Source organism: Rhamphochromis longiceps, linkage group LG17 (assembly GCF_057381845.1).
Source record: "Rhamphochromis longiceps isolate RC_006_pf linkage group LG17, R_longiceps_female_GT1.1, whole genome shotgun sequence".
Taxonomy (NCBI): domain Eukaryota; kingdom Metazoa; phylum Chordata; class Actinopteri; order Cichliformes; family Cichlidae; genus Rhamphochromis; species Rhamphochromis longiceps.
This window is the reverse complement of record NC_140573.1, coordinates 3,662,785-3,779,138: the sequence shown is the minus strand read 5'-3', so window position 1 is coordinate 3,779,138 and position 116,354 is coordinate 3,662,785. Positions and strand designations below refer to the sequence as shown.

Genomic DNA, 116,354 nt, shown 5'->3' with positions numbered 1-116,354 from the left:
GTTAGTACCCCGTTCTGGGGGTGGGAAGTGTAAGGATGATGGTTTGTTTTCCATCCATCCATCCTCTCATCTTTTTCAGGGTTGCTGGAAAAACCAGCAGCAGTACCTGCAGCAGAGTAGCACGTGATTGACTGCCACATTGATTTTGTATGTTTTAGTTACTATTTTTTCTGAGATAGGTTTACAATGTAAAATATATATTTGTATAGTAGGATAAAAATTTATTAAATTGGATTTTTTTTTTGTGGGCTACTACAATTATACAAGCAGCCAGTAAAATGTCTAATGTACTGGTCTGGTGGCCCAACAGGGGGAAGGATGTTAAACAGTGGTGACACTGCAGTCCTTTTACTTTTATGTGGTTTCTTTTTACATAACAGTAACATTTGAACTTACTGTTAACTGTTGTCATCTGTACCCATCAACTGGCACAGGTCTTTGTGATCCCCAGGTTTCTGTAATGCTTGCAAATGACGGAGACATTTCCGTAGCATGTGGGACATCTGGTTGCCCTTCATTCTGATCAGCAGTGGAGCAGTGCATGGAGGAACATGATGAGCACTCCCAGAGTGACCTCTACAAAATGACCTCCAGCAAGTCACTGGTGTGAATGTCTCTGAACAAACCATCAGGAACAGACTTCGTGAGGGTGGCCTGAGGCCCAGTGACCTTTAGTGGGCTGTGTGCTCACCAGGCAGTCAGACTGGTGTTTGCTATAGGATACTGGCAGTCCAACGCTGGCGCCCAGTGCGCTCTGTTTTCAAAGTGTCACTTTCATTTTTTTGAGCAGTGTATATTGAAGTGAAAGTTAGCTTTTCAAATTTGAAAACAGGTTTTAGGATATACAGTCTTTATTTTTGGCATTTGTAATTACACACTAGTGTAAATAAGCCATCCTCCGGAAAGGTGAGTTCAAATACAAGGAACTCCCTGGGGGTTTCCTTCTAGGGCAAAATCTGATTTTGCAGACTCAGCTAATTAAATAGAAAACTCTTTCTAGTTCCACTTATTTGATTTGCAGTTTGATTAATTCAGTTTTTGCCATTACAATATTACCAACAATGTAACATCTTATTAGTTTTGAATCAGATCTAAAATCTGAGCAACTGTATGAGTTAAGTATATATATCCACCCAGCTGGTATACTCACAGTATCTCATGAGCATTGTAGTTTTCAGCATTTTTATAACATAACAGTCGTATAAAGAGAGAGAGATAGTTATTTATTAATTTCATTTTTTAATGAATCCTTTGCTTATCCTGGTAAAAATGTCACCGAGATTAAAAATCTAATTTCCAAGAGAGATCTGGCATCATGCCAGCAAAGGTGATTTATTAAGAATACATAATTCTTAATAAATCGAGATAAAAAAATTTCCGGGTTGTAAATGGTCCAGTACTATTTGGTTTAGGGGAAAATCCATGATGACAAAACTGATTGATGGTCGAATTTTTATGTGAAACCATCGATGACACTACCGTTATACCGCTTTGCGCCTGTAGATGTTACCTGTCACGTGCACCTTTACCGAACCCAAAACTCCAACCACCACTAGATGTCACCGCACACCCAGGCATGGATACTTGCGGCTCCTCAATTGCAGCAGCTGCAATAATCATTGTAGTTATTACTGGGGGCAGAAAAATGATCAGCTACATTAAAAATAAGGTCGACCAAAAACACACAGGGGTGCTCATGGTAGTTGTGACTCACGAAAACCCGGCAGAGGTAAAGTTTGAATTGATCACAATTAATTAATGTGCACGTCTCCTTAACAAATTTAATCTCAGCAAAAAAGCATGACTATATAATAATAACCTGATGAGTTATATATACGAATTCCAATAAGTAGTGTTACCAGAGGCACCTGTAACTGTCAGCTGTTTGAAAGTGCACCAAAGCGATTACACGTTTGACACGTTTGCAAGGGGAAATCAGACGTTACCCGAGCAGAGGGGAATTTTCGAGCTGACGGGTCAAGTTATCCAGTAACAACCCGTACACGGGATATTAGCTGTTGGCTCTTCAAAATAAAGTCCCAAAGAGAGCCAGGGCAAACGTAAAACGATCAACTCTTGATGAAAATAAACTATAACTGTTTTATAAAAAAAATTATATTTTATTCACATATAAAACATTATAGGAGAAGGTGATTTAGAAAGAAAAACTGGACAAATACGATAAAGACAAGACATAAACTTTTATTTGCCATGTGAAAGTTAAAAAATTGAAGCAAAGCCCACACTGAAGTAGATTTCATGAATTAAATCAAACAGATAGGAGACCCCAAACTGTCTTATTTGGATAATTTTGACTGAAATACGTAATACATAAATACATAACGCGGACGTCTTAAAAATTTTAAATACCTTTTAGTTTGAAATCAGCGTCCGGAAGTCGTGCATTTTCCGGTTACATTACTTCGTTTACCACAAAAACAGTCCTGATAGAATCGTGCAGGCACGCTGGTGGCTAACAAATAGACCGCGGACTGCTGGTAAATAAATATTAGAAAGTGTGTTAGCATTGTCAAAGTTGATTTTAAACATTTCAGACATTAAAACTGGACCTACGTGAAGCCAGCGGGCTGAGGAAACCGCGAGTCATCACTCGCTGACGCTGCCCAAAGACGAGTACCACCCGTAAACATTAACACATCTAAAGCTAACTGTTAGCAGACCGACACACGCCCCGGAGGACTGCTTTTAAATATTTACAGACAGCCTTTTCCTTTCGTGGCACAGCATAACAGGAGACCTCCGGTGGAGCCAAGGTAAGCTCAAACAAGCAAAGAAAAACACCGAAATGAAAGCTAACCCCACTGCCTGCTGTTGATTACAGGCGGCTAGCATAATTGCTAATTGTGTTTGTGGTTGACTGACAGCCGTGACTACAGACGGTTTGTGCGTATTATTGTGTAATAAATCAGGATTAGAGGTAGGGACCGTAGCAGCTCCCGCATCTTCATGCGCTGCACTTGTGCCCCCGGCATCTGTCCCAAATAAAACTCCACATTTAGCCTGTTGGTGTTAGTTAATTCAACGCGAATGCACCCCAGGGCAACGCGCTGAGTGATGAGGCTGGCTAAATTTGGATTTCCTGCCGCCCGCTGTATCCGGGTGATGTATGGGAGAAGCTGTGGATTATAAACCACACCAGCCTTTGCCACTTCAGCGGGTCTAGTGCTGATAATGTTGTTGCTTTTCTAACCCCCACCCCACCCCACCCATGCTGCCTTTCAGTCATATCTCGCTGCAGTGTTGGATGTCTGCAGCTCTGTTTCCACTTTCACTTGACAGGAGACAAGCACTGAAACAGGAGAATCACAGGGTAGCAGCAGCTCTTGCTAACTGTGTCAGACAAGCAATGCATCCGGTGGATCCTGGCGTGGTGTCTGATATCTGATATTACCATGTCATGGTGTCCACCTGCGATTTAACAGTGTTTTCTATGCCATACTCCTTTTTTTCTTGCTACTCAAAATATGCAGTGAGATGGTGAAATTATGTTGGGAACTAAATCTTGGGACCAGACTTGGCATCTGGCACTCATAAATTTATATTTGCAATATTTCCATATTTCCGTCCTGTGCCAGTGTGCATGTAAATAAGGGCAATCCCACACTTTCCATGGCAAACCTTTATTGAGGTGTGCAGTCCAAGGTCACGGGAATAACCAGCTCATTTGCCAGTCAAAAGGAGTTTCCACTCAGACCTTTTTTGAAGCACTGCTTGTTCCCTGCACACATATGGCTTTCAGTTTGAATGCTAGTTCTACTTTGAGAGCGCAGGCATGATATTAATGCTGACATGCAGAGGAAAAAATAGAGAACTCATTTCACTTTTGTTTGTTTGTACGGTGATATAAGCGTCAGCAGTGCCTGGAAAAAAGGAAGCCGAGATGATTTCCCACAGGTGTATTTCCGTGCGTGAAAAAATAAGTGGTTGTTTCTTCCTCAATAAGTCAGACATGTCAAAAATGAAGCCTAGAAGCCAGAATCGGCCAGGCAAGGATTCCAGCCCAGTGGACAGCCTTAGAAATTGTGAACAAGTACATAGATTTGTAACCATATATTTTTTAGAAGTTTTACAGCTTTTCCTATTGATAAAGACCATCTCGCCCCAACACACACACACACACACACACACACACACACACACACACACACACACACACACACACACACACACACACACACCACTCCATTACCATTCACACTACACCAAAGTAATTAAGTAATAGATAAACATGACAAAAAGTTCCTGTTTTTCCATTATGATATAGATTATTTTTTTACAGGACATTATTGATATTATTGGACAGTTTGGGCATTGAACTACCAAAAGTGACTGTAATTTTACACATTTATCACATAGGTTCAGTGGTCTGGTGAACTTAAGAGCCAAGTGTAGGGCTGTATGTACCACGGTGTAAAATGACTTTGACATCCCTGCAATAAGTCGACCTCACAGTTTGTTTTTTAACTTAAAAAGTGTATCTGTCAGTTATCGCAGCCTTCATTTATTTTTGATTTGACTAATTTATTACATTTCAGTGTATATTTGTGGTCTCAAGTCAGAGCATGTAGTTTTTTGTCTGGTGTGATTCTGACCCATGTTGTTCTGGGGTGGAGACCAGGAAGCAGGTTCAGCAAACTCTGTGAGTCTAATAATAAATGCCGGGTTGATTTTTCTTGTTCTGGGAAGACTGATCAGAGTTATTTCAATCAGCTCTTGAGTTTGCTCACCTTGAGTTAAGTGTGTACGTAAAGTAGCGAAAGCAAGCGATCTTCAGTGGAATCTGCTACCACGACTCACCATGGCAACGGGCAGATAAAGAACAGAATCTCCTTTTTTTTTTTTTTTTTAATCCAGCGGAGCGAGTAAATGAACACATGCCCGACCATGATACTTATCTCAAAAATTTGGGGGGGGGAGTTATTTTATTAGCTTTGTCCACACTGTTATCATCTGTGAGAGTATAAAAATTTGTTATAAAGCATCTAATTTGGGGTCATTATTTACTCAACCTGAATTTTCATTAGATTAAGCTTGAATCTTGATTTGACAGTTAATTTTCAAAGCTCCAGATCTGCCCCCAAGCAAGTTTTTTTTATTAAATAAAAAGTGTTTTTTTTCCCAGTAATTTAACTTTGTAAAAAAAAAAAAAAATTTCGCTGGATAAAAATGAGTAATGACATTTACAGAAAAAACTTTGCTTTAATGTTCCTGACTTTAACCATGTGTAATTGCTAATATTAGACTTCACTGACTAATATTAGTCAATATGGCTGTTTTAAAGCCACAGTAGAGATGTTTTACTGAGTTACTGTTAATACTAAGAGTTGAGCAATTGTAACTGTTTAACATCTAACTTAAAAAAAAATAGAGGGCAGCTTTCCAAATCTAATGAAGGTAAAGTTTCATCCATAAAGGGAAAAAGTGTTATAGCTAAGCTTACATAAATTGAAATATTTCAGTGTAGTTTGGAAGGGTTAGGCATTAAATGGTGTTTTAAAAATGGGGAACATAACCTGTTCCTGACAGTTTTAGTTTTGATTCTCTCACTGCAGACTCGGTGCTGTTTAAGGGTTTGGAAGTAAAGATAAAATCTAAACTCACAATTTTAACATAAGCTTAGTTTAGGGTAGATGTTCTGTAGAGAATATACTGGTCAGTAGTGATTTCACGTCTGTTAATCTCTAATCTGGAACCTAAACATCTACGGCATAAGTTACCATGGCGATGTAATTTTAAATTTAATAGCTTTTTTTTTTTTTTTTTGGATACATGCGGGCTGTAGTTAAACATTCACCTTGTGTTACTGAAGCTGGTTAATTATTTTGAGCTCTGCAATGAGAGAGGCTTTTTTGCATATTATTTACCAAGGTGGTTATCTGGTTGTATGTTTATGCTCCACACTAGGGCTGCCACAAACGATTATTTTGATAGTCATTAGTCACCCATTATTTTTGCGATTAGTCGACTAATCAGATCATCATCCATTGGACGTACAGCTTATTGCACCAGCAGCATCTGCTCTTATATAACTATCATTAGCTTACAGCTTTAAGTGTTTAAGGTCTGTGCTAACTAAAAATAAAGACAAGATGATAGTTTATTAATTTTTAATGAAATTTGCAGATTGTTTCGGTGAAGTTTAATAAACTCCTTGCTTTCAAAAATATAACAGGACACCAGAGTATATTCTCCAGCGTCTCACACTTCTGATAATCAGCTGTCTGCTTGAAGTTTATTTAGCTGTGCAAAAACTATAACTTTAATCTCAGCCAAACCGATTTACTCAGGAACAAATAAAATACTAAAGAAAGCCAAACAATAACATTTTTAAGTTATCTAAGTGACTTATATATATGTTTAACCTGACTAGCAAAAGACGGCGGTGGGTTTGAAAACGATTTGCCGGGAGTCCGGTGTTCTCACGGCTCTAGTTAGCCTAGCCCCCGCCTAGCTAACGAGCTAGTGGGTAACAGACGTCTCCGAAAACGTCGGAGCGCTTTTGAAAATATGTGGTGTCTTGATAAACTGAGCAGATATTTGAGGTTTACACAGCTACATTCCTGCCTGAAAATATGTTAAACGTTTATTTTGTGACCCAGAAAGAATAATAAGAGTAAAGTTAAAACTAACTAGCTGCCGCCATTGTTGACAACTGCGCTGGGCTGCGCTATGAATTCTGGGACACAGCTTCTTCTTCTTCGGGGTTTAACGGCAGCTGGCATCCTTGTACATGTAGTGCTGCCATCTTCTGTTTCAGTCCGTTATTACACTCTTAAATCCTACTACGCATTCCTGCATCCTTTGTGGTCTTACAAAGCTTCAAACGATGCGTCGACTATTAAATTAGTCGTCGACGATTTTAATAGTCGACATAATCGTGACTAGTCGACTAATCGTGGCAGCCCTACTCCACACAATTCAAATACATAGGTAAATTAGCTATGCTTAAAAATTCTAAGCAAATCAGCCTTTATTTGTGGGACAGGGCGCCTGTACAGCTGTTCTCTGTGGAGCTGTGAAGTGTAGGCTCATAATTTTGTCACCTATTGTTATTTCATTTCTACAGTCTCCATAGGAAACGGAGGAAACTGTCAGTGGTTCTGCTGTATATTTGACTTGATGCTGACATTGTCATTGTCACCCACAGAATAGTAGTACCAATAGCCAGCTGCCAACTCTATGGATGCACTAAAATTATTATTTTTTTCAGACGTTTCATCTGCTACAAACATTCTGTAGTTGTTATTAGTGTTTGCTGTTGAAGCACTTCTCTGAAAAGCATATTGCTTTCCAGTTAAATAATGACACTCATAGCATGTTTGCTTCCCACCCGTCATATCTCCTAAATTATACTGCTGTGCAGTGCTAACATTTTCTAGACAAATGCCCTGTGACAGACTGGTGACCTGTCCAGGGTGTACCCTGCCTCTCATGCTATGATAGCAGGGATAGACATCAAGCCCCTGACCCTGAAGCGGATAAGGAAGGAAATCAGTGAACACATGAATGAGTGAAATGTACAGCTTGAAACTTTGAAATTGAAATAGTTAAAAATTGCTGCTATGTGTGTTTGTAACGTAGACCGAGAACAGGTGGTGCTTATCTCAGCTGATACCGGATATAAGCCTAGAGCCTGGGGAAATAAAGTATGCTTTTATAGGCTCTAATCATATTTACTGTCTTTAAAGGGAATCACAGCAACAACATCACCGACAGCCTCCCCTGCTCACAGGCACAGACTCACCTGAAAACAAGTAGGGATGCACTCATCTGACTTTCAGTCCTGATACAGATACCTTGGCTTTGGGTGTTGGCCGGTACCAAAGACTCATTGGATACTAGTATTGAATTAATAAACGTGGTTCCACACTGTGCGGAAGAGACTGTGCAGTTTTTCTAGCTCAGAAAGCTCCTTTGGGAATGAATACACAAGTAACCACAATATGTATATGAAATCTAGATTTCCTTATTTCTGACCATTTGATAGACAAAAGTGTCTGTTATGTGTGAGCAAAGAAACCCAAATAAACAAAAGTCAAAATAATTCAGCTAATAGTGATATTACTTTGTCCCAGGCTTACTTTTCTTTAGATTTCATTTCAGTGCTTTGTTTCTCCTCTCTTCCTGTGCTCGTTGTTTCACCGTGTGAGCATGCAGAGTGCGGCAGACAGAAGATGCAAATCAAAATAACAAAAACATTTAAATGCAATAAGAGTTTTCCAACAGTTTTGCAAACTAGCCAGCAAAATTAAAAAAGTGAGAATGTGGTCATGAAAAGCACCACCCATGGCAATTTTTTCATCATCGGCCTATTTGACTGGTGTTTGTAATTAAATAGCTGTAATGTTACAAACTACTGACCTGATCAGTTTCATAAAAGAATTGAATAAGGTCACTGTGGCTATCAAAGGATGAATGTCTAATATAAATATGTGATTGTTGCATCACTATTTGAACAGTGTTAGGAGCTCTAACTAATGATGCTTTGATTCTCAAGTTATTGAAATGCCAGGATAAGTGCATCAGAGCGGAGTAATCTCCCCAGCTGGGATGTCCGGGCAACTGGATGCGGTTTGGCTGATTCGATGCATTGGCTCTGACAAATACCAGATGTGCTCAGAGTGAGATAGTGGGCCCTCATTTTTTTGTCGTGGATTTATCCATCAGCGGTACAAAAATAAGATTACATTCTGGCATACTTCTCCCTAGGGTGTAGCTCAGCAGCCTTTATTGCCATCTGTAAGAAGGTTATCTGAGGCTCACCAATAAAAAAAAAAAAAAAAAACATGAACAAACAGCTGTTTTAATTCCAGTGAAACCACATAACTGTGTGGACCTTTCATTGTTGCCTGACTGCCATTGGGCTCAGACATCAAACAGAAGTGAACAAACGCACCTTCAATTTGTTTAATTTGTGCTGTCTCTGGTAGGGCTGTTCGATATAACGATATATATCGGATGACGATATAAAAACATCTATCGTTTCATTTTACGCTATCGTTTGTTTCGTGGTGTCACAAAATAAACTGTTTACAGCAATATTTTTTCATCGTTTTGATGGTCACTGTAGTGGCTATATTAATTTCTTAAAGTTCTCTCTTTCTCTTATATTTAATATAACCACACTACGGACGGACAAGGGCCTGTTTTTGTGCGTTGTCGTTAGCAACAACGACGGTAACACCATCGCGTGTCCGCTTGTTTTCCACATAAACCTTTCACAATAAAGCTCAAGATCCTGTTGAGACTTTTCAAAATAAACTGAATCACGTGAAAGAGTATGCAGAGTATTTACGGATGAGAAGCAAAAAAGAGCCGTCAGGTGCTAAAAAATAAACCTTAGACTCAAACGTTAGAACAGGCTTTTCACCGCAGCACGCCGTGTAATAAATACTCACAAAGAAAACGGCGGCCGTTACAACTTATGTCTAAAAATGTATCGTTTCATGCATCGGCTAAAACACTCGACTCAGCTACACGACGTCCAGCTGGAAACACTTGTTACATTTTTGTGATTTATATCGTTATCAGGACGATAGAATTCTTATATCGGGATATGGGATTTTGGTCATATCGCACAGCCCTAGTCTCTGGTGATGAAAGGATTCAGATCTGTGTGGTTTCTTGTATCAGCCTTGCTTCAAGTCCAATGCCAAGCCAGATTTGTCATTTGACCAAAAGAGAGCGGGACTGTGGAGATCTTTTTAAGTGTCCCAGCCAATTAAATTCAGTGTCCACCCTCACTGGGGCTTTGAGCAGAGCTTTGGAAGTAGGGAGACCTCATAAATGTCCACCTGATTGTGTTGCTGGGGAGATCGTGGCTCAAGAGTTGGGAGTTCGCCTTGTAATCGGAAGGTTGCCGGTTCGAGTCCCGGGTTGGACAGTCTCAGTTGTTGTGTCCTTGGGCAAGACACTTCACCCGTTGCCTACTGGTGGGGGTCAGAGTGCCCGGTGGCGCCAGTGTCCGGCAGCCTCGCCTCTGTCAGTGGCTGTGGCTATAATGTCGCTTGTGTGAATGTGTGTGAATGGGTGGATGACTGGTTGTGTAAAGCGCTTTGGGGTCCTTAGGGACTAGTTAAGCGCTATACAAATACAGGCCATTTACCATAAAGATTTGCTTCTTGTTTTGTTAGACACGTGATGGGTGAAGCCTTGTGCATAGTTTAAATTGAGTTAGTTTTTTCTTGCAAAACATGAGAAACATCATTAAAAAGGGTACAGTTGGAACTTCCACGTAGGGGTGGGTGATATAAACGATATACGATAGAAATGATATAAATTTGGCCAACGATAGAGATTTTGACTGTATCGCTCTTTCGCGATAGCGCATGTTGATGATGTCATCAAGCTGCGCCTGTTTTGGTTGAAAGCATCGCAGCGGCTAAAACAATTATCATCTGCAAATTATGGCGGGCGACAGTCATAGCAAGGAGATGAAGCACTGTTGAAATATGGGGAAAGCCGAAAACTGCATTTCCTCCACTTCCGTAACGTTGATTCATTAATGTTGAATTCTCTCGCAGCTACTCTGTTCCCATGTTGTTGCAGTATATTAATAACTAACCTCGTATTGTGGATGAATGATCTCAGTTGTTCTCCTGACTGACGTTTGGCCCGTGTACAGCATCCTGCTATGCGACTGCATTTGTCCCTGACCACCAGAATCCCTCACGTTAACTTTTATCGAGTGGAAAAAAAGTTGGCGTTCATCCTCCAGCTTCACTGTGCTAATGTTATGCTAACATAGCTGTGTCGCTAGCAATCACGTAGCACATCATTATATACCAGGTAGTCCAACTTCAGTAACCCTGCGAACGCCACTGCTGTTTAGTTTTCTGTCTTCATTTATGTTGGAAGTGGTAGCAGAGCTGTACGTTTGAATTAGTTTCAAAAATCTCTGTCAGAACATGGTATGAAATGTTTAGGTGGAAACTAGCGAGCTAACTTCCTGCTAACTTCTAACTCCGTTAAATTTAATAAATTCTGTTTTCATGGATGCCTGGATGTAAAACTTAATTGTTACACCCGATAAAGCAGCAACGCTGATGATTTTATTAAAGATGAAAGAATTTGGACCGTTTTTAACTCTCAGTATTCGTTTGACTTTGGGACCTGAAGTTGACGGAGTTTTGGACCCAGATTACTCCGCGAAGCTCCTCACTACGGCAGCCGTAATGCTCTGACAATCCATCAAGCTGTGCGGCTTACCAAAGTTGTACTAAAACATTTTTTTAACAGATTTCCGCAGAAATCTGTTCGAGGTCAGTAAGCACAATCAGAATTCATACATAAGTCACACTGTCGATTTTGAGAAAATTAAAGGATTTTTAGTGTGGAAAATATGTTATACAGAAGAAAAGAATATATCATGATATATATCGTTACCGCACATGCTTCAAATTATATCGCGATATGAATTTTTTAAGCCATATCGCCCAGCCCTACTTCCACGTGTTCGACAATAAAGCGTCATTTCAAAATTGTTAGTTAAATTATTATTAAAGTGAGTGAGACTGTGATCACCGTGGAACCTTGATGTCCTTCAGAACTGTCACTACCAGCTTCTTGGCATCTACAAGTTAGTGCTTCAAATCTTCCTCCAAAAAACATGCCCTGTCTGAGCTCATAGGTTGACTCATGAATGGCATAAAGCTTGTCTTAGCACAGGGAGTGGAGCTGTAGGTGTGTGTAACCAGTGACCACACCTGACATTATACAGACAATGTTTTAGCTGTGTTTAAAAAAAAAAAAGTTCAGGATAAAACAGTTGACAGGAGGCACATGTGATTACCTGTGAATCCTGTTTTTAACATTCAGCTTGAATGACAGCGATCCTCTGGTAAAGCTGTAAGAAGGGATCTGTGTTATATGTCAGTAACGTGTTATATAATTGACCTCTGCTACTGCTATGGGTGTATTGTTCTTATACTCTTTGGGCAAAATGTTTGGAACATTTTTCACGTGTAGTGGCTAACAAAGAGAAAAATGATTTTATCAGATCATGCATCCATTGGGCGTACAGCTTATTGCACCAGCAGCATCTGCTCTTATATAACTATCATTAGCTTACAGCTTTAAGTGTTTAAGGTATGTGCTAACTAAAAATAAAGACAAGATGATAGTTTATTAAATTTAAATGACATTTGCAAATTGTTTCGGTGAAGTTTAATAAACTCCTTGCTATTGTTGGGAAATCAGTTTTACCCCGGTTCTTTTTATTCCTCGAACATCCAGAGATGGCACCGGACTCAGTAGTCATTTTCACAAAATCTTTATTCATCTTCATTTAAGCATGCACTTCTAGAAGGGAAGACGAGGCCGGTGTCCCTCTCTAAATCTTCACCCCTTTGTTAGTTACAGCCAGCTTTATAGAGGTGACCCCATCATAAAACCCCCCACGGTGTGCTGCAAACTATGTCTATGTGCACGAGCACATGAATGCCTACATGTGCTCGTTCCCTCGTGTCTATGTGAGTGCTCGTGTGTGACTGTGTACGCATACCTGTGTGTATGTGTGAGTGCACATGAGTGAGTGTGCGTGTGGATGTGTGTGTTTTGATCGGTGTAGGTAACTCCCTAGAGGTCATAAAACCCCTCTCCCTTCCAGACCAGTTATCCAGTTACAAATGTTGAGACCCCCACCCTAAAATATCCTCTGGGGAATTTCCACTCAGTGGGGGAGAGGCCTCCTACACTCTACTCCTAAGTTCACGACACAGTGAGGCCTTTATTACTTTAAGGGCAGTATCAATGTCTCTACAATAGTTCTACATTCTATGATAACACATTTCTAAACTCTAAAATAAGCTAAACATTCTACACTATCTAAAATATAACAGGACACTGGAGTACATTCTCGAGCATCTCACACTTCTGATAATCTGCTTGATGTTTATTCAGCTGTGTAAAAACTATAACTTTAATCTCAGCCAAACCGATTTACTCAGGAACAAATAAAATACTAAAAAAAAAGCCAAACAATAACATTTTTAAGTTATCTAAGTGACTTATATATGTTTAACCTGAGTAGCGAAAGACGGCGATGGTTTGCCGGGAGTCCGGTGTTCTCACGGCTCTAGTTAGCCTAGCCCCCGGCTCGCTATCGAGCTAGTGGGTAACAGACGTCTCCGAAAACGTCGGAGCGCTTTTGAAAATATGCGGTGTCTTGATAAACGGAGCAGATATTTGAGGTTTACACAGCTACATTCTCGCATGAAAAAATGTTAAATGTTTATTTTGTGACCCAGAAAGAATAATAAGAGTAATATTCAAACTAACTAGCTGCCGCCATTGTTGAAAACTGAGCAGGGCTGCGCTATGAATTCTGGGACACAGCTTCTTCTTCGGGGTTTAATGGCAGCTGGTATCCTTGTGCACTGCAGTGCTGCCATCTTCTGTTTCAGTCCGTTATTACACTCTTAAATCCTACTACTTATTCCTGCATCTTTTGGGGTCTTACAAAGCTTCAAACGACGCGTCGACTATTAAATTTTTGATAGTTGAAGTAATCGTGACTAGTCGACTAATTGTGGCAGCCCTAGTTCCCAGTGTTCTTCATGTTTTACTTACAACCCCACCGGGAAGCTAAATTCCATGTTGTTACTTCATATTTTCTGGTGTTTCTTCTTTTCCATTCTTCTATTTTAAAATGTGATGCAGCTATGATGTGTTTTTAAAATACCAAGGCAAAAAAGAAGGCCAAAATTGCCTTGTTCTTATTAGCAAAAACAAAAGTCATGATTTTTCATCAAGGATCTGTTAGATGGATGCATATGAGCAGTCCTTGATGACGTTGAATTTTTCTGTCCTCAACTGAAAGCATGACATTTCATCTGTAGCATACACAGACATCCACACCTCTGAAGTCTCCAGCGTCTCACAGCTCAGTTGCAAGGCTCTTCATCCAACTTAGCAGACACTAGTGTTAGACTGCTGGGATTTACCAGAATAGGAAAATTATAGCAAGAATTATGAAAAAAGATGCATATAGCTATATGTTCTTATTGCCTTTACCACAATTTTTCATGATATAAAAAAAGAAAGAGAAACTGGTGCCGACCGAAGAGGTTCTGGTCTTTCAACAATTGAAAATCACCAGGACTGTGATTTCTTTATTTACTTATTGTAAGTAGGGTTTAATGTATTCAAGTTGGAAATGTTTTTCCCCTGTCGAATGTGTGAAAATATTATTGGCTTTTGTTATGTTATTGTTAACAGAGTCTTTGTCTTAATTATATGCAGATCAATCATGCATATGTAATCAGCCCAAAAGCTTATTTTGAACCAGGAAAACCCTGCAATTGGTACACACTGATATTACAAATAGTACTTAAAAATATAGTGATTCATAATCAGTGTTCATTTTTACAGCAGTCACAGTCTTTTGACCAAAACGTCAGTTACTTTTAGTCATCATTTAGGCAGCTAAGCTTTCAGTTTTAGCTGAGAAAATATCATAAGATTATAACAGACTAATGATTCAGTTGAGTAAAATATAACGTGTACATTTTTTTCCGCATTTCTACCGATGAGAGTTACTCCACATGGTTTACAAAGTGTTTTATTTTCCTTGACATTAAACATGAAATATGTCCATACATCTTCTCTTCTCTTTCTTCCAAGTGTTGACACTGTGTCTCGTTTTCATGAGAAACAGAGAGCATGGAAGTTGGCGGTTCTGTTTCCAGGGTCAGATCAAACCTGTGTGACTGAGCTCACCCCACAAGGAGATTCCTTCTCATTGAATCTCCAAAGGTTGATTCTGTTCATCTGGACGTAGCGTTTTGTGGGAGAAACGTTTCGTCACTCATCCAAGTGACTTCTTCAGTCTCAGCTGACTGCAGATTTCCCCAATCTTATAAACAGTACATTTGCATAATGACTGAAACCAGCCCACTGAAGGGACAATGGGCTGGGAGGTCAGTTCTGAATCATAATTATTCCTCCCAGCCCATTGTCCCTTCAGTGGGCTGGTTTCACAATTTACAACCCAGTCATGATCTATTGGTGCACACAGTTATAGTCTGCTCAGTTGAATCTCTCTTACTGAGCTGAAGGAGTTACAGGTGTTGTGCATGCTCTGCTTTCCGGTGTCCTGCTTCACACATTCCGAACTCTTGAGTCCTGCAGACAGCTGCAGCTCTTTGAGGGATGCACAATGCATCGCTTTTGATGTTGCTGTTTGATACAGCAGGACGGGAAGGCATTGTTTTGCTGAGCTCATGTTCACAGAGAGTGTACAATGTTCACCAAATATCAAATTTTATATTACACCAGAATCCTGGAACCCATTATTGTAGTTAACAAAATCTTACCTATTTTAAGCTTTTGCCAAACATTTATATCAATCACTGAGTCCTCTGCATCTCCTTCGTGCTGTTGGCAGAAGCACTTCGGAAATCTCCACAAGTCCGGCTGCAGTAATCCGTCCGGGCTAAGCCGTGACCTGAGAGAAAAAGGTTGTGGCTGTGACGTAAACTCACATACAAATACATCACATGGATTTTCCACTTGGAGTGTCACATCTATAAGCTTTTTCTTACTAATGTTTCGCGGCACCAGTGATCACAGCTATTCATGATAGGCCAGTGAGGAAGAAAGGAGCTAAACTTAGCTGATACTGTCATCCAGAGCAACTTATTAAGAGGTCATTCATCTGCACTGGATCCCCAGTGTGTCATAATCATCATAATGTAGCTGTAATAAAGATGCACTGACTTCCCTGAAATGCAGTGATGACAAAAGAAAAAAACAGGCCTTAACAAAGAAACTTAATAAAGTCAGTATTTTTACATGTCAAGTTTGTTATTTATTGTCAATATTTTGTTGTGCAGCTTGTCTGTCTTCTCAACAGTCCTTTAACTGCTGCTTTGTGGGGGCATCGTCCACCTTTGTTCCAGATTAGGCAGCCTTTACTGAGTCTCTTTTCAAGGCTTTGGGGGGACGATTGTAGTTATTTCTTCAACAATGAATAGAATAGAATAGAATAGAATTCAACTTTATTGTCATTGCACATGCACAGGTACAGGGCAACGAAATGCAGTTTGCATCCATCCAGAAGTGCTTTAGTGATATAGGTATATTACAATATATATTAGCAATAGTATAGATATGTAAGTATATTACAGAAATGGGTCTATTATGGTATGTTATAATGTACACGGTATGAAGTATGTTGTGAATATTCTATAACTAAGTATGTACAGGCTGTAGTGAGTACAAGCTATGAACAGGATATAAATATGAAAAACTATACAGAATATGAAATAAATAACTTTACAGAAATCTGAGATATACAGCTATACAGAAATGGGAACTATGCAAGTTGTAAACAGTTGTAGGATTAAAGATTATTGAATGTACAGAATGATTATTTACACAGAGCTATACAGTAGTGCAGTTATGATAAGTGAGGGTGTAGATAGTTTCTACAGAGGCTATATAAAGTGCTAGTGGTTGTGAGTGGTGGTTCAGTCCATGTTATTATTGTGTGTTTGAGGGTACAGTTGTCCATTGTGTGTGTGTATGTTCAGTCCATGAGTTTAACGTGGGTCAGATGTCAGGAGGCAGAGTTCAGGAGTCTGACAGCTGTGGGGAAGAAGCTGTTCCGGTACCTGGTGGTCTCCTGTAGCGCCTCCCAGAGGGCAGGAGGGTGAAGAGTCCATGTGATGGGTGACTGGGGTCTTTGATGATTTTCCCAGCCCTTTTCAGACACCGCTTCCTGTAGATGTCTTTTATGGCAGGAAGTGGTGCTCCGGCGATGCGCTGGGCAGTTTTCACGACCCTCTGCAACACCTTCCGGTCCGAGGCAGAGCAGTTCCTGTACCAGACTGTTATACAGTTGGTCAGGATGCTCTCGATGGTGCAACGATAGAAGTTCACCAGGATGTCTGAGGACAGGTGGTTCTTCCTCAGAGTCCTCAAGAAGAAGAGGCGCTGGTGAGCCTTCTTGACCAGCTTGGAGCAGTTGGTCGTCCAGGTGAGATCCTCGGAGATGTGGACTCCCAGGAACTTGAAGCTGCTCACACGCTCCACAGCCGTCCCCTTAATGTGGATGGGTGGATGTGGGTCAGCATTCCTCCTGTAGTCCACGATGAGCTCCTTGGTCTTCTCAGTGTTAAGCAGCAGGTTGTTTGTGTCGCACCACTCAGCCAGACGATCCACCTCCTCCCTGTAGGCGGCCTCATCGTTGTCACTGATGAGGCCAATCACCGTGGTGTCATCTGCAAACTTAATGATGGTGTTGGAACCATCAGCAGGTCTGCAGTCGTGGGTGAAGAGGGAGTAGAGGAAAGGGCTCATCACACAGCCTTGTGGTACACCGGTGTTCATTGTGATGGTAGATGAGCAGTGGTTATCCAGCCGGACATGTTGGGGGCGGTTGGTCAGGAAGTCCAGTAACCATTTGCAGATGAGGGAACTGATGCCCAGGTCTGTCAGTTTCCTGATGAGTTGTGAGGGGTGGATTGTATTGAACGCTGAACTGAAGTCTATAAACAGCATTCTGGCGTAGGTGTTGTTGTTGTCCAGGTGTGAGAGGACAGAGTGCAGTGCGATGGAGACTGCATCCTCTGTGCTCCTGTTCTGGCGGTATGCGAATTGGTGAGGGTCCAGGGTGGGGGGGAGACAGGATTTGAAGTGTGCTAGGACCAGCTGCTCTAAGCACTTAGTGATGATGGGGGTGAGTGCTACTGGGCGGTAGTCATTGAGGCAAGATGGGTTGGAGTTTTTGGGTATCGGGACGATGGAGGTGGATTTGAAGCAGGCCGGTACCACAGCGTGGGCCAAGGACAGATTGAATATGTCTGTGAGCACTCCTGCAAGCTCCCCAGAACACGCTCTGAGAACACGCCCGGGGATGCCATCAGGACCTGCAGCCTTGTGGACATTGATCCTGCTCAGCACCGCTCCTACATCGGTGGGGGAGAGAGTCAGAGGTTGGTGGTCTGGCGTCATGTCTGCTTTGGTTGTGGTTGTGGGGTTCCCTCGCTCAAAACGAGCATAAAAGTTGTTGAGCTCGTTGAGGAAGGAGACATCAGAGGATGCGGGGGAGGGTTTGGTGGTCCTGTAGTCTGTAATGGTCTGGAGTCCTTGCCACATTCGTCGGGGGTTGGAGTTGGAGAAGTGTTCTTCTACCTTCTTTTTGTTCAGTTCAGTTCAGTTCAGTTCATTTTTATTTCAAACATTTCAAACATGTGCCTTCACAATCATTACAAAATATCATTCCATTATTTGTTTGAAAAGGAGTAGGCTGAAGTATTTACTTATTTGTCCCTACCCCCTCAAGTTTTACCTCTCATTCATTTAATTTTTTTTTTGTCTTAAATTAAACAAACAACATATGAAACATATAAACATATGAAGTAAAACAAAACATAACATACATAAATCAAAAACAAGAAATTAGCAAGCCCCACCACAGTATAGTTTCTTTCATATGAAAAATACAGAATGTGTATATTTGCAGATACACAAGTTATGGAAAAACAACAAACCAAAACAAAACAAAAAAACAAAAAAACAACCAAAAAAGAACCGCAACACCATTACCAGCAACATTACCATCCTGGGTTAACCCCGTTTTCTTCATTCTTATACTTATTTAAAATTAGGTTTTTATATTTTACTTTAAACTGTTTTATGTTTTGACTGTCTTTTATTTCTTCTGTTAGACTGTTCCATAATTTAACTCCTGAAATTGAGTTTTTGTAATGGTGTTTGGCTTTTTTGATGCCCTTCTTTAGATTAGCCCTGGCTGTGCTGTAGGCGTGTGCATCTCCTGACCTAAAGGCAGTGTTGCGGGCCTTCAGGAGGAGACGAACATCCCGGTTCATCCAAGGCTTCTGGTTGGGGTACATGGTGATCCGTTTCTGGGTGGTGACACTGTCTGTGGTTTCGGAGATGTAATCCAGTACAGATGAGGCGTACTGGTCCAGGTCTGTGTGGGTGAACATATTCCAGTCTGTGTTTTTAAATCTGTCCTGGAGCACTGCCTCTGTCCCCTCTGGCCACACTTTAATTGTCCTCACAGCAGGTTTCACACGTTGGATGAGTGGTGAATACCTAGGTGTAAGGAACAGGGAGAGATGGTCCGATTGTCCAATGTGGGGGAGGGGTGTGGCTTTGTAGGCTCCAGCCAGGTTGGAATACACATGGTCTAAAGTCTTGTCTCCTCTGGTGTGGCAGGAGACATGTTGGTGGAATCTGGGGAGGACTGACTTTAAGTTGGTGTGGTTGAAGTCGCCAGCAACAATAACAATGAGAAGTTGAACTGAGGTATTGTTGGATGGTTAAGCCTTTGACTGTGCTCTGTTCTTGATTAGACTTTGGTTACAGTGTTCTAGCTGAGCTTAAAGGGAGGAAAACCGACTCTGCTTTATACATTTTTTGTTCTTTCTTAAAATGCCTGCATTCTTATTAACACCCTTCAAAGGCTTTCTATTACAGTGGTGTAATCTTCTTACATGGCTATGACTTTTGCACCATCCACCAAGGTCAGATGTATTCAGATAGCCTCTCATTGCAAAGCTTATTTAGCAAAGATTTAGGGAAGTGTTGAGGGAGAACTTGACTGTAGTGGTCTTCTAATTAATGCAGTCAGGTCACCCTTGACAATGAGACGTACTTTTAATGGATGCCACGAGTAATAGATTATCAGGTTATAGACTGCAAGTATAAAATCTGAAGTGTTTCCTACAGGTTTAGATTCAATCTGTGGAAAAGGTGTGGGGGGGGGTGTGCGACTGCATGCATGCATCCTGGGCCGGGTCGCGGGGGCAGGAGCCCAAGCAGAGAAGCCCAATCCTCCATCTCCCCAGCCGCCTCCTCTAGCTTGTCCGGGGGAACACCAAGCCGTTTCCAGGCCAGCCGAGAGATATAATCTCTCCAGCGCGTCCTGGGTCTGCCCCGGGGTCTCCTCCTGGTGGGACACGCCTGGAAAACCTCACCCAGGAGGCGCCCAGGGGGCATCCTTGTCAGATGCCCAAACCACCTCAACTGGCTCCTTTCAATGTGGAGGAGCAGCGGCTCTACTCTGAGCCCCTCCTGAATGGCTGAACTTCTCACCCTATCTCTAAGGGAGAGGCCAGCCACCCTTCGGAGGAAGCCCATTTCCGCCGCTTGTATTCGTGCTATATAAATAAAATTGAATTGAATTCGCAATCTCATTCTTTCAGTCACTACCCACTGTGCGTGGCCATAGGTTAGGGTAGGGGTGTAGATCGACTGGTAAATTTAGAGCTTCGCTTTTACACTCAGCTCTCTCTTCACCACAACAGACCGGTGCAGCGTCTGCATCACTGCGGCCGCTGCACCAATCTGTCTGTCGATCCCCCGCTCTCTTCTCCCATCACTCGTGAACAAGACCCTAAGATTCTTAAACTCCTCCACTTGGGGCATGAACTTGTCCCTGACCTGGAGTGGGCACTCCACCCTTTTCCGGCTGAAGACCATGGCCTCAGATTTGGAGGTGCTGATTCTCATTCCCACCGCTTCACACTCAGCTGCGAACCGTTCCAAGCAAACTCCCATGCACCCTCAAGTATCCTCGAGAGGATAAAGAGCTGATCCAGTGCTCCACGACCAGGACAAAAACCGCATTGTTTCTCCTGCATCTGAGGTTTCTTAAAGATGGGGAGCACCACCCTGGTCTGCCAGTCCAGGGGTACTGCCCCTGATCTCCACGCAACATTGTAGAGACGTGTTAACCAAGACAGCCTTACAACATCCAGACCCTTCAGGATCTCGGGGCGGACCTCATCAACCCCAGGGGCTCTGCCACCAAGGAGTTGTTTAACTGCCTCAGTGACTTCGCCCACAGAGATTGGCGGGTCATCCCCTTCGTCCCCAGACTCTGCTTCTGCCACAGAAGACGTGCCAGTGGGATTAAGGTCCTCGAAGTATTCCTTCGACCGCCCGCCAATTTTCTCAGTCAAAGTCGGCAGCACTCCAGGTAGAGCACCGCTTTCCCCTCCTGAGTCGCCTCAAACTGTGGTTTGCACAGAAGTCCAATAACAAAACACCACTCGGGTTCAGATCTGGGAGGCTGTTCCTCCCAATCACGCCTTTCCAGGTCTCGCTGTCATTGCCCACGTGAGCACTGAAGTCTCCCAATAGGACAACAGAGTCCTCAGGAGGAGCACCCTCCAGTGCCCCCACCCAGAGACTCAAAGAAGGCTGGGTACGCTGAACTGCCGCTTGGCGCATAAGCGCAGACAACGGTCAAGACCCGTTCCTTGACCCAAAGGCGAAGGGAACAAACCGTCTCGTCCACTGGGAGAAACCCCAACATACCGTAGCCCGCCGCCTTTCACCAGGGGCAACTCCAGACTGTTGCTCCTCTGCCGATACTTTTAAGAATCAAGTTTCTGAACTCTGACCCTCTAAAGAGGGGTTCATAGTAGGGCTGCAACGATTAGTCGACTAGTCACGATTACGTCGACTATCAAAATCGTCAACGACTGGTTTAATAGTTGACGCGTCGTTTGAAGCTTTCTAAGATCCCAAAAAACGCAGGAATAAGTAGCAGGATTTAAGAGTGTAATAACGGACTGAAACAGAAGATGGCAGCACTGCATGTACAAGGATGCCAGCTGCCGATAAACCCCGAAGAAGAAGAAGTAGCTCTGTCCCAGAATTCATAGGCAGCCCAGCTCAGTTTCCAACAATGGGGGCAGCTAGTTAGTTTTAATATTACTCCTGTTATCTTTCTGGGTCACAAAATAAACATTTAACATATTTTCAGGCAGGAATGTAGCTGTGTAAACCTCAAATATCTGCTCAGTTTATCAAGTCGTTTTCAAACCCACCGCCGTCTTTCACTACTCAGATTAAACATGATATATAAGTCACTTAGATAACTTAAAAATGTTATTGTTTGGCTTTTTTTAGTATTTTATTTGTTCGGTTTGGCTGAGATTAAAGTTATAGTTTTTACACAGCTGAATAAACGTCAAGCAGACAGCTGATTATCAGAAGTGTGAGATGCTCCAGAATTTACTCCGGTGTCCTGTTATATTTTAGATAGCAAGGAGTTTATTAAACTTCACCAAAACAATCTGAAAATTTCATTAAAATTTAATAAACTATCATCTTGTCTTTATTTTTAGTTAGCACCTTAAACACTAATAGGCTGTAAGCTAATGATAGTTATATAAGAGCAGATGCTGCTGGTGCAATAAGCTGTACGCTGTACGTCCAATGGATGATGATCTGATTAGTCGACTAATCGCAAAAATAATCTGACTAGTCGACTATCAAAATAATCGTTTGTGGCAGCCCTAGTTCATAGTTGTGTTTGTGTTTGTTTACACATGGTAGATTTTTGGTGTGAATTAAACACAAAGGGTGCAGATTGCTGAATGATTGAAAGTGGACAGGAAAGAAAGCAATGGAAGCGGTTCAAGAATGGGAAGAAGTAAACATCAAAGATTAAAAAAAAAAAAAAAAGCAGCATGAGAAACATACACAGTGGCTGTATTGGACAGAGTATGAGTTTTTACTGACACTCAGGTCCGTATGTTATAGCTTTGGTTGGAATAGCTCACTAAATGTAGTCCCACATATTTTGACACTTCACCCTGGTGAGCGTAACAGTTACAACATGTGAAAGACATTCTGCAAAACAGTGTGCAGCACGAGTGCACAACCATGCTATTCCCTTTAGACTGGTTAACTCAGCAGATCTCACAGCCGACCTCTGGAGTAGACCAAGAACTGTAGCTGGAGTTTGATTTGGTTTGGCTGTGAAATAAAAAAAGACTCACTGATATCGAGGGCCCTTGCAACAGCGACCCGCCCACTGTGTCAATAGGGAAACACAAGACTGGAAAGGCTGGGTAAATGTGATTGGTAATAGCTAAGCTGTCAAGGTAGTGTTCATTTTCCTTTGTTCAGTCTCCCTCCCCTCACCCCCAGTCAGTCGCAGAAGATGGCTGCCACCCCCTGAACCTCTGATGGAGGTCTTTTTCCTGTTAAAGGGTGTTTTTCTTTCCCACTATCGCCAAGTGGTTGGTCATATAGGGTTGTTTCAATATTGGGCTTTTCTCTTTTGTTATTGTAGGGTCCTTATAATATAAAGCGCATTGAAGGGACTGTTGTAATTTGGCACCATATTAAAAAAATGAATTAAAACGAGTCACTGAATGGAGTTGAGTGACCATTATCTGGACCCAGTGAAAGTGTCTGTGTAGGAAAAAACGTGATTGTCATGTGCTTTTATGTTTTTAATTTTTACATCCTTTCAGAATGAGAGTTAATTGTGTGTTAAGGTTTTAATACATCAGGAAATTGTTCAGGTTAATTTCATTTTGAATTTTTGTGGAATATTTAGTTGTGAATCTGATAAAAGTATTTGTGCGTCAAATCAGGTCCTGAAGATTCCCTCGAATTTCTGTTACTGTTGCTCCACACAGTTGTGTAATTCAGCTCATTAATTCCTCCTATTTAAGGAGGTTTTAATTTTTTTTCTTAATTTATTTTTTGTAATAACTGAGGAAAATTCTGGCCCTTTAATGGTATTTGATAAAGTTTCCAGAGAATTTGTGTAATGTTATAGAAGCCAGACTGTTTACCCCTTCAGGGAAACAACACTCAGACAAGCATAAGAACAATACAGGTCATGAAGTTGCTCCGACTTAATTATGTAAATTCACTGAAAAATGTGTCACAGGGCTACAGAGGTCAACAATGCTGAATGGCTCTGTTTGCTAAAAATAGCTGGTGCCCTCAGGATGCTCTCAGGTGCTATGGATAAAATAATCAAATTTCCTCTTACAGTTTACCATTTGATCTGTTGTCTGTTGACATTTCATCTACAGGGCTGAGGTATGGTTTTTGCACATGTAGAATCGTCATGACCTCAGCTCTGACCTGACTGTTCTTCCCTCAGGAAGCACACAGCTGGGTGCTTTTGTGAGCAGCTTGTTCCCCCCACAGCTGGACCAGTACACTCAAACACACACACATCCTGCATGCTGTGCATACACTTTTAGTACCCAGAGCACTGAGACGTTAATCTTAAAATATCCAAACCAACTGTGTTATTTCTCTGTGTCCACGAGATTCCCACAGAATTCTTCCAAAATTAGCAAACACCAGGGCAGAGCTTTTGGGGTTCAGACATATGAAAGGCTGGTGTATAAACACAACATAAGGGCAAGACTGGGAAGATTTATTTTAATGCGATGAGACACAAGATTGTATTACCTGTGAGGGGCTTCTGGGTGAAAGCTGAATCCACTTAGCCAGGAAATTAGAAGAACAATTGTGAAGTCATTATAGCCAGCTCTGGTGATCCGTGTGGGTCTTTTGTAGTGTAGTTTTGCTCTGGAAATACCCAGTCAAATATGAATGAGTGTTTATTGTTAACCATAATGCTCTTTTTTTTTTTATTTCCAAAGGGTGTTATCAATTGCTAAAGACAAAAATGCACCTAGCACATGAGTACAACTAAAGAACATGAACACCAATGTTGTTTCTCCATTCGACAAATGGCATGTTCAAAAATGACCTGACACCCAAAGTATCAACGTGAAGATGAGACTGGTGTCAAAATGCAGGTAAAAAGTAGCCACATATAACACAGGGGGACAGGAGAAACCTGAACGTTTACCCAAAGTGTAGTTTTCTTTTAAAGTTTAAAATATTGAAATATCTGGTAACAAAAGAAAGATGTTAGATGTTGAATTAATGCATTTTTCCTATTATTGTTGTCACACATACACTCTACCAAAGCTGAACAATATCAGCTCAAAATAAATGCAACTGTGAATCTTTTCGTCTAAAGATCAAGCTCAACTTGAACAACTAATGGTGAATATTACTGACATCTTTCATCACTATGACACTCACCTATTTCAGTGTTGTGGTAAAATGAAAGGATATTAGAATGAAATTCTGGCTTGTGTACACCAGTCACTTGATATTACTAAGTTAATCACCCCTGTCAACATGTCCTTCACGGTGGCTGTTGGTAACATTAGATTACACAGTGGAGTTGTTGACTTACCTCAACACTGCTTACCCAAAGTGAAAGGCTTGGTAATAGGAGTATCACTTTACCGGAGGTTTGAGCTTCTCTTGTCACTCACACATGGGGCAGCAGATGTTGATGTGGATAACGAAAAATATTTTCAACCACTATGATTTGTTAACTGCTGGGTTTCTTTTTATTCGTAAGTATAGAACTATGAAACCTATAAAATGATTTCTTGGCATCTTCCCCAAGAGGAACATTTTTTAAAATGCTGCTGTCCGGGTCCTTTTCCTTTGCTGTTTGTAGGTGACTTTCTTTTTTCAGAATTTGCTATTTTCAATAACACAGCTGTAATAACACCAATACAAGTTATTATAAATAATGTCACTCGTGGCTTCAGGAACAGGGAGAAATTACTGAACAATTTGAAGCTGCATCTTCTTCTAATTCTAGCATTTGTTGCTTTAGATAATTTCCTTAGTGATGAATACAATATTCTGATTCTGTTGACTTTTTCACTTGGCAGCTTTACTGTAGGGGTACATGGTGCTATCTAATGTGTGTAGCAAGGTTTTTCATATGAAGAGCATATATAATAATAATGATAATGATGATTAGGGCTGTGCGATATGACCAAAATCTCATCTCCCGATATATCGTCCCAATAAATCACAAAAATGTAACATTTTCTGTAAATTCTGTGAATCTCGGGCAGCTCGACTTGATGAAGTGTTTCCAGCTGGACGTCGTGTAGCTGGAGTCGAGTGTTTCAACCGATCCATAAAACGATGCATTTTTAGACATAAGTTGTAACGGACGCCGTTTTCTTTGTGAGTATTTATTACACAGCGTGCTGCGGGGAGAAGCCTGTTCTAACGTTTGAGTCTAAGGTTTATTTTTAAGCACCTGACGGCTCTTTTTTGCTTCTCATCCATAAACACTGCATACTCTTTCACGTGATTCAGTTTATTTTGAAAAGTCTCAACAGGATCTTGAGCTTTATTGTGAAAGGTTTATGTGGAAATTAAACAAGCGGACAGGCGATGGTGTTACCGTCGTTGTTGCTAACGACAACGCATAAAAACAGGTGCTTGTCTGTCCGCTTAATATAGTGTGGTTATATTAAATATAAGAGAAAGAGAGAACTTTAAGAAATTAATATAGCCACTACAGTGACCATCAAAACCATGATTGCCGTAAACAGTTTATTTTATGACACCACGAAACAAATGATAGCGTAAAATGATACGATAGATGTTTTTATATCGTCATCCGATATATATCGTTATATCGAACGGCCCTAATAATAATAATAATAATAATAATAATAATAAACGTAGAAGCCACCTGCTGGATAGTGAATGTTCATGAGTCAGACTGGGTGTACCTGTGATTTTGTGTATTTGCTTTTCAGTTGATTCAGATGCACTTCTTACACAGGTATTTTTAATACTTTGGTATTAAGTATTGTGACCCTTGAGTATATTTAAGTCACATGCAGCAGTCGTAGCTTCCGTAGAGCGGACTCTTCTTCTCTGTCATTGCACTCGCACGCACAGAGGAAGCTCTCACTGCTGCTCTGCTGCTGACACCGGCAGCCCTGCAGCACTAGCCTACATTTCAGAGCAAGACGGAGAGAAATATGGTGATGTCACCTCCATGTCTCTCTCTCTCTGCCTCTCTCTCTCCGTCTCTGAGAAGCTGTGTTGTGAATGCGATGGTGCTTTCTGCTGCGCGAGCCGCATGAGGTAGGTCCTCCATTCAGCTCCGCTGTTGTCGTGTAGCACACGTGCATGCTGCATCGGTGTGGTTCCCTGTGTGCTTGTTCAGAATTCAGATTCAGAACAAGCACACCGATTGTCCGTTTCAGTTTACCTGCATGTCACGAGGATAAATGTATTCTGTTATGTTCCTGCGTGTATTAACCTCATCTCGTTATCTCTGTATATGTAGAATGGCTCTGTTAAAATCAGATTCTGATGTACTGAGGTCACATCTCACTACAGCTTGATGACGTGGTCTGATACCAGCTAGTTTCTCAGAATTTGTCCAGTTTCAGAATAGAGGTAGCTGATGATTTTCCACGTTTAGATGAAGCTGCTGATAGCAGCGATCGTGCAGAAACAATGATTAGGATCTTCAGGTTGCACTTTTTTTTTTCTTCTTTAAAGGTTATTCTAGGGTCACAAGGTTATCACTCATCTCTGTAGCCTCTGCACTTCCCCAGTGATGTCTGTTCCCTAGTGATCCTTCCATATATACTGTAGAATGATTGCAACCTTAAGCTGAATGTGCCGGCATCTCTGCCTCATATCATCTCTCCTGTTTCTGTTATGCAAGAGGTATCGCACACAAACAGACACACATTATTTGACTGAAGCTGCATGCGTCATACACATTTTTTGTGCAGCTCAGTAGTGGATTCGTGGCTCTGTTCTCTCTGTGATTTTTCTCCCTGTCTCTGTAGCAGGGATGGTTTATTCTGCCTATTATGAGCCAGACTGAGGCAGCCGCAGTGTTTCTCCCATAATCACACTTAACGCTGTGAGGTCACCACAGTCTCCTTGACACTCTAGGAGCATTCTTTAGCATTCCCATCCACATGCTGCTGTTACAGAGCAGATAAATCTATACTACTGATGCTGAGTCTCCTTGTTGTATCCAGAAGCCTTTTATTCATGCAAGGACACACACTTGATGATGGTGCTTCACGTTTTTCTCCCACGAGTAATTGCGATGATTATAGAAAGAAAAAAAGTCTGGAGTGAAGTTACAGCTCTGGATGCTCTGAATACTAGCTGTGATGGAGTGGCTGGTATTTTCACCTCATGAGTCTGTGTGTGTGAGGCACTTTGGCATAAATCGGATTATGTCTGTTCATCTATTGAAAGATTCAGGTTGGCTTTAAAGATATTTATTTTAACAATCTAGAGAGCATCCTCTCTTTGCACATTTGTCTGTCCTAACATGCAACCCACTGCACCCATGGTATCACAGACTACTATCTTAACATAAAGGTAAAGCAAATGCAAATTAACTTAATGGACCTTATAACTCAGTAGTGCTGCTACTGCAAACTCAGAACTTGTCCTTTTGAGGGACAAACGCAGACTGTGTCAGACAAATGGGTATTAAAGTTGACATCGGTGACACAAACTGTTTAACAGAAACTGAAAGTGCATACCGAGACTCTTTAAAGACAAGTAGTTACTCGACACGCATCATATTATTTTGAGCTGTCTGAGGGGAGGGTGATCTAAAATCTGAAATAAACTGAAGAATATTTTTAGCCAGGTCTTCCTAGTGAGTCAACCTGAGGTGTAAACACCATTTTCCTGTCTTTTTCTTCGTTGTTAGATCAGCTTGCGCATCCTTTAGAGTCGAACCTTTAAAAGAGTTTAAACTACTCAAATGTGGACACAGAGGTGCTATTTAAAGGCTTCTTATATTTATAAGATTGGTTTTGTTTATGGATAAGATTTAATCTGTGCTACAGGAAAGGCTGACAGATATTTATTGGTGCAAAGTTACTATTAGTTTCATAGCCCAATACAGATGCTGCTTTTTATCTTTCATTCTCTGTATTTTCACAGGTACACTGTCAGAATTTTAAGTACTTCTGTTCTCACTAAGGGGAAGAACAATGACAGAGTGAAGTGCTGGATTCTCATTTGCCTGTGCCTACATGTTTAATGTTAGTCACTCTTTGGCCTACATGATTTTATTCTCTTTCAGTCTGACACAGACTTGGGCTATTTTAGCTTTAAAAAGCTGATGTGTGCAGAGTTCAACATGTCTGTACTGAATGATTTCTCAGTAGTGTGGAGTCCTTCTACTACTGTGAAGCAGCAATTAGTGTGTAATATTGTAATAAAGGGTGCATTCAAATTTATATAGTATAATATAATAATATAGGTTCACTGAGATTAAGACACTGGATCCAATAACAGTTGAGCAGCTGGATGACTTTTATTAGCAATTGCTGGTTGTTTGGATGCCTTAGCCAAATGATGTACATGGCACCTGTGGAGTCGGTGCAGGTGCCAGTAGTTTATTTAGATGAATCGGTGATTTCGGTGCATACACAGGATTCGTACAGGAAACATCTAAACAATAAGAAATTGTACTTTACTCAAAGCTGGTAGCCTGCTAGAGGTTTCATTTCTTATCAACCTATGATACTAAGACTCGCGCTATTGCAGTCTAACCGATATAGGGTTTTTAATCCCGATACCGATATTTGGTGGTTTAACAGTATATTTGCAGATATCTTTTTTCCCTTCCATATTCAAGAAATGTAAACTCCCCTGACATTTATTGTGCGCCATTCTTTACTTACTTATTTAGTCTTTGCCCAACTCTGTTGTTGTGTTTGTAGAGTTTCGAGCATAGGTCTCGTCTACAGGAGACCTACAGACCAAACTGTGTATCAACACTGTTTTTGCTGTCAGTAATGTAGTTTTCCGATTTTCATTTACTGGTTGATAAATTCCAATACCGACAGACTGGTTTAATATTGGTGGATTGTGCGGGTAAATTGGACTCTCCTAAATCGTTGCCCCCCCCCCCACCCTCTCCATTTCACAATTATACCATTTTGTTGGCAATAACAGTATTGTAGTAAAAGATTTTAATTATTTACCCCTATTCGTAATGTTAGACTAATTTGTATTTTATTGTTGTATTTCTGCTAAATTAGGCTTTATTGTAAAGCTGAAATATGTTTTGCAGCTCGATATCGATTTGTTTGCTCAGTTATTGCTCAAAAATGTCTTTCTTAAAAATAAAGGTTGACAGCCTCCCCAGTCTGGTCCAGAAATACTATAACTGGTTTAATTATTCAGATTTATTATTGTGCAATATGAGTTAACAGCTGAGTCTACGATGTTACACAGGCCTCATCACTTTCTGGGATGGCAGATGACAATATTTGCCATCCCAGAAATGACATCTGCCATTTTTCTTATTTTCCTCCTCCTTTTTTCATGGATTAGTATTTTTCCTTTTTATATGTATTTTATATTCTGAATAATTTAATCTTTGAGCATTTAAATAATAAGGTTTTGATAAAGCATTACTATCATGAACAAACGGTGAATCCAATTTTTTTTTTTAAATAATGGAGCGATTAAACCCATCATCAAAAAACTGAATATACCATACCATACCACCTTTATTTATAAAGCACTTTAACATAAAACCAGAGTTCACAAAGTGCTGTACATGCTAAAAGCATAAGTAAAGAAAATTAAAATATGAAAACTTTTTGTTCTGTGGTTTGCTGTTTGAATTCTGAAATATCAGCACCCAACTTATGACATAGTCACATGGTTTCTCTCAGCTAGCATGGTAGACTTGTATGAGTCACTTAACCATTGGCATTCATTTTCCAAGTATTCAGCAGTGACAGCAGTGTAAATGTGCCTCCCCAGATGTCAGAGAGCTGTCTCACCTTTGGACAGTGGACAGCAACATCAATACAACCAGCTTAGCTTTGGGACATTGGGATTGGAAATTTACACCAAAGGTCACACGGTGCAATGTTTAGAAATTAAAGAAGCAAAAGAAGCGGTAGTGAAAAATATGACTTGTTTGGAAGAACTGCTAGACGAAAGCCTCTGCTCTCTAAAACGAAGATGGCAGCACTGCTTAGGTTTGCAAGGTTGAATCTGGACAACCAGACGAGATGAGTAGAGATGTTTTGCCACCACAGCAAAAACTGAACACAGCACATCAGCACAAATGTCTGATGCCAACTGCCTAGCATGTTGACCACGGGTAATGATTGGGATTTGTTTTGCAGCCACAGGACCAGGGCACCTTGCAGTTATTGAGTTTACCATGAACTCTAGTATTCTAGAGTCAAATGAGACTATCATGCAAACACAGCAGCAAATCTACAAGATAAGAACTAGGAAAGAAACGATTCAAGAACAGGACTGCATAGTCTTTTGAAAATGTTCTTTTTCCCATGACTGTACCGTCATATCAACTGTATGAGGGACACATCCAACTATGAAGGACATCAGTGGTATTTCATCCTAGTGATTTTCTTTAAGAACCTCATCATATTGGAAGTACCTTGTAAAACCAACAGTTAGCCTCTGTAGTGTTTGAAAATATGCAACACTATCATTTTTGGGGGGTCTGTGGGGAAAAAAAGCCCAACCCTGCTTGTATTTCTGGCTTTGTTTTGGGGCCCGCTGCCAAGCCACAATTTTAGGATTCCCTCTGTGTTTGCCCTCTATCTTTGGCAATGATGCATAGCTCCTTGCTCACAGACTGCTGTGGTCCAACTGAAACAAGTGCCAGCAAACGATATGACGGTCAGTGTTGACATTGTGGAGGACTATAAATACCTTGGAGTACACATTGACAATAAACTGGACTGGGCTAAAAACACCACAGCACTTTACAGGAAGGGCCAGAGTCGTCTCTATTTTTTGAGGCGACTGAGGTCCTTCAACATCTGCCAGAAAATGCTGAGGATTTTCTATGAGTCTGTGGTGGCCAGTGCGATCCTCTATGCTGTTGCATGCTGGGGGAGCAGGCTGAGGGTCGCAGATGCCAACAGACTTAATAAACTGATCCGTAAGGCCAGCAATGTTGTGGGGATGGAGCTGGACTCCCTCAAGGTGGTGTCGGAGAGGCGGATGCTGTCCAAGATAAAGACAATGTTGGATAACACCTCCCACCCACTCCATGACATGTTGGTCAGTCACAGGAGCTCGTTCAGTGAGAGACTGAGATTACCGAAAAGCACCACTGAACGACACAGGAAATCATTCCTGCCTGTGGCCATCTCCCTGTACAACGCATCCACTTAACACACTGTTTGCTGCTACAACTACACATGTTTCTTTTCCAAATATTTATTTATAAGTGACTTATGTATGTATGTATGTATATATATGTATATATTGTACTATTCTTAGTTAGCGTATTGTCTGTCTTGTCTTAATGTTGGTTTAAAATGGAGCACTGTAACAAAAAATAATTTCCCCCAGGGATCAATAAAGTATTCTGATTCTGATTCTGAAGTCCAGAAAATAGAAGCAGAAGATTAAGTTCCTGTCATTGGCGTGCCTTCTGTTTTATTAATTGACTCTAATAAATCTGCAATTTGACATGCTGTTAACTGAAGATAATAATAATTATCAGGCAGTAAGTAATACTGTTAACAAGTATTGTTAGCAGAAAGAATACTAATGCAAAGTTGAAATTGGATGGGGATTCTTTATAGTGCCAGCTTTTACATAGCCATGAGTAGCCATGCACTGAGTGCCACAGTGCAAAGTCTCCCGTTGTCCACTTTCACCAGGTTACTCTAGGTACAGGGACTTGCTCATATTTAACAATATGGCTTCCTTATTCCAGCAAACTCACCATATAAAAAAACAAAACAAAAAGTAGTTAGTATAATGATGTATTACGTGGCCCAACATGAACAAATCTAGGGCAAATAAAAAGCTATTGTTTATTTAATAATCCCAAGATGGGCTAGGCGTATGTTGAATTGAGAATGTATCAACTGAAAATGTAAGTCAGTGTCAAAATGCCAACTGTATTTGACATTTTATGTACCCCAGAGGGAAATTTTGTCACCATTCCTGTTACTGCTTCAGACTATGTAATAGCAGTAAGTGTTAGCAATCATCACAATAGAGAAAAAACCCTCCTACACACTGCTATAGAACATTCTGATATTTCTAATAATTCTTCCTACCTCAGCTGCTGCTCCCAGCTGAGTCATGTGCTGATTTCTAAAGCTGACTTTGACAACGAGTGGAAAGCATCTGTCTCAGCTTGATGGGTCCTTGAGAATTGAGGCCACATGAAGTGTGTGTGCTGGCTGGAACTGAGGCTGTCGAAGCATTGGAGCGTCTCATTGGTTGAACGACTGGTGGTGGGATTTAATGACCGTGTTGTACTCTGGCTGTTTTCTTGTCCTCGGTCTGATATTGGGTACTATTTGCGTTTCCTTGACTCCTTCCTTCCTGGTACTTTTTTCATCTCTCCTCTTGGCACCTTCATAAGGAAACGTGGTTTAAAATTGGCAGCCGCTCACTTGACTTTGCCAAAATGTTAGTAGGAAAAAGCACTTTTTTTAGTCTGTGATTATTTATCTAAAACTGCTGGCTTATGTGGGGAAGTGGTTAATTGGGTCAAATAAAATTGTATTCTATGCTTATGATATTACCTGTAATGAAGCAGTGCACCACCTTTTGAAAGCCTTTGGGATTTCCTGAACATTTCCTACACACAATTCTGTTTCTCACTAATCTGGCTCACTAACATTGGGCTTGAAACTGTCCTTTTATGTCCTCAGAAGGCATTTGTTCCACACTTTTGAGCTTTGATTGTTCTTGATGAATGGTCTGATTACTGTTCTCAGGCAGGGACACATCAAATTGTAATCTTTAACCTTTATATATCCAGTTAAGAATGTGATCAGACAGTTTTCTCAATAAATAAATAAATCACTCACAGACTGTATAACTGGTTGTAACTATGGATGATGTCACCCACTGGCTATTGGAACAATATAAAACCCAGAATTGTAAGAGATGGTTGGTGCTGTCTGTCCTGGGACATTCTGAATAGCGGGTGTGTGCGATGACGTTTCATGTGCTGCTGCTAAAAATCTGCAGTACATCCTGTACAAAATGGATTTGACTGCAGATGTCCACATATGGAGATTTAATTAAAAATTCTGTCATATGTCATTTTGGGGGGAAATTTTATGAATAAAATATATTTGAGTCTTTTCCCCCTATATTTTGATGACCTCTTCCCTATATACTGATACCTCAGTATATATCAATAAAATGTGGTTTGATAATCATTAAAATAGTTTTGGCATCTTTCCATAGGTTGCTGCATAGGCAGAGACCACCCTCACTAACCTCTGATACAAACTCAGTCATTTTGTTCTGTATTCTGGTCTGAAATATGCCAAAAAGTAAACAGATAATGAAGCAAACTTTGTGAAAACTCTATCAGTTCTTATTAACGAAGGAATCATTTCTAAAATGACCATCAGCCTATAAAGAGGGCTATGCTTCAGAAAAACGTGTGTCCCACTGGCCATAGTGTGTTCAGGTGTTCTTTCAGGTGGGGCCAACAGATTCATAACATTAACATATCAACATAAAACGGCAATCGGTGTAAGTGACTGATATTTTAAAAAAAAAGAAAAAAAAATCATCTCCCCAAAAGCGTGGTGTAATTAACCAGATGGTCTCGCTTGTTCAGGAACTGATGTTCAGGATTTAACGAACAGTAGCATCACAGCTGAATACAATGGAGCAAGACTTTATTATTATTGTTTTTAAATATTTTGCATGGATACAGTGACAAAGTGGAAAGCAAACCGATATCAAGGTTTTCCATTTAGGGATGAATTGCAGATGAGAGTTAGTTAGACAAGTCCATATTAATTACATTTTTTTTATTAATGTCATTAAAAATGTCAGTGTTGCATCTAGTCATGTGATCTACTACAACAATTTCTGAAAAATATTTCACTGCTACAGCAGTTGTTGACCTCATCAATCGCATATTTATTTTGGGTGGATAAGTATAGATACTTATTGTTGATACTTTTTACCTCTAAATGAGTTAAATGCTAAAAAAATATAAAAAAAAATAAAACCACCCACACAAACACTTTAACCCACTCCCACCACTTTAAATATCAGGATTGGGTGTCATAGAAATCAATGATAACAATGTTGTCATGATACTACTATTCTGCAATGTGCAATACAAAGCAAGTCAATCATGCACGATGCAGTACACTAATTGTGGAATGAACAAGAATAAATAACCCTACAAATAAACAACAGAATCATACATTATTCACACAGTTTGATATCAGTTTTTTTTACGTAAATAATGTCTGTGCAAGTTAGCTAACTTCTATTCACATCCTCATTAATTTCATAAGAAGGGTTGATGTAGAGACGTGGTCTAGAAATTTAGAAACACTCATACGTTCCAGCAAATCTATTCAAATCATGTGCCACTGTTATTTGTAACATTTCACAATATTTTGCCAAATCAATATTTTGCCCCACTCCTTGACAAATATATAAGCAGTAGCAAGTTTCTGTAAATCCAAAGAGTACATTACAACACTTACTCTACTGATGTACCCTTGAGTAAATCCCCATCTGGTCCAGTGGAGCAGCTAAGTGGTAACCAGCACAACCTTCCCCTGGATAGATTAAGATTAAAAACAATGCCACGCTCCAACACTTCTATAGGGAAAACAAGCTCAAGGCAGACAGAAAAAGACGTATTGAAAGGATGAATTTTTCAGGGCTCTCTGGGGAAGGGAACTGAAAGAAAAGCTAATCCTCCATCCTCCCCCACGTGCGTTGGAAACGGGCTGTTTATTGAAGGCCTGGAGATATAGCACCCTTGTTTGGGTGGAAAGGGCAATGGTGGATGGTGAGGAGGTTTCTGATTCATTAGAATACAATGGCAAAAATAAGAGAGAGCCTTTGTTCTGCTTCTATATGGCCATCACAACCAGGTTTTTCTCACTTGTAAAAAAATGAGTAGGCATAATGCGGAAAATAAGTCCAATCTTGAAACTAGACTTCCCACATAAGGTGAAAGGACACTTTGAGAAACATGCAAATGAAGGAAAGAAATAACTTTTTAAACTCCCAAATGAATTTTAGTCACATGTCCACATTAGTCCTCCTGTCTCTGATCTCATCTTCTTCTTCACAGATATGCAGTCTTCAGAGCAGCACTGACAGGCCTAACTCTGGTTTGACACAACCATGGAGTCCTCTGAGTCCCAGCAGGAACCTGAGAAAACTTTGGTAAGTCATAATGCATAAGTGGGTACTTTTCTGGGTAGGCATGTGTTTTTAACATTTTAAGCGAAATTTCTAATGTGATTTATTATCCAAAAATATAAATAAGGACAATAAAGTATGTAAAAGTGCTATATTTTCAGACATTGTGGCAAGCAACTGACACACCCAAGATTACAAATCTGGCAAGTGACCTTAACTTTAAGCTTCACTGTTTTTTTGGCCTATGTGACAGAAAGTACAATTTACACTTAGCATAAGGTGCTAATATTACCAGCCTGCCACAGACTTTTCAGGCTCAACAAAACTGACACTTGATTAAAGGTCATACAGATATGAGTCATTAAAATGTCCTCAACAAACAGAAATCATGATTTCAGCTACTGAAAAGGAAAAGGGTACGGTCATCTGCAGTTCTTGTTCTTTGTTGTGTGCTGCAATGTAAAGCTGTTGCAACTTCCTGTTGGGCGTTCCTTGTTGAAAGTAGCAAAGTAAAAATCCAGCTTTAAAGTTGAGAAGAAAAGATGTTTATGTCTATAGTTTCATTTGTTCTACTCCTAACAGAGCACACAGCGGGTCTACATTCAGAAATGTAGTTAATAAAATAAAAAGCTGGAAAGCAGTGGCAGCGTGTAACATATAAACTTCAAGTTAGATGTTCTTTGGAGGAGAGATTTTAGGACATTAGAAAAGTACTACGAGCCACACATCATCAGGTTCATCTAAACATTAGATGTTAAAGTATAAATGCATCCAGGGAGACGTTAAGTTTAAGTTCTTTGTAAAATGTGTGTGGTTCAAAGCACATGAAAGCCAGCACTGTGTTTGCTTGTCAAGTGCCAAAGGATTTAAGCTGTTTGGTTGGCAAACAGCTGTTTTTTAGATATTTTTCCCCCAAAGATGTTGCGCACTAAGCAGTAATTCTATTATATTTTATATGTTACACAGTAATTGTGTTATTTATGGTGAGCTGCATGAAATTGAATCCAGTTCCAATAGTTTCTGAAATGTTTAAGATGAGGCAAGTTCTTTTGTACTGTGGGAAGCTGTGACAGCCACACTCTGTTATTGCAGTGTGAAACTCAATTCATATACAATCGTGTCAAAGGGGAACCCCAGTCCATTTGTTCTTGATGATTGGACTCAAATATGGCAAGGGTGACAAGGCATGGAGTGCTGACACGCTTTCATTACAAAAAAAACAGAGCCTACAGGTGGTGTGCTGGGTGCAGATGTTGAAGATCAAACGTGCTCTCATCTGAGGATACAGTCATGAAGCGCTCAGAACACATCATCGTCCACGATATGTTGTGTGTATATTAATGCATGTGTGCCTTGAAACATTATCATGCTATTTGCTGGGCCTTTTAAAACTGCAGCTTTAGTTAACGGACAGATGTTAGATCATCACAGTCCGGTAATCTATTAACTTCCTAGTAACTATTTTGAAAGCAGGGTGAAATCCAGTCACAGCCTGAAGAAATATATGCATATACATTTGTGTCATATGCATAAACATATTTTTGTTTGGTGTATTAGGATAAGATCATTGTTGATAGAGACAGTAAAAATCAATGAAAATTGTATCTCCATAATAGTGTCAGGTAGCTAGCGCGCCCCCCCCCCCCCCCCCCCCCCCCCCCGCTCTCATAAAACACCCCTTCTATCCTCTGTTCTCATTCTGCCCTTTCATTTCACCTTAGTCATAATCCTGAGCAGCCATTTTTGCAGCCAGTAGGAGGGCAATTATGATTGCAGATAACTGGGGTGACAAGAGTGGAGGCTATCTCTCCCACAGGCCTCCACATACAGTGAAACACAATGCCACTGAATGGGAGCGGAGCTAAAAGCCCTGCCTTACTTCTCTGATTCTTGCAAAGAGTGGGAGTGAGCTCTGATAACCTTCAGTCGCTGTTAGTAGCCCAAGCTAATTTCTCACAGCCTGTTTTAGGGACTGCATAATAAAACTGCTGATGCATAAATTAGTTTGAAAGCCATGTTTTAATATTGGCTTTGAACTGCTGTTCTTTAAAAAGTGAATTTTATTTAATGAATCTGTACTACTCTGGGATTTAGGCATAAACTTGCTTTGTTGAGCTTCTGGGGCTGCGTGTTATCACTTCATCACACATTATAAGTGACTACAGTGCCAGAATGGTGTGAGACTTAAACTGTGGGATGTACTTTGCTGCAGGCTCGTCCCGCTGTTTCCTGAAAAGGGTGCCTCCCAACCCCAGATGAAAGGCTCTGGGAAGCATGCCGGGTGTCTGCCGCTTCTCCCTTAACTCTGACATCCTCACAGTCAGGAGACACTTCAGGAATGTTTATGGCAGCCCACCCCCTCCTGTTTCAAACATCCACCGTCATCCAGTCTGCTGTCATTTACATTGTACATACTGAAATGAAAGCACTGGTGACCTGCTGGTCATAATAGGCAGCAGTGAAAAGGCACAACAACCATTATGCAGTTGAACAATGGGTTTGAGGTAGCTCAGAGGTAGAAGAAGAGAGTCTGTGGCTCAGAGATCACCAGCTAAGGTATTTGAAATGAATGAGAAAAAGCTCATTTATTTCATGGCCTTTTGCATGGCACCACTCCCCAATCCTCCCCCACAACTGAGCCTCTTAGTTGCCAATGAGAATGCACAATTTAGAAATTTAGGCCAACTCCAACATGAATGTTTAAAGAAAAAACCATCTCACCATTTTGTAAGGTAATAAGCAAAGATGTTTGAATTATGAACAATTAAATTTTGGAGACTCTCTTTAACTGACACTGGGTAAGGGGCAGTGTACCCCCTGGACTCATCTTTTCAGTCACCATCAGTGGTTTACACGGGGAGAGAGTAACATTAACCCTTTACAGCGCAGTTACAAAAGTGTCTGCTCCTCTTCTCTACATAAATAGTAAATTGCCTGTATCAACGTGAATATGTATGGATATAACTGCGGTCAAAATTGCTTCCACCCTGTTTCTTACTTTGATAATAAAAGTCTGCAGATGCTGTAAGCCCTTAGTGAACTCTTCTCATGCATGTCAGGAAGCCCTGCACAGTCGCTGAACCACTTTGATCTACTTTTGAGGGAGCAGGGTGTTCAGGGGAGAACTTGGTTAACATAGCACTAGCGCTGTCACATATACTGTGTGGCACATTATGTTGCACCAGCAAGTATGCGTCTCTTATCATGAACAGATAGTAACTGACTGCAATTAGTGAACATTAGTGTACCGATACTAGCTGCACAATGGAAACACTTTCCAGCTGTTTCTATATGTATGTATACGTTCAGATTTCCAGTTCTAGGTTATCCTGAAGCTTTTGACTGATTAAATTTCCTACCAGTCGGAAAAAAAAAAGCCTTTTGGTAAGTTAAGGGAATGAGCACCTATGTAAACAGCACCTTCAGTTGTTTAAACTTTCAGCTGTGAAAGTTGCCCACCACAGCCCTGACTTCAAATGCAAGTTCAAAGTCAGATTATGCTTCGTTCAGAACACTGTTCAGACTAATAGTCAGGAATATTTATTTTGCCCCAGGTATCGGCAAAATAAACAGAGCGGCTCTGATGAAAAGATTTCAACTAGCAGAGCTTATAGAGACTCTTTGTACCGAAATCCAAAATGCCACATAATGTCACAGGAGGAAGAAGCAACAGGAGGCTTCAAGGAACCAGAGGTGAAAATTGGCTTCAGGCTCCTCTTGGGGAGTGAGGAACTGAGGCTGCCTTACTTTGTAAGCATCACTGTGTAGATGAGGGTGGTGTTGACAGAGCAGAGGTGACAGCGTGGGCTGATTAAACACATTGTCACCACTAAAACAAACTGGTTAAAGTAAACAGGAAAAGCGAGCTCATCTTTCACAGCGTTGACCTCAGAAACTGAAACTGAAAGCTAGAAAAAAACAGTAACTTTGAAAAGATGATGTGGCAGCTGTAGCTGATTTCTAAACTGATAAAGCTTCCCTTCCTCTTTGCTGGTGTGCACACTGACAAACAGGTGAACACCACTGTTGGAGTATTGACTTCCTCAACTTGATTGTCTGCTCATGAGCTGTAGTTATGATGCTAGAAGAGTGGCAGCTGTCCTCGGAGTCCTGTGTAGTGTCACATATGATACATGGCACTTTTACAGATTGTTGTTGTTATGACCACTGAAGTGCAAATTATAGCCTTTGTTTTCAACAGACAAAGAACAAGTGAAGTGGAAAAACAATCAGAGGAACTGAAGGTTACTTATAAATAAGTGGTCTGCTACTGGTATAGCAGCCTTCTACTCAATTCTGAGCACTCAAAGTGCATATATATTTATATATATACATAAGCACTTTTATCTAACATTCACACACACTCACACTCCAATGGATGCATCAGGGCAAATCGTATAAGGGCCGTTGATCGATCTGCCGACCTTCCCATTGGTAGACGACCCATGCAAAGAAAAAATATCTCCCTATTGAGTATTCTAGATGCTGAATCAATGCTTGGGCTTAAAATTTGTTAGCAGTAGATTCACAGAGTTCATTAGAGTTAAATGAATACATTATTTTTGGGTCTGTGTTTCCACAAGCCCCGCTAATGCTAGTGACTTATTCATCATGAAGAAAACAAGACAGTCGATCGATCGATTACTTGCGCAAGGGAGGCCTCGTCTGTGTCCACCACGAAAATGACCCCGACGGCGGCCTTCTCTCACTGCCTTTTATTGAGAGACAGTTCACACAAAACACATCACAGCAAAGCAACGGCCGCATGGTTCTAAGACGAGGCATTGTATGTATATGTGTGAACTTCTGTACGAATGTGTGTGTGTGTGTGTGTTATGTGAGAATGTGTGTGTGCTTGTGTGTGTGTGTAAGAATGTGTGTGTGTTACCTCCTGCTGACCAAAGGGTCATAAAAGCAGGAGCAACATCACAAGAAGCAGATCTTCCAGATAGGATGCATCTGCAATAAAACATTACAGCCCCCCCCACCCAGAACCTTGAGAATCTGGGGGGAAGGACAGTGGAATTCCTTTCATCAGAGTTGGCAAGCATAAAATGACAACATTTAACAATTCACTCTAACAATTATACCCTTTTTTTTTTCAGTTTCTTGTGTGTCATATCGGTGTTTGAAGACATTTTTTTCGCATAGTTTTATGTGAAGCATTAACCAGTCTGTTTTTATACTGAGTTGAGTATTTTTCACTATGTCAGGCCTTCTTACGCAGTTTGCTGACAAACAGAGCTTTTCAGCAGAGTTTAGCAGTAAGTAGTAAGTTGTACTGAGGGCTGTTATTTCCTATATAGTCATTTCCTGAGTTCTTTAGCGAGTGGTTTGTGTCTGTGTTTGTCTAAGATCTGAATTTTGATAACACCGCTGAACATATACCACAGACTGCATGTAGTTTTGGAGCTACTATTACTCCTTAATCCTGTTCAAACGTTTTCTATTTTTGATGCAAACTGTCAGGTAAGAAGTAGCTTTGTTAGCATGAAGTAATGTAGTGTTCTGACAGGTTACAGAACCCCCCCCCCCCCCCCCCCCCCCAAAAAAAAGAAAAACAAAACAAAAAAACAAACAAAAAAACAAAAACAAGTAATAATTACAGGCTTGCTTGCATTTCATGTTAAGGAGTAGACTGAAACAGTAAAGCTAACTTCACAGTTTCACTGTGGGAAAAACCCAAACATTTAATATTTGAATTGTCACTACTATTTACATTAAAGGCTCCATAAAGAAGTTTCGCTAAGAGAAACATTGAAATGTTTGATTTCTACAAGTGCCACATATAGAGTCATCACCAATGGGAAACCTGATTTACATTCAAACCGATAACAATCGTGTCTTTACCCATAAAACTAATGTGTGTGAGTTTTTAAAAAAAGTTTTTAAAATTGTCATTAGAAAGCTCTGCTTCTTTTAAAAACGATCTCTGAACATTTCTTAAGAAAAAAAATGAGTAAAAAAACCCTGTAAAACCAGATTTCTTAAATGATATTAATGGGTTAACAGTGCAGCTCGTGTCTCTAGTATAAAGAGTGCTTTGTTTCTTCTTTGAGAAAACGCTGTCTGCAGATGAACTTTTTGGTCTAATTTTAATGGCCAGTGCAGCAAATGAGTTTTACGTGTCTGAGTGTGTTCGATAGAGCTGGTTGACTTTGTTCATGCTCTTTGCGTAAGACTCTGGTTGCTTCCACTATTTGAACTGCAAAGTGAGAGAAACAAGCGTTTTTTGTGAAGCTGAAAATAACTTTGAACCCTGACTTATGAATCACAGTCATCTCTCCCAGCAGGCTACATGCTGACTGCCTCCTTAAGACTACCAACATATACAATCAGCTACCTCTGTTATGACAGAGCTTTTTTTTAATTTTTTTTTATTCATGTGCACCACTTTTCTTTGAAAGGTTATTTCCAGATTTCGGAGCAGATGTATTCTTACTCTAATTTAGTCTTTTTCAGTTCCTCACATCTTTGGGTTAATAAGTTGCACGTCTCTCTCTCCTGGAAGACATTCACAGTGTGGCATCTGGTCTTTCACATAGAATGTGCCCTAAATAGTGCTGTATCAAATGTGAAGAAAAAGTTCAGTCCTTGGTTGCTTTTCAGTTCCACGTAGGTGACCGATCACTGTATTGGGCTGGTGTTAATTCAGAAATGCTTAGACACAGACTCACTTATCTTCCCTCAGAGAGGTATGTGGAGGAATGGGGAGAATTTCAACCACCGATCCAACCAGTCTTTGAGAGTTGGGTCCTGACAGGCTGGTAGTTATTGATACTATCTTAACACTAGTAAGCAACGCTGTCTTTTATTCTAAAAGCACAAGAATGATGCTCTGCACACTGTGTTAACATGTGTATGTAGCATCCATGCATTAAGTTTGTAGAGGTACAGAGAGTACAGAAAAAGGAAGAAGCCATCTTTTTTCTTTTTTCTTTAATTGTACAGCGACCTCCATCGATTTGCGGTTCAGTATTCGTGAATTCACCTATTCCTGGATTTTTCTGTGGAACATAACTCGGATAATTCGCCTATTTGCTGATTTTTTTTTTTTTTTTTTTAAATTTTCATAGAGCTAAAATGTTTGATAATTATTTTCATTAGGATGATCGTTTAAGATATATTTGGTGTTTGAACTGTTAAAATAGAAAGTTATAAACGTTTTTAGAGGGGGGAGTGGACTGTACTGATGACTGTAAAGTAGTAGTACCTGGGGTTGTAACACAAGTACTCTGAAGTCCTGTTAACTTAATTTGTAAATAATTAATAATAAATTCAAGATAATCAAAAGTAATTCAATTTTATGTTATTTTTAATATATTTAAGTAAACAGAAATTAGGTTTATTCAGCATATTATACAGTGGGGCAAAAAAGTATTTAGTCAGCCACCGATTGTGCAAGTTCCCCCACTTAAAATGATGACAGAGGTCAGTAATTTGCACCAGAGGTACACTTCAACTGTGAGAGACAGAATGTGAAAAAAAAATCCATGAATCCACATGGTAGGATTTGTAAAGAATTTATTTGTAAATTAGGGTGGAAAATAAGTATTTGGTCAATAACAAAAATACAACTCAATACTTTGTAACATAACCTTTGTTGGCAATAACAGAGGTCAAACGTTTACTTTACCAGGTTTGCACACACAGTAGTTGGTATTTTGGCCCATTCCTCCATGCAGATCTTCTCGAGAGCAGTGATGTTTTGGGGCTGTCGCCGAGCAACACGGACTTTCAACTCCCGCCACAGATTTTCTATGGGGTTGAGGTCTGGAGACTGGCTAGGCCACTCCAGGACTTTCAAATGCTTCTTACGGAGCCACTCCTTTGTTGCCCGGGCGGTGTGTTTTGGATCATTGTCATGTTGGAAGACCCAGCCTCGTTTCATCTTCAAAGTTCTCACTGATGGAAGGAGGTTTTGGCTCAAAATCTCACGATACATGGCCCCATTCATTCTGTCCTTAACACGGATCAGTCGTCCTGTCCCCTTGGCAGAAAAACAGCCCCATAGCATGATGTTTCCACCCCCATGCTTCACAGTAGGTATGGTGTTCTTGGGATGCAACTCAGTATTCTTCTTCCTCCAAACACGACGAGTTGAGTTTATACCAAAAAGTTCTACTTTGGTTTCATCTGACCACATGACATTCTCCCAATCCTCTGCTGTATCATCCATGTGCTCTCTGGCAAACTTCAGACGGGCCTGGACATGCACTGGCTTCAGCAGCGGAACACGTCTGGCACTGCGGGATTTGATTCCCTGCCGTTGTAGTGTGTTACTGATGGTGACCTTTGTTACTTTGGTCCCAGCTCTCTGCAGGTCATTCACCAGGTCCCCCCGTGTGGTTCTGGGATCTTTGCTCACCGTTCTCATGATCATTTTGACCCCACGGGATGAGATCTTGCGTGGAGCCCCAGATCGAGGGAGATTATCAGTGGTCTTGTATGTCTTCCATTTTCTGATGATTGCTCCCACAGTTGATTTTTTCACACCAAGCTGCTTGCCTATTGTAGATTCACTCTTCCCAGTCTGGTGCAGGTCTACAATACTTTTCCTGGTGTCCTTCGAAAGCTCTTTGGTCTTGGCCATGGCGGAGTTTGGAGTCTGACTGTTTGAGGCTGTGGACAGGTGTCTTTTATACAGATGATGAGTTCAAACAGGTGCCATTCATACAGGTAACGAGTGGGGGACAGAAAAGCTTCTTACAGAAGACGTTACAGGTCTGTGAGAGCCAGAGATTTTCCTTGTTTGAGGTGACCAAATACTTATTTTCCACCCTGATTTACGAATAAATTCTTTACAAATCCTACCATGTGGATTCATGGATTTTTTTTCACATTCTGTCTCTCACAGTTGAAGTGTACCTCTGGTGCAAATTACTGACCTCTGTCATCATTTTAAGTGGGGGAACTTGCACAATCGGTGGCTGACTAAATACTTTTTTGCCCCACTGTATGTATTATATTATATGTAACAGATACATTGGTATATCTGTAAATAACTGTAAATAAAAATGTGCCTGTGAGCACTGTGACTTGCCAAAGAGAAGAGGGTGGGGAAAAACTGTTGGCACATCTAAGTTTCCACCCACATTAAGTTTGTTTTTTCCCATGTTATATTGTCCTGTCACCAGTAAGGTTTACATGCTAGCTAGCAACAGATTAGATGAGAACCACAACAGGCTCTGTTCAGCAGCTACTGCTGACTGTACTTGCCCCCCCCCCCCATCGCTCAACCTTTGAAACCTTCTTCTAGGCTACTTGCAAAGATGTCGAAGTATTTATGAAGTAAACGCTGCAGACCTCATGAGACACTGGACAAGTCTAAATGCGTTTGCTGATGAGACTGGCGTGGAAGCTGTTTGGCTGAGTCTTGTTTTGCAGATTATTTGCGCTTACTGAAGATGCCACAGCAATCAGACTGAAACTGGAGTGTGCGCGTGCGTGCATGCGTGCGCGTGTGCGTCCTCCTTTGGGGTTATTTTCCACGATGGCTTCGGAAATCGGCACTTTGGTTTATTGGTGCAGAAGAGCCGTGTGGTTACAGTAGCCACGCTCGAGGGGATGCATGCCTTTCTGCAATAACTGCTTCAGCGCACTACGTTTTAATTGTGGCTGCCAGTTCAGTCCTTTATAAACAGAAGACAGCCTACTTCCTTGTTTTTGCAGTTGTGCGGGTGCTTTGCTGCTTTGCGTGTCAGTCAGATGATGTTGGGCTGAAAAACATGTTTGCGTTGTTGTAAAACGGAGAGTAAAAACATTGTTTCATGTTTTTTTGTGAAGATGGAAGGTGAGATATCAAGAGAGACAGTCATGAGTGCTTTTGAGGATAGATAAAAGCACTCATGACACAGTAAATAAATGCCTGCGATGTAATGCTTGAGTGGGACAATAAGAATTTTACTGAAGGCTGTGAGTGATGAGAAGAGGAAGAAAAGGACTGGCCAAGAGAGGAAACGGCGTTCATCATAGAGAGGCTTAAATTCTCTTGCATGCTTGTTCTCGGTGCTGCCTTGTCTCCTCCCTTTAGTGTTTGGTTTGTGTGTGTGTGTGTGTGTGGGAGACAGAGACGGGCTGTGCTCAGTGGCTTGTTGTACCAGGTTTAGTCCGATCAAGACGTGGTAGCAGCGACAAGCTCACATCCCTCTGCTGACTGACACATGGTACGCATTTCCTTTGTTTCTGTAAGTGAACCTTAACACTGCATGTGTGTCTGCTGGGTTGGTTGCAGTTACAGTTGATCACAGTGTCGCTTTAGAAGAGCTTTGATCTAGAAGATGCTTTGTTTCTTTGAACTACTGCTGCAGTAAGAGTAAGTAATTTGAAGCTCTACATGTAACTGTTTGTGATAAGGTTTCACACAAAAACAAAGAGCCTGCCTTGTTGTTTCCACTCTGTTTGTTTACTTAGTGTGTTGTCACTGAATGAAGGCCAACTCTCACTGCGTGCTTTGCTCAAGGGCTGTGGGTACAGCCAACTCAGATTGTATTGCTTCTGTTGGAGCTGTAATGAAGAGTTAGATGGCTCAGTATGTGTCTTCACAGATTTCTTCTCAAGTGTAAGAATAAGGAAGGCTGCTGCAGCTGAAGCATGGATCCACTCAAGCCTAATGATGGGAGGGGGGCTGACTCTAGTTGCTTGCAAGCAAGCCACAGGCAGGAATACAACTACATTATAACAGCATAATAGCTCCTTAATGCAACCCTCTCAAGTCCAATTAAAACCCTAATGAGGCCTACAATGAGATCACAATGAAGCATTTTTTTCTTTAAGTCAGATCAATTAACAGCAGAAACGGCAGACCAGATTCTTAATTGTCTGACCATGTGTGTGTCTCATTTAAAGGCAAATTACCCAATTATGTATTGGTGCACTAGAGTTATGTAACAGCAGTGTTTTCCAGGAATGATTGTGTTTCTGTTTAATTATATTCCCCTCCTGCAAAAGAAACCCTGTGGGAGTTTTGGAGCTATCCAAGGGCTGCAGGCAGCTAGGACTGGAGTGAGTGTAATCAGATTGACAGTACTGGCCAAGCCCTGAGCTTGTTCATTCTGAACAGCTGCTGGCGTCTGGAGCCAGATCTTAGAATAAAGAAACAGGATAAAGAATGAATTGTGAACGCGCATTTAGCGAGTATTACACAGAGGTCTTAAGTGACTTTCCAATTCCAAAATCACTCAAATTCTAGCGTTATCAGATAAATACACTGATCAAAAAAATTAAAGAAACTCTTGGAAAACGCTGATTTTTTTCCCCCCCATTCTCAATGGGACAGTGTAATGTTTGAGGAACTAAAGGATGCCACATCGTTTGATGGGAATGAAAATTCAGTGGGCCACAACAACAAATAGTACTCACTAGTTTGTATGGCTCCCACGTGCTTGTATGCATGCCTGACAAAATTTGGGGATGCTCCTAATGAGTCGATGGATGGTGTCTGGTGGGATCTCCTTCCAGATCTGGACCAGGGCTGAACTCCTGAACAGTCTGAGGTAGGGCTGTGCGATTTGACCAAAATCTCATATCCCGATATAAGACATCTATCGTCCGATAACGATATAAATCACAACAATGTTACATTTTCTGTAAAATCTGTGAATCTCAGGCAGCTCGACTTGCGTGAAGTGTTTCCAGCTGGACGTCGTGGACCTGGAGTCGAGTGTTTTAGCCGATGCATGAAACGATACATTTTTAGACATAAGTTGTAACGGCGCCGTTTTCTTTGTGAGTATTTATTACACGGCGTGCTGCGGGGAGAAGCCTGTTCTAACGTTTGAGTCTAAGGTTTATTTTTTTAGCACCTGGCGGCTCTTTTTTACTTCTCATCCGTAAATAATCTGCTCTTTCACATGATTCAGTTTATTTTGAAAAGTCTCAACAGGATCTTGAGCTTTATTGTGAAAGGTTTATGTGGAACATAAACAAGCGGACACGCGATGGTTTTACCGTCGTTGTTGCTAACGACAACGCATAAAAACAGGCGCTTGTCCATCTGTAGTGTGGTTATATTAAATATAAGAGAAAGAGAGAACTTTAACTAATTAATATAGCCACTACAGTGTCCATCAGAACCATGAAAAAATATCGCCGTAAACAGTTTATTTTGCGACACCACGAAACAAACGATAGCGTAAAATGAAACGATAGATGTTTTTATATCGTCATCCGATATATATCGTTATATCGAACAGCCCTAGTCTGAGGTGCAGCCTTGCAGCATCAGATGGACTGAAACATAACGTCCCGGTGTTCTGTTGGATTTAGGTCAGGCATTAATGGGGGCCAGTCAGTAGTATCAATTCCATCATTCTCCAGGAACTGCCAGGAACTCTAGCCACATGAGGTCAGGCATTGTCCAGGAGTAACTCAGAACACACTGCCCAGTGTATTGTGTGACAGTGCGTTCAAGATTTCATCCCGATAGCTGCAGTCAGGGTGCTGTCCCTCCATGGATATGCTTCCCCAGACAATCACTGACGTACCACCAAACTGGTCATGCCGAATGATGTTGCTCTCGTCTGTGAAAAACACAGGACGCTACTGGTGGAGCTGCTAATTCTAGTATTATATGGCTAATGCCAGTTGGGCTCCATGGTGCCTGATACAGTAACATAAATATTGATATTTACATTGTTCACATTGTAAGGCGCTTTACCAAACTGTATTTACATTTTTGTCCTGGGGCGTTTTCATTTTACAAAGAAGCAGGTAGTGTTAGTGGTTGCTAGTAGAAATGTGCTGGACGTTTGTTGTGACGAAGGGGAACTGGGTCAATTTCAGAAATGCAGTTTTACCTAAGTCAACTTTCAACAGGCCTATGAAGTTATGTCCGCCTCACCCTCCTTCAGGTTTGTGATGTGCTGTTTTTTTAATAACTTCAATAATTTACCCTGTGTTTGGAACAACTGATTTTTAAGATGCTGAGGTAGTGAAGAACTAGGTGTTCAATGACAGGACTTAACTAATCAATTGGTGCTGGTTATGTCGGTCTATCATAAGAACTCCCTTTCACCTCCCTGCTGCTCTGGGCTTGATAAAACTGAGATTCCATTCTGTGTGAAATCCACCCAGTCACCCCCACTTTCCCAGTTTTAAAGACTTGCGTGATGAAATGCTACAATTTCATGAAATGCTGTTGATCACCTGTATCAGGTTTCACATTTCTCCCCCATCTCCCAACATGATTGTATAAACTCCTTTATATTGTAAAACCGATATTTTTTTTAATCTACTTACTTCTGCGACACCTACAAGGGGTTGTTATCAGACTTAGAGTTAGGAATGGAGAGACAGGATGATGAACAGAAACGCACTGGGATTCTTCCTGTTTGCTCCAGTGTTTCTGCTTAGAATTATCTCTGTATGGATTTCCTGTCTGACCCTGCATTGCTTCCAATTTCCATTGTGTCACACACTACTTCAGTTTATCTCGAGTAGAAGTTAAAGCTTACATTTAATTGCAATTGAGCATCTTCCAAGGCATGCTATTTTGTGTGGAAATCGAATTTTGACCCTAAAAAAATGTTGAAAATCCAGTGGTGTGCTGAATATATTCAGCAGTCTACACTGTAAACTCTGCTTTATCATAAACAACATTTAGAGTGAAGCAGCACTTAAAGCTATGTTGATCAGCCAGTTGTTGTTTTCTGCCCATCTGGAAATTACTGTCTATCAAGTAATATTTAAAGCCATTGCCTGCTAAGTATCAATTTAAGTGTTTTAAATGGAATATTGAGAAAATACTAAAAATGGCAAACATTTAAGAGACTCGTTCTGCAACACTGTCACTACTTAAACTACGTAAAGCTGTCAGGTTTGCACTGATCCAAGCATTTGTTTGGCGTACAATTGTTATTTTACATCACTGAGTTCATATAATATGAGGCAGTAACTGTAGCTTGTAAGTGGACGGAAAGATTTTGAGGCGAGGGGAAGACTGAGTCAAAAGTCAGACTCATTCTGAATCATAACACAGTCACATCTTAAGACACGGACTTAATGATGTTTTTAGAATCAGAATAACTCAAGTCTCAAAATTGAACTTCCTGCAGTGGTTCTCTCTATATTCGTGGAGCCATTGCAAAGAGGAACTGCTAGTAGCTAATTTGAATACTTTCAGTAGCATCAATAGAAAATCAAAACGTGAGTTCCAGTGTTCCTCACTGTATCTACAGTGGGGCAAAAAAGTATTTAGTCAGCCACCGATTGTGCAAGTTCCCCCACCTAAAATGATGACAGAGGTCAGTAATTTGCACCAGAGGTACACTTCAACTGTGAGAGACAGAATGTGAAAAAAAAATCCATGAATCCACATGGTAGGATTTGTAAAGAATTTATTCGTAAATCAGGGTGGAAAATAAGTATTTGGTCAATAACAAAAATACAACTCAATACTTTGTAACATAACCTTTGTTGGCAATAACAGAGGTCAAACGTTTACTATAGGTCTTTACCAGGTTTGCACACACAGTAGCTGGTATTTTGGCCCATTCCTCCATGCAGATCTTCTCGAGAGCAGTGATGTTTTGGGGCTGTCGCCGAGCAACACGGACTTTCAACTCCCGCCACAGATTTTCTATGGGGTTGAGGTCTGGAGACTGGCTAGGCCACTCCAGGACTTTCAAATGCTTCTTACGGAGCCACTCCTTTGTTGCCCGGGCGGTGTGTTTTGGATCATTGTCATGTTGGAAGACCCAGCCTCGTTTCATCTTCAAAGTTCTCACTGATGGAAGGAGGTTTTGGCTCAAAATCTCACGATACATGGCCCCATTCATTCTGTCCTTAACACGGATCAGTCGTCCTGTCCCCTTGGCAGAAAAACAGCCCCATAGCATGATGTTTCCACCCCCATGCTTCACAGTAGGTATGGTGTTCTTGGGATGCAACTCAGTATTCTTCTTCCTCCAAACACGACGAGTTGAGTTTATACCAAAAAGTTCTACTTTGGTTTCATCTGACCACATGACATTCTCCCAATCCTCTGCTGTATCATCCATGTGCTCTCTGGCAAACTTCAGACGGGCCTGGACATGCACTGGCTTCAGCAGCGGAACACGTCTGGCACTGCGGGATTTGATTCCCTGCCGTTGTAGTGTGTTACTGATGGTGACCTTTGTTACTTTGGTCCCAGCTCTCTGCAGGTCATTCACCAGGTCCCCCCGTGTGGTTCTGGGATCTTTGCTCACCGTTCTCATGATCATTTTGACCCCACGGGATGAGATCTTGCGTGGAGCCCCAGATCGAGGGAGATCATCAGTGGTCTTGTATGTCTTCCATTTTCTGATGATTGCTCCCACAGTTGATTTTTTCACACCAAGGTGCTTGCCTATTGTAGATTCACTCTTCCCAGCCTGGTGCAGGTCTACAATACTTTTCCTGGTGTCCTTCGAAAGCTCTTTGGTCTTGGCCATGGCGGAGTTTGGAGTCTGACTGTTTGAGGCTGTGGACAGGTGTCTTTTATACAGATGATGAGTTCAAACAGGTGCCATTCATACAGGTAACGAGTGGGGGACAGAAAAGCTTCTTACAGAAGACGTTACAGGTCTGTGAGAGCCAGAGATTTTCCTTGTTTGAGGTGACCAAATAGTTATTTTCCACCCTAATTTACGAATAAATTCTTTACAAATCCTACCATGTGGATTCATGGATTTTTTTTTCACATTCTGTCTCTCACAGTTGAAGTGTACCTCTGGTGCAAATTACTGACCTCTGTCATCATTTTAAGTGGGGGAACTTGCACAATCGGTGGCTGACTAAATACTTTTTTGCCCCACTGTATAGCAGTATTGTGCTTAATATTTACATTCCTCAAAGTGCCAAATGCAAAGAACTTTTATCCCCAGTTTTGTTTTTTGGGTCTCTTTTACACACCGTCTGCTGTAGTCCACAGTTTCAGACTTTAACAACAGCCATTCTAAGCAGCTTCTGTTACATCTGTCTGAAAGCTTGGCTCCACTACATGATTAGCATCAGGCAAGGCATTAGAGGAGCATGTATTTCATTCTGAGCTATATCAGAATTTCCAGGGCACAGAGATGTACTTAAAGACGGCATAATGACACGGCTTGGTTTCAACAGGGTAATTAACAGGAGCAGCCTCACTGTCAGGCAGCCCTGTGGGTCTCCACACCTGCTCCCTATCACAGGGTTGAAAAGCTACCGACTTAAACAGGTTTCAAACTGCATTGGTACTGTATCCCAGCACGCAGTGTTCATCATTTTGTCCACACCTTTCTTTCTAGTATGTAAGCCTAACACCTACAGCTCTCCCAAAACATTAAACAGAAGGATTATACACCTGTGTTTGAGCATGTGGAAATCAAGTGCAGTAAACAAAAACGGACTAGTTTTAGCAGCGATGTTCCAATTACATCATTGACCAGGAAGGAAATTCTGCACGGTCATCATTCATTCTGCCCAATTGCTTTTGGTTATTCTGTGGAATTGACACAGATGAAACAATAAAACATTTGCCATTCACTTTTTAACAGACTTGCATGATGGTTGCTCCCTCTTTACTGAAATAAATACCTTGGCTCACCCTGTAAATTCAGGTTATGGGCTTGGCTCTTGCCTTACTTTGGCAGTATCTTGGCCAGTGCATACAGATCTCTGTGAGCCCATACCATTAGACGTTTCATTTGTGATGCCTGCTGTAGTTCCACTCCAGTTGTAAATAAGCCACCCTTTGGTCAGCACCCATGAGCACCATCCCATACTGCAGCTCTCTACCTCTGAAGTCGGCCTTTAGCCAGGGACTTTCTGACAGATGTGCCAGACTTTGAAGATACTCTGACAGGACTGCGTGCTGGCCTGCAGTGGTTTCACACTAAGACTGCTGCAGAAGGGATATTTGAGTTTCATTAGATTGCAGCTTAGAATATTTTACATGATTAAACAGTGTATTGCACAAATGAGATGTGAAGTACTCTGTTATGATGTAACATTTTATTGTACTGCTCCTCTTTATGCAGATATTTCTTCCATCAATCACTTGAGGCAGCCCAGAAACCTCTTTATTGTAAACGAGGAGCAAACTAAGTGTAAGCAGATCTAATGAACGCACTTTCTAACTTTGTAACTATCCAGTGAAATTGGCTTTGCATTCTGAAAAAAAAGTCACTTTTGAAATCATTTTATGAGACAAAACAAACCTGTTATTAGAATAAGTGCTTCTGTGTTGCTTTGATGTTTAATGTAACAGGACTCTTTCTACCGTCCATCAGGACGTCTACTAGAAAACCCCTGAACCTGTTAGGTTGTTCCCTTCAGGGAGTTTTACTTTAGAGCAGTTAATTAATTCATTAAAAAAATATAATTTGCTAATCAACAAATTGGTCATTTGTTAAGCAAAATACAGTTGGAGTGTTTTTCTACTTTCCCAGAACCTGAAGTCTAAATGGCTCCAGTGCTGTTCCTGCTGTCCTCTGTGTTTGAACGTCAGGAGGTTTCAGTTAGTGCTTATCACGTCAGGAATTAGGTTTTAATTGAATTTACATTCTTTCATACAGCAGTCTATGATGGATAGGACTTGGCACGAACCAGCTTGTATGAGGTTAATCTTTTAAAAATGCATATCTTAATGTCATTATGTAAAAACTGGTTTGCATGCTGTCTGTGTGGAGAGCAGAAATTTTGAAACCACTGCCTATTGTCTGGTGATGACTTAGCATTTTATTGGTAAAGTTTATCTATGATGACTGGCACATTGCAACAAAATTTGAACTGTTCGCTCTGCTGATATACTGCATCCATCCATCTTTACTTATAAAGCACATTAAAACAACCACAGGTGACACAAAGTGCTGTTACATTGGAATAAAAATCGAATCATTTTAAGACTTGGTTCTTACTGGCTAAAGAAACTAACCAGTGAACTAAGAACCACTGGGTTCCCAGACTGTTTAGTTTTGTTCAGTTGCAGAGTCTACAAATAAGAAATGTGATAACCATACAGTGGTTTTCCTGATAATAAATGATGAGTTTTATTTGCAGTTTATTGGCTGAGGGAGGGTTTTTATAGACAGCACAGTTCTGGGAAAAGAGGGTGAGGTGTTTTTTTATGAGGAACTCTTCAGTTAGTAAACTATTTGAATTGCTGAAAGCACATTAGCACATGCATTTCGAAACTCCTTTGCTGATATACACTATGGGTAGTATAAGTGTGAACGCGACCATTAGTTTGATACACAGCTGGCAAAGCTTCTAATCTAACAGTAGTGATTAAGCCAGAGTCACAACAGCTGCTGTTCCATATTAGCTGTGATGGCTAATATGAAAGGTTTTTCTTCACTTCATGTCTTAAGCATGCAGTGGTTTTCCTGAAAATTAAATAATGAGTTTTGTTTGCAGCTCTTCAGGTTTGGCGTGCTTAGTAATTATTTAGTAATCAGTTGTTTTGATGTCTTTCAGCTTGTTGTTTTGCTTTTACAGCCCACAGCTTTACTGTTTGGGTTTGAGGATATGAGGCAGCTGGTGAGTGGAGAGCAGTGGACAGCAAAAAGGAGCTAGAAGGACAGTCTCTGCTCGGTCCTGCTATCGGGGTTAGAGAAATCCTATCTGTGTGGGAGTGTGTGCGTGTGTGCACTGCAATAGCATGCACAATGCTGTTGGAAAAAACAAAAGCATAACATTCAAATGGAGAAACTCACAGTTTCGATTGCTAAGCTCGTTCTTAATTGAATAAAATGTGTATGTATGTTAATGGTGCAATTGAATTTATGAAACGCTCAGAGATGTTTTAGTTTTAGTAATCTCCAGTACTTTTAAAATCGTAACAATATTATTCCTGCTGACACAATTATAAATCAGTGCTGTGCTGTTTAATTCTAAGCCTCTGTCTGATAACATATTAGCTGAATCAAGAGGAATAGAATTCTGGATTGTGTTATTGAGCTAAACCAGCATATTTGTATAAAGAGGAATTGTTAAGTATAGTATGAACGGGACAAGTTTATGTAAATACCCTGCCATGGCCTCATATCACAACTATATCACAACACAGTGGAACATAAGAGATTTTAGAGCCACACGTTACACTTGCAATATAAATATATATTACATAAATGCAATATAAAGGCTACACATCGACAGACATGAGTTGTGCATGTGACATTTCAAAATATCAGCTTTTATACAAAATAAACAAAGTTTCATACAGTAACAGTGGCTATGTGGAGCTTTAAAAATAGCTGCCAGTGATGACTCAGCCATCCAGCAGCAGTCTAGCACCTGGAAACCTGCAGCTCTGTCTCTGTCGCTCCCTATTGAGATTTTTAGCCTCTGTAATTGTGTCTTTCTTCAGTGACAAACACCTTTGTGGCGTCTAACATACAGGCTGTGGATTTTTTTCATTATATAGATTATATAGAAGAGTTTTAGGCTGTATTTTGATTCTAGTAACTAAAGGTGCCTTTCAGATATAGGGGAAAAAACTGTTGGTATTTTTTTCTCCTTGCTGCTAAAAAGAAACTGGGTCAGAACTTGCTGCGAGTCATGTTTTAACATTATGTAATATGCCATGGCATTTTATCCTGAATTAGCACTCCATCCTTTCACAGGCAGAGACGGGGTTTGGGGCCATGTTTCCTGTCTAGGTTTGGTGCGTTCTGATTGGGTGGAATCTGTTTAGGTAGTTACATCATCACCTTTTATAGCTGTATGAATATGGATGAGCATTTGTTTCCCAGCGTTGTGTAGATAAGCCTGAGTGTTCTTAATGCACTGCCTCCGTTTATGTAGGAGTTGGGTTTGTTCTGAATAAATGTGGAAATGGACAAAATTAGGGTTGTCTCTAAGTTTGTGCCTCTTCCCCAGACGCAAGGCCTTAAATGTTGGATATTTGGCTATACAGACTTTAACCACATACTGTTACTGTTATCTGAAAGTTGATTTAATTTATTAAAGACTAATAATCTCAAAATCGTTTCTTGCTAAGCCCAGATGCTTTGCTCTGTGTCTGTGGTTAAAATGTATTTCAGTTTTCTCTCACAGCATCTGCTGCAGTGTCCTTGTTTGTCATGTCATCGGCACAGCAAGCTGCTGGCTTTGAAATGAAAACGAGATGAAAAGAGTCAGACAGTAAAATGTCACCTTGCTTTTCACCCCCTCTAAAAGGGAGCTGGACACCTTGAACGTTGCCCCCGTCTTTGTTTCCTTCATTAATTCAAACAAGGTTGTCTGGTGTCATCCAGTTATGTCGGCGGCTGAGGTTGAAGTACAGGCTTGACTTGCACATCTATTGTGTTTGGGCCTGCAGGTCTGAACAGACCACAGTGGGATCAAACTAGGTGAGCTGTCACAGGGAGTTTACCTTTTTATTTGCATCTGCCTTAATCAAACACAGTAAGCTGTTGCAGCAATAGCTGCCAATGTTTTCTTTATTTTCAGACTGTGAGAACTCTTCAGATTCTTACAGTATTACATGTGCGTCTGCGGTCGTGCACACAAAATTGTGATTGCTCAACTCATCTGAGATCTGTTTTGATTAACCTGTCAGTGGAAACTGAAACACTACCCGCATGAAAATATTATGATGATGATTTTTCTCTTGCAATATAAGGCTGATGGGTTCGAAACTTATTCTCTCTAATGATGGGAAATATCACTGACAGTAAAATGTACACATATCTATGTCCATGCTTTTAAGATCCATCTACTTTAGTGAAGGATTTTAGACATCTTATGATGCACATGTTAATGCATACATTAATACACCAGCACAGGCTCATTGCAGATCTTGTTGTCAGTGGATATGCAGTACGTTCCTCCTCAGGCCTGTGAGTAGAGTCACTGCAGTGGAGGTGCAGCAGACATTGCTTGGTTTGCTCATCAGAGAGCTCTTACTGGAGCTCCTGTAAATAGCTGGATAGTATGCATTGTTTTATTATATATTTTTTTACATTAATGTAAGTTTATGTTGAGGAAATATTGCTGGCTATATATGATATGGTATGATATATATCCAGCATACAAATGTAGATATCTGTATGAGCTTCAAAAATCCAATGTGCATTAGAGCAGCGGTCCCCAACCCCCGGGCCACGGATCGGTACAGGTCCGTGAGTCGTTTGGTACCGGACCGCGAGAGTTGAGGCTTGGGTGTGAAATTTAGGGTTTTTATCGGTTTTTTAGCGTTATTTTTTTAATCGTTAACTCCATTTCCCTGGGTCTTTTCCCGTGTGTTATGAATAAATCTTCTTTTTTTGATACCGGTATTGGTTTTATTTTCTTGTATTAATCTGCAACTCCTTAAAGGCCGGTCTGTGAAAATATTGTCGGACACACGGTCCGTGGTGCAAAAAAAAGGTTGGGGGTCGCTGCATTAGAGCACAGTACGTGTACGAGACTGGGAATGGAATTTAGTATCAAAAGTTTCCAAACCAAACATGGTTGTCAGCTGCTAGCTTTCCCAAAGTCTAATACAAGTTGTGCGTGTGCGTGTGTGTGCGTGTGTGTGTGTTTCAGCAACTACAGTCACTCATAGCTTCACTGAAGGTGATTTTTAGGTTGCTAATATACACTGTAGAAAAAAAAAGCTGCTTTGTGGTGTTAAAGAAATGAACAGCAGGGGCACTAGAGGAGCAACAACGAGATTACTCCCAAAGCACTAACGGTTTCACAGGTGGAGGACATTTTTCCCTCCTCATCAGTTTTGCATTTGGATCATATCAGTGTTACTACTGGCAGCATGAGGTGATACCTGGACTCCAGCACAGGTAGTCCAACTCCTCCAGGCACATCAGAATGTGCCATGGCTGGAGGATTTGTTGCTTCTCACCGTAGTCTCAAGATTACTCACATTACTCAGTCCAAATCAGTATTCAGCACGTCGCCATTGAGATCTGATGTGGTTTTAACGTGTCCCTTTAGTTTTGGGATGTTTTTTGAGCAGTGTAATAGTGTAATATTAATTATGATGATTGTGAGAATATTATTTTACAGAGGATTATCTGTAAAATAATTGCAGTGCACTGCAAAATACAGACAAATGCTAAAAATCCTGCTGGCTTTAAAACTGCGAGTTTTCAGAATGGGCTCATGTGTGGTGAAATCCCCTCCATCCTTTATCTCTCTGAACTTGAGTCAGTGCTCCTCCATCTCTACCTCACTTTGTTTTCCATGTAGAAACCCCAAAAAGATGAACGTGTTAGATTATTCATGACACTAAAAGTTCAGCTGTGAGGATGTGGGTTGTACACTGTTGATTCTCATTCTCCACACAAATGTTTGTGCTGGGAAAACAGCAGACTGTACAAATCTCACAGACAACTTGACAACAGACATTATTTTTGAGGATTTATAGAATATTAAAACCTGGTCACAAAAAGTTTGAGTTTGAATGATTCATGCTTTAGGTCAGCTTAGTGCATGCAAACCTCCCACCACCCTTTTTTTGATGATCAATTTATAGTGACAAAAGCTTTTCAAATGCTAATGTGCTCTTGCCACTTGCTGTGGTCCAGCAAGTGCGCTTTTATTCAACTGTATTGTTAAAACTCTTTCTCGGGCTGCCTGTCGCAGTTTCTGTTTTCTATTAGTATCACTTGGAGATTGTTGCTGGCCCTTCACTTTGTGTCTCTGTCAGCCTCTTCACCACCACCCACACTCTCATCTGCATAATTAATCAGCACTAATCACCAGGTGAGGTTGTTATAAACAGCATTCACCCCGGGTTCACAAAGACTGTCAGTCACGGAAGCTGCTGACAGTTGCTGTGAGTTTATTGAACAGACAGTTTGAGGAAAAGTGGTTTATTTTGGGATCAGACTGTGTGCTGTATTTAGAGAAAACTACCAGCCTTCCAGGAACAAATTCCTCTGACCTCTTTGCCCCAATGACTGAGGGTCATCTGTTTGCAACTTGGTGGGAGTGGCCTCAGTGTAATGGTAAGACAGCACACTGAGCCAAGATTAAATTAGGAAAGCACTCTGTTGGTGCCTCTTCACAAAGCCTCGTTAATAGATCTCTGGCGTTCAGTGACAGTTTGCTAATCCCTTATTGTTGTGAGCAGCTCTCAGTATCGTCTGCCCTCTCAGCCAGTAGGTCTCTGGGTTCTAACCAATCAGAACTTTGTGATTTGATTTCATCTGTAGGATTATCTGAGCAATAACCAATCAGTGGCCCTGTTTTCCCCGTCTTCCTTCTCACTGAGCTGCCTATGGTTGTTTTGTCTGACTAGAGATTATATAGGATCCTGCTTCACTCCGGCGGTGACCATGACACCAGATCTATTCACTGCAGCTGCCTGGACTAATATGATGGGTTTCTGTAAACCTGAGCCAGACGGTATCTTGGAGGTAGTGAAATTAAGAATCTTCTGCAGTCGTGTTGATATTTGCTGTGTCAGAGTTATGACTGAACAGAAACAGCGCCCTTACTGTTGCAGAGCTGTTACTTTTAAGATAAAGAGAGGCCATGGTGAGCAAACCTAATCAGAGCCTGTTTGTTGCTTTTGGTCAGCTGTTAAATGCTTCCACTCTCCGCTGTGCACAGGTGGAGGGAGTCATGTGGGTGAGTGTCTGTTGTTTGTGGTCAGAGCTGCTTACCAATTACACTGTAATGTTTATTGCTCTGCGGATAGGACTTAATAAGAAATATAAACCAATGGTTGAAATATTTAAGTTGATTGTAATGATTAACTTCCTGTTTATGAGACATTACATTAATAACTACCTGCAAAGTAAATGGTGTACTGTACTGAAAATATAAAACACTTGAGTAACAAAGTGGTTGTGCTGTTACATGGATATTTATTGTACCCAGAGGATGCATCCACAAATCATTAATATTTTTCTCCTGTGCTATTCTGAGGCTGATGCTGCAGGGATGACATGTCATGCAACCAGTGAATAATCCCGAAAGTTTCATTTGGCCAAAGTTCTTTTAAAAGTGATTCTTGTCACTTGGCAGGAACCTTTGAAACTACTCCAGCACTTATTTAGACGTTCCTGCTTAATTAAATAATTTGTGGCTTTTAATGATTTCTTTGAAGAATTGGGTGCACAAGTTTGAATTAATTTTGGAGTTTGGAGTTTGTCCCTTAAAAGACATCGAAGAACCTTCAGCACCACTTATTAAAGTTGTATGGTGCTAAATCAATCATTCAACCCTGGAAAAAGAGCAGCTCAAAGCTCAAATTACCATAACATGCTCATGATAAGTGTATGTAAACATCTGATCACAGCTCTATACTTCTACTATGCATGCGCAATGTTTGCTAACATAGCTTCTTTGGCTGTTGTTTGGCTCTTTGGGGAGCTTAGACATGACAGTTGTCTTCTTTGCCCCATCTCCTATAGATTTCTGCTCAGGAGTCAGGTCTCCTCCTTATATGATGTGTGGTTTAGTCATATAGCTAGCCAGCTAGCATATCCTAGCAATGACAGAAGCTGCTAACTATAATCTGTAAGAATAAGCTGGTGCATAATATTTCTAAGAGCAGGTTAGCATGAGGACATTATCACATTGCACAAAGCAGCGTTGGGTTTATTAAAATCATGTTTTTTTTTTAATTTTACATTTGATTTTTAAGTTTTCAAAATGAATGTGCACTCACTCGGTTTGCTGAAGATTTCTAAACTCATCTTGTAAAACCAGTTTCATTCATCATTAATCAAAATCAGTTCCCACTGTCACGTTGCCTTGAGGTATATAGTCAATATCAGATGTGACACTAACTGAAACCCAGATGATCAATAAAACTGTGTCTTTTGAGTTTGACTAATTGGTAGACACGACCTCTGGGAAATGTTAAAGAGCTACAACCGTTCAGTGACATTTTAAATGCAAAGCAGTTGTTAGTTGCAGTGTGGGATCAACCACTGAGATGGCCCTTAATTATTATTTTGGGATTCTCCGGCAGCAGCTGTTGTAATTAATGGGCCGCTGATTGGTAGTCATTGGGAATGTGACCATTTATTCTCCATCATGTTTGTGTGTGCGCTGTAACTTTATCCATTGCTGTGTATCACCAAGTCTCCCTCCCACTGCCTCCATCACCCAACAGATTTATGTTAAGTTGTCTTCCATCCACATTTTGGTTAAACTAATGTGTTTTTTTTCTGTCTCTTGTCTCCTCTGTTTTTTGGTGTGTGTGTGTGTGTGTGTGTGTGTGTGTGTGTGTGTGTGTGTGTGTGTGTGTGTGTGTGTGTGTGTGTTGTCGTCCTGTGCGGCTGCGGCTTCACCTGCTGCTGATGCTGCTGCTGATGCTGATGCTGCCCACTATACACCAACCCCACTGCCCGCAAACCCACCACTGCCAACATCTGGTGAACAACACATGGCGGACACCCCTTCGTCCCCTTTAATCTCTATCCAAAATCCTCTGACACATTTTCCAATCCCTTTCATTTTCTGTCTTTCCCTCTGTTTTTATCTGCTATCACTGTCTTGCCCTTCCCCCTCATCTCCACCCTTTCGCCCTGCTAGCAACACGCAGAGTTGAGAGAGCAGCATGCCACCTCCGGTAAGCCAGTGACCTTTCAGACGAAGGGCTAAGGCCAGTGTACCCAGTCAGCAAACTGGCCAGGACTGATATTTAGGCTGAAATTGATTAGAAAAGAATGCATGTGCTCTTGCTTTTCCCAAGTATTGAGCATTTAAAGTCAGTTTTAGTGGTTAGTTAATTATGTATTTTGGGAAAGTGTGTCACTGTCCACTTCATATATGGCTTCACAACAAAATGTATCTGCATTTGGAAAAGCAAACAAAGTCCATTCTTTTGAACAGAGTGCAAAGATGAACTTTTTCTATGTAGTATATAAACTGATATTAAGAACGCTCACCCTTAACTTCAGATGTTAAAGCAAAACGATGTGATTGTGTTGCTCTTTCCTTTGTCTAATATGTAAATTCCACTTTCAAATATAGCACAGAGCCATATGGACTGGTTCACATATTGTGCTTTTCTACTCTTCTTGAGAACTCGAAGAGCTTTATACAAAATGTCCCATAAAGCACTTTTGTCTACACCCAGGTGCTTTCTGTGTAACATTCCCACACCTTCCTACTCTGATGAATGAATTGTGGAGCCATTAGGTGTTTAATATCTTGCCCAAGACTGGCAACTGAAACCATTTTAACTAAAACAATAACTTCTGCTGTTGCAAGATGGTGTGTGTAAAGATAAATGAGTAAACACATTATTTAAATAGAGATGGGATAACAAGAGACATTTAGCTGCTGACCCCAGTAAGACCAGAGCAGTTGTTGTTTTTTCTTGTTACAAATATTTTTAGAACCATAAATGGTAGAAGTGTTTTCATACTTATGCATGAGTCCTGTTTTGTTTTTTTAATGCAATGGGATTGGTCACACTTCATCCGAGATGGGCTCCCATTGCTAAGCAATAACTTGCCTGCCTGCTTCATTAGGGCTCAGTAAACAAGGTGGAGTAATAGGGGAGAGGCTCACATCTTCAGGTTATCAGCTCTCATGAAAACCGTCATGATGATAATGTTGAAAACAAATATTATGTAAGTTATCAAAATAGGTTATGAAACAGAAGGCTGCAGCTATCAGATGCTCCACAAGAGGGTTGTGTGTGGATGTGCTCTGATTTCAAGAAAGGTGGCAACATGTCAGATTTTTCTTCTGATGTCTTCCCTTTTCATCTCTCACCTCTTCTTCCTTCTCCTTTTATGTAGCTGTCATAGTGTGCGGTGATGACACCGTCCTTCTGACACAGACCCCGAGCAGGATGAGCCAGCGCCAGGTGAAGGAGCGGGACAAGGAGAGGGAGAAGGAAGTAGGCCTCCAAACACCCAACAGGGAGCAGCTTGCCAGCCCCTCTACCCTCAGCCCAGGAGTCAGCTACAGCCACGGTAAGATCTGCTTTCCAAAACACTGGTTTGTTATTATTGTCATTAGTTTGCACTTTGTTCTTGTTTGAGAGCTGAGTGCACAGTGAGCGAGAGAGAGAGGGTTATGGCACGCAGCTGAAATGAAATCATGTCCATCATGGTTATTATAGATCAGCGCGTTCGGTCATGATTTAGCGTGTCTCCATTACTGTACGTTATGTCATAGTAGTAACGCATTCTCCCAAAAAGTGCTTTATGACGTGCTCTCAGATCACATTCACACTAAAAAATTAGTCAGGATATTTTAGTTGGTTCAAATGTTGTAAAAGTGCAGAAACGTGTACTTTTCAAACCCTAACCCCTTCATGCTGCTCACTGTTTATGCAAACGTTTGACCTCCTCCTTATTTTTTGGCTGCTATGGTAATGACAGGATAAAGTAAATTACTAACACCACCCCCACTCCACACCCCCTCACATCACTACATGTCCTCAATCATAATAAAAGCAACCTGTGCTGCCTATTTGAACAAGTCATGATTTTTTTTCCCATTCAGCCTCTCAGAGTCATCATGCAGCACTTTCCTGATTATTGCTGTTGTACTTAATGCTAGTGCAGTAAATATCTGTATAATACTGAATTTAAACTCTGAGCAGATTGTTGATGCATTGCTACATGTACTTTCTAAGCAGATGTGTTATGCCAAGAAATTTGATAACGACTGGCAGACAGTTAATCCTGCACAAACATGTTCTGCTTTGTGCTTCTAAATGTTTTTTTTTATATAAATTTGTTTTTCAGCCATCACAGGAATCCACAGTAACTTTACATCAGTTTCTAAAATCAGTGCTTCCTCCAGTCTTTGTGGGATTTCTGTAGTGAAATTCTGTCTTAGACCTCCTGTAGCCTGTAGCATAAAATACATGGCTCTTGAAGTACCACCCTTATGACCGACATTAAAGTACAGTAGTATAGGCCTATTTAACACTACACACAGTTTACATGAGGCACTCTTATTAATTTTAACTGTCATAAACAGGATGTGACGAGTGATAATAATAACAACTGTTCTGCATTAAAACATTCACAGCAGGTGGGATATCCGATCTTTAACTGATTACATATGAAAAAAACTACTCTGCATTTAATAAGGCTTTTGTGTTTTTAACATGTTTTAATGTTTTGTATCTTCTCTGAGTTCATTTTAAAGCTCAGTTTTTAAACCCTTACGATGTAACTACAGCCCAGCCCAGTCATGTAGCACATCATTATATACCAGCTAGCCCAACTTCAGTAACCCTGCAAAAGTCACTGCTGTTTAGTTTTCTGTCTTCATTTATGTTGGAAGTGATAACAGAGCTGTACGTTTTAATTTTTCAGAAATCCCTCAGTCAGAACATGGTATATTATTTAATCTTAAAAACATTTTTGGAGACTCCCGCGGTCTCCAAGGGGGAGAACAGCCATCATAACAAATGCTGAACTGCACGCTCACCTGGAAAAAAGAAGCAAGCGAACTTACAAACTCGAAACTAACTAAAGACTGACTCAAACAGAAGATTCTTTACCCTCAATAATCACATTAAGCAACGGTTCTGAGAGAAATACAACTGAAATATATGAATTCAAAGGTGTGCATTATATAAACTGAAACTATACCAATCAAGTCATTTTCATTTAAATAGATTACGTCAAATGTTACATCCACTGCCAAGTTAAAAACAGCAGTTATCTTAGTGTGCCTGTAAGCACTGCGTCACTGTACCACCCTAATAAGTACATTTTAAAGTCTGGTGTATGTGTTCAAGTATATTATCATTTTCCTACATGTGTTTTTACTGCAGGAAAGAACCAATAAGAGAAGTTTAATTCCAAAAATAAGAGATCCATCACAGGAAAGATGGTAACTCCTACTGACTAACCAGTATATTGAGCAGGTTTTTAGTCATATCTGTTTATAGCAGACCTTTTCATTTGTGTGTCTTTGGTTTAAGTTATTCAGATTTGTTTGGAAGTACATGTTTATAATTGGAAAAATCAGCTCTCTGTTTCCTTTAAATGAAAAGTTATACTAATCAGACGCATTCCTCTCTCTCCAGTATTTTTAGAAATCGTGTCTATAAGGGATAAAATATGCTCTTCAGTACAACCAGGACTTTTGTGCTCCTGACATGACATATTGCCTGTGATAATATTAGCAAAGTAGCAAACATTGTGTCGTGGTTTTGACTGTGCGGTGGCGCTCGTGATTGCCGTCTGATGCGCCTGTTTAACAGATGGAGCAAAGAATTTCTTTGAAAATCAACCAGCAAGTCAAAGAGAGGAGGTTTGTTTCTGGGCAGCATCACATGGCATGAAATGATAAGATGTCTTTCATGTGATTCCTCAAATTTGACCATTTTCTTCACTAACCAGCTCTGTGTAATGAGGCTGAATGCAGAACTGAGCTCCTCTGCAGCAGTTGCTCTGATAAAGCACATGACTATTAATTGTTTGTTAGATATCCAGAATGGCTGTCCCAGACGGGAGCGTTAAAATATCACCGGCTCAATCGCTACACAACATGCTTGAAAAACACCATATACTTCATATACTGTACACTATAGGTCCAAACACACACACACACACACACACACACACACACACACACACACGCACACACACTCTGACCATTACAATCATTGTAGTTGCTGTTGAGTTCTAAATAGAGCTGCATACTGTACACGCTGAGCCTCTTAACTCTTATAATCCTGTTTCCTTTGTCTTCTTTTATTCTGTTGCGTGTTATGTTGACACTTTAAGACATAGAAGCAATGGCCATTTGTAGCCTCAGGATAGCTATCAGGGTTTTGCTTAGTCTCTCTCTTTTTTCTCTCCAGCCAACTGCAGACCTTTTTAGGAGATCCCAACTTCAAACCTGCTCATCCTGTTCCACTCGAGATTTGAGCTTCCTTTCTGGAAACCATCTCATTCAGGACTGTTGATGGGCTCAGGGATGGAAGTTCCCATGCAGCAGAATAGGAACAAATCAAAGAGGGGGTTCTATAGCTTTGAGGAAATTGGTCTTACATCATTGCTCATGCCTTATTCTTGTATTACAGCGCCCTCTTGTGGACACCTTACTGTGATTAGAAAATTACTAGAGTGTTGTTAGATTTCCTTGTTCTCAGTGTGTGTTCTTAGTATCAGAAAATTTAGTTTGATTCCTCTTAAGATCACAGAGAGCATGAAGGGCAAAGAAGCGGAGGCTGATAGTTTTGATTTTGAGACTGTAAACTGTGACAGATCCTTTGTTTTTATTGCTGTGAGTGAAAAATGTTCCAATGTGGGATTTTTATTTTTAAATGAAAAATATTTTCTGGCAAATCTTGCTTATAGTATACAAGAAAAACTGAATCTCTGTGTCAGTGTTTCCTACATTATTCTAGGGTGGAACTCACTTTCTTACCACAAGAGAGAGCAAGCGGTACAGAGAATCTAATGACTGTGTTGTTATTGCAGAAACACTCTCTGTGTCAGGCTTATCAGCCTAGGTGTATGCAGTGATCGCTGAAGAGTGTGATCTGTGTGTTGCTGTGTGGATATAGGCTCAACACATCAGCAGCCTTTTGGGATCGGTCCATTAAAATCTTTGTCAGACGTTCAATGAGATACATGTTTTGTGTTTATGGTATAGCTGAAATGTATTAGTATACATACTGGAGTAAGAAGTGCTTAGTCAGCCCTTGGCTAATATTTCTCATTTCCTGGTGTAAGCATACAGAATAAAAGCAGTCAACTTACTTCACATTTTAGTCCTCACTGCTTCAGAGAAACAAGAGTCTGTAAGAATATATACCCAATATGACCCTCAAGTCCCTGCAGTCCAGAATGGGTATCCATGGCAACCGATTTGACTTCAACGTCTAGCCGATGGTCTTGTGTCAAAGTGATGACAGTGTTTGCTTTGCCGTGTTTTCTCTTGCCAGTGTTAACATAGATTCTGCCTGATGTCCTTGGGTTAAAATAGGCAGTTTCTTAATATTGGAGTTCACGAATGAATCCACCCCATACACGAGGGCACGACTGCTGCTGTGGTACAGATCTTTCTGGAAGAATATTCTGTAGGAGTTGTGAGAACATTCACATCTAAGGTGTGAAGATGGAATGTGATTTTGAATTGCTGTGTTGGTGTGTCGCTGCTGCAGAGCAGGATTTCTGGAGGATAACAACTTGTGTTGAAACATAATCACATTTGATTGTACCCCAGCTGCGATGTGCTGACTAACCCTCGTGATACATTTGCATACATAGTAATCGTTTTAAAAGGCTAGAGCTTAAAGCTCCATGTTTACATGTTCATGATGGATGAAATCCCTCTTATCCTCCTCATAGCAGATTCTGACCTCATTAGCAACCATTTGATTGTTTTTATAAAGAAATGTGCACAAAAGCACCTCCTTGCATACTCCTGGAAGTTTCAGCGTTTCAGTGTGGCTTCTAGTTTTTAGTTGAAGTCCCCTCTGTTGTCGAAAGCTTATGTGCTTGATCTCCTGATGTGATGCACCACTTTCAGATCTCTGGTATGGAGCTTGAGGCTTGATTTTCATCACTGGTGAAGATCCTGAAAACAATTGGGTCAGTTTGACACTGAAGTTGATTTCCTTACTAAAACTGTAGATATGCAGCACTGAAAGCAGTCCATGCATATCCACATTATCTGAAAGCAGAGAATGTCTAGATTAAATTGGTCCTCATACGTTGCTTAGATGCTACAACCTAGTCAATAATCTTCTTCTACATCTTCTTTGCTGTCTTCTGCTCCTCCTCCTCATTGCTTTTGTCAACCTTTCATCATTGAAGTTAATTAAGTGTATTGCATTGTAATTGATCACGCAGTTCTGCATTTCTGTCCTGCCTGGGACAGATGCTGGACACACTGGAGGGATTATATCTGGGAACATAATGGTGTCCCCATGGAGGTGTTGGAGCGGGTGGCTGGGGAGATCAGTGCTTAAACGGCTATCCCCACATTTAGTTGTAGATGCATGAATTGATCCAAATATATGCGTGAGCATGTAGTGTATTTACATTTCTACACAAAGGGAATCCAATTTGACTGCAAAATTGACTTTTTGGAAATCTAATTACTGCTAGAACGGTTGGAGGTAACCAGATTACTGCAGCATCTGCAGAAAAAGTGACTAGATGTTTGATTTACCACCTAGAGTATGTATTTCCTATCACTGATTGGATAGTTTCAGCTCACTTTGAAAGTGGGATTTTCCCATAAACTATCATGTGTGCTCTCTAAATATGAATTCTAAAATTTTGAATTTTCAAAGGATGATTTTTGACTTTATAGATTGTAATGTACTGTAATAATCTTTCAAGTCAGTTCAGTTCAATTTTATTTACACAGCACCAAATCACAACAACAGTCGCCTTAAGACACTTTATATTGTGATGTAGACCCTACAACACTACAAATAGAGAAAAACCCAACAATCATATGACCCCCTATGAGCAAGCACTTTGGCGACAGTGGGAAGGAAAAACTCCCTTTTAACAGGAAGAAACCTCCAGCAGAACCAGGCTCAGGGAGGGGCGGGGCCATCTGCTGTGATTGGTTGGGGTGAGAGAAGGAACACAGGATAAAGACATGCTGTGGAAGAGAGACAGAGGTTAATAACAAGTGTGATTCAGTGCAGAGGTCTCTTAACACATAGTGAGTGAGAAAGGTGACTGAAGAAGAAACACTCAATGCATCATGGGAATCCCTCAGCAGCCTACACCTATTGCAGCATAACTAAGGGAGGATTCAGGGTCACCTCAACAATCTTGTTGATCGAAGAAAGATGGACAAAAAATCCAACTATACCTGCAAGTTTTAATTTTGTGTTTAGTTCAGATTGCTTTCATGACTCTGTGTGCTGTTTGGATTATTTAGTTTAATTAGTGAGAGACAGAGCATAAAAACAGGCGCACAAACTCGGTGTGTTCCCTAAAGAAATAAACTCATCACTAAAGGAAACTTCACACAGCCACTTTCACTTGCTCCTCTTGCCAGACTGCTACTGGGAAAGTTTGAAAGAGATGCATGTGTGAATCATACGAGGGGGCGGATAATGAAGAGGATAAGATGGTGAGAGAATTTGATAAAGATTTGATAAAAAAATGAAGAGGAATTGTAGAAGAAGGAAAAAAGAGGAAAGGCAGGAAGTTAAGCTACAGTGCCAGAGCAGGTGGAGTCGGTGCGGATTTAAGCTCAGCCGCAGGGATTATGGCGTCAGACAGGGTTAACAGCCACTGCCAATCCAGTGTCCCTTCTTCCGCCTACGCTCTCATCCAATGAGTGCCTGACCCTGAAAGGCAAGAGCACTGAGCGAGTTTGACCAAGGTTTGTCTGTAGAGAGCTGGAGGACACAAAGACATGATGGAGAATATGTCTGCTTGCAGCCTGAGCTCTGCTCGGACGGCTGAAGGCTTGTCTGGACTGACATGACTTGGGTGTAAAGCATGATTTGGGATCTTAAACTGCCGGCAGTACTTAACGTTGGAACATTTTCTTTTAAGACTTAACCTTAAGGAGTCCAAGGTATAGTATTAAGTAGTACAAGCTGTCACAGCAGTTGAAGTAGTGCTTGGTGGAATTGGAGACAGTGAAGGCAGAAGAGTAACGTAGTTTGAAGCCGCTCACCTGACTTCCAGCGCTAGCCTGTTTAGTGATTTGTGCTGTCTTGTGTGCTTTTGTGCTTATATACTCCATGTAAGGTTGCTCTCACGAGGACAGAAGGGAGCTCACACCAACATAAAACCACTTTTACTCATCAGAGTATGAATGTGGACTGAAATAAGAGATATGCATGTTGTTTGATTTACTGTAGGAAGGAGGAGTACAGCAGAAGAATGATTTAAAAAGCCTCCGTGCTCCACAGCTAATCTCAGGCTTACAGGGTCTAAGACTATAGACGTTTTACTGCGTGTGACTCTTGAAGGTGTTTGAGTCTTACTATTCTATCAATAGGTTTTTGTTCACTTTTGTGATTGACTACAAAACATGATAATAACTTCTGACTTTTATTTTTTCAATAACTCAACAAACAGCTGTATTTATTGCAAACATAGTGAAGAATAACAGGAGAGTTAATGAACTTTGCTTTGTTTTGAACCGTGACACCATGTAAAGCATCAACAGTGGTCAGATCAACTTAATGTAATAGCAACTTTGCTCTGGACAAATAAGACTAAGAGTCTTAGTGGCTCTTTGAGGCCGTATTTAGCCATAGGAACATCTCGAGCTGACATGCTAACAGTGGTGTGCTATTGCTATCATCACAATGCAGAATATTCACCATCTTCAGCTGAAGTTCATGTGCAGCTAATAGAAACAGTATTGATCAAATGTAAAGTTGTGCCTCAATGATGGCCTATCATAACGTGCCAAGTAATCATCAAAAACATCCCAGAGCGTGACAAGAATATCTTTTCTGGTTTTTTTTAAGTAAATGTCACATACATGGTTGTATTGGTTGCACTGGATCCTTATCTCCAAATTTAAAGCAGCATTCAGTGGCTTTCAAGACTGTTTATGTTCAGTTCTCCTGATGACGAAACAGAACAAGGACATCATACCGATTTTACGTTGTGGGCCACGTACAGTGTCATGAACACTTTGATCTTCATTCAATTCAGTGTCACTTGTATAGCACTAACTCAAAAGCAGCTGTCACCTCAGTGCAAAAGTGTGAGTAGGCCTTACCAGTGAAACTCCTCTTTGTCAGTGTAAAGAAGTTTAGAAGACAAAACGCCAAAACACAGACTTAACAATGTGGTGTATGCTGTACAGTGCAGCGAGGAATGCTCAGACCTCTACATTGGAGAGACCAAACAGCCACTTCACAAGCGCATGGCACAACATAGAAGAGCCACCTCCACAGGACAAGACTCAGCAGTCCATCTGCATCTTAAGGATAAAGGTCACTCTTTCGAGGATGCCAATGTTCACATTTTGGACAGAGAGGACAGATGGTTTGAAAGAGGAGTGAAAGAAGCATCTATGTCCACTGTGAGCAACCATCTTTGAACAGAGGCGGTGGTTTACGACACCAACTCTCTGCCATGTATAATCCAGTTTTGAGATCCCTCCCCAGACGCCTTAACGCCCACTCACATCCTGGGCCATCTGACCTCAGGAATTCACATGATAAGGTGGGGCCAGGTTTCACAATGAACACACCCGAAACTCTGGCTGATTGGGACCCACACCCAGTTTCACACCTTGGCTCAGGCGATTAGAGGATCATCAGGGGGTCCTTTTGTCCCTCTGTGGGGGGTCACTCCCACTAGGTTTATATCTGGGACTCTCCACCATTTGACCTTAGAACTGAAGAAGCTTCTCGGATGAGAGGTGAAACGTCTTCAAGCAACTTAAAGAAGTCTTTGCAAGCTCCTTTGACTACGATGACCTGGATGACTGAGAACCTTCACAGACATAAAGAAGTTTAAATACACATTTAATCCGTTAGATATTTAAGGAAACAGAAGTGTAGTGTCAGGCTTAAATTATAAGAAACAAATGTGTAAAATTACTGAAAAGCTTCTGTTAGCTAATAGCCCAGGCTGTCATGTGATTATAAAACAGAAACATCTTGTTAATTAAAGGTGGGGCTTTTGTTCTTTTCTTTTGAATGTATGAAGAGTCCGCCCTGGGTAGCCTGGATATAGCTGGGAAAATGACCCAGATGATGACTAAATTTAGAAAAAGACTATCATGTGACTCAGAATGCCTTTGGAGTAACCAAAATGGGCATTTCCTCCTCTGCAAGCAGGTTAATGAGGTCTAGGATGTGAATTATACACGCAGACCATCTAATTAGCTGTATTAATTAAAGCACGGTTGAGGCAGGCAGCGCTCACATTTATCAGCTGTAGATTGATTAGCTACGTTGGGGACAGATGTTTTGGAAGGGATTACACTCACAAGTACTTCACAAGTTATCTCGGCTGAAATGTCCATGGACAGCTGGCAGGCAAGGCTTTGCGAGATGCCAGCAGATTTCTAGATTCCTTGCAAAGGTCTAGAATGAAAGAATGAATAGGACGGGTGAGATTAAAGGTGGCAGAAGACTGCAAGGAACAAGAGCTGATAATGTTCTTCAGTGTTGGGTTTCAAATCTAAGACTCAGGCCAAATGTGTTCCTTCGCTCTTACATAAATAAACGAGTTATCAGTGACTGTGTTTATATGAACCATACTGATGACACTTATCTTTCATTGGCCTTCAGCTTTGAACCTAAAAAGTTTATCCTTTAAAAAATCCTGAACACATTCACTGCGTGTATAAGAGAACTAAATCTAAAATAATCCACATGTATCAGCTTCTGTCGGATTTCAGACGAGACCAGAGGTCAGCTAGATTCATGGTGCAGAGGTACCATTTATAGAAAGTGCTCAGTGTGTCACAGATGTGTGCCAACAAAGCACTTCACAGTCAGTGTCACCTACAGGCACAGACAATGCACCTGGTTTTAGCTCTATTTACTGTACCTGTGTCCAGGAGAAGCACATGTTTCAATGCGGCATTCAGTGGCCGCGCTGCAGCCCGGAGCCTTCTGTGCCTTTGAACACTAAAGCTTAACCCGGCAGTGCTGACAGGCTTTCTTATTTCCCTGTGCAATGTGGGAATAAAAGGGTGGTCTGAGCAGTGGTGTGACAACAAACTTCCTTCTGTCCTCAGAGCATCTGGTGTGTGTGTGTGTGTGTGTGTGTGTGTGTGTGTGTGTGTGTGTGTGTGTGTGTGTGTGTGTGTGTGTACATATTTGCAATCTGATGACTCGTTATAGCATAGCAGGTATGGTTTACAAGCTGTAGTTATTTGTGTTGTCAGACAGAATAGGGAATGAAAAAGGGACATTTCACTGCAAATTAATTTGGCCATTTAAAGCAGCAGCAGCCAGCGAGGAAGCTTTTCTGACTGTCATACTAAACAAATCCGGACAACACGGTGTACATCGACTGTACAGACATGCTCTTATTAACCCTGCCTGCTTACTGCTGTGAATGCTTCGAGTAATTTGAAGTCATTAGCTCGATGCTGGACTGAATTATCACCGTTCCCATCTTCAGTCTAACACTGCCTCTTCTCTGATGGCTATGGAGAAGGGAATTGAATATTCTTTTACTAATCTTTGAAGACCAGCATAGCGGAGCATTCAAAGAATGGTTCAGCATGTGTCTCCATCAAAACAACCAAGAACTGAGTGATTAAAACATCACTGTTGTACCCTGAGTGACTTAGTAATCGTTAGCCCCCCCATGGATCGGGGGGGGGGGAACACAGCTAGGTCAGTTAGTGAATTAGAACATCTGAATAATGATTAATCAGCCTGAATAATCACAGTATTAACAAAGAAGATATTTTTTGGATTCACATTTGCCCATCATATTAAATGTAAACAGAAAAGGGCAATGGTGAAAAAAACCATCCTAGAAGCCACTGACTCTGCAGCAGCTTCAGGAGAGTTTGATTAAGTAACGTGGTCATCATTTTTTTACTTTTTATTCTGAAGGTCATGAACAAACTCTAGACCTTATACATTTGTGAACAAAACTTGCTTCAGTGCAAAAGGAAAATCAAAAATTAAAACTTTGATAACTGGCTAATCGACATTTGCTGAAAATATAACAGCTACTGATTGATTTCTTACTTTCTAACGTTCAGACTAAGATGTCTGCTGACCACGTGGCAATCATGTAATACGTTTATAATGGACTGAAGCTGAATATGAGTCCTATGTTTATACCCAAATTTTCTAAATTACTGTTAAATGTTTTAATGCAGCTTTGACCTTCTCAGAATTTGGCAAACATAAACACTCAACAGTTTAAATATTTTCCCAACCCTGCCTCAGTGCTGGCAGAGTAGATGAATCAAACTATTATCTGGCAATCCCACCTTTTCATTCGCAGTGGCTGTCATGCTGGCTAACAGCAGTGATGCCACAGCTGCTTCCACAGCAAGACTTTCTACTTTGCTGCGTTAGCCAGGAGTATTGGTAAGAGGTTGAGCTTATCATCTGGCATCTGTGCCTTATAAAAGTCTATTATTTGCCATGTTAACTACATTTATTTTTAATCCTTTTAATTTGTTTCTGTGTCTTCATTAGTTGTTGTGAGGGCATGAAGGGATCCTTATCCTCATATTTCTTCCTGTAATTTACCGTCATCTGCTGATGTCAAAGGATTGAACGACGACACTAAATTCAGCTGGAGAAATATTTTGACAATAATAAGTATGGTAGACGTCAGAGACATGCCACCCCAGTGACTAATCCAGAGTAAGGTTGAAAAGCGGTGAAGTGTCCCTTTGAATCTGAAATAATGACTAAGAGACGCAGCAAGAGATTGAGCTGAAGTGAAAGATGAGATGCGGAACATAAGGGCTGTTTTCAAGCTAAGATGCGGCTCCCCTACCCATCCCGAGGAGAGGGAGTGGGAGGGGCTCAGCTTATTCGTTATTAAGTACTTACAGGCTGCTGCTTTCATACACACTCACAGGGCACAGATTGAGTGAGAGAGAGGGAGGCAGAGAGAGAGAGGGAGGAAGAAAGCAGTCGGCTGAAGGAAGCGTAAAAGAAAGCAGCGACTGCACCGGTCCAATGCCTGCTATCTGAACCGCTCTGTGTTTCTGTTTGTGTGTGTATGTGTTGCTGGTTGGGATATTCGCTTGCACACTAGCTGTGTGGGGAAGATCGGATTGTATCCCGATACCCTTCGACCTTCCACCTTTAAGTTTTCCTTACCCACCCCTCACTCCTCCCCTCCCGTCGGGGGAGCTCCTGCCGGCCCCATGATGAAGGAGGAAGGCCTGCTTAGTCGTCGCCGTTTCTCCACGTGCGGCGGGACGGCATCGCTTCGACCTCCACACCCGGACGGACGCAAACTCATCCGCAATGCCTCGTTCGGGGGCTATAACGAGCTGTCACCCATCTCGCTGCCAGGTGGGTGCACAATGGCGTGGAACGTCTCGCAAAGCTCAACGCTGGGAAGTGATGCAGGCTTATTAGTAGGTTTGCAGATGATTGACTTCTGACCTCTGCTACTTTTTGGCCTTGTGTCCTAAATACAGTAGTTGTACTGTTGGTATTGGTTTACTGTGGTCCTGAGAGTTTCGAGAACCACCTTAAATTCTGTGCAATGGGATGTATTCATGAAAGGAACCGATTCTGTCGACTGCATCATAGAAGGATTTGTTTGTAGGTGTTTCGAAGGGATACGTGTGAAGGCAGAGACAAACTTTTGGATGGGGTAAAACACCAGAATTCTTAAAATGGGTACATTATTTGATGCTTTTAGGTTTTCCTCAAAGGCATTTATAGTGTCGACTGCTTTTATTCTCACACCCAGACAATCACTGCATAAGTGTGTCAGTTGACTCAGTGAAAAAGTCATTTTTAACATTCAGCAAATACATGAATTGAAACATATGAAGACTCAAATCATTCTGCTTCATGTTCAAAGCAGGGGATTACAAAGTTGAAAGATAAGTCATTATCAAACACCATGCCACTCACTTTGATTGCTTGTAACTTAAACTTGCCTCAGCTCTGAGGCACATTGAATCAACTAGCAACGAGAGCAGAGGACACTGTTGCTGTCAACAACAGAGCTGTCAAAAGATTAGAGGCAACGCAACAGGCATTGTTTCTCTTTGAAGAGTGCAGCACTGGGCTTTATCCTACGTATGCATTTCTTTTTTGCTTGGTCATTGTTGAGAGATGATGCTTGTCTTAGAGGACTTTTCCTGCTCTCCCCTCTTTCAGAGCCACACACACAACCATTTACAGAGTCAGGAGATAGCCTTCCCTTCAACTGGTTTAGCTTTACGCGGGTTCCTGTGATACCTCTATTAGAGTGCAGTGATAATCCTTATTTTTGAAAGTACACTTAATCCCAGAGAACATTTAGGATTAAATCAGTTTTGTGTTCACTTCCTTTTGTTTATCCTGCTGAAAATGATGTAAACCTGGAGGCAGACAGCTGGCAGGCGCAAGAGCTTTCAGAGAGTGAACGTCCTCTGTTCCACTTTCACAAGTAACCGTTTTAACCTTTATGAATCCAGGAAAGGCTGACTGTGCACTAGAGCAGGGCGATATGACCAAAAATATTTATCACTATATACATTTGAAAATTTGCGATGACGATATAACTGATGATATAATTGACGCTAGACAAAATACTTTACAACTCCACAACTTTATTAGTGCAAAAAACCCCATCAATGTATTTTCACTGAAACAAGCAGCTGTTTTTTATGTGCATTAAAGTTATATAAAAATGTAACAGTGCAAATGCAAATTCCTCGCTGACAGTTTAACCAAAAGGCATTTCCAGTGGAAACTGGCCGACATATCCTCAGCATAACCTTGTATAATATCCACAAAACTTAAAAAGAGGTTCTACACACACAATACGGTAACATTATGTTGAAGCACAGTACGTATCACTCCGCGAGGCTCCGCCTATGATAGCCGTAATGCTCCAACAATCCATCAAGCGGTGCGGCTTCGTAGCTTAGCAAAGTCGTACTGAAACATTTGACAGATTTTCGAGCGCCGTGCACATAAAATCATTTCGAGGTCAGTAACACAACCAGAATTCATACATAAGGCACACGGGATTATAAGAGGCTCTGTCGACTTTCAGAAAAATCAAAGGATTGATTTGAAGTGTGCCGTATTTTCCAAACAACACGGTAATAACGACGGCCCGCTAGCATGCGCTACCAAAAATAGTGCTTTGTTGTGTATCTGACGGACGAAAGCCAAACCAGTTCCACACCAGTGAAGCTGCAGCATTTTTACAAACCAGTTCTGGTTCATCCGTTTCATTCAACGATCCGCTTTCGCTCTTCTCAGTCGCCGCCATGTGCGTATGTAAACATAGGCACTGCACATATTCTATCGCGATATTTCATTTTCCTATCGTTGCCCAAAATTACACCGGTATTACTGTGAACGGTACGATATAGCCCGGCCCTACTGTGCACAAACTCTTTTCAGCATCATACTGTGATTCAGACTTTCACAACGACCTCAGTCCTCTACTGTTTTTTTTTTTAGTGTGCAGCTCTCGCAGTTCAGCACTTTGAGCCATGTCAGTACCATGGTCACAGTGGTGGTCTTGCTCTCCTCGGTCGCTCTGTGTCTGCTTCTTTCCCCTTTAAAACAGCAGCTTCTGCAGCTACGTGTATATTTGGAGCTACGAGACATCGTCTGAGTCATACTCTGTTTCTCACAGTCAGCTCCCAGCCTTAGCTCCATTCATCTTTATTTTAGACATTCTGCTGCAGGAGACATGTGGTGCAGACGGGTAGACTCATTCATTTTCTGTGTTTTTGACAATCTCTTAATATATCTACATGTTTTTTTTGTTTTGTTTTTTACACCCACATTCCTCCAGTTGCCAGTTGACATGACCCTCTGAGACACTTTTCCTTGTTGTGTGTTATTCCTTGTACACTGAAATACATGCTTGCCAGCTGACTTGGTGTTTTTAGTCTTTTCACTTCCTTTTGAGGTTGGGGCTCTGTATTTTCATTACTAGGAGCAGCCGTACCACTTCAATGACAAACACTTTGTTTAACAAAACCGATAAGGGCGAAATTACTAATGAATATTCTTTCTTTGTTTCAATCTGTCAAATAGAAGATTTTTCTTCTCTGCTTTGTCTTTACACTTGTGTTTGTGAGACACAACAGGTGCTAAAACAAATAGTTAGCTGCTGTCCCAAAACTCTGAAGGCAATCAGTGCTGATGAAGGCAGAGTCACCAAGCAGCAGTTATAAGTGGAGGTGTCCACAGTGCCTGAGGCGAGGACGAAGATCCGGAGAATACTTGTAATTTTGTGTCCTCTTCCACTAATTGAAACAAAATGAAAGAGGCAGACTGGGAGGAACCCAGCATGCATGGCAAGCATAAAAACACTCTGGAAGTTTCCTAGAAGCAGAAAAGAACACGACCTTAAAAAGGGGCGATAGATTCATTGAAACTGAAGGTAAACTCTCTGAATAGTGACTAAGAGAAAACCTTCAACTTTTCTTATCTTCCTTAATGTATCTCTATTTGTAAACGATGGCTAGTGGGTGGAACAGGAAATCTTGGGTCAGATATCCACTGGTTGTTTTGGAAGCCTCGAAAAAAAAACCCAAAAATAAATAAAATAAAAAAGTAAAAATAAAACTAGAAGTCGTGACACCATCCTGAGTTCCACATTTGGATCTGCCTAAACCTTCCTCCCACTTTATCAGCTGACAAGCCAAAATGTCATTACCTGCGGTCTGGGGAACAGTACCAGCATCTGCCAGTGTACATAAGCTCAGGTGAAATATAAATAGACCAAGACAAAAAACAGCAGCTGTGGTAATACAACCAGCCTAATGCCCTCTCTGTCATCCATACACATCCTGTTTGAAATACCAACCTTTTTTAAAAGATAATATGCTGTTGTCTCCTCACATCAGGATAAAAGTACAGCACTGTGGATCAGAGGTTTATGTGCCTGCTTTTGCAGTGGTAAGCTAAGGCTGCATAATAAGCAGGTTTGAAGGCCACCAACCAGGCCTGGAGATTTAAAAGAAACCTGGGCTCAGCTGCACCTAATGCTCTAACCTTGTATTGAAACGTTGTATTGTTCATCAGCCCATCACTAAGTGAGAGAGCACGCCCTTAGTTCCTCGGTAGTCAGAGATTGAGTGCAGCGGAAATTGATTTAGAGGTTGAAACTTGGCTTTGGCAAAACTAATAAGAGAGTGGAAAAAGCTGGATGCCTGCGGTCCATAATTAGATAGTCCCTGCTCATCTTCAGGTCAGCATGACCTAGCACATTGTATGGTGGATAGGATACTCTTTTTAGATTATCAAGAGGAAGTGGCACATTACAGTGTCTATGCATAGTTATGCCGATTTGTTTTAGTTTAAACGGGAGTTCCTTTCGAAACATGAAGGGATTAGTTCAGTTGTCACGGGAAAGATGACCTGGCCTAAGAAAACATTTGAACAATGTCATCTGTGGTCCAGTAACTGTGGGAATAAAACAGTTTCTGTCAACATCAAACACAACCTGAATGAATGCACGCATCGAGTGATTCAAATCCACGCTAGCTGGTTCTGCATATCATCCTCACCTCTCCTCGCAAAGCAATTGCAGCTACATGCAGCAAAAACGTCTTTGTGGAGGAACAGAGAGCATTTGAAATTAAATTTGTAGTGGTTAACACATTTGCCTTACATGTCTAAGATCAGGAAAGAAATCAAGAGGTCACAACCTTAGTGTGCTCCTAGTCCCAGTCCCAAGCTCGGACAAATGGGAGTGTTGCGTCAGGAAGTAAAATCTGTGCCAAATCAAAGTTGTGCATCCATCTGCTGTGGTGACCCCTTGGGAAATAAGGGAGCAGCTGAAAGCACCTTGCCAGTTACGTGAATTCATGCACTGCTTTGAGCTACTCTACAGATTTGTCCACGCATACTAAATTACACTAAAACAGTATCCATGACTTTTTCCAGCTGGTGTTTCTTTCCCTTTCAGTGAACCAGACGTCTTTCAATTTTTTATGATGTGTCACCAGTACCATAGAGATGCTGTTGCTATGGCAGGTTTCCCACAGTAGCAAACACTCAGGCAGTTTGCTTCCCTGAAATTGAAAAATCACTCTGCTCACAGGCTCCCCCCCCCCCCCCCCCCCTCTCGATTTGTTGTTCTTAGCTCACCTGTTGCCATGGCAGCGTTCATATTTCCTACCAGAATAATAGAGCAGCATCATAGAAAGCTGCGCGTAAGCCGATTTTGAAGAAACCTAGAGACTGCATTGATTAACTCCCTGGATCAGTCTGGTTTTATGAGCTTTAAATGAACTTGATTTAATGAATGTGACGTAGTAGGAATCCAAGTGCTTGCAATAAAAACATCTTCTGGTGGGAGAAGCAGCTTCAGGGTTGCATTAAACAGAGGTGTAGCTCCAAGTTGAGGTGCTGAATACCAACACTGCAGATGATTCTTAGAAGTGAAGGGACCTTTCAGGGCCAGACCTGTATCTCTATGGATGTAAGTTGAAAATGAGTGGTTTGCTTATGTCAAATTCCTAGTGACTTTTTATAGGTTGGAGGATATCAAAGAATGCTGACGTAACGCCTCATTTAAGCAGCAAACTACAAAACCAGGGAGGTTAAAGTACTGTGTTTTTGTCGTGCTCACCCTTTACTAATGCGTCTGCTGTCTGACGTACACTGTGCTTCTAATGATGCAGTCTCATTTCATTCAGTGAGGGATTTTAGAAAAGTGTAAAGGCTTTGGATTTAGCAGGATGCAGCTCTTTCTGTCTCTTTGCTGTTTAATTCCCTTTTCTCTCACTCGCTCTGTCTCTTTATCTCTTCAGTCTATGATGTTTGATGCACACTGAGATCTTTGGAGCTCCTTTCAGTCTGCAGTGGTGTGTTAGTCTCCAACACTCTCAGCCAGACACACAAACACACAGTCACTGATTTCCAGCCACATACATAACAGGGATTCCCATGTTATTGTCTTTGCATCTCACTTCTGTAATCAATTCTACATGTTTCTCATTTGTAGTCGTTTTGTTTATGAGCTCTTTTGAAGCAATCTGCTTGAAAAAGTTTTGACTATCATGAGGTTTTTCTTCTTGCAGTGTCTTATATTAAAATAAAGCTCATCTGAGTTTATTTTAAAAAGGCTAAAACCTTTCCCCCAAGGGTGAGTTTCTATTTCTGAGATTGTCTAGATTAAAAGCAGAGGACATGTCACAGACAACGCTCCGTGCCTTCATGATATGACATTAATGAAGAAACACACAAACACTGGAAGGTGTTGATTTTACATGAGCTCATTAGCAGATGGGCAGTCTCTCAGGTCTCTGCCTGGAAGAGGAACTCTAACCTTAGTCATTAGACAGTGACTGTCAGCAGTGTCACTGTCACATTTGTGACATGGTAACAAGCATGTCAACTGTTTTCCGGCTGATCTTTGCTTTTTTAACTCAAAGTGTCAAGTTTCAAAAATGAAAGTCTGATTTTCAGGTAAAAATGGAGTAAACTTCACACATTTCCCTCTAATATTTAATTTGTCTTTAGTCACAATCGTTAAATAAGCTGCCGTAATACAATGAAATCATCCTCTCTGCTTTCTGTTTGCTGCTGCTCCATGGTGACGCAGTTGTGTGAGTGGAGAAGTGGCACATTAAGGTGTCTTAAATTGAAATTAGGCACTTCATCCCAGTAGCCCACGGTGATTCTGTTCATCAGTGATTGCAAATTGAGTGACTAACATCCTCATTCAAACTTCACTGTTTGAATCCCTTTTATCATTCTTTCATCATCTTCCACTTTCCTCTCAGCCGCATCTTCTGCTGGTACTGCACCGATCGAAACAAATAAGCTAAAAGATTTATGTTTGTAGTTTAGTTTTCAGTTCATGTCCGCAGGCTGAGAGAGAAGGCAAGTACAACCTGTCATGTTTGCAGGTTCTCAGTCTGGATGTCTAATGCAGGAGAAAACTGGAGATCAAGTTGAATGGATATGATTTATGCAGGGAAATTTTGCTTGTGATTGCTGATTCTGAATTAATCTTACACAAGCAGCATGCTTGTTGACCTGTGGATGTACCCTTTTCCGTACCCTGAATGTATTGTTTGAGAAAAAGCCTTCCAAGCCATACATTTCTAAGTAGACCCCCCTTCCCCACCCCCAAGACACAAAGGCACTCCTGCACGTTCCATCTCAAGGTACATGCTGGTTTGGAGTTTGCCTGCTGCTGCTGTCATGAGTATTCTATGTCCACGTAAAAGCACCAGCAGCATGGAAGCAGCTGCTAAAAAGCTTTACTGGAAATGGAAGACTCAGAGCAAATAAAGCTGGCTGATAAAAAGTAGGTTTGACAAAAACCTTATGAGGCATGCAGTAAGAATACAGTCCTGTTTCGCTGCAGCAAGACACGCGCCCACTTTTTTTTTTATTAAAGGGAATGGATGCTCAAATAGAATCTGACTTCTGTTCACATGATGAATGTCTCACTTAGAAATGAAGCTCTGCAGTTGTTCCTTCTCACAGCTGAATACTGATGACCTGAAGATAGGAAAGCATAAAATATTTACAGGCTCACTGTCACCTTGAGACCTCGTGTGCCACACACTGCAGTGATCTTAGTGGGGAATCTGTTGATGAGGTTTGGCTTATTGTTTAGAAGCTGGCTCAGCAATTAGGATTAGAAATGCTAAAGCAGAGCTGAAATAAAAAACAGAAAATTTCCTTCTGCGTAGGTTTAAGACACACTAGCTCTGTAGTGAACTCACATTCCTTTCAACAACTTACTACTTTTTCTGTGTCCACTTTTCAAAGCTACACTGTCTGAGACTGAAACGGGGAACCTCCTTTTAGCTCCTTTCAGCAACTAATTTATTGCAGATTTGAGCTCAGTTCAGATTAAGCTCTTGTCACCGGTGCTAGCTTGTTGCCATCCAGCTTCTCTGGCTTTCCTCCAGTGGCTTCAAAGGACAGTGTGCTCCTGTGACATTATGTAATGGGATTCCAGTTAGGAAGGCAGACATTTGGACTTGAAATCGTCACCATGTCACAAAACTGGAAAAGAGAGCAAAAAGAGCTGCAACTCATAATTATTAGCTAAGACAAGTTTGTTGGTTAGTTAGGATTTCTAAAACAAGCAGTGTAACAAATACTTTAAACGTCTGTTTTTGAATAAGAAGCACATTCTGGATAGAGGATAAAGATTAATGCCTCTTATTGTGATACGTCATTAACACACTCGATATCAGTACTTTGTCTGAACATACAGGCTCTAAATTGATTCGTCCAGCGATTAGTTGAACCAAACTTATTTCTATCAGTGTATTTAGAGATTTGTGTTACTCACAGTGTTTTACGACAGCTTGTTTAGCTTATTTTCACTGTTAGCGTTTTGTCTGCTGTCATGTTGTTTCTTTGGAGCCAGTAGTGACCATACTGGGATGAGAGGGCTGAGTGCCAGGTTATAATCATCCGTAAACTGTAGACATGCAGTGTGAGACACAAACAACTGTTAATTTGTACTAAGTAGAGTCCAACACATTTATCAGCGGGCTGATATTATAGACTTATTATTTGCTGGTAAATGAAGAGGATGGGAGAATCAGCCTTCCATGTTATCAATGTTGACGTTGCATAGTTTGTCCACCAGAGTGCAGCTTGTCCTGTTGTCGTGACATCTTTTGAATGCCATAATCCACCAGCCAATGGATAACTACACATAAACAGATTTCCAAAATTTTGGAATTTTAGGCAAATCGCGGTCAGTACTGTCAAACTCTAATATTATACACATAAAACACTAAAACTGCACTCAGCAGAACTGAAGCACAGACTTATTGAACACACTGTTAGAATATTAACCACTAAGAAAGTGATATTATTTGTTAGATAGCTGCACCAACAATGCTCCGAAAGAACCAGCACAACATACATGACAGATTTGGAAAATGCCATACAGAGTGAAGCCAACTGGAACTGGACGTATTGTTGATGACTGACTGCAAGTCTGTGACAGAATTTCTGTATCACAACATCATCATGGCTATAATTCTGACTTTGTCATTTTGATATCATGTGTATGAAAGTGATTTGATAGGCATTGGTAGTATTTACTATTAGATTGGTTCTTTTTTGGGAATCAGAAGCCCCTTATAAGATTTGGAGAAGTCTTCAGTATTCATTCATATGACAGCAATCAAGCATACCTGCCCACGGTTCGTGCACCTGGATAGTGTTTTAAAATAACAGGAATAGAGAATAAGGAGGTGCTGCTGGAACCAGATGAACTTAGGACTTTCTTTATGGTTACAGGTTTTGAGAGAGGGAAGGAGGACCTCTTGCCACTGCCTTTGAAAGAGGACTCTCATTCCATATCTAAGAGCAAGGTAAGAAAACTCACTCCACTGAGCTGATGCACCGTAAAGGCTAAGAAGGAATGATGGGTTGCTTCAGTGTGTAATGAGACCAGAGAATAAGGGAATTACTGCACATCTCCTTTCCTTTTCCGAGTCTAGCCTAAGGCGTGAGAGAGCCTACATTGAGATGAATCATACATCGCATACGCTGCTAAACATCAAACATTTATCAACTAAAATTCGGACTCGACCCGTCTTTCAAGCGAGCTCAGCGTGGAGGCTCGTCTAGTTTATCTGTCGAGGTCCTCATCAAATATGTCAGTGCAAACGTGGGTGTCTCGAGACTTCCTCTGAGTCACTGCACAGACACTATGAAATTGTTTTCATGAAGTATGAAGAGATGATGATCCATGCATGATGGTTAATTTAGAGATTAAAAGAATCTCTCACAGAGGCTTGCCAGGAGGAAAACAAGAGTTAAAATAATGTGTGTGTGTATTAAAAACATCCAGATGACATCTTAGATGACTAGTTCAGATGCAGAATCAAGCCCAAGCTGTGGTTTACAGCAGTCCTCACAGGAGTCGTACTCTCAGCAAAATAAATCTGAACGTTTGTGAAAAGTACAAAAGATTTGGAAGGAGGGTTTTAGCTTTGTTGCTTACTATCACGTAACCTCCATCCTGTCACCTACACTGCTTGTGTGTGTGTTTACAGCTTTAAATAGCTCACACACACACACCTATGTGGCCACTATAGGTCGCTCCGGCTGGCATGTGACGGGATCTGGCAGAGACACACCAGCAATTTTAAGCTTTGTCCTAGTAGCAGAGCTAAGTTGGGTTCTACCATGGAAACGCATGAGCTTGGTCGGAAAAAGATCTGCTAACCTCAAATAATGTCCCCGTGTTTTAGTAGACTGTGTTGGTTGTGTGATTTCAGGTAACCAATTTGTCATTAAGAGGCAAAACTTTGCTGACATTTACGTTTGCACTTTACAGACTACATTAGGCATTTTACCGATTTTTCTTTTAGTTGCCTGGAACAGAAATTCCCAGATTACCAGCATTAGTATTACTAAGGGTCTTTAAGGTGACCCCTTTGAAGTCTCCAACCTTTCAAGGGTGTGTTAACCGTTAGAATGAACAAACATGTGGCTTAAGAACAGATTTTTCTCATTTGAGTATAAAAATGAAGAATAAAGATCTTGATGTGACATCTCCAAGATCTGCCTTTTCTCTCCTGTGTTCTCAGTCTGAAACAAAGCTGTACAATGGTTCAGACAAGGATGTGTCGGCGTCTGGGGGGAAGCTCACCAAAAAGGAGTCCCTCAAGGTAAGTGAGCTCAAAGCGGCTTAAGTCTTGCGTATCCAGACGCTTAATTCTAAGGGCAGGCATAACGAGTCTTAATGAGGCTCTTTCATGGAGAGTGTTACGTATAGCTCAATCACTGATGCTTGTCAACATGACGATTTAAAGTGTTTGTATTCAAACTGCGTGCCATTAGAGGTCATGTTTTTCGTTAAAAGCTCATACTTTTCTTCATGTAACAAATGTTAGAGTGAGTAGGACACAGTGTAGTCAAACATGTTGAAAAAAACTCAGAGGTGATGATTTTGTCCTTCAAACTTTACTTTAGTCCACCTGCCGCAGGCACAGTCTTGCAGACCTCCGAATATAAATGCGTTTCAGCTCCCACAGCTTGCATTAATTTGATGTGCGCTTTTTCCACACTTTAACCTCCTAAGACCCGAACTCTTCCACGGCATGCATTTTTAATTTCTCTTTGATATTTGGGCTGATTGGGACCTGATGAATGTAAAAAATAAAGATTTACCAGATTTTTTATTTAGTTATTTTTTTTACCTAATTTTTGTTTCTAACAATAATGAGAGCCACATATTCGTTTGAAATTTCAATAGAACAGTAGCAGCATAATGTCCTCGTGAGTGGATATCAGGCCCTTGTAGAGCAAAATTGAGTATTTTGGTCTAAATAACCCAAAAATGTGATGTCCACATATGTGGACGCCAGGTCCTAGGAGGTTACAGCTGTACTCACAACAGGCCAATACGGTTGAGATCAGCTGACTGTTCTGGCACACAGAATATCGGTTATCCACAGGATTATAGCACAACACTGGAAAATGGAGTGGATGCAACTCAAACTCTACCTTTAAAGACCTGTAGTAGCTTTCATTTCTGGAAACGGATTACTTCCCTGTAAGCTGAGCTGTAGACATTAGTCAGACGGATTGCTTCTTTAATCATAAAAACATTGCTTTTGCAAAAGTGCTTTAGGAATTATTGCTTGGAACTGAATTTTGTGAGAACATATTGCAAAGTATGTGTGCTTGGTCTTTTTTTCTTTACTCAGTAGTGTACTGCAGCACTAATTTAATTGGAAAAATACAGTCTAATTAGAATCAGTCTTTTAAGATGATGCTTTAGATCCTAATAATTGATTTCTTTCCGACGAATATTTCTAATCAATTTCATTTTTGGGGGGTTTGTTTGTTTTAATCAAAATCCAGTCGGTACAAATGTTTTCTTTCGGGAAGTTGTGTATGTTGGGCCACACTCTACCTGATGATGTATAGAAAACACAGATTTTTAAACCTGTGGTGCACTGGTGTCATGCACATGTGCAGGCTTAAAGGGAGCCATTAAATGTAAAAGAGTGTACTCGACAGTCGAACAGCACCCTGGTGTTAATGTGACAGGGACACAGAGGAGTGTGATTTCACTCATAGTTTTTGTTGCCAAATGGAATTCAGTGGGAAGCCATGTCCACATAATGATGTCTTTGCATTGTCCCGCCCTCTGCGTTCCCTGTAGGTGCAGAAGAAGAACTACAGGGAAGAAAAGAAGAGGGCAACCAAGGAGCTGCTCAGCACCATCACTGATCCTTCTGTCATCGTCATGGCCGACTGGCTAAAGGTGGCGCATCCCATATTCAGTGTCTGCCTTGTGCTCTATATATTTGCATTGACAACTTGCCCTTAGGCCGGCATAAAATATAACATTACTTTTGCATTAGGAAAAATAGTGTTCCCAGCTGTAACAGTAAGACAAAGAATAAAAGAATCCCTTCAGGTTTTGGTAGCGTTTTTGAGTACCTGACTTTTTCCTGCAACTGTCTGCAGATCCGTGGCACTCTGAAAAGCTGGACCAAGCTGTGGTGTGTGCTGAAGCCGGGCGTCCTGCTCATCTACAAAACTCACAAAAACGGGCAGTGGGTGGGAACGGTGCTGCTCAATGCCTGCGAGCTCATCGAGAGGCCCTCCAAGAAAGACGGCTTCTGCTTCAAACTCTTTCACCCCCTGGAGCAGTCCATCTGGGCTGTCAAGGTCAGAGTGGACCTTTAAAAAGCATTAAGTCAGTTATGTAAATGATCCTAATGTAGCATCTTTTTAATTAAATTATGATTTTCAGACACCTTTTTAGAAAACTAACAAATAACTAAGAGAGCAACATAATAAACGCAACACCATCACAATAATCTAGCTAAGTGTAAATAATAGTAAACACTAAATATTGAATGTTATTGTGCAGCAGGCAAGACTGACAGCGCATGTTCACTGTTAAACACATTGTAACAATTAGTTTAAAGTATGCAGCAAGTGCACAGTTAACAAAAACGCTACAAAACAGTTATTTGCTCAAAAATGGCTCCGTTTGGAATCATCTCTTAGACTGCATTCTACTTCATATGGAGGTCTACAGGGATTCGTGTACTCAATGAAAAAATCACCATGAAAACAGTTGACATATAGCATTTGATTATGACATGATTTTTCTCAATATATATTTTTACATAGAAGCCTGCATGTGTTTGTTTGCTAGTCATCAATTGCTGGTATTTTCAGGCATCTAGCGAGTTCATAAGCTACTTTCTATCATGTCAAACAGCAGGCGTATGATCATTTTACCTTAGAAAGTGGTACCACAGCAGTGCCACTACAGCACACTTGTGTTTTTAAACCAGTGTCTGCTGGTTTTGGCTTAATTTTCTTAGAAATTGTTTCGCATTGTTTATAACAGTGTAATCATGAATGCAAAGCCAGACTGGTTCATTATGCAGACAGAGTTTTGCTTGCTGTCCATCGATGAGCAAAGCAGAATAAACTCTTACACATAATTAGGACTGAAAGGGCCCTTCAGTTAAAAACACTCATTTGTCCCCTGCAGTTACAATAGCGAAGCAGATGTGGATGTTAACTGTATAATGAAAGCCATGTCTTTGTTTCATTTAGGACACACACAGAGAAAATTATACCTCCAGCCAGCCTATTTCAGTTTTGGCAGTTCTCATTTTCCATTGTCCCCGTTTTCAGCTCGCCCTGCTTTCGGTCCACTCCAGTAATTTAGTATTCATCGCTGACCTTGCATTTCAAGCCTCATTTTTCGTTTGTTTGTATTATAAAAAAACAAAACCTTGAATCAAAATTACCAGTTTGTTTTGCATTACAGCGTTCCTGCTCTCCACTATTGAAATAAGCACTTCACCGGCTCTGTTTCTGTGCCCTCTATGTTCTCTCATTTGCATAATTACATATCTGTAATGCTGGATTGTTTCTGTTTGCGCATGAAATGATGTAAAACGAAAAGAGAAAATATAAAAAACTTGAGATAAAATAAAGAAATCACAATGAAAGACTTTTTAAAAGAAGAAGTAAAACACAGATCAAGAAACTGAGTAACTAGGTGAATGTTTTTAACGTGCATTCCCGTCCTTTCTTTGTGTCTTATTGTTATCAGGGTCCTAAAGGAGAAGCAGTCGGCTCCATCACGCAGCCGTTACCCAGCAGCCACCTCATTTTCCGTGCTGCCTCTGAGTCTGATGGTAGGAGACAGGCTGTCATTTAAAGCCATTTCTCTGACTTTTGTCAGCAGCCGCTTACACTGACTGATTGAGATAAACTATCAATTTGCATAATATTGGCATTAACAAAGCTGTATTAGTATCAGATGAATAGCAGATGATCTGACAGTGAGTGGCCTTCATTGGAAGAGGCACTGATCATCTTTGTTTTATAAACCATCTGCTATGTTTTGTCTCCGGCACGCTGATAAAGGAGACCTGTTCTGCTCATTTCCAGCCTCATATTTCTTTTTGTCTTAACTACAGTAGATGTGTATGACTCACAGTGCAAATGAATCATTATTTATCTTATATTGGGTCAAGGTGCCTCTGTCTGAAACAAGCATCTGTAGCTGTTTGCCTTCGAGTCCTGTGATCTTTCGTCATTGTTTTGTTCTTAAAATAGAACATTTGAACAAAAGGTGGGAAAGGCTAATGTGCTTTATTCCTTTTACTCTTTTCAGCTTACAGTGATTTCTTGTACATACACTCACTTTGTTATTTAAAAAGTTTAACATAAAACAACATTTAAATGTGTGTACATGTGACAGAAAGGAAAAGCATGATGGGCCCACTTTAAACAGGAACCGGGCAATCGTGGCCTAACAACGTTAGCGTTTCTGGCCACAATCTAATCAAAGGTACATTAACCTTTATTATCTGAATCAGGCTGTTAGAATAATTTGTAATGTAGTTTCCAGGTAGTGATAAAGAAGCAATAAGAAATATGGTTAAATGCTCTGTTTGCTTTAATGCCAACATAGGAGACTTTAACTGCGGGTTGAACGTTGAATAAGGTGGGATGTGGAAAGGCTGGAATGGCTGTTTGTTATGAGGGCGGATGTGTGTATATGTGAATCTCAGTAAGGAGACTTTGTGATAAATCGAAGGCTGTTCGGAGACACAGCAAGCGTGTCCTCTGTGTCTCTGTCCGTGGTGCTGAAACATCCATTCCAGCTTCTCCATCATCCACTCGGTCCCTCTCCATGGTGCTGAAATAACTCCTGTTTTAGGAAGACTTCCAAAGTGAAAAAGCTTTTTAACTCACCCAGAGTTGATTCTGATGTGTGGTGAGGGGCTGTTGTGATTCACCATGAATAGATTTCATGAAAACAATAATTCACAAAATGGTTTCTGCGTCTTGTTTATCAGCTTAATTCCTGTTTCCAGGCCGATGCTGGATGGATGCCTTGGAGCTGGCCCTGAAGTGCTCCAGCCTGCTGAAGAGGACCATGATCCGTGAGGGGAAGGATGACATGAGCACTGTAGGCACTGGTGGGGAACACTCCATTAATTTCTACAGCCTCCTCAGAGCCCACAACATACACGGTTTCCAGTGAGTAGGAAATGTCATTTACATTAGATTGTAGAGCTCAGCTATTACTGATTTTATGGATTTAAAAATTATTTCTATGATATTCCCCTGCTTCTTACAGGTTCAATGACAGCGACCATTTGAAAGACCCGGACCTGTACTCAGACAAGTCAGATCGGGAAGGAGAGCAGGACCACGAGGAGTCAGATCCAGAGGGGCTGGAGAAAAGTGAGGAGAGTGACAGCGACACATCAGAGCGTCAGGACGACTCGTACATTGACCTGGACCCAAATGAGCATCTGCGTGAAACCCCATACCTGGAACAGTCCCAGGAAGAGTTAGGAGAGGTATGGAACAGGGGGTGGGGGTGGGAGGCTGCAATTTTGCTCTCCTTTGAACGTCAACAAGAAAAAGCATTGCAGATGAGATGTGATTGTACCACTAGGATACAATCTCCTAGGATTTGTAGCAGCAATTTTCATCTTTAAAACTTCATCTGAAGGCTTGTTTTTAATAAAGTTTCTCACATAATGAGGAGAAATTAGCATGTTCCTCTGCAGGGCTATTCAGCCTGTAACATGGACGAGCTTTGATCGCAGTGTGCGTGGGTGTCTGCGAGGGATGTGAGGATAAGTGTGAGAGTGAAAACACAGATTTCCGTCCTGATGAAATCTAAACGAGACAACTCAATAATTAAACACTGACTGAAGCAAAATGTTTACACTCGAGCTAATGAAAGCACCATTTGCACAAAAAGCCATGTGAACTTTGAAGCTTGTGGACATGCATAAAATTTGAAAGTAGCGTTAACAAAAGTAAAAAAAAAGTGACAAGTGTCAATCTGTCATATATGTTACAACAGGACACGTGCAATTACTTAACCTGTCTGCTGTTTTCCGACTGTGTCCTCAGGCTGGTGAAGCTGCTCAGACAGAAACCGTATCAGAGGAGAACAAGTCTCTGATCTGGACCCTGCTGAAGCAGGTTCGACCTGGCATGGACCTGTCCAAGGTTGTGTTACCCACTTTTATCCTGGAGCCAAGATCCTTTCTGGACAAACTCTCTGATTACTACTTCCATGCAGACTTCCTGTCAGAGTAAGACATTCCATTTACCTTGACCTTTGTGAAACAGGCTTATCAATTGGGAGTAATTTGATGTGAATCAATGGTAATCGGACTTCAGCCTGCAGATAGTGGCATTAGACTGTAAACAAGTTGGCCTGGCTTTGACTTTCAAAAGAGAGAAAAAAGAGTGTTTGTGTGATGGAGGAGCATCAGTTCAAGCTTTTGCTTCATTCTCAGGGCTGCAATTGAAGAGAATGCCTATAACCGGATGAAGAAGGTGGTAAAGTGGTACATCTCTGGATTTTACAAAAAGCCAAAGGTCAGCATAGCTTTTCTGCGTCAGCTGTTGGTCACATGTTTTGTATGTACATGACCCTAAAATCATGTTTTATGGTGCTTTTGAATTCACAGGGGTTGAAGAAGCCCTACAATCCCATTATTGGAGAGACGTTCCGCTGCATGTGGCTCCATCAGAAGACCAATAGCAAGACCTTCTACATGGCAGAACAGGTAACAACAATACTGCTACCGAGAGCTGCCTGATAGGTTCATCTGTTACACTGAATTTGGCTATATGAGGAGTACATATCAGATAATTTTGACAGGGTAAATCGATGACTGACAGTTTACATTATTTATTTTATAGGTATCTCATCACCCTCCAGTATCGGCCTTCTATGTCAGTAACAGGAAGGACGGATTCTGCCTCAGTGGAAGCATCCTCGCCAAGTCCAAGTTCTATGGTACAAACATGCACAGCACACTCACTGTTTAGTGCTGCTCTAATATTACTTTGACATTTTAGCTCTTTGGTCTATTATCTACTTTTGACTATCAGTACTGTTTCATTGTTTTAGGAAACTCGCTGTCGGCTATACTGGACGGGGAGGCTCGCCTCACTTTTCTCAACCGAGGGGAGGACTATGTGATGAACATGCCCTATGCTCACTGTAAAGGTTCGAATGAATCTTTTTCCTTTCACACGTCACTCATGCTGTGTGAACAGTGCTGTAACATCACTGTTCTGTTGGACATCCAAAGCACAGGGGTGGCTGTAGCTCAGGAGGTAGAGCAGGTCACCTGCTGATCGGAAGGTTGGAGGTTCGATCCCAGGCTCCTCCAGCATGCCAAGTATCCTTGGGCAAGATACTAACTCCAAGTTGCTCTCCGATGCATCCATCGGAGTATGAATGTGTGTGAGTGTAGTTAGAAAGCGCTCAGTATAGAGGTAGTGCTTGTGAGAATGGGTGTGACTGGGTGAATGTGGCGTGTTGTATAGAGCGCTTTGAGTACTCCGGGAGAGTAGAAAGGCGCTATATAAGAATCAGTCCATTTACCACATTAGCTTGCAAAAACCTGCCAAATTAACTTTGCTTTGTAGGTGCTGATCTATTTTAGATATGTTTGAGTTTACCTGTAACCTGTGCGTTCTTTTATAAAAACAATCTGCTAGGTATCCTATATGGAACCATGACTCTGGAGCTGGGTGGTCATGTCACCATTGCTTGTGAGAAAACAGGCTACAGTGCACAGCTGGAGTTCAAACTGAAGGTATGGCTTTGTTCTGTAGTTTAAAAAACTTAAAAAATACTTAACTAAAGTACTTATTTAATAGTAGTAAATAGTGTGTAAGGGGAGGCCTTTAGGCTTGTGAAGTCCTAGATTTTGTAGTAACTGTTTAAGACTTTGAAAAAAAACTCAGACTCACATGATTTTTCTGAATATCTCCTCCACCCTTCCTGAAAAAACATCCCACCCCCTCCAACCACGCCTCGCTCCATCATCATTTACCAACTAGCGACAGGTACTTTTATGATAAAGCAAACAGGGTAGTGAATTTGTAAAGATAGTAAAAGTTTAAGAAATCCATTTATTTAGTAATTGCTGCCCCTCAGTTTTATATCCCTAAAGTAGGCAAACAGAACCTTGGGTTTTGTGTACCTTCTGGTACCTTAAACATGTAAGCGATTGCCATTGGCAGTTTCTACAATGTTGTTTTCTTTTAATTGGTCTTCAATGAAAAGCGGTCGTATTAGTAAATTCTCTGAGTAATAGTAAGTCACAGGATCTTTTTCTCGTACAGTAACTGCAGCAAGTAAACTGCTTTATATCCTTTCCTATTTCTTCTCCTCTCTCCTCTCCCATCCCTTCCTCTCTGCCTGCTCTTCCTTCTCATTCCTCCATTTCCCGCCCTGTTGTTTCCGTTTTTCCTGCAGCCTTTCCTGGGCAGCAGTGACTGTGTTAATCAAATCTCTGGAAAGATCAAGCTGGGAAAGGAGGTGTTAGCTACACTAGAAGGACACTGGGTAAGACGTGTGTCTGTGTTCCTGTAATCACTGCCTGTTTCATAAAAAACACAGATACAACATGTATCTGTATATCTTTTGTATTGTGTCTTTAAAATCATTATTGGATTGATGTGTTGACATTTTGCTAATATTAATTCCTTATACAGAAATGAAATATATAACCAGTAATACAAGTTGCTGTGTTTTCTTCTGGTTTAAGAAAAGCTGGCAGATTTTATCAAACTAGACACGACTTTATACCCACAGAAAAAATTAACTTCTTAGTAAAACCTTCCCTTTGTTAGTTGGGTAATGTTTCAAAACTACCATGTTAAAAGCTATTTTTGTACTTTCCCCCTCAGGATAGTGAGATCTTCATTAATGATAAGAAGACTGGGATAGTGGACACTTTCTGGAACCCCACGACGGAGCTGAGGCAGAGCCGACTGACTCGTTGCACCGTCCCACTAGAGGAGCAGGGAGAGTCTGAGTCAGAAAGGTGAGCTTTGATTCGACTATTATCAGAGTATTGACTGTCAAATGTAATAGATTATCTGAAATGCACTTACTACATTGTGCAAAGGTTTGATGCTTCTGCAAACCACTTTGCAACCCCTTTTGCCGGAGTATTGCTGCTGCTTCTGGATCAGAGCTACATAGCCAAATCCATGTTACTGCACATGGAACTGTAGCTTTGTTTCAGCTGTAGTGGTCCTGATTGAAACAAAGAGTCTTATCTTTTAGTCTTTCATTAATGCTTTGTTTTTCCTTCTCAATCCGGCAGACTGTGGCAACACGTGACACGAGCCATCAACAACAAGGACCAGACCGAAGCCACCAATGAGAAGTTCATACTGGAGGAAGCTCAGAGGAAGTCGGCGCGTGAGCGGAAAGCCAAATGTGAGGAGTGGAGTCCTGCCCTGTTCGAGCAGGACCCCATCACCGGAGAGTGGCATTACAAATATGCCGAGTGAGTGACTCCTCTGTTGCTCGTAAGCGGGTGTGGTTTGAAATCACATTAAATTCAACTGTGTGTTTAATGGAGATAAGAAAGCGCTGAGGTATGAGCTTCATGCATGTCTCTGCTGGGAGATACCGACAAAGCAGAGCTGGTGAAACTGTAGTAAAAATGACAAAAAACAGTTAAGCTTGTGTTCTGATGTGTTCACCTTCTGCTGGCGTCATTGGAGACAGAATTTGCATGCACTGGACGTCACTTCCGGAAGTCTTTTACAAGCGTATTTGCAGTCAGCTGGTTTTAAATAGATTTCCCTCTAAAGGCACATTTTATTTTTTGCCTCAGTCTCAGAATTTTTTAGTGTGGCAGGCTGCCATCTAGTGGTGATCCCCTATATGCATAGATGATGTCCAGTTTACAGTTATTTACTGTTATAATGAGAATGTTTTTGTGTGTAAGATACAGTATGCTAGATGAGAAAGAGAAAAACTGTGAGCGGTATTTATATCAGAAAAGTTATATTTGTCCCTCTTCTTTTTCATCCTTACTGTGTTTCTTCGTCTCTATCATCCTTTTCTTCCTCAGCACAAGGCCTTGGGATCCACTCAATGACCTGATCCAGTTCGAGAAAGATGGCTGTATCCAGACCAAGGTCCGACACCGCACCCCTATGGTACGTTCTGGCAGTCTTATTAGTCTGAGTAACCAGGGGCCGCGGAGGGACAATTGCAAATGCCAGGTAGGTTGTCCAAATCGAAAACCGCTGTGAAGCAATGCATCTCGCCGTCTCAGCCATCTTCCATCCATGCATCTCAAAGCACCCTGCGCACCACCTTCATTGTGACTTCTCTGTGTTGTCTTCGCGGTGCTGCCACCACCATCGTCGCTTCTGCTCCACTTTATTGTGATGTTTTTTTTCTTAGTGCCACCACCTTTATTTTTACCTTTCTTGCTGTTCGCTCTCAATGCGACGGAAGGTCTTGTCAGACTGCATGCTGTAGTAACTGGATGACAAGGCATTCTTCCTTTGTTCACTCTGAAGAGACGAGCATTGTTCAGCATGAAGGAGTGCACGAGCAGTATTTGGAAACATTGTTTGGCTGCAGGCTCTTCCACACGTTGTGAAATTTCAGAATAGTATTAAAAAGTTCAACAGAAAGCAGCAAAATTCTTCCACATGAACAAAACATCACTGCTGGAGCTCAGACTGGAACTTTTACTGTTATTTAGCTCTTTGTTTTGTTTCAGTAGGTGGCTACTTCTCCTGATAGCTACGTTGTGCACAACCTATCAGCACCAAATAACACTCAAAAAGTTAGAATCTCATTTAACTTAACGTAATAATTCGTGGCTAATTATTTATTTTAGGATGTGGAGGAGACCAAAACAGAGATAAAAGGAGAAAAAACTTTTTTAGTTTTCTAAAATTTGCAAAACGTGAAAGTGGTCATTTCCTACATTACACCCAAAAGCAAGAACCATTTCACCCTCATCAGTCTAATCCTGATCGTCACGCCTTCCTCACCCAACTCCATTCTGTTTTTGTGCAGTGTTTGTTGGACTCTTAAATTCGCTAGTTAGTCGTAAGAAGAGGCTAAAGGTTTCTGTGGACCAGTCAGTCTGGCCTCTTTGCATCCACATGTGTTCAGAGTAACCACCTGCCAGGATCTGAAGTTTGTCCCTGGTGGATAAATCAGTCACCATCAGTGCTTTCAGGCTTTTGCTTAACTGTTGCCAAATGTTGTCCAACAGGGTGACGCTGTCCCCCGGTTGGAGTCAGTCACGCTTCTGTTAGGCAAACTTTGACATGCTTTTCTATGGCCCAGATCTTTACCTGGCAGAGTTAAACATCTGTGGAAGAAATGATTTGAATAAACAAGCTCAAGGCAGGTTTGTTCATTTGGGATGCTGAGTATGTGTTTTTTGTTGACCAGTTGAAATTAGCCTAACAGCATGCCTCGCACAACCGCCGTTTGCATCAACACTAAATAGCATGTTTGTCTGTGTGTTTATTTTGGATTTGTCAGTCCAAGATGCTGAAATTTGCCTTCTTTTCTGACACGCTTGTGTATTTATCCACACATGTGCCGACAGGTAACGGTGCCAAAGAGGAAACACAAGAGTGACAAGCCCAAGAGTCCAGAGAGCGGCTGCTCCTCACCTGAACCCGACCACCAGGACTCATCCGGCAGCGAACGTGAGCCACACACACTAAAACTCACATCTCAATACGCACATACGCAGGCTGAACAGTCAATATAGTCAGTCAACAATGTTCATTGACAAAATTTATACCTACAGCTGTGAATTTATTCATCTAAATGTCTGTTGTTGCTCTTGTTAGATGAGGAATTTGTGATACAGGTAATAAAGGGTCTTGATGACAACAGCATATGTAGATGTTGCTACTGATGAGAAATTAGACTTTGTGACACACCCATGAATCATATGACTCATGTGTACAAATGCTTAGAAGCAGTCTGACTTAAATACATACATCTGCATTATGTAAGTGCCCATGCGTCTATGGTTTTAAACTTGTTTTGCTCTACTTTATCGCAGGACACAAAAGCAAGCATAACAATCGGCTGAGGAAAAAAGGAGCAGACCTCAGCGAACTTCAAAGTGCCATTGAATCCATAAAGCAGACGCAGGAGGACATTAACAGGTGGGAAGTATAAGTCACACTGTGAGGCGACTGTGGTAATACGCTGGACCTTTTAGCACTCACACGTAGCATCTGTGTGTTTGCAGGACCATCACCGTGCTGCGGAGTCGTGCCGCGAGTCGGGTGGAGGGCAGCTCCTTCCTCCAGCAGCGTGACTACATCATCATCATTTTTCTCATCTTCCTTCAGGTCCTGATCAACTACATCTTCAAGTAGCAGCCATACCCCCAGAGACAGTGATGTCCTCACACAAACACGCCCTCTGAGCTTCATGGGGGCGGACTCAGACTTTGACCTCTCACAGTTAGTGACTTCAACAGTCCTCTCCAACTCTCTTCTCCTCTGTCTTTATTAGACTCACTTACATGTATCCAGAAAAGCAGACTCTTCAACACAAAGAGAGACTTTTTAAAAACATATTTATTTGGAACCAGTCTTTTGGAAAATCTGGAGAGATCCTCAGATTTCAAAGTGGAGAGGAGCAGCGGTAAGGAGAAGTCAAAGGCGAGAGTTTGGTGTGAATAAATGTTGACTGCCACCTGGAGGCGTGTTGATTTGCCTTGATGTAAGCGGCAGAGACAGCAGCCATTTTTAACCTGTTGTTTGTTTGTTTTTCTGATGGAGTGAAATCACTCTGTCGGTTCACATTTCACCTCAAACAGGTAATCGTTTACCACACAATCAAGGACCACAACTCAGATCGTAACAGAGGACAAATAGATCTCTGATTTTAATGTTTTTGTTTTTATTCTTTTGCGTCTTCACTTCGCGTATCCTTTGTGAGTTGATGTCTGCTCAGAGCAGAAAACTAGCGATGAGGGAGACGGGGCTGGGGGACGCAGTCCAGTCTGTGGGACTTTTTTTATTGTAACGGCTGGAGATTCCACACGCGGAAGTGGCAACCGCGACAGAAAACTCACAAGGGACATTGTCGTAAGGAATTAAAGCTATAATTTCTGCTGTATAATAAAACTCCACATTTTGCATACAAAGTCAGTGTTTAAAAGAAAAGTCAGACATTTGACACAATGTCATTGTATACTGTAGGTAGCATGTACAGACAGGAGCAAGGTTAGGACACTAGCCCTATGTATTTTGTATTTTGTTTTAAGGCACAAATGCACTGGAAATGTCAGATGTTTGTATGATTTATACACTTTTTATCTGTGGACATGAAAATGCTTTTACACTTCTTTCTCATCAACAGGAGGAAAAAAAGATGCATTTCTTTTGGCCGTTTCAGTGATCACTGCCCTAGATTTCAGGTAAAAGCAGGTGACATGTTTTTATCTGAGAGCTCACTGTAAGAAGCTGGATTTAGCAACTCTAATGAGTCAGCCAGGCTGAATGATGTAGTCGCTCCTCTCAATGGAAGAGCGCAGGAATTAACTTGACTTTCTTTGCCGAGATAAGCGACGGGATTGGCCAGCAGCTGCTTGGTAAAAAGAGCTAGCGTGGGTAATGGTCTGACCAGAAAAGCTCACTAGTCAACATGTTTTATCTTATTGCTTTTGCACAAAAACCAAAGTGTATAAGAGTCCATAAAACCAGCAGGGGACCTGAGCGGTTCCCTTCTGTGGCTCAGAATTGGTAATAATCCACCAGCCTTCAAAGAGCTGGTCAGCTCTTTAGAGCCCCCTTTGGTGGTATTTGATCTTCTTATCTAACATACAGCAAAAAACTGAGCGGGTATATTTCCCAAACTGAGCTGGGACTACTCCTTCAGAGAAAATATTAAAATTGCATACATGAGCTGGCCTAATGGTCTCTATATGTGAATACAGCCTCCAGATCAGGCTACAGTTGAGCAAAGTTGCCACTTCGTGCAGCGCCTTCATGACGAGTCCAGTTGAGAACATCAGTCACCTCGTTCCAGTGCTTTTGAGCCCCAAATACTAACCAGGACAACTACAGTAGACTCTTTAGTAAGTTACTAGTAAGAGGAGGATGTAGACTCCTAAACCGTCTTCATAGTAAACCATTCCAAACGTACGCAAGTACCAGCCAAGCTCAGTGTGTAGCGTAGGAGTCGATCCTTTTCACTGTGTAAATATCTGACGGCATTTCAACACCGAGGTTTGCAATACAGACACTCGCTCTGTGCACAAACCATTGCTTTTAACCTTGTGTGTCAGTCTCTCCACTGCTCTGTAGATACACAGGCATGTAGGTCGATACAAAAAAGAAGTTAATATTGGGATGCACAATTAGAACTCCCATTTAAAAAAAGAGAGAGAGAAAAGGATCCCAGGGACCTCGATGTTACAGAGGTGTAGAAGTTACATTGCGGTTCTAGTCTGTTGCCTTTGTCTTTGGACGTGCGGATGCTGAAATTAGTCTCAGAGATGGTTCGAATGACCCCCGCACTCATCCAGCTTTACAGTTTAAAAAGTTACAGCCCTGTGAGGACTGCGTTTAGCATTACCGCACATAAAAACAACTCCCAGCAATCTGCTAGCAGTAGCAGTGGTGTAGTCATATGTGATTGATTCGAGGATGAAGAACCCTGCTACCTGACCTTCTGACAAACAGCGTATCAGGTGCTAGTAAGTAAGACCAGTCTAGGCCATTCAGAAAGATCCAGACCGCTTTGTGGACCATAGCTGAACATTTTGTAAATCTCTTCGCCTGTCATGATGTTAGCCTTGTTGAAGTTTACATATTTGATTGCCTCCGCCGTCAGCAGACTGTTAAGCGATTTAAACTTTGTAACTCCCACACAGGTATGAAGAAGGAATGGTAGCATTGGCAAGAGCCAGCTACCCCCCCCCCCCCCCCCCCCCGAGTTACCCGGCTGGCCCGTGTGCGTATCTGTGTTTTGTGCATCGTCATTGCCTCAATCGCTCATCTTAAATCGAGAATCTAGATGTTAGAGTTTGGAGAAATAAGTATATACCAGTGCCTTTTAGAGTGGGACTGTGGAGGGGGGATTAAGTGTAGGCAGTGGAGGTAAAAGAGGATAAGCAGTGGGGGTTTTTTGGGGGGGAAGGGGCACAGATATAGCCAGAGTATTAAAGGGGACCTATTCTGGTATTTTATAGTTACATTTAGTAATTATTAATGGAATTATTTCATAATTCCTACTTAACTCTGTCCCTCACTTCCTGCTGTGTGTGTGAAACTGCTGGTTTTAGCTCTTGGGACTTTCCCTGAACATCCATTTAATTCTGATTGGCTACGCCTGTCTTCTACAGACTAACATTGTGTTTGTAAGCCCCACCTCCTCCTCAAGAAAACTTGGGAGTGTTCAGAGCAGTCTCAAGTCTGAGCTGTGGACTCACACTTACGTAAACATTGGTCGTGTTTAAAATGAGCGTCTGTTATTGGGAGGAGGTGTAATAGGTCCCCTTTAAGGTGATGTAATAATGAAGGGAGCGGTGCAGTTGGGGTGAAATGGGACTCTGTTGTTTGAGTGGATGTGCCATACTTAGCCTTAGAAATGAGCTCCACAGGTCGCCACCCCACCTGGCTTCTCCTGCCTCCCCTCCTGAAGCGTTGCCATAGAAACGCACCCTTTCAGTTTCCGGATGCCGATTCCTGCCACAGGAGAGAGAGGGAGCGAGGGAGCGAGAGCCCTCCTCTTCACTGTCGTCCTCGTCTCTCTCGCTCTGTAACGCACCAAATTCAGAGGGAAATAAACATCTGTGCTGTCAGTTGTTGTCGCCGTGTCTGTAAATTAATACATTTTATTTATTCCTCTTTTATATTTGGATTCATGTTTACCTTTTTTTCTTGCTCATAGCTTTAGGTCACTGTTCTTCTTCCTTGTTCTATGATGTTTTTGTTTTTTTTGATTGATTTTAAATTCACACACAGTTGGTTTTGTTTTACTCTTCGTTACATCAGCGTACACATGGTCAGCTCCCACTGTTCCTCACCCCGAATACTCACACACTTTGGGTTGTTTTGTTTTTTTTTCATATCCGAGTACCTGAATATATTTACTGTTTCTCCATGGCAACTATAACTTCTTGGAAGTTTATGTTCACATGTAACATAACACAAAATAAAGACAAATGGACAAGTGACGTAAGGTGTTTGTATTTGCTGCAAAGACACATTATTATCAAAACCGAATGTTGTGACGTTTACGTGTTTATACTGAATTTAATGAGATCATCACATGTTGTGTGTGTTTTGGTTACTGCATAGAAGTTCACAATGGGAATAATGTGTCATGTAGAACGCTCCGAAGTGAAGGTGTGGTCGAAGACATCCAAATGCAGGCCGCTGCTGAGCGGCTAGCTTAGAGAAAATAATCGAAATAACATCAGCAAAGCAAAAAAAACCCAAAGAGGACTGGTTTACATGTATTTTTATATGGTCATGATGGACTGAGTGACTCCAGTCTGGACAAGCCCAATAAAGTCTGTCATTTCAGCTGTCATGCTCCTTTCATCCACACACCCGAGGACAACAATGTCCAAATATTACGAATAAATATTTGTGAATGCAGCCCTCATTCATTCTGTTTATTCCCATTTTTAAATCATCCCCTGGTTATTTGATTTGTCTGCACAGGTTTATATTTCAGCTGATAATAATATAAATAATAATAATAATAATAATAATAATGGATTGGATTTATATAGCGCTTTTCAAGGCACCCAAAGCGCTTTACAATACCACTATAAAACTACCATGAGTGATTTGAAAGCATTTAGTTCAGTGTAAGTCAGCTGGACTTCCATTAGAGGGCAGTGTAAAGCCTTCCAGCATAACTCCAACCCCTAAGCCAACCACCCCACCTACCCAACAGTAGTTTTAAGGTATGAACTGACACCGGGCTGTTTCATTTCATCACAAAGAACATAAGCCACGGCTATAACAAATGAATCACGATGATTACACTATTGCACCTGTATGCCACTACATGTGTCACAGGGCACATAAACATATAACAGTCATTTCATTGCAGTGTTTTGGGTTTTTACTGTAGTGGTTTACACGTTCGCCTAACAAGCGAAAGGTCCTCGGTTCATTTCTGAGAGATGAAGCGCATCATTGGGGTTTGCGTCAGCTGCCAAACCAAAACGCAGATCTGCTTCCTGTGATGACAGCTTGTGAATAACGCAGCAGCTTTATATTAAGCCTTTTTGCAAGTTGTAATGGTGTGTGAGATTGCTACTTATTTTAGTTCATTAAAAAGATGCCTCATCTTTGAAAGTGACTTCCAAGTTGCACGCTTCCATTGAGTAGTCATCCGTTCTATCATTTCCTCTTCCAAGGACGTTGGTGAGGGTTGACAGAGAAGGGCTGTCCTTCCTGTCCCTCTCAGATAACGGCAAAACATCTGATATCAATCCCCAACCTGTACCTGTGCTGCTCTGCTCTGTTCTTTTGCATCATCACTGATCAGTCGATGAAGGGAAGGAGGGAGGTCAGAGTGAAGCAGGGAGTCACTAAGAAACCGGGACTAAAAGGAGTTCAGATTTTAAAAAGGAATGAAGATTTAAATCTCCTCACAAAGGTGAGAGGTAAACTGCCAAGATGTATCCTCTGGACAGAGGAAAGAAGGCAAGGAGACATGGTGGGGCAATGGGGAAGAACAGAAAAGCATTCAAAGAAAGGTTGCCAAAGAATATGAAGGATAAGCAAAGAGATGGGAAAGGATAGAGGGGAGTACTGGAAGGCTAGGTGTTCTGCAAAGAGAGGAGGCAAAGAAAAGCGAGTTATATGTGAGGCTGGACCATAAGGGAGGAGAACGGGACTTGCATTGATAGAGATCAGGCTGGAAAGGATGTCCAGCAGGTTAGGATGATCAAGGATGGAGATGGAAATGCACTAACGAGTGGAGAGTGTGTGCTGGGAAGGTGGGAGGAGTACTTTGAGAGGCTGGTAAAAGATGAAAATGAGAGGACAGATGGAGGATGGTGAATCAGGAAGTGCAGGAAATTAGAAGGAGGAAGTGAGAACAGCTATATAGAGGATCTAGAGAAAAAGGCATTTGGTCCACATAACATACCTGTGGAGGTATGAAGATGTATTTTGTTGTCAGTTCTAACATTTAACATGCTTCTCCACTTGTATCTTTGTCCCTGTATGATGGACTTTAAATTATAAGAAAATGGCTTTAAAACCTTCCCAGACTGATAGACTAAGTTGCAGATAACTTTTCCTTCCAAGCATCGCGTTAGAGACCTAAGTGAGAAAATGCTGGGAGGCAATGTCAAATGTAAATAAAAGAAGAATGCACTGATTTTATAAAACATTTGTTTTCAAAGTACAACATAGAAATCATATCAAAAGCTTAAACTGAGACATTCTCACATTTTATGAAACATATTTTATGATTTGGGTAAAAAATGTAGGATGTCTTAACTGGGTCAGAGTTAATTTAAAAATGGACTGAGGCAAAGTGAAAAATCGTTATGTGCTCAGAGTAATTCAAATGTAAAATTGCTCTTGGAAAACATGGATACTACAGCCTCCAGGCTAAAGAGACCTCCCGGCTTATGAGTGCTAACTTAAAACTGCCTTAGTGAGCATAATAAACTGGCGAGGAAAGGCAGGTTGCACAGGTTTAAATCGCTCTCCCGCTGATTGCTTGCAGATTGGATTGCAGGTGAGGCAGGGGAGGTCCCATCCAAAAGGGGAGGACCCGCAGCCACAGATGGAAAACCTCCAGACACTCCAACGGACCATGACACTTTTCTTTTCTCGTGTCTTCAATTGTCTGATCTACAAGTTGATTTTTCTTTTCCCCATTTTGAGTTGAAATACTGCATACTGACAAGGATAAGCAAACTGTATATTTGAATAATTTATTGAACAAAAATATATGAAAACAAATAAGTTAGTACAGAACTTAAGAGTTCAGCTTCAGCTTTAAAACAAACACAGAACACAGAATTTAAAGTTGCCCACTCCACTGAAGCAAACACAACATTCCCACCACCACACCAAGTCATTTCATTCACACAGACTTCTTTTGCCATACGAACATATTTTGACCAGTAGTTTGTCTAAAAAGAAATAAATACTGCGTCTAATGTTTTGGAAGAACAGAAGAGATAATCAGAGGGGTGGAGTTTGCACCACCTTCATCAAAACAAGGACTGAATAATGGGTAGAGTTTCTCAGTGAAGTTACAGCCAGTAAAGGAGTAGATGAGAGCTGCTGCTCCTACATCATAAAAAGACACCAGACCCTCTTCATAGTCCACAAACACGCCCACTTTCTGTGGTTCTGCTTGCAGACTGAGACAGATTGAGGGGCCAACAACAACTTTGTACTGATTTCCATTTCTCAGCCGAATGGTCCAGTAGCCATTTTTGGGACACAGTGGCTTTTTCTCTTTCCTGTTTATTGACTCGTTGGCCACTCCTAAATCCCACTGAGTTTTTTCATTGACCTGAACTTCATAGTAAAATCTTCCTGAGGAAAACCCCTGCTTTCCCAGAACATTTGCATAATAAATGCATCTCTTGGGGGTCTCGGGGAAATTCTGCCTTTTGTTACAACTAGATACTTGTTTCCCATCATCGGACAGGACGAGGTTAGGATGTGCTGTGTCGGGATCCAGAGTCACATCCACTGCGTACTGCTGAACCCTCTTCAGCTCCACATCATCGTGCAGCTTCTTCATCTCTTTACTGAGTGTCTGCTCCAGCTGAGCAACAGCTTTCTTCACAGTCCCCTCGTATGACGAGTGAACTGTGACCTCGGTCCAGTCTTTGGTGGGTGGAACAGGGTTCAGGGATGGTAAACTCTGGAGAAACTGGAGGTGGTCTCCAGTGTGTGAGAGCTGCTCCAGCTCAGAGATGTTCATCCTCAGCTCAGACACTTCTTTCTCCAGCTCTTTGATGAAGCCTTGAGCCTGGCTCTCTGTTGTTTTCTGCATCCCTTCGATCACACCATCGAGCTGATTCCGACTTTCTTCTATACACTTGATCAGACTGTCAAATATTTGCTCACTTACTGTTTTCTCTCTCTCTGCAGCTTCCTTGCTGCATGTTAACAATTCTCTGAAGTTGTTTATTTTCTTTTGTCTTTCTCTGATCATCTGATGAATTTTACCCTCTCTTGCTTCCACTTCGGCCTTCTTTTGCTCATATTCTGTTTTCAAAGGAATGGTGAGATGTCCCTTGTGATTGGACTGCTTGCAAAATTCACACACTGGCATCCGGTCAGTCTTGCAGAAGAGCTCTAAAGGTCTGTTATGCTCCTTACACATTCTGTCTTCAAGGTTCTTTACAGGATCAATCAGCTGATGCCTTTTCAGGCCTGTGACTCTGTGATGAGGCTCCAGGTGAGTCCTACAGTAGGAAGTCAGACACTGCAGGCAGGACTTCACAGCCTTCATCTTGGTTTCACTGCACACCTCACATGAAACTTCTCCTGATTCGGCTTGCTGTTCCTCTGCTCTGCCATTTTTCTTTACGGTGGACTGTTTGAACATATCCACCATCTCAGATAAGATGGTGTTGACGCACAGCTCTGGTCTGCTGTGGAAAACCTTAACACACAGTGGACACTGACAGCAGAGACTAATATTCCAGTTTTCTGTGATGCAGGTCTTGCAGAAGTTGTGTCCACACGGGATGGTGACTGGATCAGTGAAGACCTCCAGACAGATGGAGCACAGAAACTGATCTTCAGACAGATAGCTGGTTGCCATGGTGTCACGCTGAGAGCAAAAGTGAAAGTGTGACTGGCAGCAGTAAATTTAAAACGTTTTAAAGTATGCACCAACATTTTGTTGAATAATTTTCAAAGAATTCTATGAGTTTATTTCTTTGAATTAAGAATGAAATCAGAATCAGAATCAGAATACTTTATTTATCCCTGGGGGAAATTATTTAAAAGCAAAACTATTCAGGAGACAGATTCACATCTTGTAATATGCTGAATATGTGTGAATGCTGGCTGTTTAAACAGCTCTTTGGATTAAAAAAAATCTCTACTTGCGCGTACTTGTCGAAGATTTAGTCGTGTCAGCGACACTTTGCTGGAAGTTTTTCAGAGAGTTGTAAGGATCAGCCTCACCTTGGGTTCAGATGAGTCTTGTGTTTACTTTCATTTTTGCTTCAGTCATGTTCTCATGTTTCCTTCTTTCCAGTGAAGCTCCGCCTCTCACTGCAGGTAAACTGTCATCATTTTAAAGACATAGTGCTCTTTGACACAATGTGAATAATATTATTTCAGATGAATTACATAACAGCCCTGCTGCCAGCACCAGGAGTTTCTCACTCCTAGCTGTAGATTTTGAGTTGTCTTCTTACCCAAAAGACGAGAATATAGAGAACGAGACAATAAACGAAGCAACCAAACAATCAAATGTTTTGGGTCAAAATCAGGCAATGAAACAAACAAAAAAAAAACCCTGGTTGAGATCAGTTCTACAATATATATTATATATGAACCTATATTAAGCTGAAGATGGAATCTGTACTGTTTCCCTAATCTTTAGCTCTTTCATTCATTCATGGCTTTGGCATTTCAGTGTCACAGCTCCCCTCCTCCTGCCTTCAGTCTTCACTGCAATGCTCAGCTGTCCAGCCCAATCTCCCTGTTAACATATGCAAAACAGACGCACCCTTTTAAAATCAGAGGCTTGTGTCCAAGCTTTACTAGCACCATGCTAACTTCCTGTTGTGGAACAAAGCTACAGGCTTCTTGATATAATGATACAATACGACTCAAGATTAGACCACAACCAGTATCTTCACTTTTTACATAATAAGGCTCTCCTCTTGGCGTATTTGATCAAGTTATATTGAATACTATCAAAGTAATTATTTCTGGCATCTTGATCTGTCCTTCAAGAGATCGACACATTAGCCAGCTATGTATTGTTATTGGCAGAGATAATTAGAGGAGTTATGTTTTTTACATGCAACAAAAGAGCCAGTGTCAGCCTGTTTTACCTTCTGACCCCGGTCAGTGGATTGAGTCTTCTAGCTGCATGCCATAGTATCCTTGGGCAAGATACTAAACCCAGAGTCGGAGTGTGAATCTGTGCACAAATGTTAGACAAGGGGCTGAGGGGTAGAAACAAGCACCTGCATAAATGTGTGTGTGTGTGTTTGGTTGTATGAGGCTAGTGGGGAAAAGCACTTTGCATGCTCTGTTAGAGCAAAAAGGCATTATATAAGTAACAGTCCATTTACAATTTACCTTAAAAATTTACCTTCTGCACACTGTGTTTATATATTCTAGGAAGTACCTCCAGAACACTCTTCTCTTCTCTTCTCTTCTCTTCTCTTCTCTTCTCTTCAGGATCTACTGAATTTTAACGGTTTTCTCCTCAAATTCTTAAGTTTCTTCTTTACCTCATCTTTCAAAGCAAAGATGGGATGTGCTTCTTACTTTTCTTCTTGTGCTTTCTTGGGTGGCTGTAGCTCAGGTGGTAGAGCAGGTCATCTACTGATCGGAAGGTTGGTGGTTCGATTCCCGGCTTCCCCTAGTCTGCATGCCAAATATCCTTGGGCAAGATACTAACCCGAAATTGCTCTCCGATGCATCCATCGGAGTATGAATGTGTGTGAATGTCAGTTGTGCTGGTGTGAATGGGTGAATGCACAAGTTGTGTAAAGCGCTTTGAGTGCTCAGAAGAGTGGAAAAGCGCTGTATAAGAACTAGTCCATTTACCATTTTCAAAGTTCTCAACAGGACCCAAAATAATAATAATAATAATGGATTGCATTTATATAGCGCTTTTCAAGGCACCCAAAGCGCTTTACAATACCACTATTCATTCACTCTCACATTCACACACTGGTGGAGGCAGCTACAGTTGTAGCCACAGCTGCCCTGGGGCAGACTGACAGAGGCGAGGCTGCCATATCGCACCATCGGCCCCTCTGGCCAACACCAGTAGGCAAGTAGGGTAAAGTGTCTTGCCCAAGGACACAACGACCAGGACGGAGAGCCCAGGGATCGAACCGGCGACCTTCCGGTTACAGATGCGATTCCCAACCCCCTGAGCCACGGTCGCCCAAAAGCCCATGTCTGAGAGCAGATAGACAGTTATAACTAACTCACACCAGACACTGATGATCCAGTGCTTTGTGAGGCAGACCTTGCTTTTGTTTTTTAAATGCATAAATCCTTTATGTGTCTGGATAATATCAATATCCATCCATCCATCCATCCATTCGCTTCCGCTTATCCTTTTCATGTATCAAAATACATTTACGAGTCTAGCAATTGAAATAAAAAAGAGAATAAGCATTGTAGTGGTCTTTGGATCCTACCAACTATATTTTTTATATGGGAAAACAAGGAAAGCCCTCCTTCACCACTAACTAAAGTTCTGCTGCTCATGTTTATGTTGTGTTAAGTTTGATATACTGTATATTTTTAAGGAGAGTTCTTTGTTCTAGGATTGAACAAACTGACAATCACATATGTACAAACAAGCTGCTGACCTTCTTCAAATGGATTTTACTTTTACCAGTACACTGACATCTGGACTACAGAGTAGTCCTAGAGTAAGGAACCACCACTGCTTTCAGTCTCTATTAGCACAGCCTTTCTGTTTTCTTCCCAACCAGGGGACATTTTTAATGCTCATTCAAGCTAGTGAGAATTTCTTTTCAGCATCTTTGGAAAGAGCTGTTTATTTGCCAGTAGGAGTTCCTGTTCATGCAAAACCAAACAAACAAAAAGTATCTTTGGGTATTATGCTTCTGAGCTAATTATTTCTTTGCTTAGTGGTTACTGTCTTATGCAAAATACTGAACAAGGGATTCATGGACTAGGTTTAATGAAAGCATCTGAGTAAAGCTGCCACCCATGCAGTGCTGTTGAATGCTAAGATTGAAGATGGGGTACTGACATTAAAAGCTGATCCATTATCAGCTGATGGGTATCCCTTCACCCCCCTCCTCTACTCTCCTTTCCACTCTGTCCAATCACAATCTCTTCCCTCTTCATCCAAAAATTAAATTCGTCTCATCTTGATGCTGAATGGGTGGGATGTCACTGTTGCTAGGATACATCATTCTGGCAACTGGGTGCTTTCCTTGGAGGCTCAGAGGAATAAGAGAGGAGGGAATAAGAAAGGGCAGATAATGATTGCAGGCGGAAAAGAAGCAAGGAGGACAGCAGTAAAAATAATTGTTTAAAGGAGATGAGGGGTAAAAGCAACAAAGAGAAAGTAAGGAAGATCGTGGGAAAGAACAAATGACCTAACAGAAGGAGTAATCGGAAAGGAAGGAGGGCATAAAGAGTCTTAAAAAGCACGTGCATTATGATGCTTTGGCATCACCTGTTTGAGAGTGAGAGGTAAGAGGTGGAGCAGGACAAAAGGACAAAAAAGAGGAGGGAAAAAAAGGAGTGATTAAATAGTAAAGTGATATCAGAAGCAGGGAAAAGAACAAAGTGGAAAGAGGGGGATGTGATAAATAATAATGGAAACAACTTGTGTTTGTTTTATCATTATGCAATCTGCCTTTGTGTAGTCATCATCCTTGTCCTTTGCACAGAATCCTCCCCTTTGGCATTTTCCTGGCAACTGGCTGTCAGACTGATGCTGCTGAGAGTGACTCAACAGTAATATTTTGCATTGCTAAGTGCTGTGAAACAGGTCAGGTAGAAATGCTGGCTAGCTGGATTGAGATTAGAATACCACTAAAATAGGTACAGCGGGGAAAAGAATTAATTGATGCTGTAATGAATGTGTAAATTTTCTTACTTACAAAGAAATCCATCCATCCATCTTCTTCAGCTTTTCCGGGGCCGGGTCGCGGGGGCAGCAGCCTAAGAGAACAGAAGCCCAGACCTCCCTCTCCCCAGCCACTTCCTCCAGTTTGGGGAACACTAAGTAATTTCCAGAACAGCCGAGAGATATAATCTCTCCATGTGTCCTGGGTCTGCCCTTGGGCCTCCTCCCAGTGGGACATGCCCAGAACACCTCACCCAGGAGGCATCCTTGTGAGATGCCCGACTCATCCCCTCTGCAATTCGCTTCCTTATCGTGGTGAAAGGGTTTTCTTGTCCCAGGAATTCCATTGGTTACGTTGTCTCGTGTAGGGTTTCCCATGGCAAACTGGTCCTGAGTGAGGGAACAGACAAAGAGCGATTCAGAATACCCCAATGAGTAGAACACCAAAGGAGCAGTTCACCCCGCCCAGGATAGGGTTACTGGGGTCCTACTGGGGTCCAACAATCTTGAAAAAACACATTGCATAAAAGTCAGATATTGATTTGCATCTCATTAAGTATGAGAACCCAGTATTTTAACCTAGAAAGAACAGTGGTGTGTCTAGAAAATTTTTGTTGGGGGGGCCAGGTAGGGGCACAGATTTGGAGAAGGGTGGCAGATGTAATTGGCAGATAATGTTAAAAAAAAAAAAATCTACCAACCGTTAACCATAATTCAATAATCCTATAAACCTGATAACCAAATGCGCTTTTAACTCTTATTAGAATGAGATTTTAACCACTACGGTGCAAAGTTTTTAGATACTGCGTTGATAAAGTACAAGAGATACAATCAGTGCTTTGTCAGTGTTTACTATTATGTTAACTTTATCTGCCTATTTAAAAAAGAAGATAATCTTCTCACAAACTGGTGTTTGATTTTGAAACAGGAAAAAAGTGGGGAAACAACTGAAAAGACTAACATTTGAATGAAACCTGAAAGAAAAGTAAATACTTTCTATGCTGCCTTATGGTAAACTTTGGTAATATTGATGTATAAAGAACAACACTGGCTGATGATGAAATCCAGTCAGCTGGCATGGTGACACTGCCAGTATTAACCTGCAGGGCTAAAGTAGGCGATAAACAAACAAGAGAGAAAAGCCGATCAGCTGATCACTGATCAATTTCATGATTGAAGTAGCAACAGGAGATAGAGGGGGAGAGAATGAGAGAAGAAGCAGCTGAAGCGTAACGACAGAATAAATCCAGCTTTGTGTCTTTTTCATTGTAGCTGAAGTCCTATTTTCTCTGAATGAGGGACCATTCCATTTTTAAGGAGCCGTTGGCAACTCTACTAACTAACCTTATGAATAAAGTTCACTATCAGTAACGTCATAGCACCACCCAGCTGTATAGAAACTCCGTCATGCTAGCTAGTAGCAGTACGAGTTGTTGTAACTGACTGTAAAAAGTCAGCAACATGAAAATAAACTCCACCTAAACTTGGTTTATATCTGACCCAGATAGACTGCAGCTCATAACTTCTTACCTGAAGTTCAGTTCACCTGACACTCGGACTGGTGGCCGCCTCGGGTCTCTCCTCCTGCCTCCCCTTCCCTCATCCACCTGCTGGCCTCTGTGGAAGCTCCGTGATGCCACCACCAAACAACTGAGTTATTTTTACACATCAACCTGCATCTGGCCAATCCACCACCTCTCATTGTTCATGCCGTTACAAAAAAAAAAAAGTCATCAGCCCACCGGTATGCCCGATGGTCAGTCCAGCTATGTTAACCTGCAACCAAATCTGCAGCTCCATACAGCAATGTTACGACTTAGATTATATCTTATAACTCAACTAAGGAGGTATGACGGTTTGTCACCTAACTTTGCCCATCAGAGTATACTTGTAGCTCATATTCATACAGCCAGCATGGTTTGGCACTTAATTTTACCCGTCAGAGTATGTGTCTAGCTGTTATTAACAAAGGTAGGATGATTTGCCACTGAATTTTAGCTGTTAAAGTATGCTTGTAGCTCATATTCACAAAGGTAGGATGGTTCGCCACTTAAATGTAGCTATTAAAGTATGCTTCTAGCTCAGATTAACAAAAGTAGGACGATTTGCCAATAAATTTTAGCCGTTTAAGTTTGCTTGTAGGTGACATTCACAAAGGTAGGATGGTTTGGCAGTTAATTTTACCCGTCAGAGTATTTTTCTAGCTAATATTCACAAAGGTAGGATGGTTTGCCACTGAATTTCGTGTTGTGCGGATGCGCAGAAACCACAGGTAGGATGGTTTGCCAGGTAGGATGGATTCCCAGAACACCGTCTTTCGTGCTTGGCTCTCCTACCTTTGCTAAGGTGATGCTCATAGTGCAGAAGCCGATGCTGCATTCACTTACACTCGGATATCTGAGCATCGCTGTGAAAACATGATCGTACATTTGATATTTGATTGAATTTTATTGTTTTAGCTTCGGGGTGGCACCTGGGGTGGCCAGTCTGGTTGGACACGCCACTGAGAAAGAACTACTGATTACAATCAACCCGTCAATCAATTACAGACATTCCTGATCTCAGCCCATTATGTATTTAAATCAAACCTGTCAACAGAATCTATTTCTCCCACTGTAGACTCTCCACACCACAGGACAAGACCAAAGAGCTGTCCATGGACAACAGGGACAAGACTGCAGACCTGCACAAGGCTAGAATGGGCTACATGACCAAGCAAGATTATTGGTGAGAAGGTCACAACTGCTGGTACAATTATTTAGAAATCATGCTCTTGGTATGGAGCAACATGCAAGATCTTCTCTCGTGAGGTGAGAAAGATCATGAGAACTACATAGGAGGAAATGGTTAATGATCTGATGGCAGATGGAACCACATTGGTAACACATTTCACCGCATTGGACTGCACGGTCCTCATGCTCAAAAAGACCCATCTACAAGCCCATCTTAAGTTTGACAGTAAGCATTTAATGATTCAGGGAAGGCGTTGATCTGTTCTGGTCAAATGAAACTAAATTTGAGGTCTTTGATGTCAGCAACTCCTCCTGTTTGGAGGAAGAAAAATGCTGAGAATGACACAGTACAACACAGTCAAGCACGGAGGTAGAAACTCTCTAAACACCTGTTCAGCAAATAGTATCAGTGCAAATTAGAAATGAAAAGAAGCTTAGTAGCTAGCTGATAAGCGACTGGAGTGTTGTGGAATCAAGAGCAAGACGTCTTTGCCCCAATACTGTATTTCAAAAATCTATATAATATAATAGTAAGAGCAGAAGCCTAATAGAAGCACAATTCAAAAATAATACTGGAACCAACAGAAACTCAAAGCTCATGAGTTAACTAAGAATTCAAAATACAAGAACACCACAAATAATAGTATTAAAAAGTTGTAGTTGTAGTCTTTATGCAGCTTTCTCATGTCATTCTGGAACAAGATGTGCTCTGTATCACAGCACACAGGCAGTTAGTGTAAACGGCTAAAATAAAAGCGGTGAGCGGTGGGAGACATCAAGCATGGCCGCCAGAGGGTGTTTTCCATCACCCGAGCCCCCTCTGCCCACTTTGGCAGCTGTACTAGTCAGTAGGCTTAAATGGGTTAACAGACATAAAATGAGGTAATCTGCAGTGTTTGCAGTGCAGCGGGGTTGGTGAGGTTGCGATGGGTGCTGGCTCAGCGTTGTGTTTATCCCCCTGTGCTGTCGACAGAGCATAAAAGAACTGCTGCAGCGAGCCGCTCTCATTCACGGCCGGATTAGTGGAGCGTTTAGTCGTCTTTTTATTATGATTTTTTCCTTCTTTCTTTTTTTTCTTTACCCTGCGTGCCTTGACAGCACACAGATGAATACATGAGTGACCTAGGCAACTAGAGGCAGTGCTGTCCATAACACCACCTCTGTATGCTCCATCCCAGCTTTCACATCTCCTCCTGTAACATCTGGGGCAAAGATAAGAAAATGTGACATTCCAAATATATATACATATATATATAAAAATATATATATATGTATATTTGAAAGTCATTTTTGTAGAACTTTTTTGTAGATTAATATTATATATACATTTTTCATTGACAAATATTATGAAAGCTGAGTTCAGGTCCTGCTTCTGTCCCTCTCTCTCTCATTTGAATGCATGCTTCGGATGATGATTTCCCCCCTCTTGTCCAGGTTGGCAGAGCTGCAGCTATTTTTAGAAAGAGGAATTGCTTTGGGGAACCCCTGTAAGTACAGCTGCCTTCCTCTCTGTCTCCCCTCTCCCTCCCTGAACACAAAGTATACTCTCGAGCAAAACCCTTCCTGGGATTTCTTACTTTATGCAGCATAAAAAACATACTAAGCTCACACCACCTAATAAAAAGGTTTGTTAAACCTGCAAAATGCAATGTATTCTTTGACATTTGGCAACACTGTACAATGTTTGGCGAAACATATGCATCACCTGAGGACCGTCTGCTCCAAAGCACAGACGAGGTTTATCCTGCTGAAAGGGACGTGTTGGACTGACAGTAGCTGAGAAAGCTGTCGGGCTAATAAGTTACTCAGACGTTTCTGCTTGGCACAGGGCTGCTGATGAACACACACCAGCTGCTGTGAAGCTGCAAAACATTACGCTGCTCACAAAAAAAGTTTGTCTGCAAAATAGCAGATGATGGAAATAGTACACACAGTAAATACACTGGTGAGAAATGGCAAAGAATGATATAGATATTACGCAGATTCATATGTAAGATTATATTTAAACTTTTTTAATTGCTTAAAATCTTATTTTATAATGCGAAACACTGTGACTGTTCTATTTGAAATGTGCTATATAAATAAATTACTTACCTGCATTACAGTATTTGATTATCATTCATTCATTACACTTCAGTGTAACATTATTTAATTTATTATAATGACACAATGAACTGAGAGCACACATGCAGGAGAGACGACGGCAACAACGACATCAATGACAAGACAATGAACTGATGAAACCGAGGAACTTAAATACACAGAATGATTGGTGTTTAGAGACCAGTGAGTGAACAGCTGAACTTGACATGAAATGACACATGGAAGCAACTGGAACAGCAAAACAGGAAATGTGAATGAGTGAGAAATAAACTGAACATGACTAAACTGAAAACACTGGGTCAGCGACACAGGAACCCTGGTCAATGTACTTCTTTAAAAAGCTGAAGTAAATTTATAACCCATCACCAACTCCATGGTCTTGGGCATTAGTGCGTAAAAATTAATTTAATTCTGTGCTAATCCATCAAGTTATAGGTCTCTAAACGTTCAGCATTGACCTGTTGGTTGTGATGGTTAAGAAGTGAAGGGATGCCCAAGTTATTAGAATTTAATCAGGCCTAGATCAATGCTGCTAGCACTGCCAAACGGCCATCTATTTGGAAACTGACATTTTACTTCCATTTCGACAGGGAATCTATAATTATTGTGTCGTGAACTACATCTGTCATTCCTGTGCTGAAACAGAAACATCACCGAAGACAAAATCTTTGCATACATCGTCATCCTCTCTGTTTCATTAATAGACTCCTGGCTCCTTTCTCAGGTTTCCATCATTTAGCTTTGCATAAGAACAAAAGCTGACTTAATGTTGGCGTAAAGGCAGAGATCATCAACGCTGCACAGTTTGCTCAGATTGGGTTTCACTGCTCCAGCATTTTAGCAGAGGCCTTGGACGGTGTGTTACACCTGATCTGCATGTCCACAACCGGGATGGGATTTTGCCTGGCTGGTGAATTTTAACCTCTGAGGATGCTGGAGAATGCATAAAGACACAGATGCTCAATTGCTTTTTCACACAGCGCCGGGCAGATTTGGATAGTTTGAAAACATCATTTACTCGTGTCGCGTTTGTCTAATATTAAACATGTGACTGTGATGAGTGAAAAGAAAGATTACTTTGCTACTGTTTGCAAACACATTTGGAATGAAGCTCATTGGAGTAAAAAAAGTGTCAGAAATCAAATCATTAGAGATCACGATATCCTGAATTTCGTTTCCCCCCCCCAAAACACTGGCTCCGACAATTCCCATAATGCAACATAATGTCACACAACACTAAAATCAAATGCTTTGTCATCGTCTGCAACATTCCTTTTGACAACTAGAATATGTGTAATTTCCTGTGATAAAAAGTATTCCATGGTATGTAAGCTGGAGGTTCTTGCCTTATACAAATATGAGTCTGACTCTCTCACAGGGGAAATCTTAGCCCAAGTAAACACTTTCTTTGTCTCCCTCTTTATCTCGTCTTTCTCCTGGCTGGCAGTCAGTGGCTGCATTAATGGAGCATGCTGCTATAAATAGACCAATCGCTTTCACGTCGCTGGTGATTTCGTCTGTGTTTGAGTTGTTGACATATTTTGTGTGGGTTTGCACATCGTTTCTGCCCCAGCCTGTGAGAAAAGTGGAATCTGCTCAGATTTGTATCTCCCATATCATTTCTTAATGCAGACCTGTCGAGAACTACTTAATGACAGAAAGGTCAGCTTGCTCTTTTTCACCAATATTCTGATTCCCATTCAGCTTCAAGTATTTTTCCACTGTACTTTTGGACTTTCTTTTCTCTGCAGAGTGCTGTTCTCTCATATGACCAAGGATATAAAGATCACTACACGCTTGCGCCCGTTAAATCCTTGCTGTGCCCTTTCAAACCTCTCACCTCGTGCCCACTCTGCACTTGCTAATGAACTGCCTGAACTGTCAGAGTTGTCTCTGTTCCTCTCCTCTACTCATGCGCGCTGAAATCTTCTCCCAGTTAGCTGATGTTCATGGCTGCTGCCTGACTCCTAACAGCTCTATCTGCATGCGCTGTCAGTGAGACTGATGGCTGACACAACAGAGAGGGATCGGGAGGAGGGGAGGTGGTGGTACTGTTTGGAAGTGTGTGTGTCTGTGTGTGTATGGGGTGGCAATCAAAGGAGGCCAGGCGATGACTCAGAGATTTTGAAGCGCAGCCTTCTCTGGTTGCCAGCCTGCCTGTCTGTGTGGCTGACAATATGCTGACTCCTCGCCACCTTATCGGATACCC

At 41.2% G+C, this 116,354-nt stretch overlaps 2 protein-coding genes across 9 annotated transcripts; one reads left to right on the top strand and one right to left on the bottom strand.

Moving 5' to 3' along the window:
- The first annotated feature begins 2,419 nt into the window (after positions 1-2,419).
- osbpl8 (oxysterol binding protein-like 8) lies at positions 2,420-100,505 on the top strand. Of its 8 annotated transcripts, XM_085387823.1 has the most exons (25): positions 2,420-2,774; positions 18,765-18,956; positions 35,738-35,832; positions 61,240-61,276; positions 62,457-62,633; positions 83,498-83,571; positions 84,796-84,876; positions 86,379-86,480; positions 86,687-86,890; positions 88,302-88,386; positions 89,575-89,740; positions 89,841-90,066; positions 90,632-90,816; positions 91,024-91,105; positions 91,198-91,296; positions 91,433-91,529; positions 91,644-91,742; positions 92,240-92,337; positions 93,003-93,092; positions 93,437-93,573; positions 93,859-94,044; positions 94,618-94,771; positions 96,127-96,229; positions 96,595-96,700; positions 96,787-100,505. In XM_085387823.1, exons 3-25 carry the CDS (start codon positions 35,791-35,793, stop codon positions 96,914-96,916), a joined length of 2,760 nt encoding a protein of 919 aa, XP_085243949.1. In that variant the 5' UTR covers positions 2,420-2,774; positions 18,765-18,956; positions 35,738-35,790; the 3' UTR covers positions 96,917-100,505. The 8 variants fall into 8 exon arrangements, with proteins under 8 accessions (XP_085243949.1, XP_085243952.1, XP_085243947.1 ...); XM_085387826.1 differs by lacking the exon at positions 18,765-18,956 and having other exon boundaries at positions 94,618-94,705; XM_085387821.1 differs by lacking the exon at positions 18,765-18,956.
- A 3,183-nt stretch (positions 100,506-103,688) lies between these two features.
- On the bottom strand, positions 103,689-105,320 carry LOC146649103 (E3 ubiquitin-protein ligase TRIM39-like). The gene has a single exon (XM_085387006.1). The coding sequence runs from the start codon at positions 105,318-105,320 to the stop codon at positions 103,689-103,691; it is 1,632 nt and encodes a 543-aa protein (XP_085243132.1).
- Between the last annotated feature and the right edge of the window lie 11,034 nt (positions 105,321-116,354).

Excerpts from the sequence above, each read along its gene's own strand:
- osbpl8 (XM_085387821.1), top strand. The coding sequence starts at position 35,791 with ATGGAGTCCTCTGAGTCCCAGCAGGAACCTGAGAAAACTTTG. Across the intron at positions 89,741-89,840 it reads CACAACATACACGGTTTCCA|GTTCAATGACAGCGACCATT; the intron begins GTGAGTAGGAAA and ends TGCTTCTTACAG. Across the intron at positions 92,338-93,002 it reads AGCTGGAGTTCAAACTGAAG|CCTTTCCTGGGCAGCAGTGA; the intron begins GTATGGCTTTGT and ends TTTTTCCTGCAG.
- LOC146649103 (XM_085387006.1), bottom strand. The coding sequence starts at position 105,320 with ATGGCAACCAGCTATCTGTCTGAAGATCAGTTTCTGTGCTCCATCTGT.